Here is a 144179-nt window from a genome sequence, read left to right as displayed (position 1 = left end):
AATGTTATCAGATTCTGATGGAAATTACCTTTACATGTTATGTATATAAACACACACACACACACACACACTCACAAACAATGTATATTGACAATTAATAGCAAATGATTACAGTGATGATGATTACAACAGTTCGATGACAGAGGCTATCCGCAGAGAAAGAGCTTCTAATGGCCACACTGTGCACCTTTATGAACATGTTTGTATGTTACTAGTCATCTGTTAGCCACGTGGCTAAGGAATGTGAAGCGTGAATGAAGCAGCTGATGCCAACCAACTACTGGAGCATTTTTATATAGTCATATTTTTACTTAAAGTGCTCATATTTTGCTTTTTGGCTTTTTCCCCTTTCCTTTATTGTGTTATACACCTTATATGTGTTATAGGTTTACAAAGTGAAAAAGCCCAAAGTCCACCTCAAAGGGACTTACCATCTCCCACAGAAAACACCGTTCATAAACTGCTCCAAACAGCTCTATTGTAGTCCAGCCTTTACTTCCGTGACAAACGTGCGTCACTTTGTAACACACGTTGTAATGCTCGCCTAGCTGCTAGCATGGCACGCCCTCAAACCAAGCTTGCTTGCTTGTCAGGGCACGCCCTACTCTGCTTCTGACTGGAAAATTGTCCTTACCTAGGTACTGCGCATGTGCTACTCCCAACAAAGATGGAACAGAAGTGAGATGCCTCACTCAGTAGCTAAAACAGAGAGCTCAACACATAGGGTGAAAAGAGGAGCTGCAGCAATGTGCAGTACAACAAAAAATGTCTTTTTTTTTTTTTTTTATTTAAACCATGTAAACCTATTATGGTACAACCTCTAAATACAATTATGAGCCTGAAAATGAGCATAATATGAGCACTTTAAGTAAAGAATCTGAATACCTCATCTACAACTAGATAACATAATAATAATATGTGATCATGACAAAATGTATCTTCAGATAACAAGATAGTTAAGTAGTATTATTATAGAAATCCTAAAAATGTATTTTAGCAATGACAGCCAATCCTAGCATCAGTCATTTTGTCTGCCATGGCACAGCACCAGCTATCAACACTCTTTTCCTTACCAGCACTGCATTCCAGTGTTTTCTGTCATGTTGTAGCCATGTCATGTCTGCAGACAGAAGTCCAACCCTTATCCAGGTCACTGAGGACTTAGTTTCCATCTGGCCTCCAGGACCGACAGCCCAGCCGCCTGCTTCAGATCCTCACTGTATCAGACTCGAACCTGCCTGATCCACTCGGGCAGGCAGCTCCTTCTCTCTTTGTAACAGATGTATTTGTTTGCATCTCTGTACAGTGTACATAGCTAGGTTGTTAAAATGCAGATTTTGTAGATATGAAATTGCAATCCTAAACTTCCTTTTACATTTTTTTGATGTTTGATGTGAATGTGGACACTAAGTCTGTGGAATATCAATTTATTTCATCATTCCTCCTCTGCCACTGAATGCCATTTCAATATTATAGATGAGTTTTGCACAGTATTAAATCCAAACATTACATCCCAACAAATGTTTTTTTTTTATTTGTGTGTTTTTAACAGTTTTGTGGTATGAGGAAATTTGTTTTTACATTTCTTTCATCTGGAATGTTTTCATGAATTTCTAATGTTCAAATACATTAGGCAGTGTCAACAATATGTATCTACAGAAACTGAGTGTACAAAGTGAGTGATTTTTTAACTCTTTTTTTTTTTAATTCAGTGCAGAAAATAAAAAAGTTATTGCGCAACATGTCACATGTCTTGTTTGGGGTGTGGGATGAAGAGAGGGATAATTTTTGTAATTATTTAATTTATGTTGTGTATTGGCCAATCAGATTTGTCTTGACGCAATTGCGATTCAGCCTACGCATAGCATGCACGCACACTCACAGCCACACACAAAGACGAATGAGTTTCTACTATATCTATCAGGGCTACTTAGCAATGTCTCGAAAGAAAATTTTGGATTTTTGTTAATTGCCCAACCCCAAACACCCGAGGACTAACGAGATTTCTCCAACTGACTCCTCATCCAGCATACCAGAAAAAGGTACAACCCTGACGATCGAGCTCGAGCAGGACAAGCTAGTTTCTGTCGTTCCCGGTGCTAGCCAACACGACCAGGCTTCTGGTGACACTAACGGATGCAAAGGGCCTTGTTTAAGATGCTGACTTGAGTAACCTTCAGCTTCCGCAGATGGACATTGCATCCCTAGGCCTGCAACTGAGGATGCTGGGTGGCCTCACCAAACAACAAGCATTCCACTCAGTCAAAAAACTTGCTCGCTTTGTATCAGCTCTACATCCACAAACAAGAGGGCTCTTCACCGAGGTGGAAAAGCTGATCCAACTTGTGCCTCTATTTCCCAGTTTCTCAGCTCTTCGCCATCTGAAAACCTGGCTCCGTAGCACTATCACTCAGAGTAGACTTTCACACATGGCATTGCTTTACGATCACGATGATCTGCATATTCAGGGTCTCATGGCAGAGTTTATCAGCCAAACTCCAGAGCGCAAATGTACGATTGGTGTACCGAAATCATCGTAAGGTAGAGACACGGTGTCTTACATTTCTGTGTCTTTTTCCTGACGACGTGCAGGCCCAGATGTTAGCCTATATTTAGCCTAGTATGATTGTGATTTATGTATGCCTATTATAAAGAAACAAATAGTCTGTAACGTTTTAGAATTTGTCACATACTGTCGGAAAATAAAGCACTTAGGCCTTTTTTTGGCCGCTATGTATGTTTAAAATAAACATACATTGTCTAGAAAACCGATCCTGGTGCGTCGAGCTCCTTGTTTTCTTCTCTTCTTCAAATAAAATTGAATTGACAATTTAATTGAAATACAAGTACTTTTGGTAAATGTTTTCAACGGCACAGATCGACGGTCTTAGCAAAGTTAGCGGTAAGATACCCATGGGACTACTTCCGGTTTAATAAGGTGTTAAAATGTATATATAAAGTACACAAAAAAATAACATTATTGGATTATATTTTCAAGAAATAAAAACGAACATTTTTACTGTACACATTTTGAGATTTTACAAAGTAATTTTCCCACATTTCTACAAATCTGAAAGTCAAGGTGCTAAAAAACTATTTTGCTCCATAAATCAAGTCAATGACTAAAATATTTGAGTTGACATCTCTAAAAACACCAATAATTAAAATCTAACAATTTAACTGTGTGAATATGGAGGTTTTTCCAAGTAAAGTCCAATTGTTTAATATAAAATAAATTCTGTCATCCCAACATGCAAGTATTTTGGTGTAGTAGGCCTATATGCCGGTGTCTATTTCTTAACCTAAATGAACAGATACAAGACCTTTATACAGAATAATAGCAGTGTGTTTAAAAAAAGTGAATAATGCTCAAAATCCTTAGAATAGCTTTTAATTCCATAATATCAATGCATTGGGAACACTGCACATTCAATTCCAAATCAAAACATGACCAAAATTGATCAAGTTTGTGTTATACCTTTACAGAAAGTGAAGAAAAAGGAATATTAGGCTGTTTACAATCTCAAACATTTACTGTATAAACTGAAAAATGTCTCAATGGTTTGCTTTACTTTGAATCACTGCACTAATATTTAGTTGCATAACCATTATTTCTGAGAACTGCTTCACATCTGTGTTGCGTTGAGTCAACCAACTTCTGGAACCTGTGAACAGGTATTCCAGCCCAGGACGATTGAACTACATTCCACAATTCCTCTGCATTACTGGGTTTTGCCTCAGAAACAGCATTTTTGATGTCACCCCAGACGTTTTCTATGGGATTGAGGTCTGGGGATTGGGCTGGCCACTCCATAACATCAATCTTGTTCATCTGGAACCAAGACTTTGCTTGCTTACTGGTGTGTTTTGGATCATTGTCTTGTTGAAAGACCCATTTCAAAGGCATTTCCTCTTCAGCATAAGGCAACATGACCTCTTCAAGTATTTTGATGTATTGAAACTGATCCATGATCCCTGGTATGCGATAAATAGGCCCAACACCACAGTATGAGAAACATCCACATAACATGATTTTTGCACCACCATGCTTTACTGTCTTCACAGTGTACTGTGGCTTGAATTCAGTGCATGGGGATCGCTGTCTGCGGCCCCTAAACCCAAAAAGAACAATGTTGCTCTCATCAGTCCACAGAATGTTGCTCCATTTCTCCTTTGGCCAGTCAATGTGTCCTTTGGCAAATTTCAACCTATTCAGTACATGTCTTTTTTTCAGCAATGGGACTTTGCGGGGGCTTCTAGCTGATAGCTTTGCTTCACATAGCCGTCTTCTGATCGTAACAGTACTCACAGGTAACTTTAAGTCTTCTTTGATTTTCCTGGAGCTGATCATTGGTTGAGCCTTTGCCATTTTGGCTATTCTTCGATCCATTCGAATGGTAGTTGACCGTTTTTTCCCACGTCATTCAGGCTTTGGATGCCATTTCAAGGCATTTGAAATACATTTTTTTTAATCTTTTTAACTTCTTTATATGTTTTCCCCTCTCCAATCAACTTTTTAATCAAAGTCCGCTGTTCCTCAGAGCAATGTCTGGAACGACCCATTTTGCTGAGTATTTCAGTGTGAAATGCACTATAACCAGCATGCACAACATTTGCTTCCTTCCTTAAATATGGGCCATAATTGACACCTGTTTCTTCACAGAATCAATCACCTCACTAATTGAACACAACACTGCTATTATTTTGAACATGCCCCTTTCAATTACAGATTCAATTACACAGAATGAGCAGAATGTATGTCATGACTGTTGGGTCTGTTGGTTTTCTATGACTCTACAACACTTACTAGTAAATTGTTTGCCATGTAGAAATATCACTTCTACCAAAAAATGTGATTTATAAGGTTAGTGATGTTGGACTGCTATTATTTTGAACACAACTGTATATCTTAACATCTAAAGTGTGGTGTGATAACAATCCAACAGGGCATTTATATTAGTGCTGTTTTGAAGGGATGGGTGTGTTGAAATGTATCCACATACTGTGTAACAGTGCATTGTACATGTAAATTACAATAAATAGAAGGCTGTTTTAGCCACCTGTTCTTAATCTAAAGGGACATTGTAAAAATGTTTTACTTTCATCACAAGTATAAGCTGTAAGCCTATTTAACTTAATGTTTTTCATCATTTGATTACTCTTAAGGTGGACATTACATGCCTCAAATTTCAAAATAACTTATACTATTATGTCTGCATTCAGAGGACACCATGGTAGGTGATGGATGAACTGCAACATCCCTGAAATGATTCTGACCAGAGATATTTGTTGCATATCATTCTCCATCTTTGCTTCCTGTCATCTGTCTGTTGTATTTTCAAATAAAAATGCACAATAAAAACAAAAAATTACTCAAACAATAACTTACCCAGTCAGTGATGTAAGGTCTGTGGCTGGGTGGTTTTGTCATTGCGCACATGGCACAGTTGCTCTCTGTGTCAAACATTAATATACAAAATAATATTTTAGATCTCTAGTACTACAATATCACATGATAACTAAGAAAAGCCACCTGGGGCTTTAAGTATTTCCAGAGCGAAATGTATACGTTGCTGTGCCATCTCTCTCTTTGCTGTACCAAATGCAATTTTTGGAATTTTCGGAAAAAGGCCTCCATGACTGCCTTTGCCTTCTAAACAATGACACAATATGTGATGTACTTTTGATAAAAATGTTGCGATTGTAAATGCTGTAAAACAGAATTAAATCCCAAATGCTGAATTAATGGAGAGCATTCAAAAAATCTTGTATTTCAAGAACTATTAATCTTACCATGATGACAAGTACCCCACATCTATCTCCATCCTGCTGCACTGGGTGTTGCATAACATCTCCTTTCCATTTTATGTCAACCCAGTCAGTCCTGTCAAGGGAGGTCCTCCTCATTTAGTACTGCGTGAGAATTATTTATGGGATTAATATTGTTCTATATGCACTTAGAGACACACACACACACACACACACACACACTTGCAGCGCTCTCCAAGGTGCCTATCCTGCTGCGAGCAGCTATCCAGCAATTTCAAAGGCTTTCACAATCAGGAACTTCCAAACAATAACTGCCTTGTGTAATTATTGACTTTCATTTTTTTTTTTTTATAAAAAATTAAAAATCCCTGTTGGTGTTAACTGGTTGTTGAATTTGAATCCCCTGTTACATCTGAGTTTTTTCTTCTCTTTGTTATTTTATTTCTGTGCTGTAGAATGAAGGTCACCAAGTAACTTATTTAAAGATACTTTTTGGCTGAATTTTTTGTTTTTGAAAAGACAAATAAAGTCCTTGAAAGAATCTTCAGCCTCCTGTCTGTCTGTCCTCCTGTCAGTCATCACTGCACTTGTGACTTGTCCTCACTGCATTCTTACAAAGTCCCTATGACACGCTAAATTGGAAGTTTGGCTCACAGGATAAAAAAGTTTAAGACAATCTGTTAACAACATATTCCCTGAGGCTGGCATCCAGTCACTGTCAAGGCCATTGCACATGATACAGTCAGATCATTGTCATACTCACACAGCGAAACAATGACACTGAAATAATGTAGATAACATTGTGTTTTAAAGAGCAGGAGTCTCTTTCCATGTCAAGCATTACCACAACAATGTCTGAACCATCTAAACTTTTCAGACCCTGCTAAGATGAATCAGCACTCAGTGGTCGCAGGGATGCCAGTTCTTATTCTGAATGTACAAGAGATCCAGCTGTTCCTCTCTCATCAGGAACTGATGGGACACTTTTGATGTGCCTGAGATGGAAGGACATCTTATGTTGAATAACAATATGTTTCCTATTGTATTCATTGGATGTCTTCCTCCAAAGGTTAGAGGGACCCATATGCAATAAAAAGATACTAGTAAGGGACTGGGCATGTACCCCATATTTTCCTGACATCAAACTTTCATGACCATTCCTGTCACCAAATCCCCACACTGTTACAGGTGCCTCTGGTGTGTGTGTGTCTTGTTTTCTCCCTTTGTCTCTCTCTCTCTGTTCTTCATTCTGCCTGCGCACCTGAGCGTAATCAGTGCTCAGGTAGAGTGGGGGAGGTGATAAGAAGGCAGAGAGTGAAGAGACAGAGTCATGTGGAGAGCACGCCAGCAGCACACTGGTGAGGAGCTTCCTCCTCACCTTTTTTTCTCCACAAGCAGGTTTGTTTTTCTCAACCCCATGCACACTTAGGTGCTGGAGTTTTGTTATTTGAGTTTATTCTGTTAGTTTGGGTTGGAGATTACCGTTCAGTTCAGTTATTTGTCTCTTTTGTTTGTTGGATGTTGTTGGATTAGTTTCCCCTTTTTAAGTAGTTTAGTGGGAGACGCAGGGAGCGACGGCCCACTGCGAGGTTGGTCCAGCGTCTTCCCATCTTTTGTTCTTTTTGGCCGGGGTCTCCAGTCCTTTTTATTTCTCTTTGTTTGCTACTTTTGGGAATATTTTTGTATTATTTAATAAAGCTTGTTGGTTAATTATTAACCTTGTGTCTGGCATCCTTTCTATATGTTGCATCCTCCAATTTCTTTTGATCCTTGGTTTGTTCCTTTAAATGGAGGCCGTAACACACACAAACCGTTACACCTGCTCCAAATTCCTAGTCCGGTCCCCTTTACATGTAACTGAACTCATACAACCAGTCCTTTCACCAATGTTGCTGTCCAGCCTGTTTCCTTTTTTTTAAATCTGCTTTATAACTGTTTTATGACCAGCGGCCAATTATTGTTAGTCTGTTATTGACCATTGCATCTATACTAATGTTCCTTTCACTACCATGACTAATATTGTGACATAAATATATGAGGGAATGGAATAAATCTAGTTAGGATGAAAAGTTCAAATTGTATAAGTATTTCAATCTTTTTGCAGTTGTGCTGGATCAACCAATACATGCTGCTTGTTGCTGTCCTGATGTACTGAAAACACAGGAAATGCAAAGTATAGTCCTTCAACCAATCAGACCAACGATCCAGGTGACATACTTTCATCAACGGGTTGCTGCGCTTCGGTGGCCGCTGTGTTGAATGCAAACAAAACGCTGCTTGCTGTTGCTTCTCTATCGTCATCATGTTAAACCCGCCAATCCAGGTGGATAAGCCAGTTTGTGATTGGTCCCCGCAGATTTGTAACAGAAGCAGGATAGAAAAATTTACAGGTTTCCAGCCTGAGCTGCAGGGCGAAATCAAATCGCCGGCAGATCGGGCTGGGTTTACCCAGTCTACAAATGGCATGCAATGCCTTTTAAGTCCATATTTAACTGTTGATGCATTTAATCACACCTCTAAAAATAGTGAATTATTTCAAGGACTCAACAACCACTGTGGTCTTCATGTGGTGGCAGCATAACATGGGTATTAGATTGTTTTTTTTGTACAAGTTTAAGTTTGTTTGTTCGTCTTTTTCTTTGTTTTTTAGGATAATTGGTTCTGTTCTATTAGGACAACATACCTCGCCTGTAAGCCAGTAGTGAGGTCTTAGTATCCGTAGCTCACTGTAGTGGATAAGTATGCTGTTCCCTGATATTTGAGAGGGGACCACAGACACAACCACTTCTGTGTCACTTCTTCTCCACAATTCCTTGAGCTGAGAGTCAGAAAAACAATATACTGCATGTTCAGTCAGGAAAACTAACATCATAGATTAAACCATTTATTGCAACAAATGGAAATACAGTTATACTTGGCGATGAAGGCTCTGTTCTAATGATGCTCCCTGCATCAGCCAAGCAGCATGCTAAGTTAAAACAGGGAGCACGCTGCTGAGACCCTGTTCTGTATTTCTAACTAGCCAGCAAATAAATGGGCAAACGGTAACTGCTTAAAAACGAGGATTCTTTACTTGCAGAATTTCAGGTGTGAACTGAATTGCATCTCAAAAAAATTTCATTTACGTCAATTCCTAAACGTAACCCGCACTGCATTATGGGTAATGTAGTATTACTCAATGTAACCTTTTAATCAACAATTTACATCAAATAAGGAATGATGTATTTATGTATCTCCTTAAACATATTCAAATCAGTAACCATCTTCGTCCGCTTATCCGGTATCGGGTCGCGGGGGTAGCAGCTCCAGCAGGGGACCCCAAACTTCCCTTTCCCGAGCCACATTAACCAGCTCCGATTGGGGGATCCCGAGGCGTTCCCAGGCCAGGTTGGAGATATAATCCCTCCACCTAGTCCTGGGTCTTCCCCGAGGCCTCCTCCCAGCTGGACGTGCCTGGAACACCTCCCTAGGGTTGCGCCCAGGGGGCATCCTTACCAGATGCCCGAACCACCTCAACTGGCTCCTTTCGACACGAAGGAGCAGCGGCTCTACTCCGAGCTCCTCACGAATGACAATGCTTCTCACCCTATCTCTAAGGGAGACGCCAGCCACCCTCCTGAGGAGACCCGTTTCTGCCGCTTGTACCCTGGATCTCATTCTTTCGGTCATGACCCAGCCTTCATGACCATAGGTGAGGGTTGGAACGAAAACTGACCGGTAGATCGAGAGCTTTGCCTTCTGGCTCAGCTCTCTTTTCGTCACAACGGTACGATAAATTGAATGTAATACCGCACCCGCTGCGCCGATTCTCCGACCAATCTCCCGCTCCATTGTCCCCTCACTCGCGAACAAGACCCCAAGGTATTTAAACTCCTTCACTTGGGGTAAGGACTCATTCCCTACCTGGAGAAGGCACTCCATCGGTTTCCTGCTGAGAACCACGGCCTCAGATTTAGAGGTGCTGATCCTCATCCCAGCCGCTTCACACTCGGCTGCGAACCGATCCAGTGAGTGCTGAAGGTCACAGGAACATCAGGACCACATCATCTGCAGCGATGAGATCCCCAGCCCACCGAACTGCAATCCCTCCCCACCCCTCGATATCCTGTCCATAAATACTACAAACAGGATTGGTGACAAAGCGCAGCCCAACTCTCACCTGAAACGAGTCCGACTTACTGCCGAGAACCCGGACACAGCTCTCGCTTTGGTCGTACAGAGATTGGATGGCCCTGAGAAGGGACCCCCTCACTCCCAGACTCCTCCTTCAGACGGACGGCTTCCCTGACCACCTTTGTCCACCAAGGTGTTTGTGGGTTACCGCCCCTTGAGGCACCCAAGACCCTAGCTCCCCGCCACAGCTTCAGCAATGGAAACTTTGAACATTGTCCACTCAGGTTCAATGCCCCCAGCCTCCACGGGGATGCACGAAAAGCTCCGCTGGAGGTCTGAGTTGAAAGTCTGTCGGACAGGGGCCTCCTCCAGACGTTCCCAATTTACCCGCACTACCCGTTTGGGCTTACCAGGTCTGTCCAGAGTCTTCCCCAGACTCAACTTACCACCAGATGGTGATCGGTTGACAGCTCTGCCTCTCTCTTCACCCGAGTGTCCAAAACATACGGCGTCAGATCAGATGAAACGATTATAAAATTCGATCATTGACCTTTGGCCTAGGGTGCTCTGGTACCAGGTACACTTATGAACTTGAGTTTGTTATAGACAATCCATGACTAGCACAGAAGTCCAACAACAGACAACCACTCTGGTTTAGATCAGGGAGGCCGTTCCTCCCAATCACGCCTCTCCATGTATCTCCATCATTGCCCACGTGCGCATCAAGTCCACCAGCAGAACTATGGAGTCCCCCACTGGAGCCCCATACAGGACTCCATTCAAGGTCTCCAAGTAGGCCGAATACTCCGAACTCTTGTTTGGTGCATATGCACAAACAACAGTCAGAGTTACCTCCCCCACAACCCGCAGGCTGAGATATTACCTTGTCTGTTGGTTTCTAGATATAGAAATAGCAATATTATATTGTAACCTTAATTACATGCATTCATACCACCAACATGATACAATATTCATTGGTATTAGCATTTCATGGCAATACAACAAATGAAATAACAAACAATAACTTGTTAAAAAAAGCTGTTTTAGATGAATAATTTTGTTTAGCTTCCTCTCATCATGTAAACCAGTGGTTCCCAACCTTTTTTCCTTGGCGCCCCCCCTACTTATGTCTAAGAAAAACTGAGCCCCCCCTCCGAAACCGAAGTGGAGGTAACTCTCGAGATAGAGCCTTACTTTCTTTTTTGATACAGAGGAGTAATCAGCACATTTACGTTTCACCGCCATGTTTCATTCATAAAATAGTGATGCCGTGGCGGCAGGAAAAACGAGGATGATAGCAGCTAGCAGCTGACCTGATGACAGCAAAGGCCACAGGTTAAGAGGTCCCAGAGGTTTGGCTTACTAAGTAGCCTGCCTACAATTTTAAGCGCGAACAAAAATATATAGTTTTTATACAGACTTTTGTATACATTATATATTCTAGTGTATTATCATAATTTGTTTTTGTTTTGCACAAATATTTTTTTTTACCTCAACCTCAAACCAGATAAAGACTTGCGCACCCCCTCTGATCTTTGCCGCCCCCCTGAGGGGTCCCCGGACCCCAGGTTGGGAACCACTGATGTAAACAATACACAATGGATTACCTGTGATGGAGCAAGATCTTGAGAGCATGTCACCACTTTAATGTCCTTGTCGGGAACATCTGTCATGTTTTGTGTAGATGGAGCTTGTGGTGATATTTGTTTCTTTGTGCTCTAAGAAAGAAAAGAAAAAATGTATGACCCTATTACATTTTAAGATGTATTTACACATATGGAATGATAATAAATAGTTCTAAAAATGTTTACCTTTTTCTTTGAGTTTTTGAAAACAAAAGGCCTGGTTATGTGTGTTACATAAACTCACTTCTTTTGCTTTCTCTGTTTCCACCGCTCTACATCCACTCAATGTGTCTACAATTAACAAAAGAGTATTTTCTGAGTCAATTAATGCTAATGTTACAGTAGTCTTGCTCAACAGATGTACATTGCTGGGATTAAGTCTGACTGACCTTCTTTCTCTTCAGAGAGTCTCTGTATTCCCCTCAGAAGGGCATTCAGGGTGATCTTGTATGGGATTATTTTTGTGACTTTAATTCCAAACAAAACTTCTCAAGTATCAAGGAATCTGCTGTAGAGTGGTTTGTGTGTCCTCCAAAATCTCTAACGTTAGCTGCACTGAAATGTCAAACTAACTGAAGACGAATTAGCCAATGGGGTCGCACCCCTGTAAGACCCGCCCACGCTTTGTGTCAGAATCGCAAACAATGACTTGGGAAGCGCAAATGAGAAAGCTGGGAGCAAAACTGCAAACGTGATGGAGAGAGCAAAAGACTGATCATTGAGAAAGAAGCAGAGGGAACTGAAAACAAAAGGTCATCTTATCAAACGAATAAAAGAGCAATAGTTTACGACTACACAAATGTTTTGTTTGCAAGTTTTAAGTTTTACCTTTGAGGTGACAATTGTTTTGCACGAGTTAGTGTTTTTTGTTTGATACTTGAGAAGTTTTGTTTGGAATTAAAGTCACAAAAATAATCCCATAATATTGTAGGTCTTGTAGGTGTATACAAAATAATCCTGTCTCGTCAGTCATCTTCGTTGGAAACAGATCTCCCAGTCCCACTGACTTCTCCATTATCCCTTGTCTTTTATTGTCCTGAGTGTAATTCTGGAGATGAACATATACTGTATGTTATATAAACTAAATATGTCTTAATTTACTTGAATTGGATTTCAATCTGTAATATCCGGGATGGCATAATGCAATATAATTCCATTTTACTAACAGATGTTTTTGGTTATTGTACCTGGGTCGGTTTACAAGCAGCTCTTTTGAACCTCTGTGACAGTTTGTCATACACTGAACCCATTCCATGGCGTCCAAGGTAAACTTCCAAAACATAAGACATACATTGTTATTTTTCATTACCGCAATAGCTATTAAAAGAAACAGATTTCAGACCACAGCCTGAGGCAGAAAGTACTTTTTAATTTCTTCAACTTCAACTTCTACTTCTTCAGTTCAATTCAATTTTATTTATAGTATCAAATCATAACAACAGTTATCTCAAGACACTTTACAGCTAGAGTAGGTGGTCTAGACCACACTCTATAATATACAAGGACCCAACAATTCTAGTAAATCCCCCAAGAGCAAGCATTTATATATATATATATATATAAATAAATAAATGAGAGAGACTTTTCTACCTTTCCTATTGCAATTTGATTTAAACCTCATTTCTAACCATCCCTTTTACAGGCACTTCCGGTCATAAATTATCCATTAATAAATTAATATTTCTTTTGTAACCACGTCTCTGTCTTCAGTTAGTGAACCTGTTTAGCCTTTTGTATAACTGGGGTGCTTGTTGAAGTAGAAATAAACATATCTTGGGGTGAGTCCCCCCAGGTGGCATTGTCGGTTAGTTAGACTCGGGTGGCGGCTCCTCCCCTAGCACCACCCGCCTTACCAATGATCTTCCATGCAGTATGAATCAATCGTTGAAAAACAGTTTAGTTTTTAACTGCACAGGAAGGTTGCCAAACCAAGTTGTAATACCGTACCTGACCAGGCTCTCCAGGACTGCTTGATAAAATATCAACATCATTTTTTCATCGACGCCATGAATTTGCAAACGATGTAAGACATGCAACCGTTGCTGCAGTCTGCGGCAGAGACTGTCGACATGTGTGCTCCAGGTTAGTGACTCGTCAATATAAACACCAAAATATTTGTATGAGTGGGCCTGAGTGATGGTTTGATTGTGTATGACCACAGGCCTGTGGTCACCGACTCCCTGAGGGTCAAACACCATCTCTTCAGTCTTGGAAACGTTTAGAACAAGACCGGGGTGAAGTTAGTTTAATGTTTGACATTCGTTCCTTCAATAGGTCCGTGTCAAAGCCTAGATTTCACTCAGTTTCAGGGTATGTTGGAGAGCTAATTTAGATAGACGTTTCACAGTTATTTTTAACGTGTAGAAATCTGGTGTTGACTTTGAGCTCCTCAACTTTGCTCTTCAGCAAGCGGACGTTGCAGAGAAGCATGGAGGGCAGCGGTGGTCTGTGTGCTCTTCTCCGAGAGTCTGTCATACTCCACCGCGTTTCCCCCTCTTCCGCGTCCGTCTACTGCAACCTGCCGTCGGACTTCGGGCAAGCAGCTCCCTCGGTAGCTGAGGGGCAGGCGTTTGACTGGGCCGCAGGAGCTGGTCCCAAGTGTAGCTCAGAGCACGGTCGGCATAGTTCCCTGGCCTGCTGGCGTGGAGTGGCATACAAGCCAAACAATTGGGATCACAAGCAGTCCTCTCAGTAAAAACAGCATTGTGTTGCGCTTGAGCACCGTGTTGAGATAAAAAACACCAAAAGTTCATAAGAAGCCACATACAACCACACAAAACGAACAAAAACAATCAGGCAACAGCACAAGGTAGCCCGAGTCGCAGCAGAGCAGCGCCAGCAGTTGTTCTTGATTACATACCACAAAGTCTTGCTCCAAAATGGCTGTGTCATCAATGCCACATTGTCCTCTTTCAGTCAACAGTTTCTGAAGATTTTGAAAATGTTTCTCAACATTAGTCCCGCTGTGGGAACTGGAGAAAACAATTGTGGCACTGATAAACACCTCATCCATCTCTTTAAGTGTTGTGGCCTGTGTCATTCGACCAAACACATGCATGGCCAGGTGGTAATGTCTTGAGGCACTGCAAGAAAACACTTTTAAAATTAATATTACAACGATTTCTCATGTTATGATGTCAGAAATAATGAGCATATTGATGGATAGCAATCACTCACTGTTTCCGGCAGAGGTCCTTTGCATTTTTCATGATGTGACTCAAACAGCGATGCAAATTTGGTAGCCCCATAGAATCCTCCTGTCCTTGTCTTGTCACAATCCTATAATATCTGCAGAGCAGTTCCTGAAGGCTCATTCCGCAAGTTATAGGACAGTGATAGAAGTACGATGGAGCCATCACAAATAAGCATAACTGGCCTTTTCTTTACTTTCTTTCCATGGAGTTTTGTTGTGTGCGTGTTTGTAACAAATGACCCTCAAATGTCACTTGTCAAGTATGTGGCACAGGGACAGGGCAGGATCGTTTTGATGGATGTTTTACAACCATTTCGTAGACATAAAAGGGTGCAGTTTCTCCTTTTTCTTTATGCACGATGCTACCTGTTGCATCTATATACACAATGTCTTCCTTGCATCGTTCATGGAAGATGTTGACAGTTTTGTCCGACCAAAGCATTATGCCTTTGGGGGTGCAGTATTATTTTCTGAATAACTGCATCCTCAGATCCCTGCTCTTCCTCTTGCATCATTTGAAGACTATTCATTTCCTTTTTGTGTCTTCTGTTTTTTTGCCTACTAATATGCCAGTGTTTTCATGACATCGGTCGTTGGTACCTCATCCCGACATCCAGATGCCACAACATTGTCCTCCAGCTTATCTAATTTTTCGAGGTGGAGACTTCGAGGCAGTGTGTGGTGAGTGCTTTAGCTATGGCATCCCTTTCATCTGCACGTACAGGCCGTCTTTTGAGTTGATCGCAGTGGTGCCACTTTGTCTCCACTGAAGGACACTATTGCCTTAAGTGACTCGTCTTGAACTGTTACCTGAACTTTGACAGGGCAGTCATCAAAAAGGCAATAGCCAGAACACACAAATAGAGGGGCATTTCTTGTGGACCCAATCGTCTGGACATTGTGATCCTTAAATGCAAAACTGCAATAAGGATGCACACTCCGTATACCTTTTTCTATAACCACTATCCAGTTCAACGTTTTTAAAACGCTGTTCATGTTGTGTCCTTATTTATTTTCCATTCATTTTTGTGAATGAAAAAAAACAGGGTTGCTTGGGCAATTCATGCTTCAAGAATTGTTCCTCTTCACCTGTTGATGATGTTGTTGTCGTTGAATAACTGAACTGCAAAACACAATGAAAAAGTTTTCACGAAGTTGCCTAATACCAAATCGAACTGTACCATAATTATCATAGGGCATTATTTTTCTGAAATGTACAATTAATGCATTGGATTAGTAAGCACTCAATGACATGGTTTACTGGCATAGCTAGTGGACTGTTGCCATCATACATGTTAGGATTTACACATGTGCTTTTCCTGTGTTGTCAAGTCAAAACATCTGCTTTGAAAAAGGGTCTTATATTTAAAGCAGAGGTTTTCAGTTGTTTAACTGTTGATTGGCTGAACACGCCTGAGGCCTAAACTAAGAATCAAGATCAACATGCCCTGGATTTCTTTCAGTTACCCAGCTTCACTAAACCTAACAACCGCGGTCCCGCATAAGCTGTGTCACCATGGGCGTCAGTTTGGTTTGAAATGTGCTGGGGACAGAGACGCATTCGGAAGTGCATTTTCAGAAGTGCTGGGTACAATGACGCATTCTTTTTTTTTTTCTCTCTTTCGCACAGGTCATGTTTTGAAAGACGCTGTCCTGTAGCTTACTAATGTAAATGAATAAAAACGTGGTTTAATGTACATAAGCAATGATTAATGATTTACAAATTTCTCTCTCAGATTGCTCCTCATAACCACTGAAAACTGTCAAAATATCGAACCAAAGGTCTAATTATTATGGACGTTATTAAGCGTTTCTGCTTCATTAGAGCCTATTAGGAAAAAGCTTAACGTGGTTTAATGTACCTTAACATCAATCATCACCAAATTTCTAGTTTGATTTTTGACAGTTTTCAGTGGTTATGAGGAGCAATATGAGAGAGACATTTGGTAATCATTGATCATTGTTTAGGTACATTAAACCACATTAAGCTTTTTCCTCGCCATAGGCGCCAATGAAGAAGAAAAAGTGTGTAGCCAGTGCAGCAGCAGAATGGCTGTGCCTTCCCTGTGGGGATAGTAGAGATTTGTGTGGATTTGTTGGAATCTGTCGCTCAAGAATTATGTGATATGAACTTCATTTTTTTTTTTTAACTAAATTGAGCTCGATGTTTTCAAAAAATGTGGTGGGTACAAAATGACTCATGACGAACTCTGATAGGTACGCGTCCCCACCGTCCCCACTGAAATTGACGCCTGTGTGTGTCACGACGGTGGTTATCAACTTGTTCAGTCAACCCTTGTTCAGTCAACTGCACGCTGTCACAGGTCTAACAGGCCACAAATTCACTCTTGATACTGATACTTTTAAGTGTTTTAAATTGTTTTATCTTAACTTAAGAACTTACATTTTTTTAAATATCCACTCTGAGACTCTGTATTTTATAAGAAACTTAGTGAAAAGCAGTGGATGATCTTCATACTTTGAGATTTTTGGTGATTACTATCTCGGCCTACTTCGTCTGCTGAAGCCTGAGTATTTCCTGGCAGAGAATCTCAGCACACCATGCCACCCAAGAAGGACCAAAGCAGCAACCCATAACCCATAATGGGTTATTTTTAACCCAACTCCTGGGTTAAAAAGGGATCAACAAATTTCTGGGTTATTTCAATCCAGAAAATTGGGTTATTCTTTTTGACCCAACTTCTGGGTTAAATACTTGACCCAAATGTTGGGTTAAAATAACCCAACAGTGTAGTTAATATAACCCAACTTCTGGGGCAAAAGAACAACCCCATTTTCTGGGTTGAAATAACCCAGAAATTAGTTGGTCCCTTTTTAACTCGAGTTATAAAATAAATAACCTAACTTGGGTTAATATGCCAGTATGCCTTATTTCAGAAAATAAAACTTTGTTTTACATTATATTACACACTTTAAGCACTTTTACATTTTTATTGCATTAAATTAAATTAAAATCTATATAAAAAACACACACACTTGGACCTATTTATTTTCCTATTTATTTTAGGTCACACTAGAAAGAAAAAATAGAAAAACAACTCTCAAACATTCTCTCTCAAACATTCAACAATATTCAATAACTGGACTTAAACATTGGTTGTGTCATTTACTGCAGCTTAACACAATTAAACAGTTCTGCAATTAAGCAAGGCAGTCTTAAGAAATTTGACTGGTTTTGATTCAGATCCCTCAATCTGATACACAACTTGCTGCAGAAACTCCCATGCGAGAGCACACTGCTTGGGGTAGTTGATATCAAGAACATAAAATGCTTTGAAGCACACGCAAACTGCCCCAAGCAGTGTGCTGAGGGAGTGCCTCTGCCGGGAAGCTAACATTAGTTTAGCTAACAGCTAATTCGGCTAACCGCTAGCTGACAGCTTGATTCAGTCTAAAATAACGTTAACTCAAACTTAACACTGGGAAAGCAGGCTACAGCTGACGTAACAGCCGTTATATATTTTAACAGTTATTTTCAGGTTTTATTTTGAGGGTCTTTTAAAGTTATTACATGCTGTCTCAGCTAGCGGTTAGCCGAATTAGCTGTTAAATAATGCCATGATTATCAGTCACGTTCGCTACTAACTAGCTATTCACATTGGTTTGTTGACGGAAGTAACTGTGTTTTTTGGTGTTGCACTAATCACTCCGCCAACTTTCTGAGAATATAGTTCCCACTTAGTATACGGTTAGAATATGGCTGTGTTTCATGTGCCCTTTTTATTTGTACACGCTGTGACTATACAAATCACAACATGTAAATAGGAACATGTTTGCGTTATTTTGTCACTTATTCGGAGCAGTCAGCTAGTTGGAACTAGTTACCTGCATGATCTGTGCTAGGCTAAGCTAATGTTGGCGTCAGACATCGTTACAGCACGCACGGAGATGAGAAGGGTATGTATCGACTTGTCTAACTCTGGGGGTTACGGTGAATAAGCTAAAGTCCCAATAAGTCGGTGTACTCCTTTAAAAAAACAGGTCTATTCCTTCTTCTTCGACGTCAATCATTTTATTTGTTGCCACAGTGACTCAGTGAAATGCCTGCAGGCGCAAAAAAGCAGGTCTCATTGTCGTCTACCCAGACACAGAAATCTGCTAGCATGGCGGTGGTTAACAAGGCTACTGATGCTAGCGTGGACCTAAACAATGAAACGTTATAGCCAGGGTCTTGGAAGGGCAAAGAGATATGCTTAAATCAGTGGTCCGCAGCGCAGTGAAGGATGCGTTAGCAGGAATTGATACCTCGCTCAGAACAGAGCTTGAGAGGCAGGGAGCTATGGTACGTGATCTGGTGCAACGCATGGACAAGACGCAGGAAGAGAACAGGCAGATGAGAAACATGGTGAGTGCCTGTGTTGATGACCAGAAGAAATTTGAGTATAAGCTAGCCGAAATGGAAGACAGATCCCGACGCAACAATGTATGCATCATTGAACTAAAAGAGGGCAGCAATAAAAGGATGACCCAGTTGGGTTCCTGCTAAATCAGTTACCGGTGTGGATCCCCTCCTTATAGAACAGGGCTATCATCGAAATTGGCAGAGCACACAGAATCTACGGCAAGGATACAACGACACGTACTCTGATTTTCCGGTATTTGAGATATCAGAACCGCCAAGGGGGCGAGACAAATACAGCAGAAAGGCCCGATTCGTGATTCAAAAGCAACACTACGCTTTAAGCCTGATTACAGCACACTCACTGTCCAGCGGCGCCAAGGAATTATAGGAGCACAGTGTAAGCTACATGCTAAAGGCGTCTCAAACTTCCTTATTTATCTGGCCACCCTGAGAGTGACACACAGAGGGAGAGTGCTAACCTTCACTACAGCCAAGGATGCAGATGTTTTCGGGAGTTGGATAATGAGGATGATGCAACGTCCACACGGCCGCTCCGTGGCTGGACCAGGTGCCGGCAGTGGAGCCAGAGGACAGCAGGACGCCTGCGCGGGGGACTTCTCGTCTGGTGCCAGACCCAGCGGCCAGTTGGATTACTGTACAAGTTTGACTCGAGGACACTGTATGTAAATTTTGGAGCCATGCTTTAAAGGAGCATTTAATTAGACTGAAAGAACATGATGAGTGCGGACTATTCAGCTTATAAACTGTTTATTACTCCTACTAGGCTGGTGTGTTTTTCGCATAGCCTATTTCAGAACTTAATAGCCAGTTGAGACCTAGTTCTAAAGTTTTTTGTAACGTTGTTCATGTTTAACATAAGAGTTAACCAGACCTGTTTCATTTAACCTGTGACTTGACAGGAGGGGCAGTTTTGAGCTGGAGGTTTGCGCGAGCTGCGTTTGATGTGGCCACGTATCTTACAAATAGGGGAGGGGGTCTGCGGTCTGAGGGTTAGGGGATTTATTTTATTTTTTTACAACACTTTGCTTAGATCGAACAGTTCACCCTTTGCTACAAATTTATCAGCGAATTCCAGTAGGGTACACGAGACGTATATTGTATATGTATATTTTGAAGACTTTCAATCCTTTCAGTTAACATCAGGGGGCTAAACGGGCAGATCAAACGAGCTAAATTCCTGCACTACTTAAGAAGAAAGAATATAGATGTAGCGCTTATACAAGAGTCCCATTTAATTAATTAAACCGCCTACAAAATAAATACAAGATTGCTGCTTCATCTAGTGACGACACCAAAACCAAGGGCTCCATTGTGTTACTGTCGCGGAAATGCAGCGTCTACATATGACGTAAGCTTTTTCCTGCGTCTAACCAATGAATTGCTCTCTCTCAATGAATATTCACTAATTATAGGGGGAGACATGAATGCAGTGCTAGATTTAAATCAGGATAGATCAGGGGGCAACCACACAAAGACCCAGAAACACACATCAGACATGTTTAGAGCAGTTGTGGAATCCCACCATTTTACAGATGTATGGAGGATGCATAATCCTACTAGCAAGGATTACACCTTCTTTTCCGCACATCACCTCACCCACTCCTGCATTGATTATATTTTGTGTTCTAGTGAGCTTAAGGCAATGTTCCTCACGATAGCAATAGAACCAGCAATTCTGTCTGATCACAATGCGCTGATAACCACATTCCACTGTGATATGTTAGGAGAAAGATCTAGAAGGTGGCAATTTAATAATTCCCTTCTCCAGAACACAGCTTTTAATGCAGAGTTTAGAGCCAAACTGGTTGAGTTCATATCAATCAATACTGACTCAGTTGCGGACCCGGCCTTCATTTGGCAAGCAACTAAAGGATTTATTAGAGATTTCACATCTTCCTTTGCAGTCAATTTGAAGAGAAAAAGGGAGGCAAGGTTTGCAGAGTTGGAAGAACAGTGTAGATTTCTAAAGCAGTCTCTAAAGACGTGTTTTTCTAAATCTACACATACTCTTCTGGTCACAAGTCAAACAGAGCTGAATGATCTGCTAAGAAGGAGAGCTGAGTTCTTAATGCACAGAGTGAGGCACAATTATTTTAGTGGCTGTAAACCAAGCAAATTGCTTGCTCTGAAATTAAAACAAAGCAAATCCAGAGCTACTATCAACAGCATCCACACAGATTGAGGTATCTCAACAAATCCTAAAGATATCAGTGCCACTTTTCAATCCTATTCAAAGCTGTATGAGTCCTCCTGCAACCCAGATCCAACACAGTGCCAGGAGTTCCCTAAAGAACTTAACCTGCCTCTTCTTGACCCAGAGGAGGCAGAGGAACTGGATCAACCTATAATATTAGAGGAACTTAAATCAGCATTAAAAATAGTTAATAAAGGGAAAACGCCAGGGTTGGATGGAATTCCATCAGAACTTTTTCTACAGTACTTTGACATATTACGACCTATCATTTTACAAACTTTAACCTCGGCCATAGAGATGGGTACTTTTCCACCAACAAACCAACACTGCATTTGTTTCCGTTATACCTAAAAAGGGCAAAGATCTTACAGAGTGCTCAAATTACAGGCCCATCAGCCTCATTGGGACTGATATAAAGCTCTATTCCAAAGCCTTGGCACTTTGCTTAGAACGCTTTAATTTAGAAGCTAGTCCACCCTGACCAATCAGGTTTTATATTGCTACTGGATTTAATCTGGAAATTAAAGATTTTATTTTGCTTTATGGCTTGGGCTAACGGTTTAGGAGAGACTGCAAACAGCATGGGGGAAAAAAGTGGGCATCCCTGTCGAGATGCCCTGCTCGATGGGAAATGGCTGAGAATGCAAGCCACTGGTTGAGACTATGGCCATAGTTACTGTTTTTTCAGAAGGGTAGTTTCTGTGACAGATCAGGGAATTAGAGGACCCAAATGCAGACAACAGGCAGGCAGAAGTCTGAGTTGGTGGATTTATTTGTCAATTAAAAAAAAGTACAAATTAACAAAGGGAGTCCTGAGAGAGGCAGGCAAAAACTTATCCAGAGTGAAGAAAAAATAAGGAATCCAAAAAAACCAAAGCAGAACAAACCAGAAACTTGACTAAAAAGGAAATCCAGGGAGCAAAAAAAAGACCCAAACTGACACGACAGGCACAAGCAAATGCACACAAAAAAAAAACAAAACGATCTGACACAACACAAAAGGAACACAGAGGCTAAATACAAGAGGTAATGAGCAAATAAGGGACAGGTGATGCAGCAGGTGAAACACATCAGGGCGGGGCAGAACAATCTGACAAGAGAGAAAACACAGGAAGTAAAACTAGACATAACAGAAAAACAGACTATCAAAATAAAACAGGAAACAGAAATATACACAATAAGACAAAACATGGGACTAAAATACCAGACTGAAATAGAACAAAGCAAATACCAAAACCATAACAGTACCCCCTCTTCAAGGGACGGATCCCAGACGTCCAGAAAAATAGAACAAAAACAACCCAGGGAGGGCGGAGAGGGAGGAACCGAAAGTCAAAATCTGAACCAGTCCACAAAAAGCAAAATGACCCAAGAAGGGCGGAGAGGGTCCAGGGAAGGCAGAGAGTCAAAGGAATGAAAACTGAGGGCCGTGGACTCGGGGAACGAGGAAAGTGCTCACTGGGGAGAGAGGGCACTGGAGACAGGGAACAGTGGGCACTAGGGACAGCAGCGAGGATGGAAACCCTCTGAGTCGGTCTCGGCCCCCTGCACAGGACGATCGAACACTCTCCTCCACAAAGGCGGAGTATGAGGAGAGGAGATCGGGCCGACCCACGCTCACCGAGGTGAACCAAGAGAGGGCCCGGTCGCGGAGCAAACCGCCGATGAAACACACCCTGGCCTCGTCCGAGCTGTAGGTTACTGGCTGCCTCCTGAATACCAGGGTACACTGCACAAGTAACCCCTCGCATGTTCCCAACGTGCTGGAAAATTTGTCAGGGAAGGAACCGGAGATTTGAGGGGAGCGAGCGGAGCTGAATTAGTCGCGGAGGAGTGAGAAGGGGACGGAGCGGAGTCACTGGAGGAACCGATGGGACGGGGCTGACGAACCAGACACCGGACCTCCTCGGCCAGGGAGCGAAGCGCCTCGGGCCATGGAGGAAACGGCCGAGTCATGCTGACCGAGCAACGCTCCCTGGGAGGCCACAGCGAAGGATAGATCTTGTGGTGGGGAAGCGGAGGGGGGGTGGGGGTGAGCCTGCTAAGTCCATGATGGCTTGATCGTTCTGTGATGCGGGAAACGGAACTGACTCAAACGCTAGGCTCAAGGTAAAAGGTTTATTTGGGGAAAAGGGAGTGGAGAGGTGGACGACAGGGGAAGAGGCAGGTAGGACGGCGAGGGCTCGGGAGCTGGGGGGGGGGGGTCAGATGGCGAAGGCAGATAGAATGGTGAGGGCTCGGGAGCTGGGAGGAGGATGGCGAAGGCACTTGAAGGGCGAGAGCACTCAGGGGAGCACGGGGAAACTGGGGCCGAGAAGCCGAGAGGGAGACACTGGGGCTGGGGAGCAGAGGAGCCGAGGAGTGGATGGTTGGGAGCGGAGACGGAGGCAGGTTGAAGCAGGGTGCCGTGGGAGGGGGACCGAATGGTGATGCCAGCTGACTGGAGATGACAAACAAGTGTGACATGGTAACTGCGGAAAACAAACATAGGAAAAGGTAAGTAAAGGTTAGCACAAAGACAGGGAAGTACAAGGAACTCAAGGAAAAGCTTGCAGAGCGTTCACCAGGGTGACTGGAGCAACGATCAAGCGAAGATGGTCTGTTGGGCCGGGGTTGAAATACTGATCTTGATTGTAGATGGGAGGCAGGTGCGCGCAGCGGGAGAAGGTGATGGTGGAATGAAAACCAGGTGCGCTCAATCAGCTGGCAGCAGTAGTGGCATCAGTAGTGGGAGGAGAGAGGGAAAAAAACAACAGAGACACGAGGCAGGGCCAACAGAGAACTGACAGTGGGAAAAACCAAATAGAAAAATAGTAAACAAATCAAAAAATCACAGCTAGGCCAACCATCACAATAACGACTTTTACGAACAATTTGATCCGCGATGTGTAACGTTACTGTCGGACGTAGCCTGATGTAGCGAGCGAGGGAACAGTGAACGGGATGTGAGATAACGTTATTCGCTGTGAAACAAAGTCAGTCCAGAAGGGAAGTATAACTTACTTGTGTGTTAGCGCCATCCTGTGTTGTTCAGAAGACAAGTTGGAAATAACAGATCCACATTTCCTTTTTCATTTAATGTAGCGCATTCATTTTAAACAGTAAACAGTCAGTTTCACCAGAACTCCTTCAGTAGGTGTCCTACATCACTTTTTTATGGACACCCCACAGCCAATCATAATCGAGTATTCACCCAGACCATGGTATAAACAACTACAATACAAACAGATGATTTTGGTGGAAACAGCTGCTCTTTTCTCTTCTGCATTTCTCATTGCAACATAGAAATATGCTGCTGTAGTATTGATTTATGTTAATTTTAGGAATAGAGAAGAACATTTGTCCTTGATAAAATAGAAATAGGTTTTGCTTTTGCGCTTCCGGTTAAATTTTTTTTTTTTAATACAGCGAAAGAGAGCTATTTTGCACAAGTCACCACCACACTGATCTGCAGCTTGCAAATGTGTGTATGTGTCGCGTGCATACGTAACATCACTATACCTGTTGTGTGCTAGCACCAATTAATTACAATAGAATTTTATTGTACAGTTAATATGTATTTGTCATTTTTGTTGTTTCAGTTCTGACACCAGAACAAGCGATGGATCGGTATAACCGTGTTTTGCTGGCAGTAAAACTGGGGAAAAGCGAAACGGCAGCTTACCAGAAGGTAGGAGTGGACCGGAAAACCGTTTCAGACAACGCTGCAATTTCTGAACTACATGCTGTGGACCGAAAAAGTTTCGACGATTTAAGGGAGAAAGTTCAGGAGGGGGACACACTTAAAACTTTTGTTCAAAAATGTAAGTTGGAGTTAATCAAAAATAACTTACACAACAAAGTGGAGGAGATGAAAAAACATGGAGATCTTTTGAAAATTTCAAAGAGAAACAAGTAGGTTATGGTTTATGAAGATTATCTGTATCTCCATTTTATTTGACGTTTTGTGTACCATTTAAGTTAATTATTAAAATGTGTTCTGTGATGGTTGGGGTCGGCTGGCTGTGAGTTTTTATTTTCTAGTTCAGTTTTGTTTTCCGCTGTTAGTTTCTCTGTTGGCCCTGTCTCTCTCTGTGTCTCCACTGTTTTCGACGACTGAGGGCCGACGCACACTTGTTTGCCATTTCATCCTCACCTCTCCCGCCGTGCACAACTGCCAGTCATCTACAATCAAGCTCAGTATTTGAACCCCGGACCAACTCACCATCTTCGTTTTGATCGTTGTCTCAGCCACACTGTTATCATCTCCAGACCTTCCCTCTGTCTCCAGTTAGCTGGCTTCACCATCCAGTCCCCTCCTCGCGGCTCCCTGCTCCATTCCTCCTCCACCCTCGCTTCCAGCCATCCCCTCAGATTCCAGTGACTCACCCTCGGCTTCCTCGGCCCCAGTTTCCGCGCGCTCCCCTGTGTTCCCTCGCCATCCTACCCCAGCCGTCAGTCCCTCACCATCCTACCCTTTCTTCTGTCCCTGGCGTCCGCCTCCCCACCTCCTTCCCTCTGCATTACCATTTAAATAAACCATTTTCTGTGAGCCTTGCATTTGGGTCCGTTCTGTCTCCAACATAACATGTTCTACTTTGGCTCCACTCCAGCTCTGTCACTTAATTTCCCACCCACAACACTATACACAAACATAATATTTTTTACTGTGTATTATGTTGAAAGTTTTAAACAAACTTTTGTGTTGTATTTTATATTACACAATCAGATTACAGATTTTCTTTCTTTTCTTCAATCTAAATGCATATCAGTTACAAATATTGGGTATTGGTTTTATTATCAACTAATAACTGGTATCGGCCTCGAAAAACAATTATCGGTCGATCACTACATTTTCAAAATTGTTACAATTAAATGTTTTGAAACAGTATTTTATTGTTTTATACGTAACCCTACCATGGTACACTCAACCACTTAACCACTCAGTATGATGCCTCACTTTATCTCCAGGTACGCACAATGCTTAAATAATGCAGTGAATGACTAACTAATCATTTACTAATGACTAACCACTCAGGATGATAACTCACTTTATCTCCAGGTACACAAAATGCTTAACTAATGGTATTGAATGCTTTAATAATAATAATTCGTTAATGATTAACCACCACTCAGTACCAATGGTAGTGAAAGCTAAACTAATCATTCGTTAATGATTAACCACTCAGTATGATATCTCACTTTATCGCCACGTACGCACAATGCTTAACTAATGGTGGTGACTGCTTAACTTATCATTCGTTAATGATTAACCACTCAGTATGATGCATCAGTTTATTGGCAGGTACGCACAATGCTTCAGTAATGGTAAATAATGGTTAGGTAATCATTTGTTAATAAGTAGCAGCTAACTAATGATCAGTCGTTCTTTGGTCTTTACCTACCGCTCAACAGCGCACAAAACCCAGGGTGGCAGGATTAAAGCATGCCCTGCAGCAGCATACAATTGCTTTTAAGCCTTCAACAATGTCAATGCTACAGAATATACCTTGTTTGTCAATGTAAATGTTTTGTGAATATCATTATTAAAATATATTATGAGAATCATCCTGTATCATGTATATTATTTGTATTACTATAAATCCCATGAAGAGATTTCCTAATGATCCATTAATACAGTAACACGCACACACACAGTCTCTTTATCAGTAACTAATCATTAACTAACCAGTAGTTCCTCATTTGTTACTCTTACAAAAAACAGTAACTACACTTCTAAAAAAACAGTAAATACCCTTCTGAAAAACACTAACTACCCTTCTGAAAAACAGTAACTAATCATTCGTTACTCTTTCAAAAACAGTAACTAATCATTAATTGGATTAAATCTAATATTCTTTTATTGAACAACATGTGACATCAGCCATTAGCGTTACCAACCCAAAGTAAAATTATATATTTGGGCATCATCATACACACATTGCTACAGGACAACTATGAAACTATGAAACTATATTAAGTAAGGTTCAAAGGGATCTGGCCAACTGGTCTGCGCTGCTGGCAGCACTGCGGTCCAGGATTGCTGTTGTTAAAATGAACATAGTTCCTCGTGTGAATTTCTTAAGTACAATGATCCCCTTACCCCCACCAATACATTTCTGGAATAAACGTGATACCTTACTTCGGCAGTATATTTGGAATAATAAACAACCTAGGCTAAAATACTCTACCCTGCAACGTACCACAAACACGGGAAGCTTGGCCCTCCCCAACCTTAAAGTGTATCACAGAGCCTTTCAGCTATGGGCCCTCAGCGTGTGGATGGACCCCTCATCTACAGTTCCATGGAGAGAAATAGAGCAAAACCTAACCGGAAGTCTAAGACTGCAAGACCTTGCCTTTGCAGGTGTGTGTCCAAAAAAGTGTATGTTATCACCAACACACTGACCAACTTTAAACAGGTGGACGAGCAACTACGCTACACAAATAAGGGCATTTGAATACCCCAATATGGCACAATGCACACTTACTGTCTGGTAACAAACCCTTTGCTTGTAACCAGTGGAGTGACAGAGGTATTTATACTTTAGACCAGCTATTCAATGAGAAAGGTATGTTGAGTTTTGAAGACCTGAGAGCTAGTTTTGAGGTCCCCAGGACATCCTTCTACTTTTATCTGCGCTTAAGTTCAGCCCTAAAATGTTATGGAGTGCCATGGGGAAATTGAGGCGCACCAAGTCATTAAATGGTTTGTTGATTTTCCTGTGAGAGGATTAGTTTTCAAGATTTATGCTAAACTGAATGTCCATAGGAGAACTCCCAATAGTAAAGAAGTGGGAACAAGAGCTGAGCCCTGAGGGGAATGCAATTAATTGGGAGACAGTTTCGGATGACATTTTCCACTGTTCCAAGAACCCAAATCACCAGTATATCCACTTCAACATATGCCATAGGACATATTGGACTCCTTAGAAGAGATACGTCTCGAAAGCCATTCCCACTCCCTATTGTACATTCTATCAACCTGAACAAACTGGAACTTTCTACATATGGTCTGGGAGTGTGAACAGGTGCATGAGTTCTGGCATAAAACAGCATCAATACTATCTGATGTGATAGGATATCTAATCCCTACTGACACGATTGTTTTGTTACTTAATGATGACTCTAAATTACACCTGCTTGAGAGACAGAGGAAGATTTGGCTAGCTGGCTGAACTGCAACTAAGAAAATGATAGCTCAACGCTTGCTTTGTATAAAACAGTGGTTAGCGTATTTTCTAGACATAGAAAAGAGAGAGCTTGAGCTCTCTACAGCAAGGATTAACAAAGCCAAGTCATCAACTATCAACCTATGGAAAAGCACAGCAGCACAAATATCAGACCTTATGACCTCAATGCCACAAGAACTAGAGGAGAGCAACTAGGCAAGGTGTGATTTCTGTTTCTTTTATTTTTCTTGAGACAAGAGAGAGGGTTTTTGTTCTTGTTTAATTTGTGTTTATCTGTTCTATGCACCATTTGACATTACCTGGCACATATTGTGGAATTTGTTCTGTATGTCTGGATGATAAATGGTGCTAAAAAATAATGAAAAATTGATCTAAAAAAAAAAAAAAAAATGCAATTAGGTCAAGCAGACAGTCCGAAACATTGCAAGCTCGCCTCAGCTCGCCTATAGATCAATACTGACCCAAGTGACTCAAGTGACTCGCACAACCCGGATCAGTTTAGTGAGTGACTCAGAATAACCCGAATCGTTAAAAGGAATCGAGTTTGCCAGGCCTAGAGTGGAGTGACGGAGGGTTAGCTCCGGAGACTCCAGCCCCGTCTCCTCCCCAAAGCAGGAATAGCTAACACTAGCTGGGTCATTCTTAGCAAATGGTGCCATTTGTGTCCCCATGATATAATCAAGTATAAGTTGTGAAAAAGTGGGTTGATACTTATTTTTTCAAGCTTTCTTACTAAATTAAACCCTTCTCCACTACGTAAAATGTAAAATAATTACTCTGACTATGGTGCAAGCACTCTAAAATGCCATGTCCCCCGTTTTTTTCAACTTCAGTTGCAAATATAAGTAATACAAATCAAATAATTTTCATGTTTTTAACTATAATTGCAAATAACTATTTAAAAATACATCTCACCACATGCTATTTTGTTAAATTAAAAAAATCTTGAAATATGGTCTGTGTTAGAACAATTATGATACATACTTTTTTCTCTTGTTATTTATTAAACTGTTTGCATAGAATAATATTATACTGATTACTATTTTCTCTCTCTGTTAAACTGTTGTGGATGTGTGTGGATATTGTTAAGAAACCAAAACACTGCTTGAACTCACAAGATAACATGGGAGCCACTGTTTTGTCCTTGTCTAAGCACGGTGTGTTCCTGAGGGCATACATGCCCTCCCAGACAAGATAGATGAGACGTCATCGACTCTGACAAGATAACAACTGACTGACATCAAAACTCATATGTATATGTATCATGATTGTATTACATTTCACTTGGTATTATAAAAAGTGGCTGTAGAGAGCTTTTCGTTAGGTCACTTCTGTACTCATGCTGTGAGTACTGTAACTGCCTCCTTGTGTTCACAAGTAAAAATGAACTTTGATATAACTTCAGTGGTTCCGTCTATCCTTTGATAATGTAAATTATTCTAACAGCCTGTCCCTGAGTTCACTGTGACCCTACGTTACTCCTGATGAAAATCCTTCTGGATATGCCCTCTGATTGTTCCTTTAGTCACCTGACACTCAAGATACATTTTTGGAGGGAAAGCAACTACAAGGAGCAGAGTAAGTATCTCTCTTTAATCAACACTTTTCAATGTTTTAGAGTGGCTTACTAATGTGGTCAAGCATAACATGTCCCCTACGTTACTCTGATTTATATTGGAAACTGATATTTTTTGTGATTTTGAAGATATAGCTAATTAATATGCACATAATCTTCTTGTGTAGTCACCATGTGCTTATGTTGTTCATTACATGAGTAAAAATGGCCGACTTTAGCATAATTTGTCCCTGCGTTACTGTCCCCCCCGCGTTAATCCTGGCTGTACATAAAACAGGGTGATTTATTAGAGGGTTAGGTTGTTGATCAGTGTCTGGCATGTATTTTAGTAATTCAATTTTAGTTTAAACAGTATGCATGTGTTTGTCAGGAAATGGCGCCATTGTCTGCAAAAGAAAAGCAGAGACGATATAGGGCACGCAGGGATGCTGAGCCAGAAAAGAGACAAGAACACCTCAGGAAAGAGAGGGAAAGGTGGAGAAGGGCACAGAGAGAAAGGAAGGCAAAAGAAAGTGTCAGACCTCAGTGAAAGAGAAAGAAAAGCACAGAGAGACAAAATGCCAGAGCCAGGACGACAATGCAATCCATGTTCACTCCTCCAGGATGTCCAGACAGTCCTCCAGAGCCAGAACCAGGGCCTTCAAGGTTAGAAGAAAGTTGATGATTCATCTCTATGTGGATTAGGTAGAATCTGGATTTGAATAAACATGGGCTAGATGATTTACTTACTGTATGTGCGTGTGCGTGTGTGTGTGTGTGTGTGTGTATGTGTGTAAGACATAGTGAGAGAGCGAGAGAGGGGGAGAGTGAGTGAGAAATAGAGGGAGTGAAGTGAAAAACTATGATAGTGTGCCTAATAAAAAAATATGCTGTAAATAGTCTATACAGAATCTCACTTTGATTAACTAAAGGCCCTTTATTCTAAATTGTTACTGACAGCAGAATGTGACATTATGCTTCCTGTGTTATAGACAATTTGTTGCTGGACGGAGGGCTGTCTAGAGGCCTTGGTGGAGAGTGAAAAGAGAAAAAAAAAGAAAAAATACAAAAAGAGATGGCAGCGCTTAGCAGTAGGGACAAACTCACCACGCTCTACAGTGCATGCACTGTTGTGCAATCAGACAGTTAACAGCATTAGAAGGAGATTGTTATTACATGAGTCAATAATTCAGGAAATCAGAAATAAATACAAAAACTCCAAGAAGGAGAGGCAGTTGATTGGATGGAAGTCATTGGGAAAAATCACAAAGAAATACAGAGGGTAACACAGGCGTCTCTGGGCTTTTTCAAAGAAGCAAAGACCAGATGGAGGGAACCATGACCTTTGGAAGAAATAAGATCAATAGATTGTCAATTGAATGCAAACAGAAAGTAAAGGCTTTCTATTTAAGAGATGACGTCAGTCGAATGACAACAGGAAGAAAGCAAACTGTAACTAAAAACAAGAAGAAAGAACAAAAACGCCTGCTAACCGACACAATGAAGAATTTACACCAGAAGTTCATTTCAGAAAACCCACATCAGATCTCTTATGCTAGTTTCGCACCTTAAGACCATTTGGGGTTGTGGTGCCCAGAGAAGCTGATCGTGAAACCTGTCAATGCAAAACTCACGAGAACTTACAGTTCATAGCAAATACCTTGTACCTTGGCAGGAAAAAACTTGAGGAGATGGTAGATTCAACAATGTGTAATCCCAAATCCAAACTCTTTGCATATGGTGAGTGTGAAGACTGTGTCTACACAACACAATTCTGAGGCCTCCTGCAAACACAGAGATAGCCCTTACTCAATGGTCTTTGGAAGAGAATGCCAAAGTGATCAGTGGAGAAGGGACTGGAAAAAAGATCAATGATCACTGTAAAGAAAAATGTGCAGATAACCGAAGAGGCTTTTGTAAGTGAATTCCATAACAGGCTATTCAGATTTAGGTGGCATGTCTTCAATATCCGGTGACAGTATGGAGCCTACAGACTTGGGGGGAGAACAAGAGGTTGAGGGAAAAGTAAAGGAAATTAATGATGAGCCTGCCCTTGTTCCGGTCAAGGGAACAATGAAAATGCATCATGTCCTTAGTACCTCTCCAGGGACAATTAAACACCGGGACATCACATGCCTTTGTCAGGCAGACAGAGGTATACTGGATTGTGCATGCTATGGGCTGAAAGAGCTGAGCATGGTAGGAGAGACAACCCCACATTGCCATGAAAAACCATCGCGACCTGAGGTCATTACCAGGGAACACAGTGGATTATGTTGCCGATGACTATCCAGGAGTTATTGAGGTTGAGGAAGATGTAAAAGTAAAATGCATGCAAAAGAAGTTCCGCTGGCCGACTCTACGAGACGACATTAGCTGGTATAGAGAGGATCAGATTGTGTGCTTCATGAAAGAGCCACAACCTTTGAATAATAGGTCCATGCAAATGGAGAAAACGGTGTGGAATTTTATTAAAAACACCTGGGTTGCTGGTCTGCTTAGCTTTGCTATGAAATAAAAAAAAATGTTTATGATATTTCTTTAGAGTGTAATACATTTCATGATTGAAGGTGGGGTGGGGGTGAGGTAAATGAGTTGCCTTTCAAACATATTGTTGTTCAGGGATTTCATGACCACCCAGTTGTCCACCCCGTTACAAACATAGTTACCTTTGTGTTTTTTTCAATACATATCATATCATATACAAATCAATACATCATTTTGCATATCTTTGTGGTTACTTGCAGGACATGAACTGGCAAAATCAAAGATCTTAAACATTTGACCAAATTCCATAGAATTTCCTTCTAAAACAATTGTGTGGACATTACCATCTAGTCTTGAATCAGTATTTTATATACAGTGTGTGTTTATTAAAACTTTCTTAAAATATATTTGCAGGGGCAAGGTTAGGGACACTTAAGCTCTTAGAAAATGTAAATATTACAATAACTGACCATTAAAAACATTCATTAATAGAGATGAAAATGTCCAGTAACGCGGGAGGACATGTGTGTATACAAAATTCTGATGTCATAACATACTGAGCTGGCCCATTATGTTTTTCTCATAGTTATGGCCTTCATCAGATGAAATGATAAAATCAATAAAAATGTGAATTTATTTTAGGCAAGGTTACCACCCTCAAATGGCACCATTTGCTAGGAATGACCCAGCTACTGTAAACTATTTGAGTTTCCTTTTAGCAAAATACTCCCTTAATTCCCTCTGCAAAACAGTGTAGCATAGCGGGCGCTCGTTGTATTGTTGTCGGCCGCGGCAGGCGAGGAAGCAGAAGCAAGGGACGCCGGTCGGGCCTGTTAGCCCGGCTAAGGAAACTACCACACAAATCGCCACTACCAAGATTCCTACTCACCAACGCCAGATTGATGTTACACACAACAGATGAGCTACAAATACACATGGAACTGCTGTGCGATGATTATCATCAAAGCCTGGCTGAATACACTCATCCCAGACGGCAGATAGCAGGGTGATGCTAACGTAAGAGCCCTGTTCATGTTGCACAGACATAATTGCATTTTGTGTCTGATAAGAGGCACTCTTTAGAATATGCCCCCCAAAAACTGCCATTTTAGCTAACTGGGAGCTATGGGCATTAGCTGCAGCAACTGCAGTTTGCTAGGACCGATTCTGTTAGTTGTTTTTGCTATCAACAGTACTCATAATTTATAGCGATCAAGATTAACGTAAAAATTGCCCAGAGTTCTCCTTTAATACATTGAAATATTTCAGTGTTGCAGAAAATAATGCAGTTGACATCATGCATGACATTTTGGAAGGGGTTGTGTTACAATTAGGGAAATGGCAGACCCAAAAATGCAGAGACAACAGGGGGGCTCGCACGCGCACACACACCTGACAACACAGAGACTAAATAGGGTAAGGTAACCAGGGTGACACAAGGGACAGGTGACACGAAGGCTAAGGAACAGGTGAAACACATCAGGGTGGGCAGACAATCACAAAGGCGGGAAAAACACAAGGCAGGAAGTAAAAGACGACATGGGAGAAAACAGACTACAAAATAAGAGGAAACTGAAGCATAAAACATACACAAGGATGAAAACGCAACAGAGAACACAAGAGACAGTAAACAAGGAAACAGGGAATAAATTAACACAATAAAACAGGACAAATAACAGAAAATCACCACCATGACACGTTGGTCAATATGAGGTGAAGTTATTAGTTTATTTGATTGAACATTTCATCTCTAAAGAATGTTTATTAAATAGGATGTATGCCTTTAACTATGGCTTCTGGAAAAGAAAAAACCAAGCCTACAAATATTAACCTTGACTCCACAGGACATGGAATAGGGTTAAATCCATCACAAACACTGTTTTTGATCACATTCAGTACCTTTGATGTTTGGTGACCTGGTGTCACAGACTCAGGACACAGAATACCATCTGAATAGCTTTAATGGAGGTCTTGGACAGGGTACAAAAAGTCAAAACTACAGGCTCAAACTCAGGAAACTTCAATTCAAGAATAGTACTAATAAACTTAAAAGCACAAAGGCCAGGAGAGAAACACAGGAAGCTCTGGCACAGCAGCAAAAAATGGGAGAGCCCATATGTGGAGTCCTGTAGTGATGAGACCAGACAACAACTGAGCCATGGAGAGGGTACTTGTAGATGAGATAACGAGTTCAAACAGGCAACAGGTGAGGAGTGCTAATAGGCTGGGGATAGTGAACGAGGATACTGATTGAGAGGAGACTGTGTAGTGGGCGGGGCTGAGGAGAGCCCAGTGCCGGTGTGACACCTGGAGGCTATTGCACAAAAGTAGAATGAAGAAATCCAGGATAACTGAAAAAGCGCAGCTTGACTTAGTGTGAGCCGCTCATTGTGGCTTAAAGTGCCCATATTATGAAAAAAAATCACTTTTTTCTGGGATTTGGGGTGTTCTTTTGTGTCTCTGGTGCTTCCACACACATACAAACTTTGAAAAAAAATCCATCCATGCTGTTTAGAGTGAGATACGGTTTCTGAATGTGTCCTGCCTTCAGTCTCTGGGTGAGCTGTTCAAAATCGGCACGGCTTGTGACGTCACAAGCCGAAACGAGCTGGCTAACCGCAACCATTAGCTCGTAGCGTTAGCATGCTAACGCTAACGCTAGCATGCTACCTCGTTCTCAATAGCAAAGCACTGCTACAACGCACACAAGTTCACCATAATCTACAAAAGAACTACTTACATGTGCGCCCTCATTTAGAAGTCTCCCAGCTAATCCTGCCTTGTAACTGACCGAAGTTGGAGAAACAGCCTTTCTTTTACTGTCTATGGAGCTAGCTAGCTGACATGATCTACATCTGAGCTACTGCGCATGTGTGAGTGCAATCAAAGATAGTACAGAAGAAGAAGAAGAAAAAGAGGTCTCACTCTGTAGCTAAAACAGAGACCAGCTGAAGAGAGGATCTGCAGCAGTGAGAGAGAGCAGTGCAGTACAACAAAGATATGATGTTTTTTGAAAATTAAACCATGTTAAGCTATTCTGGTACAACCTTAAAATACAATTATTAACCTGAAAATGAGCATAATATGGGTGCTTTAATCAGCTGCAGTTTTTTCGGTTTGCCGAGCCAGGATGAGAAGGTGAAGCTATGTCAAGCCAGGTGTAGATAGCTGGGATAAGTGCACGTTCACGGTATCAATCACAGATTTACTGATGCAGAAATGGAGAAGTCACGTGCGGCATATGTTTCACCCGCTGAGCAGCAGCTTCTAATGGAAAGTTACGAGGAGGTGAAGCATATAATATGTAAAAAGGGAACTACGGCTGCTGTTATTAAACAGAGAGAAAAAAGCCTGGCAAACAATAGTGGACCAACTGAATGCGTAAGGATTTAAAAATATCTATTTACTAGCCACTCCACATTTTTACAAAGTTGTACACTCTGTTTTAATTGCTTTTAATATGCTTGTTTTATGTGTTGGTTTTATTGCTGTATCTGTTTTTATGTGCTAAATGTGCTGGTTTTACTGTAAAGTGTCTTTGAGTACCATGTAAAGTGCTATATAAATAAAATGTATTATTATTTAGCCTACTTTGCCTTACAAGTGAGCAGAGGGAATTAATGTTCCTCGGGAAATTTACCCTAAAGACTAGGCCTAATTTCAAACCCTTATTCACAATGCGAGAATATGTTTTACAACCATATGCACAAATCTCTATAAGCTAATTCTAAATATCTTTCTACAATTAATGTCCATACAGAACAAACATGACTGGACAAAAACGAACCTGGCAACAAGTCAAGATAAAATATAAAAACATTTTGCAGGATGGTGAGCACCTTAATTCTTAACAGTGTGCAAATGGTATGTAGAAATTACTTAAAAGATCACATATTTTATCTAAACTGATTTTAGCAGTTAAGAAGAAGGCTCATTTGTCTGGCACTTCACCCCAGCTGAGGAAATGGCCCTTGACTTAAACCAAGGAAGGCCTGTGATGGAAGGGATTCAGGGTGGGACAGCTATTGACTCTGTTCCACCTGCAGAAGCTGCCCTCTTCATACAAGGTACATTTTCCAGTACTGCACATCAAACACAATCAGCCATTTATATGGGCATATGTGGACTGTCTGACCTTGTTTTGCCTTGCAGTGTCCAGCGACACAGTCACTCTCCTGCCACCAGACGATGATACAGTGAGTATTATTTATTAAAAGCATATGGCTTGTCACACCCTGTCAATACAAATACTTTTCAATATGGCAGGGGGAAGGGGCTTCTGCAGCCGATGATGAAGAGACAGTGTCACTGGACTCTCCTGAGGTATAATGTCAATCTTATGGGAATGCGTATTTAGCCCATAATGGATGAGAAGTCAATGATATAGCACTCATCGAAAATATATTTGTAACAGGATCCAGACGCAGTACAGCCTGACAGCCAGCCTGGCAACATAGTGATTATTGGCTAAAGGAACTCTAAACTATACACAATTCCTGCTGTGCTAATCAATGGGTGGTTTACAGAATTGAATTCAACCACCCCAGAACAAATAGAGCTGGGAGATGTACAGATTGCTGTCAGCAAAAGAAGTCTCCAGGATCTGGACCTTGGTATGGAAAAAAAGAAAAACACTGAGGAAACTGGATCTGGAGATACAGAAACTAGAAAAAGAAGTAAGTGACTTTAATACACACTGTAAGTATATCTGTAAAACGATGTATTAATCATGTTTTTTTTTCTCTCCCCAGCTCCAAGCTGACAAGTGACAGCACCAAAATAAAAAGGTTAAGAAGCATTTTGGAGTTCCCTGTGTGATGAATGTACACTACACTACACTATACAATATAGGCCAAGTTATTGGTCCAGGGATGTGAGACTAAAATTGAGGTTATGAAACCAAAGTAAGCTTATAATACCTAAATAAAAAAACATTAGGCCTATATTATATTAAGGAGTAACGCAAACTATCCTTTATTAGAGAAGGACAAGCAACGATAAAATTAAATCAGTCATCTGAAATAATTAATGTATTGGTCTCCGACCAGTCTGCAATTAATGTCATATGGGAATATAGCTGCATTGTCCCACTCAATCTCAGTTGCCAGTGCAATCATTTCTAACCATCTAAACAACTGCAATAGTAGGATTTAAATCAAACTTGTGACAGTAATAGTGACAAGTAATGCATGTTAATTAAAAAATAAAGCAGAACACATTCAGAAGACAACGGAATAGCTGTTAAACACGTTTATTTTGGATCAGAGCAACAACTGATTTAACACATAAGACTCCAGGATTAATCTTAGCCTGGCTGTTAGCCTGCTCTGGAGCTGCAAAGAATACATCTCCATGGTTACTTGGCTGGGTTTAATTCAACTTGCTTTTGTGCAACCAAGTCAAAGCTAAATTCATCCAGGATAACTTGAATATCCTGGCTTAATCCCTTATCCTGGTTTTGTGCAATAGCCCTCTGGTACCAGAGGATGATTTGCACTGGTACTTGTTGCTGAACATTATAAACATTGTGTTCTCATACTCTATCACTGAAGGAATGACTGTGTACTTAAAGCACCTGGTTATTGAACATCACATACTCTTCCAAAAACTATACCCATCAAAGAACTTGTTACCAAAACATCATTTCATGGTCCACTATCCAAGGTGCATTTGAAAAATTGGACCACTCATTCATATCTGGACTATGAGATTCGAAGCCAAACACAAATTTTTCAAAGATTGTGTGAAGAACTTCAAGAATTGAAGTGTCACTTGCAAAGAACCACCAGTTTGCGGTAGCTTATCATTGGGAATGCTTCAACTTCAAAAAAACTTCAAAAGCGGTTGAGTCTGGTCCAGTCAAACTGTGTTTACTTGAGACACTAGAATATGCAGAAGATATATCTGCTTATCTTCACATTGATACACAAGCCACTGTCAACCTCACAAACTGGGTAAATTGTGGAGTTGAATATTCTGTTGGCCTCTTTGTTTGCACATGCACTAACGGTAGGTTTCCACACAGCAAAATACCAAGCAAATTTCGGCCAGCGAAATATTGCCTCGGCGGCGTGGTTGCGAAAATAACACGCCAGACCGCAACAGAACACCGGCTGTTAGGCAGCTAGCAGAGAGGGTTGAAGCTAGGTAGCTAGCAGGTAGTTTGCTAGCAAGCGTCAATGTTCACCAACAAAACATGTAATCAAACAAATGCATATGCACATGCACATGCAAATGCTAGCGATTAGCCTGTCGGCTAGCTGAAAAGTTTGAGTGTTTAAACTAACATATACAGTGGTCTAGTTAGTGGTGTATGTTCCCTGACTAAGTTTGTGTGTCATATAAATCACAATTTGTGAATGTTAGTGTAGAAACATTTTAATCACATACAAATTTTCATGATACAGCGCTGATAACCTCGGCCATCTTAGTCAGACTTTTTTTGTAACTCCTGCTTCCAAACACAAACACACGGACCTGATTGCTTCTGGAGTGGTCCTCATTTGAATAAAGTGAACTTTGTTTCGCTTGCCTTGGCGATTCGCTCTCATCTCGCCCAATCAGGGCGATTTTCGTCTCCATTAAACCTCAATGAGGGCGAAGCGAAATTTTGCTGTTTGGAAACCTACCGTAGGGGTGTCACCGACTGAAATTAAGTCACAATCTCGAATTAAAAAATGGAATCGTCGATGCTGCCACGCCCCCATGTCACGTCTGGTCGGCTTGCCAAGCGGGAAAAAAACATAGAAAAAAACATGCGTAGCCTGCTCGAGGTAGCCCATTTCCTGATTGATTCTACCACCACTCCAGTGGAGGCGCTAATGAGCTAGATTACTACACACACAGTAGCAGAAGAACACACAACGGAGCATACACCGATCGCACTTTAGCTACAGCCAGTCAAAAGATAGCATGGCAACTGCAGATGCAGGAGACCCATCAACAGAACTTGAACCCCCTCCTCTTTCACTGAAGTTGCCGGTGTGGAAATATTTTGGATTTCCAGTGAGTTAAAAGCCACAGTTTGCAAACTCTGCTATCTGCGTGTACCATATTCTTCCACTGGCAGCACGACTAACATGGCAGTTAATCTGTGTGTACAGTATTTTCAACAGTTCGGAAATAGTTTGTTAAGACACTTAATTGTTCAGAGAAGACTATGGACATGGCTGTTTTATTGGTTTTTGTTTGTTTTGTTGTGAACTTGAATGTCATCTTCTGTGAAGAAGACTGCAGTTACAAAGGAGAAACTAGAGGTTATAGATATGTTATTGTTACATTATGTTGTTAATAAATGTTTTAAATTTGACAATGTAGTGTGGTACATTGTGAACAAAGGTCAGATATTATATTGCATAAAAGTCTAGTCTAAAAATGGCATAGCAAACTGTGCTTTAAAAAAAGAAAAAAGAAGTAAAAATCGAGAATTGAATCGTACCGTGACCTTAGAATCGAAAACTTTATTGAATCGAGGATTTGGAAAATCGTGACACCCCTAAAGGCCCGGACACACAGAGCCGATAATCGGCCGTTGGACAGTCTGGCGAGGTCAGTGACTCGAGTCTGTTCGGTGTTCCGTGCCGTCATCCGTCCGAGGGTCTGTCGTCCTTCATTTTGGCCAATTTGACATGAATAATCGGCGAGGCGGGCACTGCTCAAATGACCCATCTGATTGGTAGAGTGGAAACATCCCTAGGAAGATTCTGGTTCTAGAAAGGGATAGATTAAAACATTTCAAATCGTTTGATGCCCAAATGTCCTATGGGTGTGATTCACATTTTTATGTTGTGTCAGAAAATGGTATTGTTTAAGTGAATGTTAGCTGAAAAAATGTTTACACTGTGAAGAAAGCACTTCTATTCAAAATATAACTTGTTACAAAGTATCCATGTAGCATGGATTGTTGAACACTGTATGGATTTGTCAATGCAAATAAATATTTGTAGTAATAATGGTGTTTTGTTTTTTGTTTTATGTAGTCTTTTTCACCTAAAACCTTTTATTTTTCATCATCCATCAACTCAAGTGTTAAATAAAACATACTTTAAGTGTTGATTGTTAACACTATGAAGGAGTTCACATTAAATTTAACATTTTATTTTACTCTACATGGGATTAGGGTTGAACTCCCACAATCGTTCAGTTTTAACTCCTGAAAAGGGTTAAAGGATCAACTCCTACAAAAGAGTTACTTTAACTCTGCCCTAGAATGTATTCGATGGTCACACATGTATAAAATGGTATTCTCACTAGTTATAATGGTAATTAAAGAACTTCACAATAACAGTTTTACTAGTAGAAATTGTATTTCAAGATATCTACAACTTTGATTGTATTGGTCAACTAAATAAAAGATATCAAAAATCGTTTTAAAATTGTGTTTAAACATTTAATAGCTAGACTGGATATTTATTGCAGATATCCATTATTCAGCTCTTCCTAGTCAAAAAGACCAATTCAGATATGCACAATGACGTTCTTCCTATCTACAATTGTCATTTCAGATATCCGCAAGGTCATTCTTACTAGTACAAATGACGTCACGTTTACCATTTACAGTATGTGTATTGGGCTTTCAATTTCAGATATCTACAACATAATTCTTCCAGATATCTGCAATAGAATTATTACTAGGAAGAACTCCCATTTCAGATATCTACAATACAAGTCTTACTAGTCAAAACTCTAATTTCAGATATCCAAAATGAAACAAACATTCCAGATACGTATCTAAATTATATTGTAATGTTGACTATCCAAAATACGTTCTGACTAGTAAAAATGTAATTACGGATACGAACAACTGCAATTTTACTAGGAAAAATACAGTTGTGGATATCTATAATAGTAATGCTTCCCATCCAGAATGTAATGAAATAGTAACTGACGCAGTGTTTGACGTTAAGCAAAAAGATAATAATGAATCCCAAAATGGCTCACTTTAGTTTTGACCAGTAACAATTGTATTGTAGATATCTGAAATGGGAGTTCTGCCTAGTAAGAATTATATTGCAGATATCTGGAATGTTCATTCTGGATAGGAAGAATGACATTGTGGATATCTGAAATTCATACTTTGCAGTGACGTCATTACCATGGATACCTGGCGGGCAAGAAACGCAGAGAGAATGGCGATGAACAGTGGCCAGCCAGGGGAATTGCAGCCTAACAGATTTGCAGATTTCCAATACTACAATCAATCAACTATTTAGACCATATGTCACCAAATGTTAAAATTAGATATCATGAAAAGATTAACATACTCGGAACTTATGATCCATACACAGCACCCGCTGATGTTTTCATTGCTTTGAAGCTGGCAAAGTCTCTACCAGACTTGGAGTTTGGAGATATTTACATCTATCTTATAGAGAATCCATCACCGTACACTGCACAAAAAATGAAAGCCTACAAAAGTACAGATAGCTATCTTTTTTTTAAGAGTGGATGGGTTAACAACGCTGTCGTATGGGAGGTGAAAAACAGGAATATCTTCATAATCAAAGCAAAGGTGAGTGTTACTAGTTAGCTAGCTACCCGCTAACGTTTGCTAATCTGTTCCGTTGTGTGATGAAGTCTTCATCTGAATCCGTACACCATGCCTGCCGGCGAATGACAGCTTGATAAGTAGTTTTTTTTTTTTTTAAGCCTTCTGCCAACACTAGGCTCTGTATCATGTAGGGTGACCAGATTCCCCGAGTCCCGACAAAAGCTGTGTTGGGATGCTAAAATATCCCGGTTTACACCAACCACTATGAAATTGTCCCGGTTGTCAGCGATTACATAACCGACGTGGTCTTATTATAGCCCGATCATTAACTAAACCCATGTAGAAAGACTAATAAAGCGTCCCAGCGTGTGATTTTAACAATGTGTGTGTGTGTGTGTCAGTCAGTGTGTTGTTGGTTAGAATAACCACGTGACACCACATGTAAACGTATATGGTAGCCTAATTTAAAAAAGGAAAGAAATGTGTAGCTTTAAAAATATCAGTGGTACTGTGCTTGTGAATTATTTACTATAACCGTTTTTTTCTATGTTAGGTACATCATTCCTAATGCTTGAATGAACCGCCTCTGACAGCTTGGGTTGCTGTGGAAAAGGAGGGACTGGTTCGATTTGGCCACTGCACCTGTATGGCCGGGTTAGGCGAAGTGTGCTCACATGTAGGTGCCATTCTGTACACATTGCAGGCGGTTGTCAACAAACTGCGCGGCACTACTTCCACTGACGAGGCCTGTACATGGAATGAGCCTACTAAAGCAGCCAATAGAAAAATAGAGTGTGGAGAGGGGAGCCAGATAGTTTTTTCTAAGGCCCAGAGAAAGAGAGCAGCAAATGGATGCGGTGACTTTTCTCCTGCCAAAATTCCACCTCCAACTCCTGCTGAATGTGCAGCACTTTACAGCACTGCATCTAACATCCGAGCAGCCTGCCACACTAACTCAGAAAAACCAGCTGTGTCCCTGCTGAATAAGCTTTGCCACCCCGTGGCCTACAAAGCTCGAAACACACCACATTATCTCAGGTACTAAACAATGCCTTCAATTAACAATCAGATAACTTCCACAAAAAATAGTTGAGGGCTTTCCATTTTCTTTACCATGATATGCATATTATGGAGGTTATCATAATCTACCATTTTTGATACTTAAATATTGTTTGTTTCAGTTAGGGCATAGAACATGAGGGGAAGGGCCGTGGAGGAGTACTCCAAGATCAGGAAGGAACACCACACCAACCTCAATGTCAGGAGGGCAGGACTGGTCATCAATCCTAAATACCCATGGTTAGGGGGCATCCCCAGATGGCATGTTAATGTGTGACTGCCATGGGATGGGTGTGTTAGAAGTGAAGGCACCAAGTAGTCTTGAGAACAGCAGTTTAGTTGACAAAATTAAACAGGATGGCACATTTTGTCTCCATGAGGTAGAGGGTACATTTTCACTAAAGAAGGACCACCAGTACTTTTACCAAGTGCAGACACAAATTCACTTAGCAGAGGCAAGCTACTGGGACTTTGTTGTTTGGGGGCCAGGGATAGATGGCAAAGGAGGGCCAGGGATAGATGGCAAAGGAGAAGTTCACATTGAGAGAATTATACCGGATACAGTCTTCTTTGAAACTATGCGTGGAAAGGTTCACACTTTTATCTGAACATGTGTCATTCCTGAGCTATTGGCAAAAAAATGTACAGCACCTGTTCAAACAATATCACATGATGCCACCAAATCGTCTGAAGGCTGTTACTGTGGTATGCCTGTTCTGGATACTGATGACAAAATAGAGTGTACATCAGGAATCTGTAAAAGACTGTATGTGCACAGAAGCTGTTTACAGACTACTGATCTTATTATTTTGAATTGGAAGTGCAGTGTCTGCAAACTGGAATTGGCAAAACGCAAGCATGCACAAAAAAACAAATGAGAAGAGATTAATTTTGAATTGTACTGTTAGACAGACAAATACAGATTTATTCAATAAATAAATACAATGCACATAGGTAATCAACATTTTTACAAATTAAAGTATTAATTAAGCCCTTTTGAACTGAGATTGATGTCAATAGTTGAATATACTTGAATAACTAAATTTTTCCCAAAGGCTTAATCCCTGACCTGTGCTGATAGTTTTTTTCTTATATATACATACATACATACGTACACAGACGTGCACACATATATGCATACACATACATATACACATACAAAGATTAATAAATTGACAATGCACATAAGTAATCAAAATGAAAATGTAATACATTTATGTAAATAATGTGTGTACATACATGCTTTTTTTGTGTGTAGTTTGTGTAAATAAATCATTGTATATTTACATTGTATTAATGTTGTACTGTATTCAGTAGTGTTTAACCAGAAGGAATAATTGAGGGTGCCACAATTGTAAGGGCACAACACACATGGACTACTTTGTCTAAAACTGTAAACCCTTTGGGGTGTTCAGTTTCACACATCTGGATACCAATAGTACTTTGTAGTATAGTCTTTCTTTCTAGTTTCTTGTTTCACCGATACATTCATCTACATGGATTCTTACTGAGGCAAGTCCACGCGTGGACTCCAGCTCTAATGGGCTCAATTGTTTCCTTCCTTTAGTGAAAGCTGGGATCTTCAGCTCAGCATTATACAAACTAATAGACTGCCACCTTAAACCCTCGATCAGCCAGTATTACATCACCTGCACTGATACATTCCAGAAACCCAGAATTTTCTGTGACACATTTGTCTGATGTTCTGCCTCCCCATCACTTAGATATAAATATGACTGTTCCTTGTGGGGATATGCCTATTAGGTATTTCATGGTGTGATGATATTTATAGGTCGAATATGTTTGTGCTCTTGCTTTGAAGTCTTAGGGTTTTTCTATAAAGATTTCAAAACAGTCAATTATACAGGCACATGTAGGATAAGTTTGTCGAAATATCATGGGCATTGACAGCCGAAGCTCTTCTCTCTGTGGCCAAAATAAAAATGATGGAACAAGCTTTGCATGTAGCATGTCAAGGGTAGTTCTAAAAGTTCTGCTTGCTGTCGCTATCGAGATTTGGAAGAGAACACTAAGTAGAGCAAGGGACAGGTTCATTTTCATCCTCATAAGAGTTAAAAGAAGTTGTTGGAAAGGAGAGAGGGTTGCGTGTGTCGGAAGACATAAAATAACACTACATAAAACTACTTGCAGCTTGGCTTGGGAGTCCAGTCAGTGCTTTCACTTTTAGATCGTCATTTGCTAAAGCCTGTTCGTCCAGTGTTCCTAGATTGGTTTTCAGCCTGCGGTTTTCCTCCCTGAGGCCGTCACACTCTTGCTGTAGCTTTGCAATGGCATCTTTGCAGTGATTGCTGAAACACTGTTGTGGCACAGGCTCTCTTGACGACAGTTCCAAGAGGACATCCATAGCATCTTGTTTCTTTTCTGCCTCCATCCTCTTGATTTGGATTCTACTGTGCTGCTCGTACCTTTTGTTTACAAGGACACATTGAGATTTTTTCATCACATATATATAACTATTATTGTAAAATATGTATTACATTTGGTTATACTTTGCTGTGCAGGGAGATAAACTAATAATTAACTGTTAAGAAAGAATTCAATAGGAGAGTGACGCATAATAGAAAGAAACAACACTAGATGCAGCAAAACATTTCAGACACAGCCTTATTATACAACATTCAAAGTCAAACCTTTCCATGTCTTTGTCCCTTTTCCTCTTTTTGGTGGCAGGGGTGTGAGAGAAGACAGATGGAACCCAGTCAGGGGACAGCGGGTCATCAGATTTGGCACCTGAAATAATGGTTATAGTTATGGTATTTAGCAGACGCTTGTAACGCTGGCTGCACAGATTATGCAGACACAGACCGCTACGATTGACTGACACACACACACACACACACACACATTGTTAAAATCATACGCTGGACGCTTTATTAGTCTTTCTACATGGGTTTAGTTAATGATCAGGCTATAATAAAACCACGTCGGTTATGTAATCGCTGACAACCGGGACAATTTCACAGTGGTTGGTGTAAACCGGGATATTTAAGCGTCCCAGCACAGCTTTTGTCGGGACTCGGGACTGTCCCGGGTCAAACTGGGACATCTGGTCACCCTATATCAGATATTACAAACCTCAAAACGACATACCTTTGATGAAATGATCACTGCACAGACGTGTATACTGTGAAGGTTGCCAGGTCCCATTTCCTGAAACGGTTGCACGTCTGATAGCCTGTATCCATAGTTGTCTTCTCTCTGGATTCTCCTTATCAGATGGGATCCGGTAAAAACATAACCCCGGCTTCTCTCCTCGGCGGTTAGTGCAACCAATCGCACAACAACTATCTGGCATATCGTTTTCACCTCAAAACACCAACTTTCGTATGGTAAAACTGGCGAGGTTTCATTGCTAGGAGAATGATGTTCTTGCCCGCCAGCCAGTAGTTGTGACGTCAAGTGCAAAGTATGAATTGAAAGCCCCATACACATGAATGGGAACGTGACGTCATTTGTACTAGTAAGAATGACGTTGTAGAAAGAATAATTGTAGATAGGAAGAATGTCATTGGGGATATCTGAATTGTTCTTTTTAACTAGGAAGAGTTGAATTACGGATATCTGCAATACATATCTAGTCTAGCTGTTAAATGTTAAAATGGCTTGCCATACAGGAGGTCTGCTGAGACCGAGCAGCAGACAGAATAAGTGGTGGAGGAGGAGGTGAGGTCTCTGCTCTCAGCATCAAGGATCCGTGCCGGGGTGTCTGGCTGACGGCGAGCCGCTCCGGAGCGGCTCCAGACTCAGGTTAGGCACAACCCGCCGCTACTCAGGGACACCGCTGACATTTTTGGCTGTCACAGTGAAGCAGCATGCCAGCGATCACTCACACCGGCCGTGGGGTGTGAGGGGGAGGGGGTGGGAGGCTATGGAGGATAAGTCGCTGTTAAAGAACCAAACGGAACGTTCCGGACCGGAGCCGAGCCAGGGGGCAACGCGTCCCGCATGGGCTGTCACGACGCTAGCAAGCGTGCTGATCTTCACCACAGTGGTGGATGTGCTGGGAAACCTGCTGGTTATCGTGTCCGTGCTGAGGAACCGTAAACTACGAAATGCCGGTAAGATTCTGTATTACACGGTTTACTGGCGCGCTCGTGTGTGTGTGTGTGTGTGTGTGTGTGTGTGTGTGTGTGTGTGTGTGTGTGTGGAGAAATGACATGCAGAGGTGAGCTGGGCTTTATAATGTTATTGAGCACGGATCAGACAATGCTGCACATCAGTGTGTTGGTAGGGAAGCGACAACAACAACAGCAATAACAGCAATAACAACAACAACAACAACAACAACAACAACAACAACAACAGGGTAGACTAACGTAACACGGTGTTTGATTTAAATGGAATTGTCTCCATATGTGAATTGGCAGAGAATTAATGAATGAAGGCCATTATACATTTGTAGGGATCCTGCTAAATGAATACGTTTTAATCATTCCTGCTCTGTTTTCAACACTGCCTCCATCACTGTCTTATTCTTATTCTTTATTTTATAAAGGACAACACACATTAATCAACATTTCTGTAAACTAGTGCAGTGCCCGTTGTAAATGTGCCTGTTTGGAACGGGCGATTGCTTGGCCTGTGGTATTGCTGCTTGTAGGATTCTTCAAAACCAAATTGTACCCCAAAATTACTTACAGAAGGACCCCAAACCACTTAATGTGTAACTCCACTGTATAGCCTACTACTTACACGACTTACAGTGTAGGCTACGTCTACATCAGAGGATGACATTGTAGCCTACTACTATATTTACCTGACAGAGAACGCTGGAGATTCAGAATGTAATCACAAAATATCACAATGACCATGTGGAGTAATCAGACATTAGCCTCATGGACTCATGGCAGTGCGCTACCCACCCGCCACCCGGCCCATTATGAGAGCTAATCAGCACATATCTGCGTTCATCAACCACCAGAACTGGACCGTGTGTGTGTGTGTGTGTGTGTGCAGAGAGAGAGAGAGAGAGAGAGAGAGAGAGAGAGAGAGAGAGAGAGAGAGACGGTGTTGTCTCGTGTAGTATGATCGTTAACGAATTTAACAGCAGAGGTGTTCATTTCCATACAGTTTAGTGGCTTGACTGTTAACGGTGAAATATGGATTTGATTCGCGGGGTATTTTGGCGACGGTAATGTTATTAGTATTGTAAGTTAGCAGTAGACTTGATTAACCTGACCCAGGGTGAGTCTGATGAAAACTGATGTGTCTGCCCGGTTCAACTCTTGAGATATTCTCGCATTGCAGGGCGCTGCGAAGAAATAATCTCCGAGATTATGTTGTATGTTCTGACAGCTCACAGCAATTTAATACAATAGCAGGAAAAGAGTCCCCCCCCCCCCCCGCTGTTGTAAAGCGTTCTGCATGTGGCGTCTGCATGTGATGTGCAGGTTATCTTCCCCCCAAACACGCCCAAGCCCTAATTTTCGACTGGCCAGATGATTTTAGACCAGAGCAACAGGAAACAGCAATACATTAGTACAGGTTAAACTATACAGACAGAAGTCAACAAGACACTTAAGCAACATATAAGCTTTCTCAGTAAGCCATGCAGAGCTACAGGAAGCAGCAAGACATAAGCGGCTCACGCTGAAAATAACAGCAACATTTTGTCACATTTAGCTTCAAACTATGTTTAAAAAACTGGTATGAATTTTTGAGGGTCACTTTTTTGCACATTTAAAACAATATTTGTCAACTTAGAGATATTTGAAATAGTTAAATCCAAATATTAAATGTTACACCTAAATGTTAAATCTAAATGCTAAATCTAAATGTTAAATTTAAATCTAAATCTAAATGTTAAATCTAAATATTAAATCTAAATGTAAATGTAAATGCTAAATCTAAATATTAAATCTAAATATAAATTTAAATGTTAAATCTAAATGTTAAATCTAAATGCTAAATCTAAATGTTGAATCTAAATGTTAAATGTTAAATCCAGGCGCGTAGCCAGTAATGGGCCAGGGCGGCACTGGCCCGCCCACTTTACTCACTGGCCCGCCCAGCCAAGTTTGATCAATACGTTTTGTTTTGTTATGAAAAATATTAAAACGTATGTAAAAAAAGAAATAGTAACATAACTAGTTGTGTGTGTTTAATGTGTCTTCTCTTCTGATTAAAACTAAACTGTTTAAACCATAGAATAAGGATCAAACAATTAGGAAGCCTTGGAACGTAGGTGGTTGCTACGGTAACAACAGGCAGACTCTCCGGGTTACCTTCAGCAGCTAACGTTAGCTAGCTGGCTTTTTAGACAATGTACCATGGATGTGTTAAGCAATGCACTGTTAAAAGTTACCTCGACAACAATGGCTTCTCTTTAAAGTGGTATGTACAGTTTTCGTGGATGGAATACAGTGAAAATAAGGACAAGCTTTTCTGCAGCATGTGCAGACATTTCCCCAGCGGAGCTGACAGCCCATCAGACAGAGAGGAGTCAGGGCTACCAACTCTCACGCATTGACCGTGAGACACACGCATTTGATTGGTTTCACACGCTCACACGCCACACCCCCGATTTCTCACGCTGAAGTGTCAACCCGGTCGGTCAAATGCCTGAAAGATAAGTTTATCTATAGATCTACCTGTTGAGCCACTCGTGATCGACTAGTTATGCTTTCAGAGACGGTGAGGGGGTTCAAGAGCGCTCCCTGTTTGGAACATTTCTTCACTAGCCATCCCAGGCGCATTTCCGCTTCGGTATGTACGCTTTGAGTATAAATGCAGACCCGTCCGTCGCTTTGTGTCCACTCTCTCTGTAAAAATAGAGGTGAGCAGCGCGGCTGGTAAGTGTAGCAACTTCAGTTAATTTTAGTGACCTTGCTCTGCTGTGGGCAGTGACGCGTTGCATCCGTGCTCTACCGCCGATGAAGAGCAGCGTACAGCCACCTCTAAACTTTGTCAGAGACCAGAGACCCAAATGGGCCTCTGTGTCTGTCAGTCGGTCTGAATGAGCTACTACCATATCAGCGGAGCAATAACATGCACAGCAGACTATATTACAACTCTCCAAATCACGGAGAACACAGATGGGAGGAGTTATATTTTGAATGTGCACAAAGATGTAAACATGAGCAGAAATCTTGCTGAAACACATCTGAGCTATTGAAGTCCAGGGGTTTATAAATTAATTAAAATGAATTAATATATGATTCACATGAATAAGTGCCACATGCACATTTAAAGAGATTTACTTCCCCAACAAAAGACGCAAAAGAGGAGGTAAGAGTTAATTAGGCCTACATGTGTGTTGACTCAGCAGAGATAATGTTAAATAAGAAAAAGTTGATCTACAAGAGCATAGTTGAAAGTAATACAGAATGCCTGAGGGCCTTATTTTTCTATATTTTCAATTGTTTCCAGCATAAATTGATGTAGAAAAGGGTAGAAATAGGTGGATAAAAATTCACTGTTTAATGCTCAAAATGATATGTCTCCTCACAAAATCTGGAAACAAAACCTATGCCATTGGGCTGCCAGGCCAGCTGTGACTGGTCCAGATGTTGTTAATTCATTAAATGTTTCATAAAATGAACAAATAGTCTTTCTTTTCCCAAAACAATTACATACAGTAAGTGGGGCACAGAGGATGAGGGCCAAACATTACTGGGCCTTGGCACAAAACATGTTTGAGAAAGGCTGTGATATAACACATGCACAAAATGAGCCATGCTGTGTCTTTTGTCTTGCTGTTGGTATTTTTCGGTCTATTTTCTGCTGGACCTTGTGGTGGGGAAAGGCCTTGATTGAAGAATGAATTTCCCTCACTGCCTAATCTAATGAGGTTTGGTCTTTGGCCACCAGTCCCCCTGGTGTCCAAAAAATGGTTATTTCTATTTATTTTGTTTTGAAGGATCAATTTCAGTGGTCCTAGAAGATCCCTTTGGTAGACCAATGTTAATTTAACTCCCTACACTGAGACCCACTGATGTATGTGTGTGTGTGTGTGTGTGTGTGTGTGTGTGTGTGTGTGTGTGTGTGTGTATATATTTATTTTATTTTTTTGATGTACAGTAATGATGCTGAATGAGCCAAAAAAATTGCTTTGTACGCGGCAACATTTTGGTTGGCCCCACCAAATCTCACTCCAAGGTTTTTTGAAAAGTTGGCAGCTCTGGGAGTGTGTTTGAGTGCTGGCCCTCACAGAGGTAACATTAAGTAAAACGTATTTCATGCTTCTTGCATTATTAATTAAGTAACCTAGTAACCTTCCTATTTAGTAAGAAATGATGAACACTGATGATGGCTTCTAGCTGAAACGCGTTTGTCTTTTGCCCACAATAAATAAGATAACTTATCTGTGAGTGACGTAGTTTTTAGTTTTCTTTGATCCTGTCACTGCCGTGGACTCAATACACTGTCTAAGATTTGGTGTCTTGCTGGCCACTTTTCATTATATCTTTCATAATTCAAACAACGCTAGGCTGGAAGTTTTCATTCTTTTATTTTCTTTTACTGCTGGTAGCGCATTTGCTGCTCATGATCTGACCATAGTCCTGAAGCATATGGATAGGATATGTTACATGTGTGATTTTTGTCTGATGTAGGCTATTCTATGTCATGCAGCATGTAATTTAGATGCTTTCTCTGCTGTTTGGGTTCATGATTAGTTGCCACTTTGTGCAATAAAATGGTTAATTTTATAACAGTGCTGTGCAGAGCCAATGCTGCTGGTTCTGCCGGTGCAAATATATTTTAGCCTGAATAGGTTAAAATCAACAGGTTTTTGTCTATATTGTTATTGTATTGTTATTGTTGAGCATGTTGGAGACAGTACTGCTATTGCCGTTGTAATGCAGTGTGTTGGAAGGTAAAATTGTTGCTGTTTTTTTCAGATTGTCCTTTTTGCTTCTTCTACGTCTTTTTGAAAATGGCCCACTCACTTTTGTACTGGCCCGCCCAAAATACTATTTCTGCCTACGCCACTGGTTAAATCTAAATGTTTCGGGTGAAACTAAATATTTAACTAATATGCACATTCAAAATGCATCTCGAAACATTTAGATTTAACATTTAACATTTAGATTTAGATTTAGATTTAACATTTAAATTTAGATTTAACATTTAGATTTAGATTTAACATTTAGATTTAACATTTAGATTTAGATTTAACATTTAGATTTAACATTTAAATTTAACATTTAGATTTAGATTTAACATTTACATTTAACATTTAAATTTAACATTTAGATTTAGATTTAACATTTAGATTTAACATTTAAATTTAACATTTAGATTTAGATTTAACATTTAGATTTAGATTTAGATTTAACATTTAGATTTAACATTTAAATTTAACATTTAGATTTAGATTTAACATTTAGATTTAGATTTAACATTTAAATTTAACATTTAGATTTAACATTTAAATTTAACATTTAGATTTAGATTTAACATTTAGATTTAACATTTAGATTTAGATTTAACATTTAGATTTGACATTTAAATTTAGATTTAGATTTAACATTTAGATTTAACATTTAGATTTAGATTTAATATTTAGATTTAACATTTAGATTTAGATTTAAATTTAACATTTAGGTGTAATATTTGGATTTAACTATTTAAAATATCTCTAAGTTGGCAAATATTGTTGTAAATGTGCAAAAAAGTGACCCTCAAAAATTCATACAATTTTTTTAAAACATTGTTTGAAGCTAAATGTGAGCCGCTTTACGAACGGCACCCCATACAGTTACACATCAACAGTATCCACATTCAGTATAAGAAGCCATGCAAGCATCAAAACACAGCCAAGCAACACAGACCCGAGCCATCTTCTTGCAACGTTCAACCATGCAAAGCAGTAACAAGCAGTAATAAAAAGATGAAATAGGCTACATCACTCATGAGGGAGGCGTTAATATAGCACAGGTTAATAAGATGGTAAATTAGTCAAAATACAAATAAATTTTTCATACATACCCAAGAAATGCAGGGCGGGCTAAATTTGATACCGGGCAAGATATCAAACATCAAACATGTTAGCAGCAGGTCAGCAGTGATAACAACAATACTATAAAAGTACCAGGAGATTCAAAATGTTCACAAGTCTGACTATCCAAGAGCCAGGCCTTGAGACTTGTGTGATGTTATGGTAGGTGGTGCAGTTTCTTGTTTCATTTGGTAGAGTGTTCCACCTATTACGGCGTTTTTCCATTACATGGTACCTGCTCGACTCGCCTCGACTCTTGCGTCACTGTGCGTCCGTTTTCCATTGCAGATTTTAGTACCGCCTCAGCGTGGCTGGTCGTCATAGCGGCGCCGGAGTAAACTGCCGTGACCTAACGCAACACACACACAGAACGTTGAAGGTGTGTTCAGTGGCGCAAAGCGGGTGAGTGCCGTGAGCGCAGAGCAAGCAGGTACGAGTAGTGAAGTAGAGTAGTATGGAAAAAGAAAAAGAACAAAGCAAAACAGCTGTTGGGGCTAAAAATAGAAAAAGAAAGAGGGAAAAGGAAATGACATGTTAAGGGATGTGACAGCAGTTAAAGAAGTGGATGGTGAGAGGCAACAGTTAGGATTTAAAGTGTGACGTCTGTGCTTGGAGGCTCGCAAATATTCATGTTAACAGACTAGCTAGTGTTTGCTAACACTGGGTATGTAGCAGCCAAAGGGGGGTTTACAGCTAGCTTAGAATATGCAAAACCGAGGTTGCTGAGCTGAAAACTGGTAAATATAAGGTAGCATGTACAATAAATGACAATAATCTGGAAAACATAACTAATGCAATAACTCTGGTTTACAATGGAATCATGCATAGATTTGCTACCAAACGTGGAGGCTTGGGGGCGCCAAAATTGTTGCTGCATACCCCTCTGACACTGGGTAGTTGCGCCCCTGGGTGTGTTGTTGTTGCCACAGCCAGAAGACACATTTTGTTTCAAATGAAGCTGGAGGCAGCAAAAAAAAAAACACAGCTGGCTAAACTATTTTAAAATGGTGGGTTTGTTCAGGACACTCCCCTCTGTCGCTTTCACGTCACCTTTTGGTATCGGCTCAGCTCGCTTGGAACCTCGACTGAGGTGGTACTAAAAAAAGTACCTGTTAGCAGGTACCAGGTACTTTTTTTCCTAATGGAAAACCAAAAAAGGCGAGTAGAGTTGAGGCGAGTGGAGCAGGTACCATGTAATGGAAAAGCGCCATTAGAGCCTCTAACAGAAAAGCATGATTGACTAAAGGAGCAGGACCTGTAAGGGGTTACACAGTCCCCTCTCAGAACAGAGTGTTTTTTCTTCTATTGTTAGAATTTTTTTGCTTCTCAACAAACTTATCAGTCAAATGGATCCATTTCCATTCCATCCAATGTTTGTAGGTTCAGTGAGACTGAAGGTTGTGGTTTATGTCAGCCTATTGTTTCTCACTTTCTTTTAAGAATGAGTTCAAGTTAATATCTCTAACTGTGCAGAGGTAAAATATTGTTAAATGTACAATATGTAGTTTTCTGCCACTAGGGGTCTCTCAATCAAAACAATAGATGGTAATCACAGATTTTTGATGACGTTGTGAAGTTGCGTGGAATTATGGGAGTTGTAGTTTTAATTGTTAAACACTATAGCCGATTAGAATGCGTCTGTTCACGGGCGAGTTTACCCATTAAAGGTCCTATGACATGCTGCTTTTGGATGCTTTTGTATAGACCTTAGTGGTCCCCTAATACTGTATCTGAAGTCTCTTTCCCGAAATTCAGCCTTGGTGCAGAATTACAGCCACTAAAGTCAGTCCCACAATGAGCTTTACTTAGGATGTGCCATTTCTGTGTATGTAGCTTTAAATGCTATTGAGGAGGAGAGAGCAGGATACCCAGAGCTTGGTTTACATCTATTGCCATTTCTAGTCACTGGGGGACCATAGGCAGGCTAGGGGAACTCACATTAATGTTAAGAAACAGCATGAAGTGAAATTTAATGCCATGGGACCTTTAAAGTTTATTCAAGTTACATTTAGTAACGTTTACTCATGTCATTCTAATAAAATAGCTGCCGTTTCCCCAACATAATTACATTTTTCTTGAATTGATTTGTATTGGTAGCTGACCAGTTAGCTAGCTAGTGAGCAAGCAAGCTAACATTAGCCAGCAGCTAAAACCACACTATCACAATATATTTCACATGACAATGTCACCTTTTGGATGTTTTCAACACTGGGATGAAAGGGGTTTGTTGTAACATTATTCAACGAGGCTGAGAGATGGGTCTGGGTGGGGATGGCTGGCCGAATCTCCGGTCGGCGAGGATGTCCGATAGCCGATGTTGTGCAGCAGCAGAAGATCTCCCAGCTGCTCAGAATTAGCTCCCCTTCACTTTTTTGTGCCTAACAAACCTTTTGTCGGGTTCATTTAGCTAACTGTAAAGACAGCTAAACGCGAATTGGGGAGAAATTTGGCAGGGTGGAGATTTTTGGCACGAACAGCGGTAATGCTAACAGAGATGTATCATTACGGATGGCCGCTGTTCTGACTCGGGTGCCAGGGTCTGATATGGTCCGTTTCCCGACGGTTCATTAAACTGCTGTTAGCGTCATTAGCACCTGGTGCTGGAGTGAAGTGCTGGCCAGATGTGGATTGCTGTAATGATAGTGGCTGGCTGCTAGCTGGCTGGGGGCTAACGTTAACTATATGTCCCAGGGCTGTTGTCAGCTCTCATACCAACTGAAGTCTCTTAGCGCCGCTGGCTAAATTAGCATTAGATTAGTCGTCTATCTATACAGCCTACGTTACTGATGAACTTATTCGTGGGTTAACCCAGTGCTGTTAACCGTGGTCAAAACAATCATACTAAAAATAACTTTATGGGCGTGTTGAACAATGTCGTAACCTTATAATGTTACCCACCAAGCATTAGCATTAGCTACTTGTCAAGCAGCACATTGTAGTAGCCTAACATTAAGCTGGATCGATAGTGAAATCAACCAATATCAATAAATATGGTCTCTGCTGTATTACTGTGTTGCAAAGTGGCATGTAATCAATGAAAAAAGGATGCCATGTGGCAGAAAAAAGTTGTAGGTTACGGTTACTGAGTATAACTCTTTCTGTGGCATTGTGATTTACAATTACTCTCGAACATATTACCTGGGTTCTGTGTTTTGATGGAAGCGTGGAAGTTAGAGTAACTAGAGGGGTCAAAGGTTATATGACGCCACTGACAGGTGACTAAACTAGGGTGACCAGACGTCCCCGGTTTCGGTGACCTGTCCCCGGATGTCCCCCGTTTTCACTGTGACTGACAGTCCCGAAATTGGAATGAAATAGTCGTGCACCCTACACGCACAGGCTCAAGACAGCCAGAGCAAGCACTGCTCAGAGCTCAGAGATGTTCTAGAATGCCCATTTATCCATCCATCCATCCATCTTCATCCGCTTATCCGGGGTCGGGTCGCGGGGGGGTAGCAGCTCCAGCAGGGGACCCCAAACTTCCCTTTCCCGGGCCACATTAACCAGCTCCGACTGGGGGATCCCGAGGCGTTCCCAGGCCAGGTTAGAGATATAATCCCTCCACCTAGTCCTGGGTCTCCCCGAGGCCTCCTCCCAGCTGGACGTGCCTGGAACACCTCCCTAGGGAGGCGCCCCAGGGGCATCCTTACCAGATGCCCGAACCACCTCAACTGGCTCCTTTCGGCGCAAAGGAGCAGCGGCTCTACTCCGAGCTCCTCACGGATAACTGAGCTTCTCACCCTATCTCTAAGGGAGACGCCAGCTACCCTCCTGAGGAAACCCATTTCGGCCGCTTGTACCCTGGATCTTGTTCTTTCGGTCATGACCCAGCCTTCATGACCATAGGTGAGGGTAGGAACAAAAACTGACCGGTAGATTGAGAGCTTTGCCTTCTGGCTCAGCTCTCTTTTCGTCTAACGGTGCGATAAATTGAATGTAATACCGCACCTGCTGTGCCGATTCTCCGACCAATCTCCCGCTCCATTGTCCCCTCACTCGCGAACAAGACCCCAAGGTACTTGAACTCCTTCACTTGGGGGTAAGGACTCATTCCCTACCTGGAGAAGGCACTCCATCGGTTTCCTGCTGAGAACCATGGCCTCCGATTTAGAGGTGCTGATCCTCATCCCAGCCGCTTCACACTCGGCTGCGAACCGATCCAGTGAGTGCTGAAGGTCACAGGCCGATGATGCCATCAGGACCACATCATCTGCAAAAAAGCAGCGATGAGATCCCCCAGCCCACCGAACTGCAACCCCTCTCCACCCGACTACGCCTCGATATCCTGTCCATAAATACTACAAACAGGATTGGTGACAAAGCGCAGCCCTGGCGGAGGCCAACTCTCACCTGAAACGAGTCCGACTTACTGCCGAGAACCCGGACACAGCTCTCGCTTTGGTCGTACAGAGATTGGATGGCCCTGAGAAGGGACCCCCTCACCCTGTACTCCCGCAGCACCTTCCACAGTATCTCCCGGGGCACCCGGTCATACGCCTTCTTCAGATCCACAAAACACATGTAGACTGGTTGGGCATACTCCCAGGCTCCCTCCAGGATCCTTGCGAGAGTAAAGATCTGGTCCGTTGTTCCCACGACCAGGACGGAATCCGCATTGTTCCTCTTCAACCTGAGATTCGACTATCGACCGAACCCTCCTTTCCAGCACCTTGGAGTAGACTTTACCGGGAGGCTGAGAGTGTGATACCCCTGTAATTGGCACACACCCTCTGGTCCCCCTTTTTAAAAAGGGAACCACCACCCCGGTCTGCCACTCCTTAGGCACCGTCCCAGACTTCCACGCAATGTTGAAGAGGCGTGTCAACCAAGACAACCCCTCCACACCCAGAGCTTTAAGCATTTCTGGACGGATCTCATCAATTCCTGGGGCTTTGCCACTGTGGAGTTGTTTAACTACCTCAGCAGCCTCCACCAGGGAAATTGATGCCAATCCCCCCTCATCCTCCAGCTCTGCCTCTACCATAGAGGGCGTATTAGTCGGATTTAGGAGTTCCTCAAAGTGCTCCTTCCACCGCCCTATTACCTCCTCAGTTGAGGTCAACAGCGTCCCCATCCTTACTGTACACAGCTTGGATGGTTCCCCTCTCCCCCTCCTGAGGTGGCGAACGGTTTTCCAGAAGTACCTTGGTGCCGACCGAAAGTCCTTCTCCATGTCTTCTCCGAACTTCTCCCACACACGCTGCTTTGCCTCTTTCACGGCAGAGGCTGCAGCCCTTCGGGGCCCTTCGGTGCCTTGCAACTGCCTCCGGAGTCGTCTGGGATAACATATCCCGGAAAGACTCCTTCTTCAATCGGACGGCTTCCTGACCACCGGTGTCCACCACGGTGTTCGTGGGTTACCGCCCCTTGAGGCACCTAAGACCCTAAGACCACAGCTCCTCACCGCAGCTTCAGCAATGGAAACTTTGAACATTGTCCACTCAGGTTCAATGCCCCCAGCCTCCACAGGGATGCACTGAAAAGCTCCGCCGGAGGTGTGAGTTGAAAGTCTGTCGGACAGGGGCCTCCTCCAGACGTTCCCAATTTACCCGCACTACCCGTTTGGGCTTACCAGGTCTGTCCAGAGTCTTCCCCCACCCCTGACCCAACTCACCACCAGATGGTGATCGGTTGACAGCTCCGCCCCTCTCTTCACCCGAGTGTCCAAAACATATGGCCTCAGATCAGATGAAACGATTATAAAATCGATCATTGACCTTTGGCCTAGGGTGCTCTGGTACCAAGTACACTTATGAGCATCCCTATGTTCGAACATGGTGTTCGTTATAGACAATCCATGACTAGCACAGAAGTCCAACAACAAACAACCACTCTGGTTTAGATCAGGGAGGCCGTTCCTCCCAATCACGCCTCTCCATGTGTCTCCATCATTACCCACGTGCGCGTTGAAGTCCCCCCAGCAGAACTATGGAGTCCCCGACTGGAGCCCCATGCAGGACTCCACTCAAGGTCTCCAAGAAGGCCGAATACTCTGAACTCTTGTTTGGTGCATATGCACAAACAACAGTCAGAGTTTTCCCCCCCACAACCCGCAGGCGTAGGGAGGCGACCCTCTCGTCCACCGGGTTAAACTCCAACGTAGCGGCGTCAGCCGGGGGCTTGTGAGTATCCCCACACCCGCCCGGCGCCTCACACCCTGGGCAACTCCAGAGAAGAAAAGAGTCCAACCCCTATCCAGGAGTATGGTTCCAGAACCAAGACTGTGCGTAGAGGTAAGCCCCACCAGATCTAACCGGTGGCGCTCCACCTCCCGCACAAGTTCCGGCTCCTTCCCCCACAGAGAGGTGACATTCCACGTCCCCAGAGCCAGCCTCTGCTGCCCGGGTCTGGTCCGTCGAGGCCCCTGACCTTCACTGCCACCCATGTGGCAGCGCACCCGACAGCGGTTCCTCCCACAGGTGGTGGGCCCATGGGATGGAGGGATGTCCGCCACGTAGCTTTTTCGGGCTCTGCCCGACCGGGCTCCGTGGCAAACCCGGCCACCAGACGCTCGCTGGCGAGCCCTCCATCTGGGCCTGGCTCCAGACGGGGGCCCCGGGCTTCCTCCGGGCAGGGTCACTTCATCCCTTCCTCGATTTTTTCATAGGATTTTTTGAACCATTCTTTGTCTGGCCCCTCACCTGAGACCACTTTGCCTTGGGAGACCCTACCAGGAGCACAAAGCTCCAGACAACACAGCCCTCAGGTTCATAGGGACACACAAACCTCTCCACCACGATAAGGTGATGGTGCCCATTTAACGATGCTAAAATTACTGTTTATTTACATGGAGTCTGGTGGGTTTAGCAAACGCAATTTCGCGGACTTTTTATGTTTTAAAAAAAGGATCTTACTCTTTAACAGAAAGGTCGACCTCCTTAGAAATACTTTCTATAATGTTGTCAGACACTTAGAATAATAATCTGAGCCTGTCAGTGGCAAAACAGGCACTTTTATGAATGTAAAAACAAGCTGTACAATTGACGTCCTATTAACTTACATTGTAGCTTGTTTCGCCGTTTCCGACTGTAGTGATCTCGTTTAATACTGGACCAATGTCAAAGGAAAATATTTCCTCAATAGTTTTAATTGTATCCGTACTCTCCGATACTGTTGCAGAAACAAGCCCAACGTGAAGCAATAAAGCAAAAGCTGTCAGATAAATGTAGTGCAGTAAACATTACAATATTTCCCTCTGAGGTGTAGTAGAGTACAAGTATGAAGTAGCAGCAGGGGCGATTCCAGGATCAGACCTTTAGGGGGGCTCAGCCCCTATGAGAATGTGACATGGATATGGCACATGCAAAAGTGTTAATCCCATTGCTGTGACAAATTGCAAGAAAATTAACATTGAATTTACATGAAATATTATCATATTTGCATTCTGCATAAATCTCTGCACACCCATTACTCTGTGAAATATCTCACAAACTCTTCACTCAACAAATGCATCAGTACAACAAGCGGTCTCTGAGTAATCCGGTTTTGAAACATTTCTACATGGTCTACAACTTTATAATGTATTCTCATGTAAACTATTTATGTCAGCACAGATATTTTTTGTAAATTGCTTAGCCAGTGTATTCCACCATAATGGTTATTATATTGCCAGATTCCAGACAATCCCACTTACTTATATATATCCCACTTACAAATATGAATATATATTTCTACTGGTATGCTTCCTAGTGACATTAATGCAAAAATATGAAGTAAAAAACTATTCCACCTGTGTGTGCATGGTTAAAATTCTGAAGTGCAAAATAGCTCAGGCTACAGCACAAATATTCCCATCCATAGATATATGAATAATCAAGTCTAACCTCTGAATTTCTTTTCAAAGTGCACCAGATTGATGCATTTAAACGTTAAAATACAATACAAGAAACATTTTCTTACAGGGGAGCATGCCCATGGACCCCCCCTAGGGGAGCTTGTGCCCCAGTGCAGCTCTAGTTCTAGTGACGCACCTGGGGCAGTGTCCCCGTTTTAAGTTTACAAAGATAAAAAATTACCTGTTTTGGAGGTATTTACGCTTCTGAGCTGAAAATGTCCCCGGATTTTGTCTCAGAAATCTGGTCACCTTAGACTAAACAAAATACCCCATGTCAAAAATAAAATTTGAGATTTGTCTGGGTTTGAAAAATTTTGGAAACATTTGGGATAGTGTACTCAACAAAATATATAACGTAGGTATATTCATTTTTAGACATTATTTTTTTGATAATTTTTTTATTGAGAAGATTAACATCACAGATTTAGCCCTTTCTTTTTTTTCAGCCCCCCTATCCCTTAACACATACAATGTAAAACATTCCAAAACTAAAACCAAATAGTGTACCTTCCGCACTGTGTCCCAACAGATATCTTCAACATTTATAGCAGCTAAGTCTCTATGACATGTGGCTTCTACTGGTAATTGTTTGCCAGGATCAGAAATAAATCTGTAAAGTTTGAGTTGGTCCCACTGAGGCTAATATTAGGCTATATGAAGAGGATGTGTGGGGAGTGCTGATCCCCATGGGACACCATATGCCCTGGCTGACCTTAACTGCAGGTAGAAGAAAAAAGATGATCCCAGAAGATCATACTCAGCCTGTAAATCATTAAAGGCTCTTAAGCCATGGTCACAATACAGGTCTTTTAAAACATAAACCCCTTTTCTTCCAATGTGGAAATGAAAAAGGTATATTGCCCTTAAGAAGTGACATTTCTTTTTAAAAATGGGGAGTGATTGTGCCATTTGGGATCTGCGCGCACATGTTTCATTACAGTACTGAAAGTTGTGAGTAGAAATGAAATTATAGGGTCTAAACGTAATTTGGCTTTTTTCAATGGTATGTTGGAATACTAGGTCCTGCAGTCTGTAAGGCAGCGACAAATTTTCCTCAATTGGTCTCCAGGGTTTCCCGCAGCACTTTGCAACACGCGCCTGCCGCCTTAACTACGTTGTCAAAAAATAAATAATTATATGAGTGATATCCGCCGTGTTACTCTGTCCTGTTTTCTAGGGTTGGGCATCGAGAACCGATTCCTACTTGGAATCGTTTCAAAAATTACAATTCCAGTGGAATTGTTTCTTTATTGGAATCGTTTGGAGGATTTGTTTTCAAATCTGATCATGGGTTCCAAATTTAACATGCGCAAGTTTTGTTTCCATAGCAGCCAGGCGCTTGTTGTGTTGCAGCCATGGAGCACAGTAAGCAGCGCTCTAGTGTGGCTTTATTTTACGTTGAAAAAAGCCCGGTAAAACTGCAACCCACTATTGAATCAAAATAAAACGTTCCTCTTATTTGTGAAATAAGCATGTGACCCGTTTCAATTCTACCCCTCAAGAATCGGAATCGAAAGGAAGAATCGCAATTGGAATCAGAATCATTAAATCATAAAACGATGCCCAACCCTACTGTTTTCTCCCTTTCATTCCAAACCACACAGTTGACAACGTGCAGGTGGAGGCGGTGGATACAGGCTCGGACATAAACGCAACGGGCTGCTGTGGACTTGTCAGTCTCGCTAGCGGTTTCAGAAAAGTGTCTGCATGTGTCTGACAACACACAGAACATTAACCGTTACAAGCCTACAGCTGTCCGCGGACACGGAGTGCGGAAAGTGTGGCGAAGCCTCCCGGTCGGGTGAACTGCGACTCCGTTTCCCTGGAAGTGAGGGTGCAATAGAAAATAGTTCTAATGTAAATTTTCCACAGTGATGTCTGGATTATTCAGAATATATATAATCAGAAAAAAAATAAAAAAATAAAAAAAATAAAAATATATATATATATATATATATATATATATATATATATATATATATATATATATATCTGTTCAACATGTGCTATTTTGTCTAGACTCCATCTCCTCTCAGATCAAGATCAATCCATTCAACTCAGGTGCCCTGTCCAATGTGATGCCACTGCATAGTTATTATATAAAATGTTACACAATATAACAGAAACTTAGGCATTGTGCCCATGTGTTCTCACATAATATAACATATGTTGTACAAACATATTAACCCTCTAGGTCTGAGGGTGTTTTCAGACATAATTTTAGCATGCACTGATATTGTTGTCAATGTAAACAAGTCCAAGCACACAGTTCAGCTACAATAATATCTAAGTAGAATCTACTTCATGATGACTTTTTTTTAAATTACTGGTTAATAAACAAGTTGTAAAAAGTAGTTTAAGAGGTTTGCTGGAATTTGTCTCTGTTTTGGTCACTTGAGGGGATTGTGTAAAGTCTTAAGTATGTAACAAGCACAACCACTTTTATCTGCTCCATAGTTTATACAACTAAGACAAAGAAAGCTCAGTGCCTCGGGCTGGATATTCCCGGAGCTATTGTCAATAAAATAAATCATATTCCTGATATCAAAATACTGAGTTGAGTTTAGAAATAATGAAGATCTAAACATGACGATGACGTCATTCACGTGCATATTAAGTAGCCATGTGGATTTAAAGGGTAACTACCGTTTTTTTCAACCTGGACTCTATTTTCCTATGCTTTATTTGTGTAAGTGACTGATAGGAACAACAATCTTTCCAGTATTAAGCGTGAAGTTTGTTGTGATGGTTGGAAAAGTGGAAAGATGACCCAAAACGGCTTTTCATAGTTTTTTTGGTTTCGGCTTTGAATGAAGTGTATTTTACGATGCTAAAATGTTTATTTACATGAAGTCTGGTGGGTTTAGTGAACGCAATTTCACGGATGTTTAATGTTTTAAAAAAGCATCTAACTCTTTAACAGAAATAAGTCCTTTCCATAATGTTGTCAGACCCTTAGAATATTAATCTGAGCCTGTCAATGGCAAAATGAGCACTTTTGTGAAGGTAAATACAAGCTGCACAACTGCCCCATAACTTACACTGTAGCTTGTTTCACCGCTGTCGACTGCAGCCATCTCGCTTAATACTGGACCAATTTCAAAGATTGTTGCCATCAGTCACTTAGACACAAAAAGATAGGAAAATGGGGTCGTTATCTTTTAAGGCTCCAGCGGAGAGGATGGTGTGTTTATGGAAGGCAGCAGCTAAGTTCACAAGAATTTGTCAAAATTTCAAGATTAGTGGCAAACAAAGATAAACAGTTAAACTACAAATTGACAGCTTTTGTTTTAGACTGTAAAGATTAGCTGTATTGCAGAGCAGCATGCTGTGGTTGTGTAACGATGACAGAAGCTGCATGCAGACGGAGCAGATTGAAATATCGTTTCCTACATGTTTATACCTTTGAACAGGTAAGTAAGTATTGATAAATTATATATATATGTGTGTATATATATATATATATATATATATATATATATATATATATATATTGGCTTTTACTCATGACGGTTTTATTGTACTTACAGTAACAAGCGTAGTGTTACTTCATCTGCACCAGGGGCCGTTGATAATCGTCTCTGTATCGTTCCCAGTTGCTGCAGTTTAACACACTATACCTCTCGGCTCTGCTGTGTGGAGTGCGGACATCGGGTTCAGAATCCCGTCTGTCTTCCAAAATACAACACTTGTATCCAAATTAATTATGCTTAAAGCTGCATGGTATTTTCTCAGGTTTACCTGGGCATAGTCGACTGTGATTAGATCCTCCTGCACTACCAAACTAATCGGCATGTGAATAGAGCAAATACGGGGGGCTGGGTTACCGCTCTCCTTGTGGAATGTTACCTGCTGTTATGTGAAAAGATTTATGTTTTATCTAATTCATGTAATTTTAAAAATAACATTATTTGGCAGTGGACACCTTGAAAAGTGTAACCTATAAGGATTCTGTCAATATTTTCACCATGCTTGTATGATATAAACTTGTGAAGCTATATTATTCTAAATACATGCCATATTCATTTTATCCTGCTGAACTCTGGCGCCGGAGCTCTTGTCTCCAGAGGGTTAAACGTGTTTTTCAGAATGAGACTTTACTGTGATTGTATGAATGCCAGTCTCAACTCCCTTGAACCTTTTCTGATTCACACACATTGATTATGTTGGTATTCAATCAGCTGTAAAGACATTACTGGCCAAGACACAGTGAAGGCAGATGGAGATAATGGGGTAGGATTTCATTGTTCAGAGGGAGATTCATCATTGCTACATTATTAATGCATGCCCTGTGGGATCGAGTGTTGGCTAGTTAGAGGTAGTTAGAGTAGTTGATTGCTCACAATCATTTGGCATGTCTCAAATGATAGGCTTCTCTGAGATAAAAGCTGCAACCCTGAATGAATAACCCCCCCAGAAGTACAGTATATCCCCAGCAATTTATTAGCACCTCCACCCTTACCTCACATTGACAAGGTGCAGCTTTTACTTAAAGGTCCCTAATCATGCTCATTTTCAGGTTCATACTTGTATTTTGTACATTGCATCCGTGAAATAACAGTAATGGCACTGTAGTGGCACTTTCTAGCTATTTATAGTATAGGTGTGACATCACAACCGTATCGGCCGTAACAGCTTGTTTAAAGGCACGGTTAGTGAATACGGGCTGTATGCATTTCTATGTGAATTAAGCGTGATACTTTCAGTATTTATACATCACCTTCACTTGCTTAATAATCAAACAAGACATGGATTTTCTTTTACAATATGGGACCTTAAATACCACGAGCAATATACCAAAGTCTACAATACATTCTAGTTAACAACATATAACAAATAGACTTCAGGGTGAAAGTCTGTCCAGATGTTGAACATTTGTATTTCAACAGATCCAAATGTGTGTAATACATACTGCAGTCTGGCAGATGGGGTGGTTACATTTTGTATTATTTTCTCCGATTTAGAGACCCACATCTGCATGGACATTTCACTCCCTCTCTACCAGTCCTTGTAAGCTATGATGCTTTTTAAATTGTGTATAGTATTGATGTATGAGAGTTTCCTTAACGACTTGTAGGGAGCCTGCTTTCAGTAACTGTTAACATTTCCATGAACGCAGTAATATCACTGCAGCTAATATCGCTGCAGCTAATATCGCGGGACATTTAAGCAGAAAAACTGTAGTTATAAACATGACCGGAAAAACTTTTAGCTTCCGAACATAGTCAATGAAGCTGCACTGCTGTTCCATGATGCAAAACGCATCTCTCTAATTGGAGACGCACTTGCCTGTCAACTAATGAAGCTAAGAAAGAGCAGGAATAGGGAGACAACAAGACTTCTCCCCCACTTTCAGGTGTTATTGTAATAAATTGGTACGTCTACTCTACAGTAAGCCAAGTGTTCTCCCTCGGCACACCTGCACTGTAATAAGTGCTACATCCATCATGTAGGTTTAATGTACTTTAAATATTTGTGTTTATTTTAACTGTTTTATCCTAAAAAGTATCAATATACTTTTGCCTTTACTTTATTAACTTACTTTTTTATGTGTCAGTATATATACAACAATATATTTAAAAAAAAAACTATCAGAGTTTATTTTAGTAGTGGTATTATATATATATAATGATTGGTGATGTAAAGACGCGCTAAACCTATGATTCGAGAGGTCCTGTTCGGTAGGTAACGTTGACTTAGCAAATTGTACTAGCTGCCCTGCATGCATGCCATGCTAAGTTTGCTGCCCGGGCTAAACAATGGTCCTGTAAGTAACCTCGGCAGTCGGGTCTGTCACCGTGTTTAACACACCCTAACCCTAACATTACACTGAAAACAGACACCCGAAGCAAAGCCCGTAGAGATTCAGTGTAGGCTAGGCAAGCAAATTCAATGAAGACAGGCTAACAGGCATGCTAGCTAAAGTATGCCTTATGCCTTATCACGTTTCAGTTGTGAATATTATGCACTTCATTGTGTCTGCCATATAGCTTCCCCTTTGCCTCTGAGCAGGAAACGTGGTGCGTTGCTGTACACAAACAATATGATAAAACCCAGAAAAAAGATGCTAATGCAAGCTAATTTTAACTAGCTTTTAATGTTAGCTAAACACAGAGATGTGATGGTTGATGTTTAAGTTATGTTTGCTGTCATGTCAACAGGAAACGACCTAAGGTGCCATAAATAACAAAATCAGCATAACGAACATCACAAGGTTGCACAGGAAAAAGGAGAAAGAAAAGTACAATTACACTATGAGTAAATATTAACATAATTAATGTTGTACAAATTAATTATGAAAAACTATGTTGTATAACTAATGTTGATAATGCCTATATAATATAGCAAGAACAAAAAAAAGGATTATCTCATTGTTGGGAGTTTTTGGCAGACATTACTATGAGTAATGTTAGAAATGTTAATATATAAAAAATATAGATGTAAGTTTAAATAATGCTGTACAACTGAATAATAAAAACTATTGAAATGGCAATAATGTAAATGATAGCTAACGTTAACTGGTGACCTCAGTGGTATTGTACATAGTATAAAGGAAGGTTGCATAAAGGAAGGTTGCTTTTGATACAGTGCTTGCAAAATTTGTGGAGTCTTACGCGGTCTATGATTTAGTGTCTTTTTGGGGACTTTGTAAAGTAAATCCATGATGATACATCCATCACTGAATGTCTTCTGTGATTATTTATCAATTTCCTGGTTGAAAACTATTAAAGTTATTACTTAAGTAAGTCATTAAATGTACCACTGATGCCTGCAGAAACTCTTTAACCATATTTTAACCTGCTCTTTTATTTAGATACCCAAGTGCTTATGTTCCCTTCAGTCTGGATTTATCAAATAACAGATGCAGGTAAGAGGAACTTGAGATTGGATTGTATGAATAGTTGAAATACAGAGGTGTGTGTGGTTTGTGCTGGTGTCATCAGGCATTGAATTTTGAACAGGTTTTACTTTTTTACTTTTTGATAAGATCTATCTTTATCTCCAATAAAAGGAGGGAAGGGCTACTGAGATGTCTGATTGAGTACATAGGGGAGGGACAAGAAGAACTCATTAGTGACCACCATGTGTGTCAGGTATGTTAGGCTTAAGCTATGTGTCTGTCTGATCAACAGTCTAAATGATCACCTGTTTTGGAGCAGTATTTTTAAGAAAATATCTTAATGTAATGATATTGTGATGATTTTAGGGATTATCTTTGCTCTCGAACTGTATTTTTACAAACTGTAGATTAGTAGTACTTAGGTCCATGGCTTGGAATTTTAGATTGGAGCACAGAAAACCAACTTGAAAATGAACTTGGATGTGTAGCTTACATGTAACTGGGACACTGGTAATAGGGGTCTTCAACTTTGGTGAATCAAACTTGAACACAGTATGAATGAAAGCTAAACCAACTTAAGATCCAGTGATACAAAAACGTTACTGCAACGTATTACAAGGCTTGGTAAATACTTGATTCTGATTAGTCAATCACAGCATTCTGCGGTCTGCTATTTCAATTCAATTTAACTTTTCCCCTAAGTTAGTAACAAGCATTTCTGGGAACATGAATGCAAGCAGATGGAAAGAGAGAGGAGATCAGTGTGTCAAAGGAAGTCCCCCAGCAATCTAAAACTATAGCAGCATAACTAAGAGCTGGTCCAAGTCAAACCTGAGCCAGCCCTACAAGGGTTGGTAGATGAATCTGACGACTATGAAGAGAAGCAGAGAAGAGGAGGGGTGCAGTGTCCGTAGAAATACACCCTCCCCCGCTGGTCTAGGCAAACAATATTATTTCTGTATAACAGACCGTTGCCATGGACGAAGTTCTGATCATAGACTCTGGAGGACCATTTTTAAATACCTGAAATTCTTTTTAAATCAATAATTGTGCTCATACAGAATTCATACCAAGGGAGAGAGGGTGGAGGAAACAGGGATCGCTAACAGTGATATTGACAACAGTGCAAACAGAGTATTAGTTAGTTAAACCTGGTTTGCTTACTCACCGGGGCCACCTGGCTTTCCGCCAGAGAACCGTGCTCATCAGCATTAAAGTTAACTGTTTATTCTGGTCCATCTTATTACCTGCCTGATCTGTTTATCATGATCTTTATTCTTCTTTGTCTTCACCAATAGAGTCATGATGAAACTGAGGTGCACGCAGTTGCACAACGAAAATTTACATATAACCTGATGCCATCGGCATTATCACAGAAGGACATCCAGTGGTCAGAGGTCTGACCAACCTGTCACAAGCATGCTGCCTTCTCTTTGGACTTACCTATGGCCTGGAACTTAAGGACTTAAGTTTGTAATGTGCCTTAAATGAAAAAGGACTAAACATTTTTACCGGTGTGCACAATCTAGCAGTTCTTCAAAATGAATATGTTCAAAATAGCAACAATATGGTTACAAATCATACTTACTGCAATTATGTTAATAATGCAGTATCAATGTGATGCTGTTAAGTCTCACATTTACCTTTTATTTCAGGTAATGGTTACATTTATGGCCTGTTTTGTTCTGACAAAGAAGTCAAAGCCAAAGTTGTGTGTGGTGCAGCCGAATTTCACATCAGTGAAATAGGTGCACACTGCGGCCAAATTAAAACAAGGGATGCCATTTCTCTTAGGTATTATTGGCCTTCCATGACATCTGACATCGAGAAATGGGTACGTTGGTTTTTCCATATTTCTATCTGCAACTTTACTTTTAAAAGTGTCAACTATTGCACACCAGAAATTGAGAAAGGGAACGTTATCAATTTTGATTGTGAAAAGTTTGCCAGCAGAACAGAGCTGAAATAAAGGTTACCACTGATTACATGCCTATAAAGGTAAATGTTTTTATATCACATATAGCTTTATTTTATCACTAAAGTAACATTTACTACATTTCCAATGTTATTATATGACATAATCACAACCAGGTAATATTAATTGTTTATATTTGTTCTCTAGATAACCCCTGAAATGGTAAATTAAATAAATGCTATTTGTAGGCCTCTCATGTGTTAATAACAGTGATTGTGACTTTTTTTCTTCTTTTTCTTTATTTTTTAATAGGTCAAAAGTCCATTTGAACTAATTGGTATGGACTTGGTTGGCAAGCCTGTTGAAACAGAACAGGGGAACCAGTACATCTGTGTAACTATAGATTACTGCACAAGATGGGCACAGGCGTATGCCATTAAAAATAAATCTGCAGCGGAGGTAACTGGATGTCTACTTAAATTCATCTACCAGTTTGAGGTTCCCCAAAGGATACTCATAGACCAGGGAAAAGAGTGTGTGAACAACGTATGTATTTCCATTTGTGTTTGTTTAAAAAAACTTGAAAACAATAATTATTATTGAATGTTATTTTATGCCATATAGACTTACAAAGATTTTCAAGGTGGGATCATTTAAGACTTATCTTAACTATTTTCTTACAGATAAACACTGAAGTGTGTCGCATTCTTGGCATCAAGAGGAGTCTATGTGCCCCTTACCATCCCTAGACGAATGGTTTGGTGGAGAGGCTGAAAGGAAAAATACAAAATCTCAGCTTTGATTGCAGTTTTTGCAAGTTCAACATGGATTATAGGTCGAAAGTTGAATGGACGAGTACTTATGTCCTTTCGATTTCTTACAGGTTGAGTCGTTGTTGCCCATAACACGCTAGCATTCTGCTAATGAATGCTGATTGGTCAGTGAAGGACTGATTCGCAGATCCTACTTGACGGTATCCGAAGCCAAAATGTCAGAGTGAATATTTTGGCGTGGTCTTTAAAGCATTAGCAAACCTCTTTCTAGCGCGTGTATTAACAGGGAGAGCCTTACCTGTTAGCTGTGTTGTCGATGCCTCAAGAGAAAAAAGGAAGTGACTCAGAGCTTGCCGTAAAGCAGTATCTCTGGCCGTATATGTGTATGACGTCATTGACATTTTAAAAGGCTTTTTACAACAAAAAAGCCTCTTTAAAAAAACACCCAGCAGTGTGTATTTTCTTAGCCTCCCCTTTTGAATGCAACATTCAAATTACTAGACAAAAAATTATATCCTGAGAAAAGTGGATTTTGAGGGGTATAGCTCCAGAGAGTCCCATTCATTCTGCACTCGCCTGTGAGAGCCCCCTATATGGAACTCTGGTGGAACACCTTCACTGGTTAGAATGCATCTGTTCATGGACGAGTTTACCCATTCAAGTTTATTCACGTTACGTTTAGTAACATTTATTCATGTTATTCTAATAAAAAAGCTACAGTTTCCCCAAAATAATTACGTTTTTCTTGATTCAAATTTTATTGTTAGCTGACCAGTTAGCTAGTGAGCCAGCAAGCTAACATTAGCCAGCAGCTAAAACACAAAATATTTCACATATCAATGTCACCTTTTGGATGGTTGGATGGTTTGGGCGGACGGGGTTTGTTGTAGGCAAGGCAAGGCAGCTTTATTTGTACAGCACATTTCAGCAACAGGGCAATTCAAAGTGCTTTACATGAAAACAGATTAAAAAATTAAAACCCCCAAAAAAAAAAAATTACAGTGAGTGAGTATAAGAAATTAAACATTGAAGAGCAGTTAAAACAGTTAAATATATAAAAGCAAATAAAATAACTTTCCAGGACTCAGTGATAAATTTTTTGGAAAGCCAAAGCTTTTTGACCAATATGACAGATATATCAAGTACTCTGGTCCATATTTTCTAACCATCTCACCCACTATGGGTCCAGATGCGTCGCACGGCTTTGAGGTTTCATTCCCCATAGTTACAGAAGCTTTTCTTGAGTATACTCTTATCTTTTTCGATGTGGTTGTCACCGCAAAGCTTAGTTCTTTTCTTCGGCAAACCTTGCAAAACCCCGTACAGCCCTGCAGACAAAAAAATTTCTTAATAGTCCAGAATGTATTCTTAAACTATTTTATTTCTTCTGCAGTCTGTCTCTAAATAGTCAAGAACTCGCTCAGAGTGTTTATAGACTATTTTTTTCTGTTTAGGCCTTCTGCCTAAATTAGTTAGTTACTCTGACTAACTTTTTGACCAGCCCAATGTCTGTCTCTTCTGTCACATGTCTGATTGATTTTTTAGGGAGACCTGTAAAGACACCGTTACAGTAGTCAAGTCTACTGAAGATAAAAGCATGGACAAGTTTTTCCAAATCCTGCTGAGACATAAGTCCTTTAACCCTTGATATATTTTTAAGGTGGTAATAGGCTGACTTTGTAATTGTCTTAATGTGGCTGTTAAAATTCAGGTCTGAGTCCATGACTACACCAAGATTTCTGGCTTTGTCTGTTGTTTTTAACATTATCGTTTGAAGCTGAGTGCTGACTTTTAATCGTTCCTCCTTTGCTCCAAAAACAACCACCTCAGTTTTTTCATCATTTAATTTAAGAAAGTTCTGGCACATCCAGTCATTAATTTGTTCAATGCACTTAGTCAGTTGTTGTATTGGACTATAGTCCCCTGGCGATAAGGTTATATAAATTTGTGTGTCATCCGCATAACTATGGTAACTTATTTTATTGTTTTCCATAATTTTAGCCAGTGGAAACATGTAGATGTTAAACAGGAGAGGCCCCAGCACAGAGCCTTGGGGAACTCCGCACGTCATATTTGTATGCTCAGATGTATAATTCCCTATAGACACAAAGTAGTCCCTATTCTTTAAATAAGACTCAAACCACTTTAGTACTGAGCCATAAATGCCAACCCAGTTTTCCAATCGGTCTAGTAATATGTCATGGTCGACCGTATCAAATGTAGCACTGAGATCAAGTAATACAAAGACTGAAATTTTTCCACTATCTGTGTTTAAGTGGATGTCATTAAAGACTTTAACAAGAGCTGTCTTTGTGCTGTGGTGAGGTCGAAAACCCGACTGGAAGGCATCAAAACTGTTGTTTAGTGACAAGAAAAGGTTGAGTTGTTGAGAAACCGTTTTTTCAATGATTTTACTTAAAAATGGAAGGTTTGATATCGGCCTATAGTTGCTCATTAGTGACGTGTCTAGATTGTTCTTTTTTAAGAGTGGCTTAATGACTGCAGTTTTCAGGGCCTGTGGGAAGATACCTGAGAGAAGAGATGTGTTTACAATCTGATAAGATCTGTAGCCAAACAATTCAAAACATTTTTGAAAAGGCCCGTTGGTAGAATATCAAGGCAGCAGGGGGAGGTTTTCAGATGTTGTATAATGTCCTCCAAGTTTTTACGGTTAATCATATGAAATTGGGTCATATTGGAATTTGTTTTGCCTGGACACTGTGACAACACTTACCCTGTACTCGATATGGAAGCACTGATTGTTTGTTTAATTTTCAGAATTTTGTCTTTGAAGAAGGTGGCAAAATCATTGCAGGCCTTGTTGTAACGCTAGCTAGTTACTCAACAAGGCTGAGAGATGGGTGTGGGTGGGGATTGCTGGGGGAATCTCCGTGACGGTGAGGACGTTCGATGCCTGCTGTGCAGCAGCAGATCATCCTCCAGGTGCCCGGAATGATCTCCCCTACCCTTTTCTGTAATCTTAACTTTTCGTTTTGGTGCTTAACCCACCTTTTGTCGGGTTAATTTAGCTAACCGTAAAAACAGCTAAGCATGAAGGGGGGAGAAATTTGGCAGGGAGGAGATTTTCGGCACAGACACCGGTAGCGCTAACGGAGACGTAGCAAGCTAACGTTTGGATGGCCGCTGTTGTGACTCGGGTGCTGGGTCTGATATGGTCTGTTTCCTGACGCTTCATTAAACTGCCGTTAGCGTTGTAAGCACCAGGCACTGGAGTCAAGTGCTGGCCGAGGGGGATTGCTGTAATGAAAGTGGCTGGCTTCTTGCTGACTGGGGGCTAACGGTAACTAGCCAGTTATATGTCCCGGGGCATTGTCAGCTCTTATCCCGACTGAGTCTCTCTGCGCCGGGGAGTGAGGCAGACAGACAGGGGTGTGCTAGCTAGCTGGCTAAATTAACATTAGATTAATCGTCTATCTATACAGCTAACGTTAACGTTACTGGTGAACTCATTCGTGGGTTAGACCAGTGCTGTTAACCATGGTCAAAACAGTCATACTAAAAATAACTTTATGAGCATATTGAATGATGTTATAACTCTATAATGTTATCCACCAAGCTTTAGCATTAATGTTAGCTACTTGTCAACCAGCACATTGTAGTAACGTTAAGCTGGATAAATATTGACATGTATCAATAAATAAGGTCTCTGTTGTATTACTGTGTTGCAAAGTGGCATGTAATCAAGCACAAAATGATGCGTGGCAAAAAAAGCAGTATTACGGTTATGAGTATTTTTTTCTGTGACATTGTATGATTTACAATTACTCCTGAATGTAGGCATATGGCCCACACATGAAATTCGTGCTTGACTGTATTGTACTTCTTAGTTTTAACACTAGGGGGAGCTACTGTCTTGAACAAGACAGCCTCTCCACAAAACAAGAGCAGTCAAAGAAAAACTTTGCAACAAGTGACCCAAAAATGGCAGAACCGAAGAAACGAAAAATAGCAAGTGAGTGCAGGAGCTTTCAGACATGGTCGGAAAATGAATATTTCTTCAGTGAAGTCAAGGGGAAGTGTGTCTGTTTGATTTGCAATGAAACAGTCGCGGTGATGAAAGACTATAATATACGACGACACTATGAAACCAAGCATCCAAACTACACGTCCTACACTGGTGCTGAAAGAGAACAGAAAGTTAAGCAAATGGGAGCTAGCCTGCTAGCTCACACAACCGTATTTTTTACGTGCTAACAAAACACAAGAAAATGCCACAATAGCCAGTTATGAGGTAGCTCAACTCATTTCCCAACACGGGAAACCTTTCTCAGATGGTGACTTCATAAAACAGTGCCTCACTAAAGTCGCAGGAATAATGTGCCCGGAGAAAATTCAGGAATTCAACAACGTGAGCCTGTCCAGAAACACAGTTGTGCGGCAAATCGAAGACTTATCAGCTAATCTAAAGCATCAAGTGTCAGAGAAAGCTTGTGATTTTGATTTTTACTCGATTGCATGTGATGAGAGCACCGATGCAACAGACACTGCACAGCTATAATTTTTTTGCGGGGAGTTGACGATAACTTTTGCATTACGGAGGAGCTGCTTGATCTTAGGAGTCTAAAGGGCACAACAACGGGTAAGGACATTTTTGAAGCTATGTGTCAAATGCAATTGACAAGATGGGACTTAATTGGGACAAACTGTGTGGAGTTACAACGGATGGGGCTCCAGCAATGACAGGTGAGCGCAAAGGAATGGCCTCTATGGTGTGCTCCAAGGTGCAAGAGATTGGAGGCACGGCTGTTAAAATACACTGTATCATCCACCAAGAAGCCCTCTGTGCCAAGACAGTCCAGCTTGGAAATGTGATGAACACCGTTGTGAAAACTGTCAACATAATTTGAGCATGAGGGCTCTACCACAGACAATTCTAAGCTTTTCTATCTGATGTTGATGCTGAATACAGGGACGTACTCTGCCATTCTGATGTGCGCTGGCTAAGCCGTGACTCCGTGCTGCAGCGTTTTTTTTCCCCTGAGATCAGAAATCGACCAGTTTTTGAAAGAGAAGGACCGGCCTCTTCATGAGCTGAGTGACCCTCTGTGGTTAGCAGACCTGGCTTTTTTAGTTTTTTTTTTTTTTTAGATCTTACTAATCATTTTAACACACTGAACAAGGCCCTACAAGGCAAAGACCAGCTTGTGCCACAACTTTACGTGCACATGAAAGCGTTCTGTGTGAAGCTCCATCTCTTTGAGACGCAACTACGCAAGTTCAATGTTGCGCACTTCCCCACGCTGTCCGAAGTCAAATCTGCTTTTCCAAATGTCCAGCTTTCTGCTGAAAATGGGAAATACGTGTCTGTGATCACATCTCTCATCACAGAATTCAGTCAGCGCTTCCAAGATTGTTCTGTCATTGAGAAAGACATCAAAGTGTTCTCGACTCCCCTCCTGGTGGATGCAGCAGAAGTGGAAGAGAAACTGCAATTACAACTTATTGAAATGCAGTGTGATAATTCTCTGGAGAATCAACATCAGTTTCTCTCTCTACCCGACTTCTACCAGAGCTTGGAAAAAGACAAGTTCCCTCTGATGAGACGCCACGTAAAAAGAATGATGAGTCTGTTCGGCTCAACATACATATGTGAGCAAACATTTCCTGTGTTAACTCTGAACAAAAGCAGATTGAGAACCAGAATGACCGACAGCCATCTCTGTGATGTCCTTCGCATCTCAACCACCAAACTTACTCCTGACTTGCCAGCCATCCTTCAGTCCAAAGCGCAGCATCACTGCTCCCACTGAGTGCAATGCTGCTCCCATTATAGGTAAGTTAAAAATATAATACGCAGTAATCATGTGTTAATAAGCACAATTACTTAATTAATTCAGTCAATTAAAGTTAATAATATTTTCTAACAAACTATAGTTGGTCTGTTAACAAGCCCAATAACTTACTTGCATAGCAAGCCTAAAATATACACATCCCCTTATGTTTCCCCCTTTATATAGGGCTGTGAAGGGGATCACCACCCTGACCACAATCTGAGGCTGTTTTGAGAATCTCACCGCTACTCAGTGGCCCAGCCCTTTCGTATATTTTTCTGTATGTGGCCCTTGGTGAAAAAAGTTTGGACATCCCTTAACTAGAGGGTGAGAGGTTATGTGACGCCACTGACGGGCGACTAAAGGAACCGCTCCGTGTCTGAAAATAAAATAACAGATTTCTCTGAGTTTGACATTTGGTGGAAACATTTGGGATAGTGTAAGAACACAATATAACATAGGTATGGTCGTTTTTAGACATTTTAATGCAGAAATGTTACATATTGTATCTTTAAGTGATTAACTCAACTAATAGCTTTTTATAATTTAGTTTGGCTTGTCGGTTAAGGTTAAAGCCTAGCCAAATTGTGAGAAAGTCTGGAAAATCTTCCATACTTTTTTTGCTATATATATATATATAACGTGTTTTTCAAATTTATGTTTAGAGCTCATTGGATCTATATCTTGATCCAATGATGTTCGGTCTGCGAACAAAAAAGCAGCTGACAACACGCTTCTCTCCTTATTACCTGATGTTATATATAGAAGCGTGTTATTCATCCATGCGAGGTGGCTAAAAACTACAAGGTTAACTGAACTTTTTATCTTTTTAACTTGCGAACTTGCAAAACAACTTGTTGTTTATATGAACTGTAAGCAAGTTTAATTTTTCTTGTTATTTGTTATATTTAAGGTTTATGGGGCCTTTGAAGTGGCTTTTTCAGAGGAAGAGGTGGCCGTGGATATACAGCGACAGGAGGACATCCTAAACATTGTCCAGGGAAAACAGGCGAAGCCAGCAAAGGAAAGGGGGAAAGCTGGACCCAGACTTCCTTGGACCATACACCATTAAAAAAGTTGAGGGAAAAACAGATTCAAATGCAACACCAGCTTCAAGCGCCATGCCACCTTCTGCCACCTCTTCTGTACTTGCTGCCACCTCATCAACAGATTCAACCGCAACACCAGCTTCAAGCGCCATGCCACCTTCTGCCACCTCTTCTGGACTTGCTGCCACCTCATCAACAGATTCAACCGCAACACCAGCTTCAAGCTGGTATTACCATATTAATTTGATATCTTTTCCTTGTTGTAAATGTGACTGAGGCTTGGGAAGGCAAAGATGTTCATGTACTGCTGTCAAGAATTGGGCAGTACAAATTGTTTTATTGGGACATTAGGAGGACAAGTCAGGAACTTGAGAGTGAGGTATGCATGAACACTTCTTTTGGTCTTCAGTTTTCCTTAAAATTAACTTGTAAGCATCCAAAATCTAGACCACCAGGCTAACAGTTCACTTGCTTAACCTTAGGTGATGAATGTATACCTCTACCAACTTGTCACCAAAAGAGACGAAAAGAGAGCTGAGCCAGAAGGCAAAGCTCTCAATCTACCGGTCAGTTTTTGTTCCTACCCTCACCTATGGTCATGAAGGTTGGGTCATGACCGAAAGAACAAGATCCAGGGTACAAGCGGCCGAAATGGGTTTCCTCAGGAGGGTAGCTGGTGTCTCCCTTAGAGATAGGGTGAGAAGCTCAGTTATCCGTGAGGAGCTCGGAGTAGAGCCGCTGCTCCTTTGCGTCGAAAGGAGCCAGTTGAGGTGGTTCGGGCATCTGGTAAGGATGCCCCCTGGGTGCCTCCCTAGGGAGGTGTTCCAGGCACGTCCAGCTGGGAGGAGGCCTCGGGGGAGACCCAAGACTAGGTGGAGGGATTATATCTCTAACCTGGCCTGGGAACGCCTCGGGATCCCCCAGTCGGAGCTGGTTAATGTGGCCCGGGAAAGGGAAGTTTGGGGTCCCCTGCTGGAGCTGCTACGGATAAGTGGATGAAGATGGATGGATGGAACTTGTCACCAAACACAATAACAAAGGAGGAAAGCAGGCAATGTTCATCGATTCATACCCAATGACAAACATTTGGAACCGTAAAACAACACGAATGAAGGTAGGAGAGCTTTTTTTGTACTGATGATCATTAAACCAAGTTGATTGCGGTTTGCTAATCTAATGTAAAATCTTTTACTATTTTTTTATTTTTTTTATTTTAAGTTTATTAATCCAACATCATCATTATGGGTCATTCTTGGAGCAGTTCATGAGCCAGGCCATTGGATATTTGCAGTGAGGCACATTTTTTATTTTCTCATCATGTTTGTTTTTATTATATTTTTCAAGGCACACTCCTGGCTTAACATATGCAATAAATGCACTATGATTTCCTATAACATTTATAGGCCATTTCCCCATTAGAACGGAGGAGCCTTGTGCTTGACTCACTTGGCAACGCAGCATCAAAAGTAAAACAGTGGTTGGAGTCCACAAGGTAACTCTTGTGTTACATGATGTCCGGTTTGTCTCATTATGAAGTCCAAGGTAAATCTTCTGTACGTGCATAAAATAATTACTAACTTTCTGTCTTCTCCTAAGGTCATTCATGAGACTGAAGGGGTTTAATGTGTCTAGGTGGACAGCAAACACAGTAAAACACAGCCTTCAGAAAGATGCCACCTCTTGTGGAATATTTGTCATGAAAGTAAGTGTACTTCCCCATACTCTGAAAGATTGCATTGCATTTTACTTCAAACATGGATGATTTTAAACAGGTTTTATTCCAACTATGGATTTACATTAAAACCAACTTTGATAAAGTTGTACTGGACAAGTATTTTTTGACCATTGTTTATTTGAAAATATTCTTAGTATGCTGAAAAGATCCTGGCAGAGAAGGCTCCAGTCTTTATCAATTCAGCCAAGGCAGTGGAGGCCTATAGAAAGGAGAAGGCTGTCACATTGCTGAATGAGATGTGTATGTTTACACTTTTGAAGCTTTTTCTCTTAAAATATCCTAAGAATGTGTATTATTACAAATCAAATTTGGGAATTTAAATTTCTTTAGTATATTGCACTCATGGCATATTGTGTCAGTAATAGCTGTAAATTATATATATGTTGTGCAGTGAAAGGCCTTATAGTCTTGTTGATGCATTATTATACCTTCTAGTCTTTTAAAAGCAATGGCTATGGTGTCTATTACACCCCTTGTAGGACTGTATTATGTAATAAATTGATAAAATGTTATGGTCACCATTCCCATTTTTTAGCTGCTGCACTGGGCTGTAATAACAGCCAAATCCTACCAGATTTGAGAGGCCTGGCAGGAGTGTACTTATTTAACAGGTCTGTGACATATTTGTATTGATTTATAAACAAGCAGTATCGCCCTATTCATTTTTAGGGGCTTACAGGAAGCCAGTGTAGAGACTTAACAATCAGGCGTATGTTATCTGACATTTTGTTCCCTTTAAAAACTATAGCAGTTGGGTTTTGAATACGACAAAACTTTTGGATGGTATTTTTGGGGAGTGCTGTAAAAAGACCATTGCATTCATCGTAAACTCTGCTAAAAGATGCTAAAAGGCTGATCTTACGTGGCTATTTTGACTTTAACCTCAGTGAGGTGTAATAATTCATATTTTAAGTCTAATTTGGCATTTAGTTTGTTTAAAAATTCTTTGTAATAAATTGTTACAGAATATGTTAGAATTTATAAAGTTTATTCTATTTATTACAACATACTGTAGATGCTTACATTATGTCTTGGTACCCCCCTTTTTCATCTTAACCAGATGATGTCAGTGAGCTCTGCTTCTATTGCGGATTGAAACAAGTGATAGAGGAGGAGAGAGAGGAAGGCTTACCAACACTGACTGGGTAAGATGTTAGGTTAGGATAAGGGTTTTAGGTTTTTCTATTGAGAGCTCAGGCAGAGCTTGAGTTCAAGGCTCGGATATTAGACAGAGGTTAGATCGTAAACAATGGCAACCGAGAGCAGTCTAGCAGTCAACTACTGTATGTTTGAGTCTTAATTTTAAACAGCTGCTGTACAAAGGTTTCACACAGATCCTTAAAACATGTTAAAAGGCATTGAATGTATTAAAGCGAAAGTATGGTCTTTATTGATTTGAAACTTAAGTCAGTCTTTATATATTTGTACTGGACCTAAATAGTCAAGTTTTATTTTAAGATAAACATTTTTCCATGTTAGTATTGCTAACCATACGTTATTTAGTTGTTTCCATCTTGCAACTTGGCATGCTATTTATCTTAAATTGAACTTTTAATTGAATCAAAAAAGATTTCCATCTGAAATCTGACTTGCTTTAGTAACCCTGTTTATGTTAGATGTATTCTTACAGTGTGTCTTTTTGACATACGCTAACTTAAGGTTCCCAGGTCGCCATATTACAAATATATATAAAACCGGTCATGATTTCTTTAAATAGATATAATGTATTTAACTAATTTGTATTTTAACATAATAATATGTTTTAATATATCCTATCTTAAGCCATTTAAATGCTTATCAGGCTTTGAAGAAGACAGATACATAAACTCAGCAAAAAAAGAAACGGACACTGTATTTTAAAGATACTTTTGTAAAAATCAAAATAACTTTAGAGATCTTCATTGCAAAGGGTTTAAACAATGCTTTCCATGCTTGTTCAATGAACCATAAACAATTAATCAACATGCACCTGTTGAACGGTCGAAAAGACAATAAGAGCTTAAGGGCGGTATGCAATTAAGGTCACAGTTATAAGAAAATTAGGAAAGTAAAGAGACCTTTCTACTGACTCTGAAAAACACCAAAAGAAAGGCGCCCAGGGTCCCTGCTAATCCGTGTGAATGTGCCTTAGGCATGGTGCAAGGAGGCATGAGGACAGCAGATGTGGCCAGGGCAATACATTGCAATGTCCCTACTGCGAGACGCCTAAGACAGCGCTACAGGGAGACAGGAAGCACAGCTGATCGTCCTTGCAGTGGCAGACCACGTGTAACAACACCTGCATAGGATCGGTACATCCAAATATCACACCTGCGGGACGGTTACAGCATGGCAAAAAACAACCGCAAGAACTGGCCAGTCTGGTGCAGTACATGAGGAGGAGATGTACTGCAGTACTTAATGCAGCTGGTGGCCACACCAGATACTGAGGGCTACTTCTGTTAGTCACATGTCTGTGAAAATTGTTCAGTTTATGTCTTAGTTGTTAAATCTTTTAATGTTCATACAAATATTTGCATATGTTAAGTTTGCTTGAAATATAAAAGCAGTTGAAAGTGACAGGACGTTTCTTTTTTTGCTGAGTATAGAACCTTTGTCCCATTCAATATGACCTTGTTTCAGATCCAGTGTGACCGGTGTGAGCGCTGGTACCACAACAGCTGCGTTGTATTCCAAGATGGTAGCTGTTCGGCATGCATCCCCGACCAATAATGGAAATACATCTGTAAACAGCGTTGCCAGCTACATTGCTAGTTACATTTTGATTAATACAGAAAGTAATTTTGAGTTATTGAAAAGTTAGTGTAAAGTGTTTATTATTATTTTGTGAATAATTAGTTTTACAATTGTAAAGTGCTTAATTTGGGTTTATTGTAAATACTTAAAGCTCCAAAAAATATTTTGAAGTTTGACTCATTAATTAAGCAGTTACAGTGGGGTCACATATTCTGACGGCTGCTACTTGTCAGATATGGTGACCTCTGTGGTACTGGCTCTGTGATGACTCCAAATAAGAAAACATGTGTCCAGATTAGTGTGAAGGGATGACATAACTACGCCAAACAATATTTTGAAGTTTAACTCCTTTATTAAGCAGTTACAGTGGGGTCACATATTCTGACAACTTACACAATGTCCATTACATGTTTAGTTATTTCTTTTCTTTACAGTAGAATATGATTATTTTAAGTTTTAAATGTAGGTCTAGTGTAAAGTTTTAGGTAGGTTATTACAAATGTAACTTGTGCATGCAGTCACAAAGAAATACATGTTTAGAAACATTTCAGAGAAAATGTACCTTAATATATTATATTTACTTTCAGATAAACATATGTTACTATGCCTGAGGTGGTTAATATGGTCACCAGCAGTTTACTCTTTCTCCTTAGGAAGCAATAACAAACTCTGAATAATCATACAGCTTGCACCCGTGGATGTAATGTATTAATGTTTACGCCGTTTGCGTAGATGCTGTTCTTCGCCGATGTGCAGCAGCGCCCTCTGCGGTCACAGTTTCTGATTAGTCATAGCTTTCAGTGCAACACCGGTAAAGTGAAGGGTGTTACCCCTGAAAGACCTTCGGCCCTGGAGGGAACATCTCCCCTATGCTTCCGACCACAGTCCGGGAGCCTGAAACAGGAAAGGTGTAATAAGCAATTACTGCAGTTTGTGTCACAGGTTGTTTTTGAGAATTTACACAATAAAGTTTTGAAAATAAAATACTGGGAAACAGGCACACACTCTAAACGGGCACTGCTCTAGTTTATGTATAAATATGCATGGTCTGTTGTGTGTGAACTTAATGTCGGATCAGAGGGGTTAATCTGAGCATATGTACTTTAATATGCATATATATGTGGTGGAAGGTGGTGTCAACGTCCCCCCTCTGAACCAGCAGAGCTCAGCAGCATAGGAAAATATGTCATGTATTTAGATTAATAGCTTCATGAGTTTTTATCATACAAAGATGACAAAAATATTGGCAGAAACCTAATTTCCTATTTCCAATTTTGTCCACTAACAAATAATGTGGTTTTTAAAATTATGTGAATCAAATAAAACTTTTCACATTACTCACTCACAGCAGGTAACATTCCAGAGGGGGAGCGCTAACCCAGCCCCCCCCCGTATTTGCATCTCTATTCACATGCTGATTAGTTTCGGTATTGCAGGAGGATCTAATCACACTGGACTACGCCCAGATAAACATGATATAATGTCATGCAGGCAAGCATTATTCATTGCGAACAGTGAACAGGGCCGCAGTGAAGCGAAGATGACAACTAGTGTTATAGCCTAGTAAGTGCAATAAAACCTTTGTGAGTAGCAAGCCAATACATTATCAATACAGAGACAGGCATAAACATGTAGAAAAGCCATATTTTAATCTGCTCTGTCTGTCTCTCTGCCGCTGTTTTGCACAAGCTCAGCGCGCTACTCTGTAAATTGTTACAAACAAGCTAAAACCAAAGCTGCCTGTATAGTCTGGTAAGTGGAGTGTATGGATGAATGGAGAATGTGTGGATGAATGTTGACTGTAACAAAAATAGCAAAACAAACCCAAACCAGGAGAGATGTGGAGCCTAGGAGAGAGAAGGACAATGAGACAGTGCTGGTAGATATAGGGCATTTTCACCCCTATAGTTTGTTTGCTTTGGTCCGAATCAGTTGATGAGTTTGTAAACTTGGAGCATTTCCCCCTTGGTTTGGTTTGGTTTCACACCTGGTAAAATCCAAGCGTACCAAAATGTGTCACCCCAATTATTGGTCAGATATGTCTGGGGCGGGAGTGTCGAAATGAGGATCTGGTGGTTCACTGTGTCAAAGGCAGCAGAAAGGTCCAGAAGGATGACAACAGAAGAGAGAGAGGTTGCTCTAGCGATGTGAAGCTGCTCAGTGACAGCAAGGAGGGCAGTTTCTGTTGAGTGGCCAGCCTTGAAGCCAGACTGGTGGGGATTAAGAATGTTGTTCTGGTGGAGATAAGTAGAGAGTTGATTATAAATGGCACGCTCAAGAGTTTAGGATAGAAATGGATGAAGGGAGACGGGTCTGTAGTTATTTTATTGATGATTGTTATTGATGAGATGGGTGAGGACAGGAAGAAGGTCAGGAGCAATAGACTGGAGAAGGTGAGAAGGGATAGGATCAAGGGGGCAGGTGGTTGGGCGGGTGGAGGTAATCAAAGTAAGAATTTAATTTGGAGATAAAGGGGTGAAAGAGGAAACAGTACTGGATGTGATGGATGGGAAGATGATTTCAGGTGTGGTGGAGAATGAAGAGGGTATGTCATCTATCTCTTTTACAAAGTAGTTGGTAGGAGGGAGGTGGTGGACTGGGGGAATCTAGGAGATTAGAGAAGATGGCGAAAAGTTTTTTGGGGTTGGAGAAAGAGGATTCTATTTTGGTTTGATAGAAAGAGCTTTTTGCTGCAGAAATAGAGGCAGCGAGAAAGGCAGAGAGACCTGCGAGCAAAAAGCGAATTATTGAGGTCATTGTTAACACTATATTTTGTGAATACGGCCTGTTTGCTTCAATGTCCAGTTTGTTTTGCATATGATCAAAGCCAGTTGTTGACTTCCAATTTTACTGCTTTTCATTTAATACATGTTTAATGGATTTATACTTTTTTGTGCTTTTCGAGACTTAAAGGAATACTTCACCGATTTAGCATTAACCTTTGTATCAGTAGAAACACGGTAGTATTTAAACAATGATGAAAAACTGACTATAGAGTCTGACATGCCAAAGTCTGTGGAGGATCTTTTAAACGAAATCAGATGTCAGTTTGATATAGATGGTGACATTAAACTCCAGTACATTTACACTGACTTCGGTAATGAGTTTTACTTAACCAAATTAGCGACATTCAAGACAAAATCATCCACTTCTCTGATGCTACAGGCAACATTAACCAGAGTGGGGATGAAACATCCTTGTCATCTTCTGACACAATATTACTCTCCTCCCCTGATTCAGAAACTGCTCGATCCCAGTGGCCTACAGAATTCCAAATACCTAAGTTCCCATATGATGTGGACATACAACTTCATTCATATCAAATCAAGTTCTTCTGAACCCCAGTCACAAACTTCAATTGGATATCTTGGAAAGTCTGGCTGAGCAAATCCTCCAATTCAAGGCATATCCTTCAAACTTGAAAATAGAATCTTCTGCTGAAGCTTTAATCAAAACACACCCATGTTTGAGACAACAAGGCTCTTTCAGCGGTTTCTATGAATGGAAAATAAGCCTGAAGTACAAGATGGCAAACTATAGAACACAACTTAGGAACTTGGGGTGTCCAGAACTGAGCATCAATTCCCTCAAGCACAAACCTGCAGACAGATGTCAGCCTGCCTATAATGTCAAAAACCCAGTAAGGCAGAAGTAAAAAAAATAATTCTCGCTGTCCTGCTAGAGAGACCCAGGACAGCCTTGAAGGTGAAAGATTGGCATTGCTATCTGAGGTCAAGAAGAGACATAATGATAAAGTTGTCAATGAGAAGATGGCTAAGACCTTTGCATACAGGAAGCCAGGGGTTTTAAAAGTTTGAGGCCCGTCTCCCCTGGGGGCGCCAAAGAGTTTCAGGGGAGGCATGAAAAAAGCAGGGAAATAATAAAATAATAAAAAAATGTATGCTTTCTGGGAAATAATGATTTGCTGGATGAATGGAATTGAATATATATTTAATGCAATTTGATAATCACTCTCTCAGTCCTGACAGCAGATGTGTGAAATTGTTTTGAAAGGAAACATCTAGTTAGCTAGCAGTGAGAGCAACTTTACCCAGCACGATAGAAAATGTCTAAACCTAGCAGAAAGCGCAGAAAGTATGGCGATGTATATTTAAAGTTGGGATTTTCTTGGACAGGGCCAGCCAATGTTCCAAAGCCACAATGTGGGGTCTGTAAAGCAGTTTTGGCTAACAATAGCATGATACCCTGCAAACTCTGCAGGCATCTGGAGACCAAGCACCAAAGTTTGGTGTCTAAGCCACTAGAGTTTTTTAGTACAAAGCTAAAGGAAGTAAAGACACAGAAGAAGACAATCGAAACATTCAGCACTACAAACTGCAAGGCAACTGAAGCATCATATCTCGTAGCATTATGCATTGCAAAGGCAGGTAAGCCCCACAACATCGGCGAAGCCTTACTCCTACCTGCAGCAAAGGATATGTGCTCGGTGATGATGGGAGAAGCTGCTGCGGCCAAGTTGAATGTCATCACCTTGTCTGACAACACTGTCCAGCGCCATATCTCTGACATGGCACTGGATGTGAAGAAGCAGGTGCTGGACGGTATTCATGAGAGTCCTTCTCCATTCAAATAGACGAGTCCAGCGATGTGGCTAACTGCGCACAGTTAATGACTTATGTGCGCTACATCAGAGTGCTCAATGTCCAGGAGAAGTTTCTGTTTTGTCGTTCTCTGACAGCTCACACCACGGCAGAATAGGTCTTGAATGACTTCATTGAGTATAACAACATTGATTGGAAGCGGTGCTGTGGTATATCTAGCGACGGGGCCACGGCAATGACAGGTCACCACAGTGGTCTGGTGAAATGCGTGCAAGACGTTGCTCCTGCTGCTGTTTGAAGTAACTGTATCATCCATCTACAGGCCTTGGCTGCCAAGAAGATGCCCGAGGAGCTGCGTGCGGTCCTGGGTGAGGCAGTCAAAATTGTGAACCTGATTAAATCCTGCGCCCTGAATGTTGGTCTGTCTTGTTGTTTCTGGCCGCTACCACCTCGGCAGTCAAAACGAGTCGATATCCGAATGCGAATGAACAGACTCCATATGAGGCTCCTTTTTCAACTACGAGGTCAATATTGTTTTTCAATAACGACAAAAGAAGAAATAATCCGTGCATTTATATGGAATTAAGCTTTAGGAGCTTTCCATCTTTACTCTCCTCCCTGTTATGTTGCATTCGGAAATCGATTGTTTTTGACTGATAAAATGGCTGTGGCCGGGAACAACAAGACCAGTCAGAACTGAAGAAGCGTTTTGGATGAGAGGGGAAATGTCTTCAAGAATTTCTAGCTAGTCCAGTTGCCTTTGCTTATCACAGAGAACCACGGACCAACAACATATTTTGTCATTCATTCATGGAGGACTTTTAAGAGCAACACTATTTATCCAGAGGATTAATCTACCAGTAGTTAATAATAATAATAATAATAATAATTTTACATTTTATTTATTGCTGCCCTTCAAAACACACAAGATCACCTTACATCACATAACAATAAAACATACAATAAGCAACAGCATAGCAAAACAAGTGGAGAGTAGTGGGCAGATATTTAACCTCTGGTGGGTTGTGTCACCTGAGGGGTAAATGAGTCACATGGGAGCCGTTGGGAACTGTTGGGAGTGGTTTGGAGTCACATGGAAGTCGTTGGCACATCCAGTCAAGGTGGTGTCACATGAGCAACAGCAGCAGCAACACGGTAACAGCGGCCACAATAGGGGGGCTGATATGTTATTTAAATCTGATATACCGGGTGAAATGTGCTTTCTGACAACATGACGCTGATTATAGTGTTTATGAATGAATTAAACATTCATAAACAATTAGGGATAAAATTCATCACCTTTTGCCCACAGCTTCTAACGGCTCACTATTGGGCACAGGGGGGCTGGAGAGAACGACAGGACTCGATACATACTTAGACTGCTTTTTTCCTATAGACCTTCAACAATTAATGTTAAAGGTCTCTTCAGCTAAGCCAACTACCTGTCTCCTAGACCCCATTCCAACGAGGCTACTTAAAGAAGTACTACCCGTGGTAAACACCACATTATTAGACACGATCAATATGTCTATATTAACAGGTTATGTACCGCAGTCATTTAAAGTAGCTGTGATAAAACCTATTCTGAAAAAACCCGCCCTTGATCCTGAGGTCTTAGCCAACTATAGACCTATAGCTAACCTTCCCTTTCTCTCCAAGATCGTCGCTAATCAGTTATGTGACTTTCTACATAGAAATAGTCAATTTGAAGACTTTCAGTCAGGATTTAGAAAGCATCATAGCACAGAGACGGCACTGGTGAAAATCACTAACGACCTTTTAACTGCTGCTGACAAAGGACTTGTTTCCATACTTGTCTTATTGGACCTTAGTGCTGCATTCAACACTATTGACCATACCATTATGGTACAGAGACTGGAACATTTAGTTGGCATTAAAGGAATCGCACTAAGCTGGTTTAAGTCTCTGAGCGATCCCAATTTGTTAATATCAATGATAAATCCTCCAAGTACGCTAAAGTTAGCCATGGCGTTCCTCAAGGCTCGGTGCTTGGACCAATTCTATTCTCCTTATATATGCTTCCTCTAGGCAATATCATTAGGTAGCAGTGAAAGTTAATTGAGTGTTTACTCAATTAACTTTCACTGCTACGCAGACGACACCCAATTATATCTGTCAATTAAGCCAGACGAAAGCGGTCAGTTAGCTAAACTTCAAGCGTGCATTAAAGATATAAAATCCTGGATGACCTACAATTTTCTGATGTTAAACTCCAACAAAACTGAAGTTATTGTCATGGGACCCAAGCACCTCCGGACTTCATTATCTAAAGATATAGCTACCTTAGATGGCATTGCCCTGGCCTACACCACTACTGTCAGAAATCTAGGAGTTATTTTTGATCAGGACTTATCCTTTGACGCCCACTTAAAACAAACCTCAAGAACAGCCTTTTTCCATCTTCGTAACATTGCCAACATCCTATCTAAAAACGATGCTGAAAAACTAGTCCATGCATTCGTTACTTCCAGGCTGGACTACTGTAATTCCTTACTATCAGGATGCTCAAATAAGTCCCTTAGGACTCTCCAGCTGATCCAGAATGCTGCAGCACGTGTTCTGACAAGAACTAAGAAAAGAGACCATATTTCCCCTGTACTAGCTTCTCTGCATTGGCTTCCTGTAAAATCCAGGATGGAATTTAAAATCCTTCTCCTGACCTACAAAGCTCTAAATGGTCAAGCACCATCATATCTAGAAGAGCTCTTAGTACCTTATTGTCCCATTAGAGCACTGCGCTCCCAGAACTCAGAGCTACTAGTGGTTCCTAGAGTCTCTAAAAGTAGAATGGGAGCCAGAGCCTTCAACTACCAGGCTCCCAGCCCCCCGAACTCCCAGTCTGGGTTCGGGGGGCAGTCACCACATTTAAGAATAAACTGAAAACCCTCCTCTTTGATAAAGCTTATAGTTAGGGACGTGGCTCATAATCAGTCAGATCTCATCTCTCCCAGCGGCCTCCCAGGATACTGCGCCATGGGACTCAGCCGCCTGCCAATGTCCATCTTCTTGCTCAACACCGGTTATCCTTGCAGGAGTCAGAACCGGTAGCGGCCAGTGCGGTTCGCCGGGCTCGCCCCCGACTGACCAGCCGTCGTCACAGAAGAGAATTGCTACCGAAAGCTTCTGAGGGATGCAGTAGTCAGACGGTCCGGTGGCCTACACTGCCTGGATCGGCCAAACGACAACGTTCCTCAAAAACAATCTCCCCAAACGAACGCTTATAGTTAGGGAGTGAGGAGTTGCAGCGTATGCCTAGACCGGCGGGGCAGGGTGTATCGCTACAGACACAGCACCCCAGCTTCCCCCAGGAAGTACAGCCCGTTCTGGCAGGGGAGAGTTCAAGCCCGACCTGGCACCTCTGTTTAGCCTGCCTCTCTTAGTTATGCTATTATAACTCTAGACTGCTGGGGAATTTCTTTCCTCCCTATGACACAATGAGCTGCTCTTTCATCTCTCTTTTCATTTGTTCCTTTTATGTGCATTCTTCTCCCAGAAATGCTTGTTACTAACCTAGCTCTGGGGAGTTTACTCCCCGGAGTCCTTATGTTTCTTCTTCACCCAGAATATCGCCTTGGATTAGGGTGGCACCAAGACCTGGGTCTTGGGTGCAGCTGTCGCTAGGGACCTGCTATACCCTGCTACGCTCTGTGATTCCCTGCAGTGTCCAACTGCGTCCTGCTGCGTCCTACCGCGTCCACCCATGCTGTGCTGTGCCACATTACACCCCGTAACACCCTGCTGTGCCCTACTATGACATGAACTACTACGACTACCATTGTAGTCACTGTTCCATTATCTTTATTGTGACTATTACTACCACTGTTCATCACACCCCCAACCGGCACCGTCAGACACCGCCTACCAAGAGTCTGGGTCTGTCCGAGGTTTCTTCCCGAAAGGGAGTTTTTCCTTGCCACTGTCGCAATAGCTACCGCTAATGCTTGCTCTTGAGGGAATTATTGTAATTGTTGGGGCTTTGTAAATTATAGAGTGTGGTCTAGTCCTACTCTATCTGTAAAGTGTCTCGAGATAACTCTTGTTATGATTTGATACTATAAATAAAACTGAATTGAATTGAATTGAATTAAAATGAGGTGGTAAATATGCACTTCTTGTACTGATACCGCATGGTTACCTCAGTGGCTTTGTCAGCCAAGATCTGGCAGCTTTGTCTGCCATTGAGACAGTGGTGCTGTTGCGCAGGCTGCTTTAACACTGACACAGCTTTTCAGGTATTCAGCGTATTTTCAAGCATTTCAACAACACTGAATCAATCATAATAGGGTCTGTGAAGGAGTATTCTCTCCCACTTCTCAAAGCAGAGCAGAGATCCTCTGCAGCCTGCCATGGATTGGTTGTGGGATGGCAAAGTTTGCCTGAGGTAGCTGGAAAAGCAAAGGGGAGTACATGTGGTACCAACAGTATTGGTATGTGTATAAAATACCTACTGAAAGAAAGAGTCTCTACAAGACGGTTTGATCCTGCCTGTCTTTGTTAAATAAGCTTTGTTTCTGATGTTTTAAACTCTAATTCCTTCCTGTTTTCCCTGCATCCATCTCTTCTCTTTGTCTTGGCTGCATTTTAAAATGTATATTGAATCAAACTCTTGAGCCAGAAAATGCCCTGACACATGAAAACGGATTAGAGATGATAGATCGCATTTCGTGTTCAGTCAGAATGTGTGATTTTTAATTACTGTTAAAGGGTGAACAGGGGTCAATTCTGGGAGGAGAGTGGTAGGCTGAAAATGTCACTAGTAGGGGGACAGTGGTGCCAGGAAAAATATGCTGAAAGGGCAGCAGTGGCGTAACGAGCCAACACCAGGCCCCTATGCAGGATTATCAAGGCGGGCCCCCCTACTACAGCATGTGATGACGGCGCAATGTCCATGAGTAGGCTACCATGAATAGGACAGGATAGGATCATAGAGACACAGCATATAAGAGATGAGATGAAATCAGGAGTAGCCTACACGCACCACAACAACAACAAAAAAACACTGGTGAATGCGCACCATAACACATGAAAAAACACACAAGGGCAGTCCCTCCAGGATTTTGCGGCCTTTTTTTGAGTTGTTGCGGCCCAAAATGCCTGATTTCACGGGAGCTTTTGTAAAATATTACGATAAAAGTTGCAACGTCTTTTGTATGTTTGTATAATTTTTTTGTATAGTTCTTTAAAAATAAAAAGGAAACTTGTTTTGCGGAGAATAATAATTATTACTATTAATTAATTAATTACTCTGGGCTGAAATTCCCTAGTAACCTTACCAAAAAGGCTCAGGATGCAGCAAATGTTGGTATAATATGAAAATGGCTGGTGGATTTAAGACAAAAAATAATAATTTATTGAATTAATCAAATAAGAACATATCTGTCACTGTCAGTGGCTTGTTGATCTTTACATTGTTAGTTAATTTCCTATCCTGGCCACACACACACACACACATTCATACGGTTTGATAAAGTACTTATTGCACTTACAATAATGAGCGTAGCTGCCCTCAATTTAGGTCATCGTGTCATCTCGTCTGCGTTTTTTCCTGCATCCATCGTGTGTGATTGTGTGTGTGTACGTGCGCGCGTCAGTTGCGGGGGAAACGGAGCAGCAGCCCCGCCCGCTGCAGAGAGCCGACAGGATTGAAACAGCAGCCGCTGACTTTAGAGTGAAAAAACGTTACAGTGAAAAAACGTTACAGCGTACATTGATGTTAAAATATATACATGTTGGCGGGACGGTCTGAAATGTTTTGGACGGTCTTTCGCTGTACGTTTTGTTGGGAAATGTGAGATGTTCAAGTCACACACGTCTCTGGACTGCTGCTGGGATGTCGCGAGTAATGAAAATGCAACCCGGCTGTCAATCAATATCTTCCAGTGATGTGGGCCCCTGATTGGTCCTGTAAGCACCGCTTACCCTGCTTACCGATAGTTACGCGTCTGAAGGGCAGTGACTTGTCTCTGCATTGAATTTCACTGTATATGTTGTTTCTGTCCTGTTACCGTCAGCTCTCTTTTCACCGATAGAGGGACCCGAGGAACTCACTTGATATAGGATTTTACTCTTCACATCTTTGCTTCATGCGTTCATGTTATAATAATAAATACTGCCTTGTTCCTTGTTATAGTTGAACTTAGAAAACAGTTACACATTTTGGGAAGTACACTTATATATGTGCTTTCTAAGATTGAATCGAGAAGATCAGGAGCCAGATGCACACAACTCTGAGTACAGTGTAGATTCAGGACTAAAACTCAGTGTAGATATACATATGTATTTTTATCTTCAGATTAAAAAAGCCACATGCCTGATTCTGTTTCATAAATCTCGACCACTGTGGTACTCTGCTCACGTGCACAGGCCTCATTTCAACGCAAATATATCAATAATTAATGCATATCAATACTTGTGTCCGCTTCACCACTTATTAGACCTGTTAGTGTGAAGGTTCTCCAGCAGCACCAGAACAGCCATTACACACAGCTGTATAGGAGGTGTATACAGGTTGGCGGGACAGTCTGAAATGTTTTGCACAGTCTTTAGCTGTACATTTTGTTGGTAAATGTGAGCTGATCGAGTCACACATACGTCTCGTCTTCATATCAGAAACAAGGAAATGATCAACCTGTTCTCACTCCCGCTTGGTCAGTGGCTCTCAGAGTGCATGTGGGACTGCTGGGATTGGTTGAAGTTGCGGGACACCTCAGGTTATTGGTCAAATTTGCGTAAAAGTTGCGGTGATTGGTCAAAATTGCAAGTCGCACCAAATTCACGGTGATTTGCAGAGTGTCAGTGACAGAGCTGCCTCCTTGTGCTAAACATTGTTATTTTGGCAGTGCTTAAGAAGTCTCCAAATGGAGGCGTGGGTTCATATCCCACTCCTGACACAGCTTTTCAGGCAGTGGTGGCCTAAAGTTTAAAGAAGCGAGCTTGGGACCGGGACGTCAATCCCCAGACTGGCAGGATAAAATCTGGGTGAGGAAATTACCACCACTGAGGTGCGCTTGAGCAAGGCCCTTAACCCAAATCGTTCCAGTGGAGCTGCTCAGTGGCCAGCAGATCAGACTGTGGTTGTACTGGGCAGCTTCCAGGTATGAATGTGTAACTGTGTGAATGTGACAGGTCGTTGTTGTCAACAAGAAAATGTTCTCAATCGACTTCCCTGGATAAATAAAGGTTAAAAAAAAAAACCTGGATTGTGTGAATCACCTTATGAACTTTCTCCACATGACATTCTGATTCTGAGTCCAAATTAGACAGCAGACTTGGCTGGCAACAAAACACCACATAGCACGTAATGATCAGACAAGGGAACAAGGGAAGTGGACCGGTATATGTAGCAAGTAACTGATGAGGGAAGTAAGAACAGGTGCACAGGTGTATGAGGATGTCTAGTGAAAAAGTCAGAGGGCATCTGGTGGACAGGTAGGGAATGTGGCTGAAGAAGGGGAGAAGGACAGAGAGGCGGAATATCACATATTTAGCAAGACAACAAATTATTTACTGAGATGCTCTGATCCTCTTTGAAGTCCACTTTGTATCTAAATAAGTTGGTAAAAAGCTTTTATGTTTCGGACTCCTAATTGGAATAGGTAACCTAGTCATAGTCATTACTTCATTATCTTAAAACTGATTGCCAATGTTTTCAGTAATGTCATCACTGTTCCTCTCTCTAGAGAGTATCATTGTTGTGTCTAGTCTGAGATTGTACCCTATTGTTTCTCTCCCTCTTAGTTACTTTGGTTTGGTTTGTCATTGTTGTGGTATATAGCATTGTGTCTTGTACTGTTCTGTTTTCCATTTGTTTTGTGAGTGTTTGTTTGGGATCCCCTTAAAAACGAGATGATACATCTCAAGGGGTTTATCTTGATATAATCATTTTCTATATAACCTGTGAAAGGACATGGCTGTGTTCATATACAGTACAGTTATGAGCTCAGTGTTTTCTGTCTAGTTGCCTGTGATAGTGTGATTGATTGGTTGACATTGTTAAGAAGTCTGCCATGGGTGAGGTGTGGCCATGCCTATACATTTAAGATTCAAGATTCAAAATCCTTTATTAATCCCATAACTGAGACATTTCATTGTTGCAGCAGCAGGGGAGAGAGAAAAAAAGTACAATTTGTATTTACACTTTTGCAGTTACATTATTATCGCAGTTATCAGTCCTGGTGTGTGTGTGTGTGTCCATGTTATCTACTGGGAGCAGTGCTGATAGTCTGACAGCAGCAGGCAGGAAAGACCTGCAGTATTTCTCCTTGACGCAGCGCGGTGCAGCAGCCTGTCACTGAAGGAGCTGCTTAGTACTGACAGAGTCTCCTGTATGGGGTGGGATGAGTTCTCCATCATGGAGGATCATTTAGCCACTATCCTCCTGTCTCTCACCTCGCCTCGGTGTCAAGGGGATATGATATCCGAGAACAGAGCTGGCCTTCCTAATCAGCCTATCAACACAGACCTAATATTTCCCTAACGTGGACCTGCTACTGCTACACTAAACGTTATTACAGTGTCAATCACACCTTCTCATGACTCTCTGTTTCCTCTCCTTCCATCCTTTACAGGAAATGTCTTTGTGGTAAGCCTGGCCTTCGCTGACTTGGTGGTTGCATTCTACCCCTACCCTCTGGTGTTGTATGCTATCTTTAATGACGGCTGGTCACTGGGTGACACTCAGTGCAAGGTAAGCCATGACTGTATATCTAATGCTGATTTGTTTTAAAGTTTTTAACAACCTTGATCTTATTTCTGCAGTTCAGCTCAAGTCAACTTAAGTTATATAATCCAAGTCACAAATCCCTAGTTTACCTCAAAGTACAATCTGTACATCCTAGTACACCCTCTGCCCTTGATTTAGATAAGGAAAAACTCCCAGAGGAGGGATACGTCTCCCAGGACAAACCAACATGCAATAGATGTTGTGTGTACAGGGTAGACAGAAATAATAATATTAATATGGAGAAATGTCAATAATAGGTAGCTAGATAGCAAGAAGAATATGCAGATGTCGAGGAACTTCGAGGTGTCCCCAAAACAGGTAGGACCTAAGCCACATGACCTCCTGGTTACATTTGATACAGAGGGTGTCAGAGAGTCAGAGAATGGCGGACCCAAAAGCAGAGACAGTAGGCAGTGGAATAGTATGAAGATGTAATTACCAATGAAAAATATACAAACAAAAGGAGTCCTGGATAAAGCAAGCAAAAAGAAATCCAAAATGAAGACCAAGACAAAATAGAATACAGCAACCAGGAACACTAAGACTAACCGGGAAGACCGAACACACGCAATACAAAACAGAAATACAAATGCAATGATCTGACACAAGACAAGGGCAACACAAAGACTAAATACACAGGGTAACGAGGTAACAAGAGACAGGTGACACAAGGGCTGGGAAACAGGTGACAGACATCAGACAATCACAAGGGCGGGAAAACCAAAAGACAGGAAGTAAAACAAGACAAGACAGAAAACCAGACTACCAAAATAAAACAGGAAACAGAAACATACATAACCATAACAGAGGGAGAAGACACAAGATGCATTGACACTGTCTGTTGGACTGGGTAATGATATTAGAAGTAATTCAATCAGGAGAGACTTTGTTGCAAATATGCAAAAGGTTTATTTGTCACATATGCACAAGGTTGAACTGTATTGAGTCTTTGGGGATTAGATTCCATCGCTGTGTAAATAATATTTTATAAGGGAGTAGAGAAGCCCCGAGTGGGCAATAATATTCCATGATGGAGTCTAGACACTGGTGGTGGTGAAGGAGTATGAAGACCGGAAGGAAGAAGCCAACAGGAGCGGTCCGCTGGAGGAGGCCCCGAGGTGCCGTGGATGACGATGACGGGAGGTGAAAGGGGAGGAGGAGGGTTGCACGCTTTGCCTGGAATGACAACTGTCAGCTGCAGAGAGAAGAACAGATTTAAAGCAGGGATGCAATGCTGTGATTGGCTCTTGGAATTAATGTCCAATTCTGGTTGCTTTAACTGAAAAGTGAACGCCTCGAATCAGCTGATCAGTTTAGGAAAGCGAGGTAAATGAAGCTTAGAAGTCTTCCTGAAAAAATGTACGCTGAGCTTCATTACTATATATCTATTTGTCATTTGGTTAAAGATTTACCTCTTGAACCACTTGATTTGGTGCTCAGTAAATTAGTCTTTGTTTTTATGGCTGTAGGGTGCACAAAACTTTGTTCTTCTCGCTGCCATTTAACTGCAGTGCTGGGAAAGTTACTTTGAAACTGTAGCTCATGAAGCTAAGCTACTTTTTGTTTGGAAGTTGTTAATACAGCAACTGTTAGTGGCAAGTTACCCTAACATTAAAGCTATTTCTCATCAAGGAACAGAAAACAAATGCACGTATTATTGTATGGTGTTTTTATTACTACAATGAGCTGTTCTCTTTCTCTTTCTCTTTCTCTCCCTTTCAGGTGAGTGGCTTCCTGATGGGCTTTAGCGTCATTGGCTCCATCTTCAACATAACAGGCATTGCCATCAACCGCTACTGTTACATCTGTCACAGCTTCAGCTACGACAAGCTGTACAGCTACCGCAACACGCTGCTGCTGGTTGCACTCATCTGGCTGCTGACGGTCATAGCCATCTTGCCCAACTTTTTTGTTGGCTCGTTGCAGTACGACCCACGCATCTACTCATGCACATTTGCACAGACAGTCAGTACATCCTACACCATCACAGTTGTGGTCATTCATTTCTTTGTGCCCATTTCTGTGGTCACCTTCTGCTACCTGCGTATCTGGATCATGGTCATCCAGGTGAGGCGGAAGGTAAAGTCAGAGGTACGCCCACGCATCAAGCCCAGTGACCTGAGGAACTTTATCACAATGTTTGTGGTGTTTGTGCTGTTTGCTATTTGTTGGGCACCACTCAACTTCATTGGGCTCGCTGTTGCTATCAACCCTGAAGCAGTGGCACCTCACATTCCAGAGTGTCTCTTTGTGGTCAGCTACTTCATGGCTTACTTCAACAGTTGCCTTAATGCCATCGTCTATGGTCTGCTGAACCAGAACTTTCGCAGGGAGTACAAGCGGATCGTCATGTCTGTATGGAAGCCACACCTTTTCTTTCAGGAGACATCCCGGGGGGGCACTGAGGGCATGAAGAGCAAACCCTCGCCAGGACTCAATAACAACGAGCAAGTAAAAGGAGAAACTCTGTGACACTGTTTTCCTTCTCTTTTATCTCATCATCCCTCCTCTTCTGTGTATACTTGTGGCGTGTCATTTATCAGACTTAAATCTCTACTGTGCCAAAGCAATGGAGTCTTAAAAAATACAGAGTGACCAACATAGACTGTGACCAAGATTAAAATGAAAGAAGACTACAATTGAATACAATAGCTTCATTATCCATTATTTCAAGAGTGCCATTTGTAAAACCTAAGGCTCATCAATTTCAGTTCGTATTTATTTTATCTGAAGAAGACATTTTTGTAATAGTAGAAAAGCTTAATTTGATTTGAAAACCTGATTTTGAAATTTATTGATTTAAAGTTGATTTTATGGTTTGACGCCTGAAACATTGCTCATCTAAGTTTACAGTAAATCACCAGAGATGATGGCAAGTACACCTCGAAATAAGTTTCTGCTAACAAAGTGACGTCAAAAATAGCGACTAAACTATTATTATTATATTAAAGTTATTATATATTAAATAATAATAATAGTAATAATAATGATAGCTTGCATTTCATGTCGAATTTCAGGGGACCCAAGGACACTTTACACAAATGGAGGCAAATGGAGGCAGACAAACAAATAACACAAGAACAGCGAATACTAGTGACCATGTTTGCAGGGGATAATAAAATGAACTGAGTCAATAGGCTGTGGTAAACAGGTAGGTTTTCAGGAGTTTTCGAAGGAGTCCGTAGATGCAGCATTACAGATTTCTCCCAGGAGAGCATTCCAAAGGGTGGAGGCTGAGAAACCCTTGTCTGAGGACCGCAGATTCCGGGAAGGTTTATGGGGGTGGAGGAGATCTGATGAGCACTAGGGGGAAAGGGCATAAAGGGATTTGTAGGTGCAGAGGAGAATTTTGGGAGCTAGTGAAGGTGGATGAGGTTTGGGGGTGATGTGCTACCAGGGCTTTGTGCGGGTGAGAACCTTGACAGCTGAGCCTGTCCAGGGCTATCCTGAGTACACAGGACTGGACTCAATTGCCTTTATCCAGATGGGAGGTGATAAAGCCATGGATGAGTGTCTTTGCCACAAAGTCTGTGAGTGACGTCCGGAGTATGGGGATGTTTTTGAGATGGTAGAAAGCAGATTTGGTAAAGGATTTAACATGTGACTGGAAGGAGGTGAAGTCCAGAATGAAACACTGGTTGCGGACTTCAGGGTACAACCCATTCTTATTCCTAACTCTTAAAATACTGTCAATGTCACCCTTTATAAAATCACCCTTTAGCGTCTGTATGTGCCGCACCTAGCATAGCAGTTGCTCAACCGCGGCGCTGTAAGATGACGTAGTGTTCAGAGCGACAACGGTAGCGAGTTGTATGATTGACCGAAAATCATAAGGAGGTAGGTCGGTTGAAATGGGTCAAACAATGCAGGACTTTCGACTGTCAAAAATTGACATCAAAGGCACCAGACCAAGCATAGTTTTTTCACATTAGCCAGCTCTGACTGGGGGATCCCAAGGCGTTCCCAGGTCAGGTTGGAGATATAATCCCTCCACCTAGTCCTGGGTCATCCCCGAGGCCTCCCTCCAGCTGGACGTGCCTGAAATACCTCCCTAGGGAGGCGCCCAGGTCGGCATCCTTACAAGATGCCCAAACCATCTTAACTGGCTCCTTTTGACGCAAAGGAGCAGCGGCTCTACTCTGAGCTCCTCACGGATGACTGAGCTTCTCACCCTATCTCGTTCTTTCGGTCATGACCCAGCCTTCATGACCATAGGTGAGGGTAGGAACGAATACTGACTGGTAGATCGAGAGCTTTGCCTTCTGGCTCAGCTCTCTTTTCGTCACAACGGTGCAATAAATTTAATGTAATACGCGCCGATTATCCGACCAATCTCCCGCCCCATTGTCCACTCACTCGTGAACAAGACCCCAAGGTATTTGAACTCCTTGACTTGGGCTAAAGACTCATTCCCTACCCGGAGTAGGCACTCCATTGGTTTCCTCCTGAGAACCATGGCCTCAGATTTACAGATGCTGATCCTCATGCCAGCCGCTTCATACTTGGCTGCGAACCAATCCAGTGAGTGCTGAAGGTCACAGGCCAATGATGCCATCAGGTCCACATAATCTGCAAAGAGCAGCGATGAGATCCCCAGCCCACCGAAATGCAACCCCTCCCCACCCCGACTACGCCTCGATATCCTGTCCATGAATATCACAAACAGGATTGGTGACAAAGCGCAGCCCTGGCGGAGGCCAACCCTTATCTGAAACAAGTTTGACTTACTGCCGAGAGATGGTGGAGGCCTTGGCTTTGATGACCATCTTAGTGACATTAGGATCATTTACATGGGAGAAGGAGGAGGGGCAGCACTCAGGCAGACATGCAGCAGAGCGAGCAACTCTCTATGACTGAGGATATGAGTGTAAGGCCTCCTCCACACTAGCTGCGTGGCGTGAGTGTGTCAGCTGCGTGGCCTGTCCGTTTTTACTTCGGCTCCAATGTTAACAGGTTAGAGCTTGCACACTGCCTGCGTGACACGCAGTGAAACGCGTGCATGCTAGAAATAGGACCGACTCCTATTTTTCACGCGACACGCAAGCACGTTGGAAGCGTTTCCAGGCAAAATAGAATAAGAAAATATGTTTATATGTCATTTTGACACAAATACATTTAATAAATTACATTTTGATGTTTGAAAGTCTCTAGGTTTTGACATAAATGCAGATATAAATGTAATTTAAAAAAAAAATAATAAATAATTATTTTCAAATATTGCACCTGTCAATACAGAACAAAATATTCTGTAGCCCATTTTGCCGTCAATACTGCCGACGTTGCCTTTGCTGTGATCAAATCAGTATATATTTATGTTTAACATGAAGTATACTACTGCTTGAGTGCAGTTTTGGGAAACATACATGTGTACAGACAAGGCTAGCAGCAGCAGCAGCGCCACGTCAGACACGTTTCTGGTGTGCAAAGACATAGAAAACGCCACGCAACAGAAACGCCACGCTCACGCCATGCAGCCAGTGTGCAGCCGGCCTAAGGATATGAAGTTTGAGGTGGTGGATCGACATGTAGTATATCTGATTGCAGGTCAGACTTGGTGCTAGTATTGTTAAAAATACATAATATAAAAATCACCTAATTCTCAAAAATACTTTAACGAACCTAATCTGTGGTATAGTAGAATTAAACACAAACACTATTCTGCACTAGTACTGGGACACCTTTACCTTCGTGCCCTTTTCAGATCAAACCTTTTCAGTTGCACTAGTGTTAAGGCTGAATCTCATTTCTCTGTCTTACCCCTTACCCCCAGCCCTTGTCCCTCGAAACCGAGTGATAAGGGCTAGGGGTAAAAACATACCCCTATGAAATGAGACACCACTTGGTTACGGTTACGTCATCAAACATCGTCGCTAGCCGGCTGCTACGTCACCAGAGGCAACAAGTGTTGATCACAAACTTCCAAGATGCCGTCTGCAAGTGTGTGTATGTCGATTGCGTCGGCTTTAGTGATGTTTTTGCAATTGTCTGCGACAAATAGCAGAAATCAAGCGAGAAGAAGAGGTCTACGTCTACGACGTCTACGAATGCTGGTGGATCAGCTTATGGTATGTATGGATTAGTTGCAAACAACATTATGTTGTACTTAACGTTAACCGAACTAACCAACACAGTAGCTAGCTGAGCTGGACTCGCGTACATTACATGGACTTGTATTATATTGTAATACGAACCCAGTAAAGATTTATGTGTATAAGTATTATTTTGTCAATTTTTGTCCCAGTCCATCCCTGCTTTGTTCTGGGGGGGGGCAACTCTAGTCACGATGTGTTTTATTTTGGGGGGGAGATGTAACTGTACCCACTGTGTGCTTTGTTGTGGGGAAGGGGTGACGTAAGTATTATTTTGTTGATTTTTTGTCCCAGTCCAGCCCTGCTATGTGCTTTGTCCTGGGGGGGGGGGTGGAGATAACTCTAGTCACAATATCTTTTATTTTGGGGGGGAGACGTAATTGTAGCCACTATGTGCTTTGTTGTGGGGAAGGGGAGATATAAGTATTATTTTGTCGATTTTTTTGTCCCAGTCCAGCCCTGCTATGTGCTTTGTCCTTGGGGGGGGGAGGGAGATAACTCTAGTCACAATGTGTTTTATTTTTGGGGGGGAGACGTAACTGTAGCCACTATGTGCTTTGTTTTGGGGAAGGGGAGACGTAAACAGTTTAAAGTACTTTGAAGGGGCAAACATTTTTCCAACTCAGCCCATTTTCTGTGTGTGAAATAGTTTTCTTTTCCAGACTGGTGCTCCAACAACAAACTGTGCCATAAACCCCAACATGCCTGTACTGCGCATGTGGTTTGATGTTGAGACTGAGCTGAGACAGGATTTCCGCCTCACCAGAACAGCGATGCACAGCTTACAGAGGCTTTTGCAAAGGGAGCAGGACCATGGCTGGGGTAATGAGCTTGAAGTACTCATGTACACCTATTGGCTGGCACATGGACTCTCATATCGGGTGGTGTCCCGTGTCTTTAATGTACCAAAGGCTACAGTTCACTGCATCATCCACAGAGTGGCCCAGAACATATGGGACAATCTGAGGAGAGCAATCTACTTCCCTCAAACAGTGGACCTGCCTGCAGTTGGTCAGGGATTTGTCAACATTTCAGGAACCCCTGCATTTCACAATGTGGTTGGAGCAATCAATGGCAGCCACATACGGATAAAACCACCCCAGCGTCACAGATTAGACTATTTGAATTATAAAGGCTTTTACTCAGTCAACATGCAGGCAATATGTGACTTGAATGGCAGATTTCTGGACATTTTTGTGGGGTACCCGGGGTCTGTCCATGACACACGAATAATGAAAAACAGCAGTTTTTATACCATGAGATGGTATCCCCCAACGGGCTACATCCTTCTGGGGGATGGTGGGTATCCTTCCTGTTTGGAAACTCCGATTTGCCTCATCACCCCATTCAAGGAGCCAGTGCATGGACAAGTACAGCAGCGATGTAATTACTATCAGTCAAGGGGGTGCATCATAATTGACTTGGCGTTCGGCATGATGAAGACCAGATGGAGGTCAACGCTTTTCAGAGCTTTGGAGGTGAAGCCCACGTAAGCCCAGGTAATTGCTTCATGTGCCTTTTTGCACAATGTGTGTATGGACAATGGTGACACACTGGTTCCAGATGAAGACATTTCAATGGATGACACCCAACGTCCCCGTGAACACATGGCATACAATGAAACCTCTGGGAATGACACACGAAACAGACTGGCTGCCCTAGTTTCAGACAATGTGCAAGCCCCATGAACATGTTATATGCATGTATATATTTTATAGATCTTCAGATGTTCATTTTGATGGTGGTGGTGGATATGAATGCAGATGTTCTTATCTGTGTACTACTTAGGTCTGTTTGCAATAAATATTTGTATACACACTGCATGGTGTTTTGTATATCTGTTTCAGTTATCACGGTTTTGAATGTCATTGATGTTCAGAAACACTTTCTTTGTTAACAAAAATCTGTCTTTATTGCCCAATAAAGTAAACATACAAAAAAAACAAAAAAAATATTATTCTGTATACTGTTTACAGAATAGCAATACAATAGCAATTTACAAAAAATATACAATAACAATTGAAGAGAGGGAAGGAATAGTGCAATAACAGTGTTGTCTAAGATTTAAATATGTAGTGCAAGGCAGTTCAGTGCAATGGTAATATATAAATAACAATATTGTAATTGTAAGATTGAAATATACATGAGGTAGATGAGCAGAACAGTGTTGATTGACTTTGTTCAGTGTAACGGTGGGGGCAACAAATGTCACACATAAAAAAGGCACTCAAATGTATAAAACTCCAAAAAGACTGTGCAAATGGCAACCAAAACACTGGGTGCGGGAGTTGGCAGTGGTGAACTGCTGGCTGCAGAGGTGCTGGCTGGGGATGAGGGCTCAACAATCTCCTAAAGGAACAAGATAAATCTTGATTTACAATCCACAAATGTTTGTGACCATGTCATGTGTAAATTATGTTTCTATATATGTATATATATATATATATATATATATATATATATACTATATATATATATATATATATATATATATATATATATATATATATATATATATGAATGAACAGAAGAGAAATCTAAATCAAATCAATATTTGGTGTGACCACCCTTTGCCTTCAAGACAGCATCAATTCTTCTAGGAACTTGGCTGGTAGGTTATTCCAAACATCTTGGAGAACTAACCACAGATCTTCTGTGGATGTAGGCTTCCTCAAATCCTTCTGTCTCTTCATGTTATCCCAGACAGACTCGATGATGCTGAAATCAGGGCTCTGTGGGGGCCATGCCATCACTTCCAGGACTTCTTGTTCTTCTTTACACTGAAGATAGTTCTTAATGACCTTGGCTGTATATTTGGGGCCAATCATACGCATCCCTGGTGGTATTGCATGATGGATAAGTATCTGCCTGTATTTCTCAGCATTGAGGACACCATTAATCCTGACCAAATCTCCAAGTCCATTTGCAGAAATGCAGCCCCAAACTTGCAAAGAACCTCCACTATGCTTCACTGTTGCCTGCAGACACTCATATACACTCAGATTTTGACTCATCAGTCCAGAACCTGCCAGCCAGGTATGGCTTTTTGGCTGCAACTCTTCCATGAAGACCACTTCTGGCCAGACTTTTCCAGACAGTAGATGGGTGTACCTGGGTCCCACTGGTTTCTGCCAGTTCTGAGCTGATGGCACTGCTGGACATCTTCCGATTTCGAAGGGAAATAAGCTTGATGTCTTTTTCATCTGCTGCACTAAGTTTCCTTGGCCGACCACTGTGTCTACGATCCTCAACGTTGCCCGTTTCTTTGTGCTTTTTCAAAAGAGCTTGAACAGCACATCTTAAACACCAGTCTGCTTTGAAATATTTGTCTGGGAGAGATCTTGCTGATGCAGTATAACTACCTATATACTAGAATTGGTTGATCATACACCTGACTACAAGCCTACAAAATCCCTGACTTTTTGCAAGTACCTATAAGAATTGATGCTGGTTTGAAGGCAAAGGGTAGTAACACCAAATATTGATGTAAATTAGATTTTTCTTTTGTTTGCTCACTTTGCATTTTGTAAATTGATAAAAATACACAATCATTATTTATATTTCTGAAAGCATTCTTAGTTTACAGCATTTTTCACACATTTTTGCCTAAGACTTTTGCACAGTTCTGTGTGTGTATATACATATATATATGAGAAAGAGAGAGAGCATTACAATAAGAACATGTTAACATTCTGCTATTCTGAAATTCATACATACCATGACGATTGGCGTGGGATCATCATAAAAGAATGCCGGAGGGTCGATTGAGGGCCTGGCACCCAACACCTCATGCATGTCTTTGTAAAATTGCCAGGTTGCAGCGGTCACTTCCCCCCTGTCCGTACCTGACCCTGTTTTGGGAGTTCTTAGTTCCTGGAAGGACACACAACACACACTAAATTAATGCCTAGAACCATATAGTATGCATTCATTGCCTTGTATTGAGATTGAAGATGTAGGGTTTTTTTCTTTAACGGAACATCACATACCTTGTATCTTTGCTTAAGATTTTCCCACTTCTTTGATGCCTGTTGGCCAGTCACTTTTCCCTCCAACCCAATTTCTTTCATCAGTGTCCTGTATCATAACCAACAACAATGTACATGTACATGAACAGGAATGAATTACAAATGATTACAATAATACAGTACCAAGACAATAATGAATGGCTACAACATGAACGCATGACTCACTCCCATAGTTGCTTTGCAGCATATTTTGATTTTAGAAACTTCGGTTCGTTTTCAGCCCGAAATTGGATGAGCTGCCGGGTTTCCTCAGGCGTCCCTATATGATACAGAATAGTATATGTAAAGCAAGTATCGATGGCTTCAAAGCAAGTAGTGTTATGCACTGATATCAAACGAAATTCGCTGCTAATGGAGTTTAGTTAACACTGTAGACATGCATGGAGTTCTAGTTCATGAATCTAGTTCATGGAGAGAAATGTGGGACTGCAAATAAGCAATGTAACGTTAGCATAGCAAACTAGCGATTTTTAAAAACGTTTCAATTACAAACATGGTTGCAAATATATATGTACAGGACTGTGTAGAGCACAAAACAAGACTTTCGTAATTTTGAAATCAATTCTTTAAGCCGAAAATACTTACATTTATGGGTCTCTCTGGACGATCTGGCTGCCATTGTTATCGGTTACGCAGTGTATTCTAGGTACCCCTTGCTTTCAAGTAAGCTCGCGTCTTTGCTTGGTTTTAAGGGGTATCTAGCCCTTCCCGTTAGCCCTAGCCCTTGAACAAAATGAGAACTGGGATAGCCCTTACTCTCACGTGAACGCGCAAAACTAAGGGGAAGGGGTAAGTGGAAGGGGTAAGACACAGAAATGAGATTCAGCCTTAGACTCTAAATAGAAAAATTGTCTGTATTACCCCATTTCACTTTCAAGTAGTTCCAAGAACTAAGAATTCCTAGAAACTACACTCGGGGAACTAAATCAGGAAAAAACTGCAAAGATTAGGCATATTAGCCTGCAAAACAAAGTAATGTCTGCTACAAAGCCCCAAAAAGCCTGTAATTTTTGTTGCATAGGAACATCAACTCAAAATAATGCAACAATAAGTAGGCCTATTTTAGAAATAGAATACCATAATGAATGTGAAGAGACAGAGTTTCAACTGCCTCACTTTTGTAACTTCAGCATCGTACAGTTTATGTATTCTCGTAACAATAGTTCCCTTCGAAGGTAGCTTGTATGATGGGTCCCCTGTGGTGATCTGAATGATGTCTTGAAAACACAGCTCCTGAACTATGTTGATGGGCCTGCGGTCTGTAGCGACCCAGCGATTGCCCTAGTTACCTTTGTCGTTTTGTTGACCAACTTGCCCTGGCTGCACTCCACCAGTGTAGTTTGACGAGCATGGCTTGTCTCAGCACTAGCATCTTTGCTAACATCAGCAAAAATGTGTTTCGCCTGAAGATGGTACTTCAAACTTGTCATGCTTTGTTGGAAGGACAGTTCATCACTGCAATAAGCGCACACAACTTTGGTTTTATCAAAACTACCATCTGGAAGCTTTTTATAAAGAAACTTGCCATTCAGCAGAGTGGGCACTGTCCTTTGTCATTATTTCCCACGTTTGCTGAGCCACATGTATCACACGAAGCGTAACCATCCTTTACATTAAAAAAACACGTTAACGGTGACAGCCCTAATACATATATATAACTACATTGAATGAAATAGCAAATTAAGTTTTGTTTAGTCTTATCTAACTACATATCACTTTTTTTAACGTTGAGAAATTTGAGAAATGTATTTTTGCATTGTTGATTTTTGTCATGGGATTTTCACCTGGTTTTTAGTAGTCAGAATATTGAACGATAACTTCCATGCTTCTTTACAATAAGAAAACCAAAATTGATGAGCCTTAAACATGTATTGCAAATTATTATAAGATGTATTTATTTGATTAGGACAACGCATATTAATCAACATTTCTGTAAATGTGCCAGTGTTAGCCAGATGGTTACTTTTCAACTGTAGTCCTAGCTACCTAGCATGCACGTCTTTATGGTGGGAAGAAACCCACGCAAACATGGGGAGAACATGCAAACTCCGCACAGAAAGGCCCTGCCCAGACCAGGGATCAAACTCTGCCCAGACCAGTGATTGAACTATGCAGTGCCAACTTGCTGTGAGGCAGAAGTGTTAACCACTGAGCCACCGTGCTGCCCACATTATGTATCATGTTGTGTACACCTCAGGGTGCATGCCTCCTCTACTGTGTGGGCAATGTGTATTTGAAAGTGAAGGCACCTAGAGATTAGTAATTTAGGTGTTTTGCATTTTCAAGTCTATGATGGTTGTCTGAAAGTCCACACAGTGGCTACTGCATCCTTCTGTATTTCTGTACTGTATTTGTAGTGTACTACTGTGTTTTGGCGCACCACATGTTTTGAAAGTTATACTGTATGAAAGAAATAATTATAAAATAATTGTTCTCTTTTTTATGATAACAATGGGCAAATGCACTGCAGCATGATGAATCCCAAACAGATGTATTTCACTGTGTTACTGGAGGATGTCTCAAATGTATTGTCGTGTATTCCCACGGTTTGTCAAAAGTGCATGATTTATTGTTCATCAAATGAAGATTTTACCAAAAAAACATGCTGGAAAAAGGCTATGGTGGGGTTACAGGTATATGATTAAGCTATTTTACCAACTACCAACTACCCTATAGTGTCTCAGTGTGTTCACACCGAACAGGAATTTGCATGTGAAGTCAAAGCAAAGGTGCAGCTGGACATGAACACACACACGCACGCACGCACGCACGCACGTACACACGTCAGTCCTTATTACAAGCCAGGTGGCCAAAAGCATGTCATTTTGTGTTTAAACATCCATTATCAATGTCTCTCAATGTCAACCACTTTCCCTATTAGTTAAGGGGTGTGGGGGGGGGGACCAGTGTGGGATGACCACTTATTTTTCCTGTTGTTGTATTTCACTCCATGTGGTGCTTTTTTTCTCTATTCAAACTACTACTACTACTACTACTAGTACTACTACAAATTTGACAAAAGCAAAGAAATGAAAAACCCACCTGCTTCAAATGTTATCAGCCAATTTAATCAGTTATTATGCTTTCATAGATATGAGACAGTATGGCCCTACTCTGCCTCCTAGTTGGCAGAGTCAGCCATTATCATCTATTGGTAAGCTGGATCACCCACCCATCGTACTCCTCGGCTAAGCTGTAACTGTAGCTAACTGATACTGCTAGCTCACCTAAGCTAGCTAACGTTACAGCTCAACCAAGGAGAGAAGGCAGACATTGTTACGGCCAAAATCTCCAAACCTGGGCAACTCGCACCAAAAAAAATCTAGATTAAGGTAAGAGGGAACTAACCAAGTAACAATTGTTTTGTTTGAATTCCGAACTGGACTCCCATAGCCCATACCAAGGGCTATGGTTACAGCCCTCTGAACCTCCTAGTACGTTTAGCAGGCCCCCTCTATCCCATATCTATGAGGCTGGTAACCAGTGATAACGCCCATTTAATGGAGTGATAACATTTTAACTGGTGCAAAATCATGAAATTCAGGGACAGAATAGATTATATGAAAGGGTAATTATATTATTTATACATTAAACACTATTTTTTCATAATATTAAACTCCTATACTGAAGTGTATCAGTCCTCAGTGGTGTGGTGTTACTTGGACTGTCCACAGCAACACATCACAGCTCAGCAGGTTACTCAGCTGTAAACCTGAACAGATGCATGAGTTATGTAAGAGGTCACATAACCAGATATCTATGTCAGTCTTTACATTCAAATGGGGTGGAGCTAGCCGTACCCATCAATGGAATAGAAAATTTGTTTTGATAACACGTCAAATTTCAAAGTATAAACAGGCTTTTAATGTACTAAGATGCTAGGATTTAACATGGTTTTGGATACCTGGCTTACAGTTTGCATGTGTACAGTCAGTACAGTCACTGTTTAAAGAGCCCCTATTATGCTTTTTAGGATTTTTCCTGTACTTTAGTGTGTTATATAGTTTTTGTGTATTTAATAGATATATAAAGTACTAAAAAAACACATTTCACTGCAAATGGAGCTTTCTCTCTCACAGACAGCACTATTTCTCAACTGCCTGAAAACGGCTCGCCCACATTCCTGTTTGAAATTCCTCCATTAGTGATGTCACTGATTGAGAATGACAGTTTTTCATATATGCTGCTCATATGTTCTGCCCGAGCAGTACAGCCTGTCCAGTGGCTTGTTTGAATTTGATTGACCAATCACAACAGAGTGGGCCAGCTGCCCAATCAGAGCAGACTGGGCTTTTCAGTAAGGCGGGCCAAGAGCTCAGACAGAGTGTTTCAGCAATGGGTATGAGAAACATGTTTTTGAACATCAAAACAAAAGGAGTATAAAAAATAAAAAGGGTATAATAGGGGCCCTTAAAGCAAATAAACTGAACAAAGTTCCAGACCTCTCCAGCTGTCATATTGGTGCAATAATGTAAGACAAAAATGTGCTTACTTCAGTGTGAACACACCTTTAGTCATCAGACAAATGCAGTACTATAACATTCTGATTTGTCTGTTAAATTGTTTGAACATTTAGGCATTAAAGCCTACAGTAAAGTAATAAAACAAAAACCCTGAAGGTATATAAAAGTGTACTTATGCAGTTTACAGGTTTTATCTTAGTAATGTTTAATCTTAGTAATGATGTGAATCACCAATTTCTCTATGCATTTCATACTTCATATCACGACCAGAGAACATGACAGCAAAAGAAGCTTACTCAATACTTGTAATGATGCTACTACTGTTTTTATTCAGTGTATCTTAGTAAACACCAAGGGCAACAGTTGGTGCAGGCTGATCTCCAGGCCTGTCTTGCTGTATTCCATTTTGGTAAAGAATGTGCACGAGTTTTATGGTTGATCTGTTATTGTATGTCTGAATTGTCTTTATTACTTCTGCTTTTAAGATGATAAATGGGTAGGAATTAATGTAGTAAATATCTCTGCTGTAAATGCAATGATTAAATGACAAAGAAAAGACGTTGTTTTGTTTTTAAAGGACCACTAAATAACTTTCTCATGGATTATTCTTCACCTAAGTTTGACTGTACTGACGCCAACCAACATAATCATCTCAAACATTTTAACAGTAACCCCACATGGCTTAATGAGTGAGCCGTGCAGTTTCAGGACATTACATGCAATCTCAAATAAATAGCTGGGGCCAGTACGCTCTTGATTACATTCTAAAGCACAAACAAATAATATCAAACATTCATTTTTTGTAGACAATCTGCAGTTCATTCATTGCAGGTGCAGCAGTAACCAAGGAAGTAGGATACTCTATCGATTTAGGACCCTATAAGATGAGGGGAGAACATTTCTCTTTGTTTGATATCATTAAAAGTAAAGTTAGGCTTTGCTGTCAGCTTCTTGACTCAAGACAGAGAGAAAAAGAGAGTGAATCGTGCAAGCTACTGAACTGCCAGCTGCAGACGTGTCTAGGGAGATAATGAGGGTGAAAAAAGCCTATTTCATACTTTTAGGTTATTACGCTGGGTTTTCACTGGCTTTTTTTTCCAACTACAACTTCGAGCAGTGAACATCCTGACACTTTAGCCACTGTCAGCCTTCTTCGCTCATACCACTGTTCTTAGAGAGAATGAATTGAACTCTGCTCTGCTCTTGTTGAAGCTGCGTGTGAAACCCCAGTGTAAAGCACAGTATGTTGTTGTCGTTTTATCTGTGTGCGGCAACATGTAACGTTTGTGCCCCCGCCCATTTCACATTTAAAAACCAATAGTTGTAAGCGACCCTGGTTGTGCGCAATCCACATTGAAATCGACCCACCTCTCAACTCGAAGTGGGTTAACCCTTTCAAACACAAAGTCAACTCTGGTTCAACCCTGGTTGAGCACTCCAAGATGCAATGAATGTTCTTTTGCATTTCAATTTGTATGTTGTTTTAGGATTGAGCACCATTTCATTTATGAACTAAACAAGCCTGTCTTATGCAGGACCACCAGGGACATAGAAATTGAAATAAGAGCATTTTTTTATTTAATATTTAATTGTACGTTAAAACAGCCTTTAATAAATTGGTTTTCAAATTCATGAATTTATCCAAGTTAAAGTTTTCAAAGTTAAACTTACAGTAAATAAATCAATAATACATCATTTAAAAACACATTAATGAATTACTAAATAAAAAGAGAGTTAGGTAAGCACACATCAGGGTTGGTGGCATTGGTGGGTTAGGGTTAGGGGGGTTAAAGGTGCACTATGAGTTCCTGCATGACGACACTTCGGTTGACGTTCCAAGTAAATACAAAACAAAACAGAGCAAGCTCGCCCCTCCGCCCATATTTCCGTAACTGTCATGACTAACTGACAAACTGTCACTAACCCCCACCCCCTCCCCCAACCATCTTGTCGGTGATTGGCTGGAACGTGTTTTGTTATATTTTGATGCACAGCCTTTGCACCTACTGTTTGTTTGACATTTACGACCCCTGTCTTGTCTCCCGAGACCGGGCTTTTTCACAGTGTATTCAGGGGGCAGGCAGCTAGCGGATCAAGGCGAGATGCCTACGATTTGAGACAAAAATGAAATTGTGCTGAAACCATGCAGGATCTCATAGTGCACCTTTAAGGGGAAGAAGATTGTAAGTGCTAAGTATAAGTAAGTATAAGTGCTTATAAGTGCTAAGGCACTTAGCACTTAGAAGAGCCCATTCTTTGCCATGAGGACAACAAAGTCATAACATCAGTAGCAACAGGGTGATATAAGGTGGTTCGTTATTATTTTCGTTTCTCTACTCCTGTATTAATAAAAGTTGAACTCAAATGAATGAAGTGCAGTGTTAGGCTATTTATTTATTTATCTACACACGCCGCGCCTGCTCACAGGCTACTTATTTTTTTATTTTTTTATTTTTTTAAAGAGACCCCCACAAATTTCGAACCCTTAGAGTGGGCATTACCATTTCTCTGTGTTACATAAACATTGTGGTTGCGTTGATTTCGCACCCAATATTGGTGCTTAAAACATTCTCCAAATAGGTCTAGGGTCAGAAAGTGGTTTCATTTTAGCTTTCACTAAAGTACCTAGTAAATTGTTGTTCTTTTCAAATGCAGCAATGCTCCTTATAATCCTTCAACAGCTGAGTTTTGTCAACAAAACTCTTAAAATTATTTTTAATCACTTTAACCAGCTGTACTGTTGATGGAGAATATGTGGTGATGACTGGTAATAAGGAACTGACAATACGAGGCTTAGTTTGCTGAAAAGGTCTTCAGTCCTTTGCGTAGTAAGGTCCAAGTCTACCCCCTAGTGGACGGAGCAGCAACAACACTTTGGTAGCTTCTCTGAAATCCTCCTGTGGGGTACTGATTATGGACAGTAACAGTAACTGTGATATAACTTAACCTGCATAAGTATGCTTGGGATGAAAACTGGATTTATACAATAAAGCATGAGTGTCTGAAATAAACCTTAATGTCCAGTCTGAGATTATCGTTAAAATCAGGACCCTTAAATGTGGTGGTGTCTAAGAAATCAACAGAGGCAGTGTCGGCGCTATGGTGGGGCATTCCAGGGCCGTGACCCACCTAGCGGTTATTGATGCCCCTCCTACCACAGGCCATGGCGTGGCAAAAAAAATATCCCTTTTGGTTATTATTTTAATATTAAATGTGCAAACTGTTACTTAAATAAAATAAAATGAAATTAACGGGGAGAATCATTTTAGTTGTGCACGCATAGTAGGTTACTAGGCTTGGTCAATGCTCATTCATTGGTCCTCGAATGCCCCACCATAGGATTCTGCGCGCTGCAGCTCAACTTGAACTGTTGTTTTTGTTGAATCGAAAGAATAGAGCTAACAGTTTGTTTGTCCTCATAGGCAGTTAGCCTAACTATCGAGAAAAAAAATGGATTTAGGAAAATGGCTTAGACCACCTCCTCCTCTTCAGCATCTTCCAGCAGCAGCAGACTCTAACAATCCGGCCACCACCACCACCAGTACAGCCACGGTCTCTGAGAGGCGTGAGAGCCAACCTTGCCCTTCGGCTAATGCTCAAGTGAATGGAAGGACACAGTACTTACAAGGTTCAGCAGCAACACTCGTTGCCTGCAACTCTTCTGAACAGAAACTGCTGGCTATTTCGATGCCTATATTGTATTAAAGTATCTGGGTATTTTTCTACAGGACGTGAAATAAAGTATAGGTAGTATTTCTACCAGAGAAAAGTATCTATATACATCTATACAGGACGTGTAGTAAATTATCTGTAGTATTTGAACATGAGTAAAGTATCCGAGTATCTCTGCAGGATGTGTATTAAAGTATCCGAGTATCTCTGCAGGATGTGTATTACAGTTTTTGACGATCGCTATGACAATTTTTTCAATACTTTTAACAACTTTCCTAAACTCTTAACGCACCAACACACCTACAACACACGATTGGCAAAACAGTTAATTTCATGCTCAAAATCACACATTGTAAACTATACCGATAACACTGATTTTCAAAATACAATAATTCACTAACACAATACACTGTGTTTACCAAAACAATGTAAACATGTCTCAAAATCAAATAATTCTTCTGAAACACTAAAACATGTACTCTCCCAACAGGAACATTTAGTCAATCATAGCACAATGTCATACAAAACACTAACATCCCATGGAATTACAGAAACTGCATTATTTTATATAGACAATAGTATATTGTATTGACCATAGATTGTGTTTTACACTGCAGTTTCTCTTGAAGTCTCTCTACATTTTTGTTTTGTTGGGTTTAGTAAATGCATGCATGTTTTTTTACTGTAAAGATTATTTTTTGGGCTTTATTTGACAAGACAGCTAGTTGAGAAAGAGGAGAGAGAGAGAGAGAGAGGGAAGACATGCAAGAAATCGTCACAAGTCGGATTTGAACCTTGGACCTCTGCATTGAGGCATAAACCTCCAAGTATATGTGCACCTGCTCTACCCACTGAACCATTTTGTTTCTTTTGCTGCAGAAATTCAATAAAAAAAATTAATGACCCATCTCAGAGTAGCTTAATAGAATGTGCAGTTTATGAAAAAAAGGAGACAGAGACAGAATTGTCCTGGTACTCCTCTTCCTCTCCCTCCTGAAGGCATTTTTCTTATTTTCTGTGTTCATCTACAGTATATTGTTCAAATAGGACCTCTTTCTGTATGGACTACCATAGGATCATGCGATTGAAAGAACCTCAACACCTGAGTGTGTTTCCTAGAAGGGAATCAGCTGTGATTGATCTATTTGCATAGCTTCCATCAGCTGTTTGTCAAATAAATGCATGTATAAAATGCAGGGGATATATTTGTGTTTCAATTTACAATATGATCAGCTGTTCACTTTGACTTCAGCCTATAAGTTAGGTTTAGAACATGGTGTTATCTGTTCTGACATACAGTGTGAAAGCATTTGTAAATTTGGCAATACAAAACACATTGTTTTGGTCTTGGTGGAGCATGTGTGTAAAAGAAGTTCAAGCATTTTAAATTTGTGCTAACTGTATGCATTTTGTGTCAAAGCAACAAGAAATGTGTTAATTGTATAGCCTACAATTTCAATTCAATTCAGTTTTATTTATAGTATCAAATCATAACAAGAGTTATCTCGAGACACTTTACAGATAGAGTAGGACTAGACCACACTCTATAATTTACAAAGCCCCAACAATTACAATAATTCCCTCAAGAGCAAGCATTAGCGGTAGCTATTGCGACAGTGGCGAGGAAAAACTCCCTTTCGGGAAGAAACCTCGGACAGACCCAGACTTTTGGTAGGCGGTGTCTGACGGTGCCGGTTGGGGGTGTGATGAACAGTGGTAGTAATAGTCACAATAAAGATAATGGAACAGTGACTACAATGGTAGTCGTAGTAGTTCATGTCATAGTAGGGCACAGCAGGGTGTTACGGGGTGTAATGTGGCACAGCACAGCATGGGTGGACACGGTAGGACGCAGCAGGACGCAGCCGGACACTGCAGGGAATCGCAGAGCATAGCAGGGTATAGCAGGTCCCTAGCGACAACTGCATCCAAGACCCAGGTCTTGGTGCCACCCTAATCCAAGGCGATATTCTGGGTGAAGAAGAAACATAAGGACTCCGGGGAGTAAACTCCCCAGAGCTAGGTTAGTAACAAGCATTTCTGGGAGAAGGATGCACATAAAAGGAACAAATGAAAAGAGAGATGAAAGAGCAGCTCATTGTGTCATAGGGAGGAAGGAACTTCCCCAGCAGTCTAGAGTTATAATAGCATAACTAAGAGAGGCAGGCTACACAGACGGATGTTGTGCTAACTGTGTTAAGAGTTTAGGAAAGTTGTTAAAAGTATTGAAAAAAGTGTCATAGCGATCGTAAAAAACTGTAAAGTATCCAAGGAATTGCTATGTGGTGCCCCACACCCCGCCCTTGACGCAAAAAAAACCACGATTGTAGTTGATTGTGATGAATCATAAATTGTTAAAACGATGTTTAAATGATAACTCTAACATACAAACTAAAATAAAAGGCCTAGAATTTACATTTACATTTATTTAAACATTCATTTGAAATGCTGAAGAAATGCTGTTTGACTCAAAAATGGTGCATTGTCACTTTAAGAGCTGAGTCTTTATATTCTCATAATGCCCTTTTGCCAGCTCTTGTTTAAAAGCTTTGTTTGTTTGAGCCACATTGATAGCACAATATTAACAAGAATATGATCACTATTAAGTTGTTATAAGCAGCCTTCATTGCTTTGGAAATTGAAGTATGTAATATTATGCTTCACTCTGTGGTTTTCAGTTTTTTTTCAACTGCTTACACACAAAATCTTTTCATGTCACACGATTTTTGAAACCTCTCACTCAAAGTGCAAAACTACACAGCAAATCTCCAAAACCATAAGCTATTTCTCAGCCTTTCACTCAGTTTTCAATTGCATAAAACACTTTTTTCAAAACACTACACACAATTCTCTACCTAAGACACAAAAATCTAACAGGAAGTGACTTGCTTTCCTTTTCTAAACACAACCAGCATTACAAATCAATCAGACTTTGTTTGTGCATACAATAACCCCCCCCCCCCCCCCCATTGCATTTTGTGTGTGCAGTTTTGGGAATTGTGTGTAGAGTTTTGAAAAAAGGAGACATAGTTTTGAAAACGTGTGTAAGCAGTTGGAAAAAACTGTAATAAAGTAAATATATCTCTGGTTATTTGTACTTTTACTGAAGTACTGACATTCAGTACTTCCTCCACCACTGGCTATCTGAATGGAATGTGTTTGTATCTTTTGCTCATTTGATTTTCATTTCATAAACAGGTATAAAAAAAACAGATGGTTATTTGATTTTCGTTTTAAAATCAAACAAAATTTGAAATATATATGTGAAATTAAATGAATTATATGAAATAGAAAATGAAAATCAAAGCATGTTTTAAATTTTCACATTCCCTTTTGAAAATGAAAAGGAAAAAAACGCCTTGTATTTCAACTTTAAATTTTGTACTTTAAAACGAAAATCAAATAACCATTCGTTTTTTTGTTTTTTAACTAACCTGTTCATGAAATGAAAATCAAATGACCAAAAGCCAAAGATACACTGACTTTGAGTTTCAGTCAGCTCCGCATATCATGTGTTTCATGTAAATGCTTGGAAAACGAATTATTGAAGACTTCCATTCTACAAAGGCAAAGTAGGAGACTAGTCTTTATATGCTTGTCTATGTTCCAAATCACACTGATTGCAGCCTATGTTAAAGAGCCCTCTCACCAATCTGAGTTTAAAAATGGTCAGTAGTGGGAACCGGATAAGCACAAACTCCTATAGCCTTGTCTTTTTTGCTTTTATGATTTCCTTTTAAAAGTTTCTTATATTAGAAAGGAGATACACAATGACAACCCAGCTGGAATCTGTCACTCTTTTTGTCTCTCTCCTGCGCGTGGTGGTGCGTTCCCAATTGAGTGGAGTAAGTAAAGTTAGATAGATCTGCTACGTGGTGGCACGATATGGAAATTAACATTTCTGTTTGCAATTAAAAGTGAATTATGAGCCTGATAGCCACCTAGCTATCTGCAGTGGTGGAATGTAACGATGTACAAATAATTCGTTTTTGTGTTGTTCATTTCCATATCATGCCACCACGTAGCAGATCTAACTCTGTCCATTTTTAAACTCAGATTGGTGAGAGGGCTTGAATCTGCCACTCTCTTTGTCTCTCTCCTGCGTGCGGTGCGTTCCCAATTAAGTGGAGTAAGTAAAGTTAGATTTGCTACGTGGTGTCATGATATGGAAATTAACAACAACAAACCAAAATTTGCTAATGAAATAATTAATAATAATAAAGAAAAATGTATTTAGTTTTTGATCAACATTTCTGCTGTGTTGGACTATGTTGCCACTGCGTTAAAATAGTTCTCAAATGGCAGTGCCCCCCCACCGATGACCCAATGCCCCTCCAATAGATCTGCTCTGGCGCTGACTCTGAACAGAGGTCAAGCTGAAAGTGGATTTGAGCTTGATGGATGGATTGTGGTTATTTAAAGTGATTAAAAATTTATCAAAATCCTCTCTCAAGTGTGGCCAGATTCCCCAAATGTCATCTAAAAATCCATAATAGTGTAGCAGCTTTTTGGAGCAGGCGGCCAGAGCCAAAGTTTCCCATTCAGCCATAAAAATATTAGCACAGGCAGGTGCAAAGTTCTTCCCCATAGCTGTACCTTTCACTTGTAGAAAACATTGACCGTCAAACTCAAAGTGATTCCTGGTGAGATTAATTTCTAATGATTGTATAAATTCCTTGTCTGGCCTTCTAATATCTGGGTATTTTTGAAAAATATTTTTTATGGTTTGTAAACCTTCTATGATGTCTATATTGGTGTAGAGAGAATCAGTGTCCATAGTGAACAGGAATGAGTTGACAGGGATGACAATCTTTTTAACTTTATCCACAAAATCATACGTATCTTTTTTTTTGTGATCAATTTTTCATTAGCACCTTCAGACATACAAAATAAATTCCACAATGTGTGACAGGTAATGTCAGATGGCGCACAGAACAAAGAAACACAAATTGAACAAGAACAAAGATCCACTCCCACCCTCTGCGGTCTCGAGGAAAACAAACAGAAATCACACCTTGCCTAATCACTCTCCTCTAGTTGTTGTGGGGCTGAGGTCATTAAGTCTGATATTTGTGTTGCTGCGCTTTCCCATAGGCTGATAGTTGATGACTTGGCTTTGTTAATCCTTGCTGTAGAGAGCTTAAGCATAACTATGTCCAGAAAATACGCCAGCCACTGTTTTATACAGCGCTGAGCTATCATTTTCTTGGTTGCTGTTGAGCTGGCTAGCCAAATTTTCCTCTGTCTCCCAAGCAGGTGTAATTTAGACTCATCATTAAGTAACAAAACAATCGGGTCAGTAGGAATTCGATATCCTATCACATCAGATATTATTGATGTTGTTTTATTCCAAAACTCATGCACCTGTTCACACTCCCAGACCATGTGCAGGAAAGTTCCAGTTTGTTCATGTTGACAGAAAGTACAATAGGGAGTGGGAATGACTTTAGAGACATATCTCTTCTGAGGAGTCCAATATGTCCTATGACATATGTTGAAGTGGATATATTGGTGATTTGGGTTCTTGGAACAGTGGAAAATGTCCCAAACTGCCTCCCAATTAATTGCGTTCCCCTCAGGGCTCAGCTCTCGTTCCCATTTCATTACTATTGATACAATAAAAGTAGAAGGATGTCCTGGGGACCTCAAAACTAGCTCTCAGGTCTTCAAAACTCAACATACCTTTCTCATTGAATAGCTGGTCTAAAGTATAAATACCACTGCTTACAAACAAAGGGTTTGTTACCAGACATTAAGTGTGCATTGTGCCATATTGGGGTATTCAAATGCCACTTATTGGTGTAGCGTAGTTGCTCCTCCACCCCTAAAGTTGGTCAATGTGTTGGTGATAATAGGGCCATAGGCTAGCATGCACTTTTTTTGGACACACACCTGCAGAGGCAAGGTCTTGCAGTCGTAGACTTCCAGTGAGGTTTTGCTCTATTTCTCTCCATGGAACTGTAGATGAGGGGTCCATCCACACTCTGTGGGCCCATAGCTGAAAGGCTCTGTGATACATTTTAAGGTTGGGGAGGGCCAAGCCTCCCGTGTTTGTGGTACGTTGCAGGGTAGAGTATTTTAGCCTAGGTTGTTGTCGATGGGAAATGGCTGAGATTGCAAGCCATTGGTTGAGACTATGGCCATGGGATTCGCATAGAAAGTACTCACCATGTCAATGAATTTGGTCCCCAAACCATGCCTCTCCATTACTTGCCACAAGTAGTTCCACTCTAGGCGGTCAAAAGCCTTTTCCGCGTCCACTGATAAAACTGCAGCCATTGTTGGAAGGTTTCTGGCTTCTATTACATGAAATAATCTGCATACATTGTCTGCAGCATGACACCTTGGTATAAAGCCTGATTGGTCGGGATGGACTAGCTTCTCAATAAAGCATTCTAAGCGGAGTGCCAAGACTTTGGAATAGAGCTTAATATCAGTCCCAATGAGGCTGATGGGTCTGTAATTTGAGGACTCCGTAAGATCTTTGCCCTTTTTGGGTATAACAGAAATTAGTGCAGTGTTGGTTGTTGGTGAAAAGTACCCATCTCTATGGCTGAGGTTAAAGCTTGGAAAATGTAGTGACAACCACGAAGAGGGTGGTGACATCTGGAGAGACAGATGACGGCCGGAGAGACAGCAACCCGGGGTGGAGAGGGTTGGCAGCCCAAACCGCTTCTTCCATAAGGAAAAACCCAAAACCAAGCTACAAAACCTACAAAAGAAAGATACCCCCAGGGGTGCCCGAGAGGGGGGGGAGGATGAGCACCCCAACAGGACGGACTCAAGGACAACGACACAGGACAATGGAATAACAACATCGACAATTCAGTGCATCTGCGACAGGATTTGCAAGAATGAGAGGCAGAATGAGATGCTTGACAGCGGCAATGACGACACAACGCACAGAAGCGACTTCTGGTAAGACGCAGGAGGAGCCAGGCCCGGAGGCAACCCACAGTGCCTGCAGCTCACCTGCCACCATAACCCAAGAGACAGCATCTCCTGAAAACCCATAGGGCCTCCAAAACCAGCAAGCTGCAGCCATAACAACTGGCTGTGCCCCTTCGGTCTGACCAAGGATCCAGTGGCCCAAATTCTCCAAGAGTGGCAACAATTTGATGATGATGTAAGCCAGGTCCTGGAAGTGACAGCCAAGGGGGACGTGGACCACCGACTGAGAACGATGACCACCTTCATAGTGAACATCGGAGCTGAGCGATTTGGAACCGAGGCACCCAAGCCTGCTCCATCAGCATATACTCTAAGCCACAGAGTAAGGAAAATCCAGTGCCTCAGGGAAGAACTCAGGCTGCTAAGGAGGCAATACAAGACAGCGGGGGAAGACGAGAGAGCCGGCCTCAACAACTCTTGACCTTACGGAGCGCAGAGGTCCACAGAAGGAGGTGGAAGGAGAGAGCCAGGAAGAGGGCAGCATTCTTGGCCAATCCATTCAAGTTGACTAAGCAGCTCCTTCGCCAAAAGAGTGCTGGCCGCCTCACCTGCTCCAAGGATGCCATAAACGACCACCTCAAAGCCACCTATAGTGACTCCAGCAGAGAACAACCGCTAGGTCCATGCGATGCGCTGACAACACCACCAGAGCCTTCGTCAGATTTCGACCTGAAGGAGCCCAGCCTAAGGGAAGTGGAGGAAGTGGTGAGGAGAGCAAGATCGAGCTCATCACCAGGCCGAAGTGGAGTGCCCTACAAGGTGTATAAGAACTGCCCAAAGCTACTACATCGGCTTTGGAGGGCCCTGAAGGTGATCTGAAGGAGAGGGAAGATCGCCCAGCCTACCCTGCATACCAAAAGAGGAGAAGTCTGAGAACATCAATCAGTTTCGGGTCATCTCCTTGCTCAGTGTGGAGAGTAAAATCTTCTTCAGCATCGTGGCCAAGAGGCTCTCCAATTTCCTGTTGAGCAATAAGTATATCAGGTGCTAAGCGAAGAAGAACCATAGCCAACAACGTGGAGGCAGCATAAAAAGCATCCAGATTGCTCTGGTTAAAGAGGGGAGAGCAGTGGGGGCAGTAGAATGCCACTTGGACACAGGCCGGGGTCTGATCAGCCTTGGTTGGGTCGCCAGGACGAGGGTGTCTGTTGCAAGACCCGAAACACCCAGTGACTCCTGGAAACAACACTGATGATGTGTCCAATGTTGTGCATCAGAAGATGTTTCTGTAAACTGAATATGTCCTAATATGTCAAAGTACTGTAGAAGAAGTTCTGATGGAATTCCATCCAACCCTGGCATTTTACCTTTTTTCACTGCTTTTAATGCTGATTTAAGTTCCTCTAACATTATAGGTTGACCCAGTTCTTCTGCCTCCTCTGGGTCAAGAAGAGGCAGATTTAGCTCTTTTAGGAACTCCTGACACTGTGTCGGATATGGATTGCAGGAGGACTCATACAACTTTGAATAAAAGGATTGGAAAGTGGTGTTGATATCTTTAGGATTTGTTGAGATACCTCAGTCTGTGATAGTAGCTCTGGACTGGCTTTGTTTTAATTTTAGAGCCAGCAATTTGCTTGGTTTGCAACCACTGAAATGATAATTTTGCCTCACTCTGTGCATTATGAATTCAGCTCTCCTTCTTAGCAAATCATTTAGCTCTGCTCGACTTGTGACTAAAAGAGTATGTGTAGATTTAGAAAAACACGTCTTTAGAGACTGCTCCAGAGATTAACGTTCTTCCAACTCTCAACTCTCAATCCTTGCTTCTCTTTTTCTCTTCAAATTGACCGCAAAGGAAGACGTGAAATCTCTAACAAATCCTTTAGTTGTTTGCCAAATGAATGCCGGGTCCGAGACAGTATTGATTGATATAAACTCAGCCAGTTTGGCTCTAAACTCTGCATAAAAAGCTGTGTTCTGGAGAAGGGAATTATTAAATTGCCACCTTCTAGATCTTTCTCCTAACATATCACAATGGAATGTGGTTATTAGCGCATTGTGATCAGACAGAACTGCTGGCTCTATTGCTATCACGTGGAACATTGCCTTAAGCTCACTAGAACACAAAATATAATCAATGCAGGAGTGGGTGAGGTGACGTGCGGAAAAGAAGGTGTAATCCTTGCTAGTAGGATTGCGCATCCTCCATACATCTGTAAGATGGTGGGATTCCACAACTGCTCTAAACATGTCTGATGTGTGTTTCTGGGTCTTTGTGTGGTTGCCCCCTGATCTATCCTGATTTAAATCTAGTACTGCATTCATGTCTCCCCCTATAATTAGTGAATATTCATTGAGAGAGAGCAATTCATTGGCGGGAGGGGGGGAGCTTACGTCATATGTAGACAGTGCATATACCAAAACAAAGGCTATTTTCCTACCCTTTATTGTGGTGCATATATAAGATATCCTGCCTGATAGATCTTTACTACTTTTATCTACGGTTCAGCCATCTTCAAAATATACACACATATATGTCTTGTGTACCCTACTGGAATTCACTGATACATTTGTAGCAAAGGGTGTGCTGTTAGATCTGAGCAAGGTGTGGTAAAAACATAAAAAATAAAATGAATCCCTTAAAGGGACACTTAACCAGACTGAAAGTACATGAAAAATACTGGCTGGTCAGTTTACAGTCTATGTTTGTTAACATTTAGCCAGACTGAAAGAACATCATGTTCTTTCTGAACAGACAGTTCAGCTTATACTCTGTTTGTTACTCCAACTAGATTGGTGTGTTTTTCACATAGCGTATTTCAGAATTTGATAGCTGGTTGAGACCTAGTTCTAGGGTTTTTGCAACACCGTTCATATTTAGCAGAAGAAGTTTATCAGACCTGTTTCAACGTACCTGTGACTTTAAACAGGAGGGGTAATTGTGGGCTGGAGTTTACGCACGCTGCGTTTGATGTGGCCACGTATCTTACAGATAAGGGAGGGGGTCTGCGTCTCAGAGGGTTAAAGCTTGGCTCCAAAACTCTAAGATTATCTCGTCCCGGGCCCAGGCAAGACTGTCAGCTGGCCTGGACCTACCCTATTTTTAACTAAATTACAAGAGGAAGTAGTCCATTCTGATAGATATTCACTTCCTGACTGAATGAGCTACCATACTTTTATTACATAAACAGAGTAAATAGTCCATTTTGATAGACATTTCCTACCTGAGAATGAGCTACCCTCTTTTTAACCACATTTATGGAGAAGGTAGATTATTTTGATTAACATTTCCTTCCTGACAGAATGAGCTACCCTCCTTGTAACACCTCTATAGAGGAGGTAGGCCATTCTGATAGAGATTTACTGCCTGACAGAATGAGCTGCCTTCCTTTTAACTACATTTATCAAGGAGGCAGACCATTCTGATAGACATTTCCTACCTGACAAAATGAGCTACTCTACATTTAACCATATATATAGAGGAAGTAGTCCATTCTGAGACTACTTTACTTTTAAACACTAGCTCTAGATGATAGATCATAAACAACTAAACAATGTTTTCTAAACAGAATACAGAACACTTCAAGTCAAAATCTATATTTCATCCATTAGGTGACAGGGTTCTGAAATGGTGGATCTAGCGGGGAAAAAAACAGGCAACGGCCAATGAGGAAACTCCTAACATTTGATGCACCAATTGTCTAACTTCATCACACTGTAACCTCAAATCAGCCAGATATTTCTTTGTCCTGGTACTCTGTGCTTACACACTCTTAGAGAGTTGCTTGTTTAACATACAGTCACTGGTTTTCACATACATGTTTACTTGTGTTTACTTGTTTCTGATAAACTGAAAGTTTTCTCTCCATATTTCTGCTAAATGGATATCTACTGCACAGGAAAGTATTTACAAATAAAGGGAAGTATTTGTTTAACTAAAATTCATATGAGGTTTGGAAATAATGCTAAAACGTTTTCATCACTTTACAATAAGTTGAATCATCAGATAGTATATTTCTGGAAAATGGTAGGCTTTTTCTGTTATACCAGCAGCTCTGCAGCGTGTTAGCTTGCATTTTTCGACTTAACCAAATACAGATGTGCTAAGTGCAGGCAAATCTCAAAGTCCGCCTCCGCTTCCGCCCCCTTCTTTGATTGGCTGGTGGAAATGGCTGAAGTAAGGGGAGGAAGAATTCTCCACCCAGCTGTAATTTATTTGTCATGCCTTCTGTCTTTGCTTTCTTTACAGAAAACCGTAAGATGGCCTCAGCACATGACAGAGCTGTACTCCAGGCAATATTCCACCCCACTACCCCCTTTGGAGACATCCTTGGTCTGAACCAAGAGGAGGAATTAACTGATGATGGTGAGCATGAGCTTCTGACTTGATGTGTCTCTACATATTATATCACAGCTTTTTACATTTCATAGCATATCAAAATTATTTACACATTCCATTCCAGGACTAAAAAAAAACATGACAATTTAATCCAAATTGAGTACTGGGTGGCATTACTGTGTTTTCCTGGCCACGGTACCTGTCATTTGAGTTTGAGTGCTTTTTCAACCTATTTATCTCCCCCTGCCAGACAGTGGCTTTGAGACAGAGTTGCTGAAGCGAGTGAAAGAGTTGGAGATGCGGGGTGTCTCGGCAGCAGAGGCTGGGGATTTGCAAGCTGCACTTCAACTGTTTAGCCAGGCAATCCAGATCCTGCCCCAACGAGCCTCAGCCTATAACAACCGGGCACAGGCCCTGCGGCTGCAGGGGAACACAGCAGGTACATGCCACAGATTCAATAATAACCCTTTCCATATACGCCGCCGTGTGTCAACATATGAGACGGTTGAGTATCAGGCCAGCATGACATCATATCCGAACTTTGTCTATCTGATGCTTTGTCAACAGTGTTACTGTAGAGGCTCTGAGTTTGTCTTGTGTTAGGTTTGTTGTGTATGCTGTCTGTCACAGGAGGGCATGGTTGTATAGAATTACATATTGAATGTACAGAATTACAGGGATTTTGCTCAAGTCATATCTGAATCTGTTCAATCTGTTCTTTACAAAATTGACAAATGTAATAAGTTATAGCCAATGCTTTTGTTATAACCCTTGTCATTTTTATTCATAAGGTTATTAACTAGGGCTGCAACCAATGATTATTGTCATTATAGATTAATCTGTTGGTTATTTTATGGATTAATCCATTAGTTGTTTGCTCTATAAAATGTCAGAAAATGGTGAAAAATGTGGATCAGTGTTTCCCAAAGCCCTAGATGACGTCCTCAAATATCCACAACTCAAAGATATTCAGTTTACTGCCACAGAGGAGTAAAGAAACTAGAAAATATTCACATTTAAGGAGCTGGAATCAGAAATGTTGTAGTTTTATGACTGAAACCAATCATCGTTTATCAAAATAGTTGCAGAATAATGTAATAGTTGTCAAGTAATTGATTACTATTTGCAGCTCTATATCAAACATCTTTGGCACATGTGAGTACAGCTGTGGTGTTTTTAAACTCACTCGCAAATGATCACTTTGTCAATCACACCATGTACTCAATACTGTAATCCTTTTACGTGCATCGTTTGATTCTAAAATTGGAGATTCTATCTAAGGGAGGTGCTTTTCAATTAGTGTGTAACCTGGTGCCAGTTGTTGTTCATGCTAACAAGATCTTCTGAACATTCTGAACAAAACACCTACACTTCTAATTAAAATAATATTCAGAACATGTGAAATGAACTGCACATTGGCTGAATCAAAGAATAGCAAAATATTACTGTAGTACTATATTCATCTGAAAATGCCATTGTTTAACACTCTGCTGTATTGCTGTATTTGGATAAATGAAAAACATCAGATTGAAAGGTTATAGTCAATTTAGTATGATAATATTAGTATGATAATTACTGTAAATACTTTTTTTGTATTTTACTGTAATTCTACAATACTTGGTGCCAAAGTAATTCAAAGAAATTTTTGCTACAACTATTACTCTCTACGTAAGATACTGTATATTTCAAAATATTGCAGAGACCAAGCTTGAGTAACCTGTAACACGTTACCAATTGGAAACTTTCTATGGAGGATATATTTATTCATAATTCAAATTGAAAGTCCAAAGAGAAAACGAAGTGAGATGAAATTAAAGTAGTAGCGTCGTAAAGTAATAATATTTTTAATTTGATCTCACTTTGTGTTCTCTTTGGACTTTCAATTTGAATTATGAATAAATATATCCTCCATAACTTTCAAGACATGTGTATGCCTCACAGTGCTCTTCTCTCCTTTCAGGAGCCATGGGGGACTTGGACCGAGCCATCTCGCTGAGCGGCGGCACTGGACGAACTGCCTGCCAAGCGCTGGTGCAAAGAGGCCTTTTACGTAGATTAGCATGCCAGGGTGATGAAGCTAGAGCAGATTTTGAGAAAGCAGCTGCTCTTGGAAGTGAATTTGCTCGACAACAGGCTATGGCTCTCAATCCGTATGCAGCCCTGTGCAACAAAATGCTATCGGAGGTGATCAACAAACTACGAAACCCTGAAGTGTCTGAGATGCTGTAGTTAATGGGGACTACTTGTTACTTACCTAACCCTAACCCTTACTACACATTTTCTGTTATGTAAAGTCTGTGGTTGATAAAAACATGTTTAGCTTTTAAGGTCCTTTTTATTCCTATGACTATGATGCTGTCAAATAAATGAGGCCAAGTGCAAGTCAGATTTATTATACAGAACACACACATACATTATTTTAAAGACCTAGAAGTCTAAATTAGAAACAAAGTTGTCATCATCAGTAAGATGCTGCTGTGCTTTATCAAATATGACACATAGGACATGTGATATTGTGCTCAGCATTCAAATACCAAACTTGTTTTAGTTTGTGTGTGTGTGTGTGTGTGTGTGTGTGTGTGTGTGTGTGTGTGTGTGTGTGTGTGTGTGTGTGTGTGTGTGTGTGTGTGTGTGTGTGTGTGTATGAGAGATATGTCACGACTCCACACAGATGAGGTACTTCAGCTCCTTCCCAGTAGATGTCAGTCTTGTCATGTTGAAAACAGTCAACAACACCAACATCTGCTGCCCTAGTTTCTTAGAAAAATTGCCTTTCACCACAAGAATGAAATAAGACTAAAACTAGTCAGCTTAGTATGCCAAACAAAGACAAATGATCTGATATCCCAGAAAATGAGAAACCTTTTTAAACACCATACAAATACAGGTGTGCATTTAGTGTCCTTAGAGGGATTATTTCAATCAACTCTTAAAAACACTGCATAAATAGCATTTTGCCCATTACAGCTTTGAGGAGACATTCCAAGAAAATAGTTAAAGTAAATCACATCAAAACCTTTAGAAATTGCAGTTTATGCCCACGTGAATTCTTCAAATGTAGTCTATAGTATATGTCTGCAGGGCTTTAGCACACAGCAGCTCTGAATTCCCATTTTGTTCCTCCTATACATAAGCTGTATATGCAGAGGATACATTTTGCGTGTGAGGGATTCTAAACGCGGCATCGCTCTTGTTGTGGTCCGCCCACTGAGCTTTGGGACTACGAGCGTTATCTTTTATACTTTACTTCTCCATGTTTGTCTCTTGACCTCTTCCAGGCAGGCTAAAGCCACTGGCTCAGTGTGCTCCTCTCTCTCGTAGAATGAGCAGGTTTTCAGGTGATCTGACATGGAAGGAGTGTTGCTGAAGCTCCACTTGTCCACAGAAGAAAACAGACTGCTGAACTCCCAAACCTGTAAAACACAGAGACAAAGCTGGAGTTGGTGTAGGAGGCTTCTGTCAAGTATCTATCAACTGTACTGCAATGGTCACAAGGATACATTTATTTTCAATAATGGAATCTAGATTGCATAGTATTTTTATCATATGTCAGGACGTAATGTTATTACTGTACCCATGCATTACAAATGTACACAAATGATGCCCTTCATTGAGGAGCAAATACCCAGCTGTTGCCTTCCAGGTCTTATCAGCATCTTGTTTCCATAAATGATCACTTCTAACTTTTTATGGTAGCACTGTGTTTACTGGCTGCGAGGCCTCATGTCATTCTACATCACTGATATCATCGGCACGCTCTTTGTCTCATGATCACTGCAGTACAGAGAGAGTAAATATAAAAATACACACGTATGCATTCATATCCTTTATTACCTTCAGCAGAGAGGTTATATTTATCACCACATATGTAGGTTTGTTTGTCAGTGGGATATCTGAAAAATGACAGTACTGAACAGATTTTTAAAAGAATTGGTGGAAAGTTAGCCAAACACCCAAAGTTAGTTAGTTAGTTTAGCATAACTATGTGCTATGTGGTAATCTACTCTATTTAGGCTTTGGTTAATCACTGTGAAAAAAACTCTTGAAAGGTTTCCACCTGCCTAAACAAATTGTCTGCCATTTTACATGTTTTTCTTTCATCCTATTTTCACCAAGTTTGAATACATAAAATATTTGTATGAGCCAACAAAAGATTTTAATTTGTTTATTATTTTCTTCTATGCCTTCCTAGTTGCCGAATTCTTGTAGTTTAGTTAATGACCTCATCTACCTTAAGTAACCCTGCACATTTGATGGCACTACAGCAAGATGATGAACTTAAATAGCCATAGCTCAGTGGTCAGGAGTCTGAATCGCTTAAAATGTCATCGTTATACAGTAACTCATAATTCCAGACAGGATTTGGATAATCTCCAAAAATCAAGGCAGTTGGGAGCGGCCTCGAGGCTCAGACCACTAGGCATCCTTGTCGCCAAGCAGACTGAGTAATGGGGTCTAAGGTATGGCTTAGTGGTCTAAGGTAAACAGAGCATCCCTGGGTTGAATCCCCCTCACTCCGTATTTTTTCCTGAATCTTTCTACTGTCAACAATCAAATAAAGAAAAATTATTTACATTATTTTTATTTACATTATTATATAATATTATAATATAAATTATTATATAAATTATGGAAGCTACCACCCAGTTAACATATATTTGATTTTAAAAAACAACGGCAGCTCTGTAGCTATACATAAACATACACACACATATATATATATATCATTGATTTTTAAAATACATTTTAAACTGTGGAACAAAATTAGCACATTGCAACCAACAAACTAAACTAAATTATAGTTTAGGTCTTGTTTCTAGACCATTGCTTGGACAACAAAATAATCTTTTCCCAAACACTTCCTCATGGTGCCTGACCCCAATAGAAGCTGTTTGATAAGGAAGCAGAAAATAGCAAATCTCCGGTGGCTGTTTTAGTAGGAACCCATTAACTGTTGCCAACACGGTTTTAATTTAGTTTGTAATATTGTTAGAAAGAACTACGGAGAGCCTGGAGAGTGTTTACAATGCAGCAGCTGTCATGCTGTACGAATGACTGACATTTTCCAATGGTGCCAGACACTAAAGGTAAACTGATACAGAAGTTTGGCCTTGAGTAAACTTTCCCTTCACTGTGCACAAGGTTGTGATCAAAATAATATATAAGATGGAATGTTAGCACTCAATCAGTCAAATGCTCTGCAGTTCCGTTACCAATTGATTCATATATATATATATATATATATATATATTAAGGATACTTGCTTTCTTTCGACATTTCCAGGAGCTTCCCCCGTGGGAATATGTCTTTTTCTCCCACTTGAGGGAGACCATCCCTCTCTCCTGCAACAATGCGACACACACTTCTCTCATCAGATGGGAGGCTTGGGACAGCTGAGATAATGTGAAACTGTCAAGGTAAGCAGCAATGTACTGAAGGATCTCCAGGGGCAGGCTGCTCAGGGGATCCAGATTATGTGCACCATTGCTCTGAGAGCTCGAGGTTTTCCCTCCTTCACAGAGCAGTGAAGGCACTTCTGGCTGGAGAACAAAGGCGCTGACATCTTGACAATATTTGATTGTAGCCTGATGACCTGCAGGGTGAAACCTTGTCTTGGTGAAAGCACAGCCGAGGTATGCTAAGGGACAGCGCTGTTGGAACCAGCCGCTGAGAGAGGCCTGTATGTCAGAGTGCACATTCCTGAAATGAGAGCGGCATTCATCACGGCGAAAGAAGTGGCCACACATGTAGCTGAAGGCTGAACTGATTCTGTTGTGTCTTCTGGTGACACATTCGGCTTCGACATGTACATGAAGCCCATGAGGTTTGTCTGCGATGACATCAGCAAGCGATGCATCTCTTTCGAACGGAGCAGAGGCAAAGTTGTACGTTTGTGTTCCTATATCTACATAAAGACCATCTCTCCCCACACTTTCTGAGATTAAATGTCCTTTCAGTTCCTTTTCCAGAGAGACCAGGAGTGTGGCGCTAACCTCGTCACACTTCGGAAGATCCTCGACTGACACACCCAAATCTGCAGTGTCGACACTGGCACTGGTCTTGACCTTTTGTGAAGGGTCCTTCAGATAACCTTGCTTTGCTCGATAGCTGGTAGGAACATTAAATGTGCGGACAGTTTTAACTTCAATGGGCTCCAGCTTCCCATAAACAAAATCCTTTTCTCTCGGGGTGCAAGCAGCAAGTTGGCCAAAGTTAATCAACATTGCCCCATTGTGCACCAAATACATGTTATATTCACCAATGTTGAATTCTTTGCTCAACCTCTCAAGGACCCCGTCTTGCCATGGCGCAAGGCCCGTTGCACCACCAATGCTTGGAGCGGCAGCAGCATTCTCTTGGCTCAGGTGTGAGTTTCTTGTCTCACCATGAAAGTTTGATGATTCTTGCTCTTCCTTTGCTTTTCCCTTTTCCTCCCTCTTATTCTGGTTTTTGACAGTTTGCTTGCATCCCTCCATCTCCTTGTTGAATATTTTCTCCCAGGAGCTGTAGTTCTGAATTCCATCCATGTCTCTGCTCTTTGCCAAAGCATCCCTCTCCTCTTGGCTCAGTTCTCTTTCCTGCATCCTTGTGCAGCCATTTTCTGTAAATTCAACACAATCTAAAGAACAGGTTGCTTCCTCTGTAGGACTGTTGACTGCAGCAGAAGCATCCTGAAGGGCAGGATCCTCCAACATTAACTCAGGAAAAATGTTCTTCATTTTGATGGATTGAAACAGCAGCTCTTGGTCCCTGAGAGCCAAAGCAACATCGAGGTTTACTTCAGTTTCAGGGCTTTGTGAAATATTTTTGTAGAAGGTCAGATCAGTTTCTGAAACAGGCCAGCGGTTCCACTCTTGAGAGCAGCAGACCACACTGGCAGGACAGACCTCCAGGTGTTTGGCCAGCCTGTGGCGCAGCATTGTAAGAGGACAGCCATAGTTGACATTGATGCAGGGGACCATCTCATTGGGACAGAGAAGCTGGTGCTCCTCTTGCTTGCACATATGGAAGGTGGCGCCACAGTTTTTACGACACTTGATGATAATACATGAGACTGAGATCTGCACCGGAACCTGACAGTGGACACTGTGACACTGCTCACAGTGCTTATGATGGCCCACAGTCATCTTTCTGCTCTTCACCTTAAGAGAGAAATAACACATAGAAGGTGACATTTCTAGGTCCATATTTTGGCGAATTAAAAGCTTTACTATCATTGCCGTCAGGTGAAAACGTTTTTTTGTTCGAGGAAATGAAAAAAGGCTAATTTAAAAAAACATTTTATCTAAAACAGAGAAGGTGGTGAGTTGTGTTTGGACATACAGAATTCAAATGCATAATTAATATGGGTTAATTTCATTTTAAATTTAAACTAAAAAATATACAGTAGAATAAATTGTCATTAACATACAAAGAGAGATTACATGTTGAGCGCAACAAAATACCTTCTCAAAACACAAATGACTGTGTTTAAGTAAATAAAGAGTGAACAACTGGAACAATAGCAGTCAAATGCCTCACCCTTTGGTCCTCTCTGCCTGTCACCTTGTGTTTGCTGGCACCCCTGAATAACCTCTATGTTTGGACTTTATAAATAGAAACAACAGAGGGGCAGGCGGGCCAGTGGGACGGGGCACCATTGTCCCTCAGCCATTAAGAGGCAAGGTCAAGTTACAGCCTCCACCTCTGCTTCATCGTGAAAGGGTGGTGATAATAGCAGGTTATCCATGTTGTCAACAGTTTAACTACCGTATGTTCAAAAACGTCAACATCTTAACGTGTGCAACAGCGTCCGTGTGCTGTCAACCTTTCATATCTCATTAGCAGTTAATGTTTCTGTTTACATATCCTATCAAAATGACAGCAACATTTGAAAACTAATAGTTGATTAAACAAAACTAAAGCACTTTTTGTAATACTTTTAAAACAAAAAGTTTCTCTGATTGCCACATTTTTGTTTAAAGGGCCGGCATGATTAATTATAGGTGATTCTTTTGACGTTTGATAAAAAAAAAATGTAAACATTGTAGTGTTGGACTATATGCTTATTTGTCCTGATCCATATCCTCCACTAGATGTCAGTCACACACTTTCAAAATGTCAAGCAACGCGTGTCCAGCTGTTGCTGTTGTCAGACAGAATTAACAACATGGAGCAACATGAGCAACAGGTATTTTTAATGATGTTTTGAAATTGTTGGTTCATTTAAATTCATATCAAGCCTGCGCAGCTGCTATGTCCTAGTTTGAACTGAAAATTGAAGCAGTTTTAGTACCCATGTGTATGTTTTTAAGTTAAATTAGTTGGAGGGATACGTGTCTTCATCAAGTGATGTTTTGACTCAACATGGAAACTGATGCATTCTTAACACCTTGTATCATACTGTATTGTAAATTGTATTCTTGTATTGTATGTTTTTAATTTTTTATTCATTTTTAACTGCTCTTTAATGTTTTATGTAAAGCACTTTGAATTGCTGAAATGTGCTATACAAATAAAGCTGCCTTGCCTTTCCATATATGGAATAAGCAGAAATAGCTGCTTCTTTTAGCAAAACTCCAGTCAGTGGTGTTATAACTTATAACTGCTCTACCACAGCACTAGTTTACACATACAGTAGCTCATTATCTGAATACTGTACAATGTATGGCACTGATTCCAAACTACAAATTGTATACAAAAAGGTGAACACCTTTATTTCTGTGTTGTTTTTCATTCATTCCATCTCTTTCATTCACTTCCAGATGTGCAACATAATGGGGCACTTATCCAGTCTAACTACCTTTATTTGATTACACTCATTTACATTAGGACTGGCTGAACTGTCGTCCTGTTCACTCACCCACATCACCCTGCAAACACCTCCTGAAACCCATTTTCTATCCCGTGTAAAATGTGCTGGATCCACACTCTGAATCTGGAAGTCTTTATGCTACTTTTTTTGGTCACCTGGCACAGATTACAATGAACAGCTTATCAGAGGCAGCTGCTTTGCTCTCTATAGGCTCTGCAATCAGCATACATTTCATCGAGAGAGAGAGAGAGAGAGAGAGAGAGAGAGAGAGAGAGAGAGAGAGAGAGAGAGAGAGAGAGAGGAAAAGAGACAGAGGCTTTGGTATAAAAATTCCTTGTTGCTATACAACAGCAGCACAGCTGATACTGAAGAGGTCTATTGTTGAGGTTAGTTTAGTAAGTAAAAATTGTAAATGTGCTTTAAAGCAGGTGTAGGAATAATAGATTAATTGCTGTTAAATTTACTAATACCATTTTTAGCAAACTCTTGTTTGATTTAAAGGGAATCTGCATTGTTGTTCTCAAAACTTGATCAAAGATGATGGAAGATTATACAGTATTATCCAACAGTTGGCTTTTTGCATCGATTCACTACATTGCTGTTGGTGATTACCAGACTACAATGTTTTATGGCGCTTACCCACTGCTCGACTCGACTTGTCTCGGCCGCGGTGCCCCGTCCTCCATTTTTCATTGCAGATTTAGTACCGCCTCATGCGTGAGGCGAGCGTGGCTGGTCGTCATAGCGACGCTGCAGGAAACTGCTGTGACCTAACACGACACACACAGAACATCAAAGGTATGTTGTTTTTGATTCTCGGCATGTGGCTGTTGCCACAGCCAGAAGACAAATTGTGTTTCAAAAGAAGCTGGAGGCAGCCAAAAAAACACCGCTGGCTAAACTATTTAAAAATGGTGGGTTTGTTCAGGACACCACCGTCTGTCGAAAGCAATGAAGGCGCAGTGATTAGTGACGATTTTCTCTGACCAATCACTATTCTGCAGGTTTTCACGTCACCTTTTGGTATCACCTCAGCTCGCTTGGAACCTCGGTGATGGACGGAGGTGATACCAAAATAAGTACCTGTTAGCTAGTACCAGGTTTTTTTTTCATAATGGAAAAACAAAAAAGGCGAGTAGAGTCGAGGCGAGTCGAGCAGGTACCATGTAATGGAAAAACGCCAATAGACCGATCATGTATGTACCCGAGCACCAACAATGTCCGTCGGCGAAGACCCTATTCAAATCACTAGGATTATATATACTATTATTCTTACCGATGAATGACATTTTTGAGGGGATGAAGGGTGTGGAAATGTGTGAAATTGGTATACTAATCAGAACAAATTTTATATTTTATTGGTCTTGTGTATGCGTGTAGGAAAATGGCTCTTCTTTGAAAGAGGCTTCTTTCAAAGAAGTAGCCTCTGGAGAAAGTTGTAACTCGGATGTACATTGTCCAATCTGCCCCAAATTTCTCATACTTGAAAAAAGTCCCAGTCTGAGGACATCTTCATGCCTTGACTTATAGTCATAACGTCACCTACAGTACAGTACCTACAGTGGAATTTGAGGGCTCTTTCATCGCTGCTTGCAGCTTTAATTGGCATTGTAGTGAAGATTTTCAGCCACACAAATATGCCAATGTTAAAGGAATAGTTTGACATTTTGGGAAATACGCTTATTTACTTTCTGGCAGGGAGTTAAGCTTGATTTATGGTCCTGTGGGGGCTCCACACAGAGCTTTCGCCGTAGCCTATGTAGGCGGCCTGAACTTTATACTTGTGCGTTGGTGTGTGCGTCGATCTAAGAGCAGAGCCGGCAGGTGTATGTGTGTGTGTCGTGTGGTGTGGTAGAGCGAGTGAGAGAGAGAGGTGATTAGCTTCTGGGCGAGTACCGACTCTAGACTCATAGTGAGAGTAACGCAACCCTACCAAGCCACGACCGAGTAGCGTGCGTCGCGGCAACGTGTAGTTACGTAGGGTCCGGCGCTCCACGTACCTACGTACGTAGCCACAGCGTAGATTTTACGTAAAAGCATAAATCATACTTTAGTTGAGAAGATTGATGCCACACTCATTGCCACACATATTTAAGGCTACAGCCAGCAGCTGGTTAGCTTAGCTTAGTATAAATACTAAAAACGAGGGGGTAGCCTGGCTCTGTCCAAAGGAAACGCACTTAATCCCCTCTAAAGCTCACTTATTAACACATCTTGTTATATATATATATGTATATATATATATGTCTAATGTGTATTAAAACAAGAAATTATGTGCCACACTATTTTTGGTCTGGTGCTGCTGCCAGCTACTAAATAGTCCTGCACATAAACCCACTGTAGGACAGCGAATTTACATTTTTACACTTTGCTTTTTGTACGGATTAAGCATTGAGATAAAACGTGTTGGTGACATGTAGAGGTGCTAGTAGGTTGATTTTGTAACCTTTGGACAGGCTAGCTGTTTTCCAGCTTCCTAAACTAATCCTAAACTTTCCATCATGTTCCTCCACTGACAAATACTCTTATTTATGATTTACTAACAGATTGCAAAGTATCAAGAATTTTAACAGAACATAGAATTATCATTTAATAAAATTAATTCAGCTTGAGCTCTTATGCAACCTGCCAATTCAAAAAGGGGATAATTACAGCTTGTCTATTTTCTGTAGCATGGATTTCCGCAATTCTGAAGCTATGGGTTAATGATTCATGCAAGCTCCATTTCATTTAACTCTAATTTAATGTTCTGAGATGTGACTGGACAGCTTTAGATGGCAGAGAAAAAAAAAGTAAAACTTGATTAATATTTAAGGCATTCAAAAGCTGTCAGCACACAGCAGGACTAATAAAAGCTTCACTGGTTTCAAGTTTTATATTGAAGTTTGGCCTGCTTCTACCAACACACCAAGCACCAAGTGCATCCTTATATGGTCTGCAGAGTTTCCTATAAATCTCATCCAATTCTCTGAGAGTTTCCCTTCTTATTGCCATTCCTTTTACAGATTGCCCTCATTTTGGGATTTCCATCTAGTTTATTATACCTGGCAAAACATATTAATAAGGCCAAACCATTGGGGCGACATAGAGAAATATGTGCTACTGCTGAATTTCCAAAGACCCAGGAAACTGTGTGTATTACAGAGCTCGGCCCAGCAGAGGCCTATAAATAAGCTGTAGATTGCTATGAAAATGCATAATGAAAAGGAAAAATGTTTTAACTCAAAGCAGAGCTTAATTATTGTATGAGTTTGAACTTTTAGGCTGAGAAACAAAATACTGCATTCTTAAAACTGATTGCATGTTTTGGTTCACATGATTTCAATTCAAACATGAACAGTCCTATAATCTTGAGCCCCTAGGATAATGTTATAGAAGTCTTGACAATCATTTGAGGAACATTATTTATTAGGGTGTTGAGTGTACTGTATTGTATATTATACAACATATTAGAGCTGCAACGATTAGTCGATTAATTGATTAGTCAATTGACTGAAAATGAAAACTATATTAATAGTTTTGAGTCAAATTCCCCCTCTCCAGCCTCTCCAATAATGGAATTTGCAGTTTTTCTCTATTTTATATTGCTGTCGACTGAATATCTTTGAGTCTTGACTGTTGCTCAGACAAAACAAGTAATTAAAGATGTCACCTTGGGCTCAGGGAAAGATTAAACGATTAATCGAGAAAATAATCAATACATGAATTGATAGTAAAAATAATTGTTCTACACAAATTTACATTTTATTAATAAGTGCCTTTCAAGTCACCCAAGGACACTTTACAAAACAGTCAATACATGAAAATGATATCAATAATAATAATGATATTCACAAAAGAACAACAACTCTGGAGATGTACTTTAGGTGGGAAAAGGCAGTTTTGGTGTTGGTTTTTAAACGTGTCAAAACAGACGGTGGAGTCAAAAGTTACAGCATGATTTTTGACCTCAGCAATTTAGATAGGAAACAACAACAACATATATCTATATGTGAATGAATAAGAGTATGTATATTTGACTATGCACTGTATATGGTCTGTGTATGTGTACATACAATGTGCTTGTGATTAAAAGTTCTATACTGTAGTAAAATGTGAATGTAGCACGTGTGTACTCATGTCATGTGAATTTAGCAGATTTGAAATATTGTTTCACATGTGATTAAACCACCTTTTCCTTTTTTGTATGGGTGTGTTCTCCCTGTCCTGGAATATGTGGCAATGTTTAAAAAAGGTATATTTAACTCATTAAAACTACAAACCCTCTCCATCATCTTAAAGTATCTAACCTGACACTGCACAGTACCTCACAACTGTAGGATACAATAAATAGTATATGCCTTTGGGTGATTATTATCCTACGAGCCCCTTCTGGACGACATATGGTTTGACAAAAATAGGAGAGAAAATGTAGATACCCAACTTCACACCTAGTTTTCACTTTCTTATTATAGAGCCCCCGTCCTTCCTTCCATTTAATTAAGAGGGTGTCATACATGTTTCCTTTAAATCCCTCTGCAGTTCAACTCTCCAGCCACTTGTCGGACCTGACTGAGTAAAAACGAGACTGTTTGCCAACCCTGAACAATGAACATGCAAATGTTTATGGGCATATCAATTTAGCTTCCAGCCTTTCTGCACCCAATATTCTGCTTTTAATTACAAAGACTAATTAAAAGTACCTTGTAATGAAGTCTGTGTAGGTTCCCACCCCCCCCAGGGTAGCATACTTTGTGTCATTTTGCATCATTAATGGAGAATATGCTGAAGAATGACAAAGTCCCAAAAATTGGTAATGAGACATTTCACTCGACTTGTTTTCTTAATGTTGGGCTCTAATAACTGCTAAGAGATGGGGGGACACAGTGTGGGGGACGTTTTTAGCACCAAGTCGTTTCATGGCCAATAAATAGATCATATAAAATTCATGAAAGTAGTAAAAAAGCGTGTTGTAGACAAGTTAAATAGTAAAGTACACTGAAGCCATTTACCAGCTCTGTCTTGTTCCTGCAGGAGGAACTTTTATATGTATAATGTGCACATTCAAAGTTGTCCTTGTCACATGCACACTCACATGGTCTCACATGAATTCTACACAGAGGTATGAAAAGGTGAAATATCAAATTTAAACAGAATCCTTGCCAAACCTCCACATGCACTCTATATTTTGACTCTCTGCTTGTGTGATGTCCAGTGTGACTCGCCTGGTTGTATATGAGTGTGTATGTGTGTGTTTTTGTGCGTGTGTGTGTGTGTGTGTGTGTGTGTGTGTGTGTGTGTGTGTTACATTTGTTATCTGTAAGCTTGGCATCTGTCTGGGTTTGACAGTTTGCTGCTATACAAATGTCAGGAGAGCATAAGCTGTACTGGCACTCATAGAAACGTGGAGGAAAACTTGTGCTTGTTTGTTTTTATATTTTCCCTCATATACGTTATTGTATAAAGTACTGTATGTCTTATACCACAAAATTACACAGCAATGAACCTGCAGCGAATGACATGATCATTATATTAAATGCCAATGTAACATTTTGGGTAGAGTAAAACCGAGACAGACAGCTATGTTACAGTTACAATATGCAAGCTGACAGAAGCACATATCTGACATTTCCATATAAAAAGGCTATGGATACTGTGTGGTCATTGTGGTGTTGTCATTGTCATTTAAAGTAATGTTTTTGTCTATCTGACAAATATTCTTTCTCCTTTCAGCTCTTATTTTTTCTCCAGTTCCTGAGAAAAATATCTGGGTCTTTTGCTGCTACTTTATTAGTCTCTATCTTTGCCTGATTTATCAGAGCATGTTTGCTGAAAAGGAGTTCCTAAAGAGGGTTAGTGAGAGTGGTCCATCTGGCCCATAGTGTAAATGTGCTGTAATAACAAACAGTGATCTAAAAGAGGTTTAAAAGCTACACAGAGCTTCAAAATTGGGTGATAACTGTCTCTCGGTTCACCATTATATGCAAGCCTTCCAAGTTGTTATTTGATTCATTGTTACTGTAATATATGAGTTTAATAATGGGGATTACAATTTATATGTAGTATTTCTTATTTTACCACATATAAGTCTGCATTCACATTTGTATTACTTTAACCTAATAATGATCACACTTTAAAGGAGACCTATTGTATATTGTTTTCAGGTTCATACTTGCATTTTGTGTTTCTACGAGAACATGTTTACATGCTTTAATGTCAAAAAAATAAATACATTTTCTCATATTGCCCATGGCTGCTGCACCTGTATCCACCCTTTGTCTCAGACGTTCTGTTGGAGCACTGTCTCTTTAAACCCCCCTCCCGAAAAAGCCCAGTCTGCTCTGATTGAACTGACCGTTTCCGTATCTCTGGAGTCTCCGCATCTGTGCTCTGCTGTCGCTGCCTGTGTACAGTCCGTTGCAGCTGGGCCACAGGGATTTCTTTTAAATACTTTTACCTCATTATTTGTAGCTTTGGCCACGTGTAATATGAACATCTGCCAGTGTAACATTCTAGATCAAACAGAAAATACAGAAAAGCATACTAGGTATCCTTTAATCATGTCAGTGAGATGACTTGCCATGTTGTAGGAATAACCAACTGAAAAAAAAAATTGGCAGGGATTGTTCAAAATCCTTTTCATTAGACTTTCAGGTTTACAGAAATGTCCAATTTCAAAGTTAGGTGAGCAGGTTGGATTTGGCACTATTTGTGCCACACATTCCATTATGACCACAGGGGCATCATTACCGAGTGGAACACTGACAAAAAATTATTTCTGAATACTGTATGAGACAACCAGACAGAAGAAAAGAGACACAAAAATGTGCTGTGGGTGACAACATTACTCACTCAAAGATCTCTTAAACTTTGATTATGTACGTATGTAAAAGTATTGGTACACTAATACATTTACATTTATTTTCTCTCAGTTTCTGCTGCTTCTGTAATGCATCACTTTATCTGGGATCCACAGAAGAAGAAAAAAACACAACAGAATGTCATGCACAGACATTGATAAAGATAATTCTTCTGATGTGGTGTAGCTAAAATAGTCTCTGTGTGTTTTCTGCTGTTGTGGGGCTGAGTGATAAGAAGCAGACACTGATAAGAGACCTCAGTGGAACCACAGGATGTCACTCCCATCGCTAATCTTGTACTTTCCCCAACAAGTTTAGTAATGCACCTTAGAGGTGTGTGTGTGTGTGTGTGTGTGTGTGTGTGTGTGTGTGTGTGTGTGTGTGTGTGTTCACATACGTTTCGATGTTATCAAACTGTAAGTACAAATGAAATGTATTATATATATGTTTGCAGTATTTCTGTGACTGCAGTACTCTACATGCAGTGGTTATGCATATGCATTATACTGTAAGGGTTTTTTGTCATTTGGTCTCCCACCCCCAACTCCACAGCATAACACATTACAAAAAAAGAGAAATATGCTTTGGGAATTACCATAAAGTAGAGACATCTCTGTTAAAGAGCCTCGACGAAGAATGAGCTTCACAAATTCAGGGGTATCTTACGCAATCCTGTTATATTTTAAAGGTGTTCATATTATCTCATTTTTACACAGCTACTGTACCCATGATGCCTTTACAACCCAAACACAAAGAAATAACACATAAAGAAGAACACAAGGACAGAGAGATGGATTGAAAAGGACTTCCTGTAATAGATGACTAATGGTATTGATTCAATCTAATTACAAATACAGGACTAATAGCTCCACTGGAGCTCCACTTTAATAGAAAAGGTGATAGACAGCAACCGCTTGGTGTGTTAGCAGCAAACAAGCTTTTTATCTACGTCTGCATTAACATGTATAACCCCTGCATCAGAACCTGTACTCAGCATCTCCATCCAAAGACATTCTTCGGAGACGGTGAGTTCTGTGCTCATTTGATCAATGAAACCTAACCTATAAAATATATGCAGACTATGTATCATGGGGAGCTCAGCAAATTCTGTGCAGGAACTGAAACGACCTTTGGCATACAGACAATCACTCCTTTTAAACTCCAAAAGTCCACAGTCAGGATATTCTCGACTGAGCCACATGGATCAGAAATGTATGAAATTCCCTGCTGTGTTGTTCTCCAATTACTGCCACCAATGTTTACCCCTGAATTGGCCCAGACTCTCACAGCATGCCCTCTTGGTGTTGGTCTCACACAACTGCTGCCTGCAGCTCCTCTCCGAACGGGGGCGTGACTCAGCTACACAACTCCAGGGGAACTGCCACTCTCATGCTCCATTAGCCCCTGCGTTCCCAGTGGATGAAGAAAAATGCGTTCACTACTGGGATGCTGCTGCCAGCACAGACATCTAAATAGCAACCGTTCGTCCTTTGTGCTTCATCCACGGCGCTTCCGATGACCTCATAAGTGGAAGCGCGCTCGTGGTTAAATCAGGCGAGGACAACGTAAGTTTATAATCACAGCATGTGAAGATCAGGAGGATGACAGTGATTGTTTTAGCATGAAATTGCTCTGAAAGATGAAGTGGGGGTTATTTCATGCAAACATGAATGGCTAAAAAGGTGCACCAATAGCGTATAGCGTATACATTTTTACAACTGAGCAGAGCAGTGACTTTCAGACAAGGTTTTCAAGGGTTTACTGCAGGAAGCAGGATGATGGCATTAGGTATCAGTGACTATGTAGATGTAGAAGTGGCCACATAAAGCGGGTGGATTTGCCATGGCTAAATCCAGAGGGAAATCATGGACTCAGACAGCCGACCCTGTAGCTCTAAATGGGATGAATCACAGAGCAAACGCTCGGGTCACTGCTGCAGTATTGATTACCATGGAAGATGTCTGATTCTCTTGTCAAGTCTCCCTCTCTCACCCCACCACACACACACACACACACACACACACACACACACACACACACACACACACACACACACACACACACAAGAACCCTACTAAATGATACTTTGCTCTTAGTTTGAACTCATTTGCAGCCAGAGAGCGTGTTGGAAATGTTTATGCACAACCTGTAAAACTTCATCCAGTCAACAGCACGTACTGTACAGCACGTACTGTACAGTACGTGGCGATTGCTTCAAAACCCATTTTCAATTTACAGTGAAAGTGTTTTGCAATAGGCGTACAGTATCATTCATTGGGCGGACATTAAATTTGAAAGCTTGGTGGGGTGTTTATTGAAGTCCTGACCCCATACTCCACTCATTAAATTGATTCATGGATTCAATAAGCGGGGCACAGGCGGCAGGTGTGCATGTCTGTGTGCACGCAGGGCTCACAGGCATCCATCACACTGATCAGGTATCTTCAGTTGCTTCTCCATGCAGCACTATCACAAGACTCCTGCAGATGTTGCTGGCATTGTCATGGGACAGTTGTCCTTGGGGTGTTTGTGTCTGTTTCTCTCTCCCCTTTTCCCTCTCTGTCTGTTTTGCCAGAGCGGCGGAATGTAGGTCAAGGGGTGTGGCCGGGTGATCGACCTACCTGCACTGCTGCTGGCGATTCTTCCATCTCATCTGCTCAGCTGTTGCTGATTCTCCTAATCACGGCTGCAGTATTTAGCCCGGTTGGAACCTGCATTTGGCTTCAGATCGTTACGATTACCAAAGTGGTAACTTGGCTCTCAGTTGTTGTACTACGTTGTAACTCCTGTAAGTTTTTTTTTTTTGCCTTTCTTTTTGTTCCTCGTACTCCGTACTGATACTGACCGACACTACTACACCTGTTTGCCGCTGTTCTACCAGCTCCTCGCCTCTCTGCCGTGCCACCTTCAGCTGGGATACCTGTGAAAGTTTTGGACACACTACACTCTGCTTCGCCCGCTGCTATCCTGTCCCCACCACCGGCGCTGCAAGCTGTCCCTGCCTTCGTTGCCTTTTTTGTGGTCATTCATTAAAAGACACTTAAAACTTCCTCTCTGTGTTCGTGTCGTGATCCTCTGTGTTCTGGGTCATAGCCACAGCCTTAACAGGCATACAGCCCAGCCTGACCCAAGGCTAGACTATATGCAGGAGCATATACATATGCATGTACACACATTTACAGAGGCTTACAGAAAGACACAAAGATGCAAAAACACTCACACACAGAAACAGGCATCCTCATAAGCCCAAAGCTTCTGTTTCATTATAGCCTACTAACTGTGTGTCATTCAGGCTAAATTCCAAATAAGGTTAAACTGTCTTCTGGAAAGAGATCATTCATGTTCCAGTGGACATTACGAGCTGGATCCAAAGCCCCACAACTAAGAAATCGAAAAACATTTCCAATCTTTGGTTTACTGATGCCAGGGAGTTTTCCATGTTGTGAAGCTATGAAGTATTGGCTCACATCTCGTATACGTGTGAAGGACAAACAGCCTGCGGTTAAATGCCACCTGATGTAATCAAAACATCCGTGGCCAGGTTGTCTGAATTTGTAAAAATGAAACACTTTATCTCAATGACAGAGAACATTTAAGAGTTTTATCTTTATTTTGCTGTTACAACAAGATAGATGTCCTTAATCGCAGAACAACGCTGAAGGAAAACATCGGCATTGCATTATAAACTCGCATTCCGCTGCTAAGCTGTAATCTTAAATATATTTATACAACATAATGTTTGGTCTAGGGTTCATTAGAGAGGACCTGGCCTGATATTTCACACTGAAAACATTCAGCAGTGAGGAATTAAATGACCTGCAGCACCTGAGCCTCTAACATATCCTCGTACTGATGAAAACATTCTATGAAAACTTGCTGAATGATTCTGCCTCATACCTAAGAAAATCAAATCCCAAAGTTAATTTACGTAATGCAATGGTAACATAAGTGCTGGTACACATGATGAGCCCATTACAAATCTGGCCTACAAGCTATTCTCCAGCCCCTGCAGGAAAAGGATTATTTGAAGGATACTTAGACACTATTTCCAGTGTTAAAAGATGTGTATATGTCACAGA

At 41.0% G+C, this 144179-nt stretch overlaps 4 protein-coding genes across 4 annotated transcripts; 2 read left to right on the top strand and 2 right to left on the bottom strand.

Annotated features, from left to right (window-relative positions):
* Positions 1 to 45047: 45047 nt before the first annotated feature.
* LOC144513751 (52 kDa repressor of the inhibitor of the protein kinase-like) lies at positions 45048 to 46357 on the bottom strand. Its single transcript, XM_078244931.1, has 4 exons — positions 46153 to 46357; positions 45693 to 45792; positions 45187 to 45467; positions 45048 to 45070 (listed from the first exon to the last, which is right to left on the bottom strand). The coding sequence occupies exons 1-4, from the start codon at positions 46355 to 46357 to the stop codon at positions 45048 to 45050; spliced, it is 609 nt and encodes a 202-aa protein (XP_078101057.1).
* A 573-nt stretch (positions 46358 to 46930) lies between these two features.
* Positions 46931 to 97454, top strand: mtnr1ba (melatonin receptor type 1Ba). The gene is made up of 3 exons (XM_078244921.1): positions 46931 to 47120; positions 94828 to 94946; positions 96705 to 97454. Exons 1-3 carry the CDS (start codon positions 46931 to 46933, stop codon positions 97452 to 97454), a joined length of 1059 nt encoding a protein of 352 aa, XP_078101047.1.
* A 26900-nt stretch (positions 97455 to 124354) lies between these two features.
* On the top strand, positions 124355 to 127143 carry ttc36 (tetratricopeptide repeat domain 36). Its single transcript, XM_078243258.1, has 3 exons — positions 124355 to 124494; positions 124718 to 124906; positions 126428 to 127143. The coding sequence occupies exons 1-3, from the start codon at positions 124389 to 124391 to the stop codon at positions 126694 to 126696; spliced, it is 564 nt and encodes a 187-aa protein (XP_078099384.1). The 5' UTR covers positions 124355 to 124388; the 3' UTR covers positions 126697 to 127143.
* Positions 127144 to 127703: 560 nt separating this feature from the next.
* Positions 127704 to 131594, bottom strand: LOC144512485 (F-box only protein 40). Its single transcript, XM_078243257.1, has 2 exons — positions 129732 to 131594; positions 127704 to 127880 (listed from the first exon to the last, which is right to left on the bottom strand). Exons 1-2 carry the CDS (start codon positions 131592 to 131594, stop codon positions 127704 to 127706), a joined length of 2040 nt encoding a protein of 679 aa, XP_078099383.1.
* Positions 131595 to 144179: the final 12585 nt, after the last annotated feature.

The sequence above is a fragment of the Sander vitreus genome, chromosome 3 (assembly GCF_031162955.1).
Source record: "Sander vitreus isolate 19-12246 chromosome 3, sanVit1, whole genome shotgun sequence".
Taxonomy (NCBI): Eukaryota; Metazoa; Chordata; class Actinopteri; order Perciformes; family Percidae; genus Sander; species Sander vitreus.
Note: the sequence above shows the minus strand (reverse complement) of the source record. Positions and strands in the feature narration are given on the sequence as shown.

Excerpts from the sequence above, each read along its gene's own strand:
- mtnr1ba (XM_078244921.1), top strand. The coding sequence starts at position 46,931 with ATGGAGGATAAGTCGCTGTTAAAGAACCAAACGGAACGTTCCGGACCG. Across the intron at positions 47,121-94,827 it reads CCGTAAACTACGAAATGCCG|GAAATGTCTTTGTGGTAAGC; the intron begins GTAAGATTCTGT and ends CATCCTTTACAG. Across the intron at positions 94,947-96,704 it reads TGGGTGACACTCAGTGCAAG|GTGAGTGGCTTCCTGATGGG; the intron begins GTAAGCCATGAC and ends TCTCCCTTTCAG.
- LOC144513751 (XM_078244931.1), bottom strand. The coding sequence starts at position 46,357 with ATGCCAGATAGTTGTTGTGCGATTGGTTGCACTAACCGCCGAGGAGAG. Across the intron at positions 45,793-46,152 it reads CAGTGATCATTTCATCAAAG|GTGCCAAATCTGATGACCCG; the intron begins GTATGTCGTTTT and ends CCATTATTTCAG. Across the intron at positions 45,071-45,186 it reads ACTCCCAAGCCAAGCTGCAA|TGTTCTCTTCCAAATCTCGA; the intron begins GTAGTTTTATGT and ends TGCTCTACTTAG.
- ttc36 (XM_078243258.1), top strand. The coding sequence starts at position 124,389 with ATGGCCTCAGCACATGACAGAGCTGTACTCCAGGCAATATTCCACCCC. Across the intron at positions 124,495-124,717 it reads GGAGGAATTAACTGATGATG|ACAGTGGCTTTGAGACAGAG; the intron begins GTGAGCATGAGC and ends TCCCCCTGCCAG. Across the intron at positions 124,907-126,427 it reads GCTGCAGGGGAACACAGCAG|GAGCCATGGGGGACTTGGAC; the intron begins GTACATGCCACA and ends CTCTCCTTTCAG.
- LOC144512485 (XM_078243257.1), bottom strand. The coding sequence starts at position 131,594 with ATGACTGTGGGCCATCATAAGCACTGTGAGCAGTGTCACAGTGTCCAC. Across the intron at positions 127,881-129,731 it reads CCTGGAAATGTCGAAAGAAA|GTTTGGGAGTTCAGCAGTCT; the intron begins GCAAGTATCCTT and ends TGTGTTTTACAG.